The sequence below is a fragment of the Dipteris shenzhenensis genome, chromosome 27, assembly GCF_047967505.1.
Source record: "Dipteris shenzhenensis isolate YYH24624 ecotype China chromosome 27, Dip_SZ_1.0, whole genome shotgun sequence".
In the NCBI taxonomy this organism is placed as follows: domain Eukaryota; kingdom Viridiplantae; phylum Streptophyta; class Polypodiopsida; order Gleicheniales; family Dipteridaceae; genus Dipteris; species Dipteris shenzhenensis.
Genome location: NC_141622.1, coordinates 34258929 through 34403107, shown reverse-complemented (window position 1 = coordinate 34403107; position 144179 = coordinate 34258929). Strand labels below are relative to the sequence as shown.

The 144179-nt window shown below is 44.1% G+C and overlaps 3 protein-coding genes and 1 pseudogene across 5 annotated transcripts; all 4 read right to left on the bottom strand.

The window, feature by feature from the left end:
- Positions 1–11675: 11675 nt before the first annotated feature.
- Positions 11676–15473, bottom strand: LOC147884201 (uncharacterized). Its single transcript, XM_087398993.1, has 6 exons — positions 13793–15473; positions 13494–13631; positions 13316–13408; positions 13145–13210; positions 13002–13043; positions 11676–12875 (listed from the first exon to the last, which is right to left on the bottom strand). The coding sequence occupies exons 1-6, from the start codon at positions 14519–14521 to the stop codon at positions 12714–12716; spliced, it is 1230 nt and encodes a 409-aa protein (XP_087255119.1). The 5' UTR covers positions 14522–15473; the 3' UTR covers positions 11676–12713.
- A 29824-nt stretch (positions 15474–45297) lies between these two features.
- On the bottom strand, positions 45298–46532 carry LOC147884200 (abscisic acid receptor PYL8-like). The gene is made up of 3 exons (XM_087398248.1): positions 46301–46532; positions 45972–46187; positions 45298–45640 (listed from the first exon to the last, which is right to left on the bottom strand). The coding sequence occupies exons 1-3, from the start codon at positions 46418–46420 to the stop codon at positions 45437–45439; spliced, it is 540 nt and encodes a 179-aa protein (XP_087254374.1). The 5' UTR covers positions 46421–46532; the 3' UTR covers positions 45298–45436.
- Positions 46533–72343: 25811 nt separating this feature from the next.
- LOC147884198 (uncharacterized) lies at positions 72344–127026 on the bottom strand. 3 transcript variants are annotated; one of them, XM_087398488.1, is made up of 11 exons: positions 126620–127026; positions 101135–101342; positions 100209–100990; positions 99809–100105; positions 98590–98747; positions 98281–98410; positions 87556–87969; positions 86382–87202; positions 86068–86227; positions 82462–82647; positions 72344–72872 (listed from the first exon to the last, which is right to left on the bottom strand). In XM_087398488.1, exons 1-11 carry the CDS (start codon positions 126986–126988, stop codon positions 72570–72572), a joined length of 3828 nt encoding a protein of 1275 aa, XP_087254614.1. In that variant the 5' UTR covers positions 126989–127026; the 3' UTR covers positions 72344–72569. The 3 variants fall into 3 exon arrangements, with proteins under 3 accessions (XP_087254614.1, XP_087254615.1, XP_087254616.1); XM_087398489.1 differs by lacking the exon at positions 87556–87969; XM_087398490.1 differs by lacking the exon at positions 126620–127026 and having other exon boundaries at positions 100209–100701; positions 101135–101335.
- On the bottom strand, positions 78267–78831 carry LOC147884199 (uncharacterized; annotated as a pseudogene).
- Positions 127027–144179: the final 17153 nt, after the last annotated feature.

Below are 144179 nucleotides of genomic sequence, written 5' to 3'. Positions count from 1 at the left end.
TTCCAAATAAAGTGTCCATGGGAGGCTCTAAGGCATGAAGGTTTTTGCCCAATCATGGAAAACATCGATTAAATCCGCATTGGAATTGTTGGAAAAAGTTATGTGATTGCACCACTGATCCTCATGTCAGAACCTTGAGAATACGTGTTTCGAAAGAATTGGATAATCTGGTAAAGATCTTGAGGAAGCCTTCCATAGACAATGATGATGTGCAACTATATAAAGTCATCGTGAAAGAGTTCATTGAAGCCATGGTAGATGGATGAAGTGAATCACACATTACTCACTACATGGTGTATTTGATGTTTGCTTTTCTCAAAATTTTAATTGAAATCAATTTATTCTTGTTTACCTCGTGTTTTTTCTATGTATGCAGCACATTCTTTATGCTCATGGTGCATGCTTTCTTCGCCAATATGGTTCCTTGAATGCTTGGAGTGCCCAAGGGATGGAAAAGTCTCATTATAGAGCTCGAGGTGCTTATTTCAAGAGTACGCGACATGGAGGGGGGATTATTGGAAGTAATGCTCTTTATGAGATGTTCGAGTGGTTCTATCGTGGTATAGTCAGGTCCTCCTATGCAAGGAGTAAAGATTTGCAAAACAAAGTTAGCCCAAGCAGTTCATCGAACTCAAATGAGTAAAAGTAGGCATTCATGGATATCTTTGCAAGCTTCCCAAAAACATAGAAGTTGGATAGCAACGAGAAGTTGTTTTGGAAAGCCTTGGATCGCTAAACCAAATGTACTTTGATGTTAAATAAAATCACACCAATATTTCTTGTGGACATTTGATTAATTGGCTCTTTTTTTTTTTTAACAAGCGTTATATTTTGTACTTGTGGACCCAACAAGGGCAGGCGATGAGAAAAGGTTGGGAGAGTAACCTCGGGCTAAGAAACCCTATGTATCACGAGAGTTCAAGGGGAATTTCAAAAACCCCTTAAATAAGTTTTTTTCCCCAAAATAAACACCCCTCTTTACGTAAATTTTTCCTAAAGTTGAATGAAAAAACCGAATGTTTTAATGAACTAAGTTTTTTTTAATAGAAACATCCCTTATTTACAATGCACATGGTACACTAAAATTTTGTGAGGTTAACCCCCAAGGGGGCGATGACAAATAGGAGGGGGGAGGAGGGGTTGAGGGGGGGTAAAGGGGGAAAGGGGGGGTGGGGGGTAACTAATAATGATGCACAAAATAAATGTACCCCTATATTTATGAAAATACCTTCATTTTCTTAGTACCACCAATACTCTCTCATACTAGTACATTCCTTCCTATCATCACATCTCCCATAGCCCCACCATCACTGACATGGCAAGAACAAAGCAAACTTGATTCCAGAACAAGTCTCCCAATCCCTCTTGATGTATACAATGCAATGATCGAGGAGAGAAGAAAGAGGAGGCAAGACGAGGAGGAGGTGAGGACATAAACCAATGAGCAAACAGATGACAATGAAGAAGGTCATGGGGAGCAATCAAATCCTCAAAGTCAGTCAGAGGCACCTCAAGAGCCAGAAAGCAAACTAGAAGAACAAGAGTGCAAAAGATGCCGATTGGAAGAATGGGCCAGAGGACAAGAAGATGCTAGGAAAATGCGGATTCAATTGGCTCAACAACAAAGGGCACGAATGGAGATCCACCAACAACGATGACACACATGGCACAATGCCACTCAGGACTTCCACATTCTGGCAGTAGGTGAGGTGGAGGTGGAGGCGGAGGCGGAGGTGGAGGTGGAGGTAGAGGTGGAGGAGGAGGTGGAGGAGTCCCTAGAAGACAATGTAGAAAGCCTGGAATGAAGGCACTTTAAGAGATAAGAAAGTATCAAAGTAGCATGAACCCTCTAGTCCCAAGAGCTCCGTTCGCTCGATTGGTGAAAGAGATTTTGCAATCCTACAAGGACGACTATCGTATTCAATCAATCACACTGGCCACCATAGAAGAAGCACCAGAAGTGGCTATAATAACCCTTCTTGAGGACACAAACTTGTGTGCAATCCATGCCAAGAGGGTTACGATCATGGCAAAAGAGATCAGAGAAGACCCAAGACTTAGGGCATAGATCAAATTTTTTGTTGTATTCACTATGGACTCCAATTTTGGTTGTCAAAAGCAATTTTGTGCAAAGATGGTTGTAAATATTTTTTGTAATAGAATACCTTTGGAAACTATGTTTCTTGTAGATATAATTTGCATGCATGCAAAGTTAATTTAATATTCTCTAAATTTTTTAAGTTGTTAATAATATATTGGGAAAATTAATGAAATTAATAAAGGTGGTTCAACATCAACTTTAACGAGTCAAATTTGGGGCCTAGATCATTGTATGTTGAAGGTGTTAGTTAATTTGGAAGTTCATAGTGTGCTAAAAAACAAAAAATGAGATGTGCCATGATGTGTGTATGTGTGTGTGTGTGATGGGGGATGCATCCCCATTTTTTTTTTTTTTTAAGCCTCAAAGGGGGCCTGGAGCATGCAAGCATGACTTAGGGCTAGACGGGGCCCCCGTTTGGCCCTAAGTCACACTTGCGTGCACCAGGCCCCCTCAGGGGCTTTTTTTTTGTTTTTTTTTTTAAATGGGGATGCATCCCCCATGTATATATATATTGTGTGTGTGTGTGTGTGTGTGATGGGGGATGCATACCCCCAAAATAAAAATAAAAGCCCCCGAGCGACCCTAGTGCACATAGGCACAACTTTGGGCCAAACGGGAGCCCTGTCTAGCCCAAAGTCACGCCTATGCATAACAAGGCTCCTAAGGGGCTTTTTTTGGTTTTTTTATGGAGGGACCATTACTCTCCATTAATTGTGATTAGCCACGATATATTGCAAGCAAAATAGTCTTCATTCAATTGACATGTATTGGTGGTCCCTACTTTGTAACTCCTTTGTAATAACATTAGTCTTTCTGATTGGTTTTTCCCTAAAAAAAGCCCTCGAGGGGCCCTGGTGTATGCAAGCATGACTTGGGGCCAGATGGGGGCCTTGTCTGGCCCAAAATCGTGCCTATGCACATAAGGGTGCCCCTGGGACTTTTCTTTTCTTTTTTGTTTTTTTGGGGGGGAATCCCTCCATCGCACACACACACACACACATATGGTGGATTGGGGCACCTCCGCCCCTTGGGGTGTGTGTGTGAGATGGGTGATTCATCCTTGCTAAAAAAGAAAACAAAAAAAAAGCCCCAGTGGGGCCTTGGTGTGCGCAAGCACAACTTGGGGCTAGACGGGTCCCAAGTTGCGCCTGCGCACACCAAGGCACCTCTAGGGATTTTTTTTGGGGGGGATGTCCCCATCTAGCCCCAAGTTGCGCCTGCGTGCACCAAGGCCCCTCTGGGGTTTTTTTGGGGGGGATGCATCCCCCATTAGACACACACACACGGGGGGGGAGGTGCCCCAATCCACCATGTGTATGTGGATTATATATATAACTATTAAAGAAATGTATGTGGATTATATATATAACTATTAAAGAAATGCCTTAAATTGGTGGATTGGGCCCCATTTACACATACAATATATACATATATATATATATATATGAATATAAAAGAAATTTCTGCTCCAAATATGTGTTACACCAACAATCTTGATTAGAGTTCATCGGCAATCTTAATCTTGTCTATTCATACACCTAGTAACTTGAAGAAATCTTGAAACCTTTGATAAGGGAATGACTTTTCTTCAAAATCAACTGTATATTTAAATTAAGGAATTTCATAGTATCATTGCCATTAAGGAATTTCATAGTATCATTTATAATTATCCACTTTTGCAGGTTCATCAAGTTCATGTACAGTACTCTCCCTCTTGCTAACCTCACGTCCTACTTGAATTTTTTTTAAAAAAAACAAGCCCTACTTGATGCAAATTTTGGAGAATACAAGAATACACTAAAATCCAAGAAATGAAACTCAATTATACTGCAAACCACCCCCCATCTAGAAAACAAGAGAAATATATATATAATTTTGATGTCTATACAATATTTCTTGTATATTTCATCCAATAGATGCACTTTTTACAAAATATTTGCTTGCTTAGCTTTAGCTACTATTGCTGCTCTGAACACTATATTAGGGAGTTTGGGAATTTCCAAATAGTTTGGTAATTACCAAAAGGTAAAGATTTGGCCACATGGTCATATCTCAATCCCTTACCTCACAGTGTAATGCACCCTAAACACTATATTCAAGAATCCTTACAAGTCACACTTTGAAATAAGTGGTTAAAATTTAAGTTACATTGTCAAATCTTCAATCCTATTTTGAAGTGGGGCTTGGGAAATTCCAAAAGTCTCTAATATAGTGTTCTCTCCTCTGAGTTGACAAAACCGTGGGTTCACTGAAAGATTCTACAAGCTGCCCAACATCATAAACACTTGCCGAAGCACCCATAGCAGCAACCGCCATGATTCTTCCTGCTAGTTTCTCTCCAAAAGTAGATAGTACCAAATCCTACCTCACCAAAATACACTTGTGTGCAGAAGGGGGTAAAGGCACAAGGAAGACTAGCTTTGAAAGTGCCCTACACTTTATCATCTCCTCCTTCCCATAAGGGGAGAACAAAGTACGGAAGCACACTAGGCTATGGTGCTCAAACATTCCCATGTAGTGTCCTAGTGCAGAATCCACATCGATGGTGTCACCTCGACCCCCTTTACATGTCGCAAATTGATCAACTTTGATGACGTCTTGAAAATTGAGATAACATCAATAATCTTTTCAATGCCAAACTAAGAACATAAATTCATTCATATTGACAAAATATCATGAAGTTCTTACAATGTGGGTAGCATCTTGTTTGTCCATTCCCACCTGAGTTATATCGATGGAGCTTTTGCTCTCATTAATTGCTCAAGGTGGTGCCGAAGATGAGGCCTCTATAGTATTCTCAACTCTCTGGTGTTTCTACGCCCTCTGTGCATCCAATATTTCTTGAACCTCATGAAACTTCGTCTCTGTAATAATTGCTGCAATAATTGCTGCATTAGTAGAGTCATGCATTTCCTCCCACACAGTTAAGATCGGATGCTCCAAAGTGTTTGCAGGTGCCAAATCTGTGCATCTATCCAACCTCTCTTCTGGGTAACCTAAGTTACTACTACTCTCCCAAGCGGAGTGTGCCCCAATACTTCATCTTCTCTCAATTTTTTAATGTATTGAATGCTAATCAAAAATAAATATTCTTTGTTTTCCATCAAAATATATGGAAGGGTTTGCATCCAAACCTCGCCCATCATACCTTCTTCCTCCTCTTTTTGCTCTCCTTCCTCCTCTTCCTCTTCTGGCTATCCTGGGGCGGATGATGTCTTGCCTGCTTCGAGAATCACAACCAACTATGTCATCTGCTCTATTTCTGATGTGTGCTTTCCCTTGTCCAAAGTTGCACTAGACCAATCTAAACTAACGGCAGCTTCTACAACCATATCGGGATTCTCCTCAACTTCAACATCTTGTTTTGCTACTACTAGAAGAAGATGTGGCTCCACATTGATGAATGAGGTGCATCTGTGTCTTCCATTTCCAAAAGAATTACACAATAGGCTATTTCCAAGGATACAAAATGAGTTCCTATAGGACCCGCTTGTAGACTTCATCCTTGGAAATCCTTCTAAAACTTTTTGTACTAAGGGATTTGCAAATTCTCTGCAACCTATGCTTGAAAGTGCTATCAGCTCGGCAACTGTCAATGAGGAGATTTACAAGAACTCACTGTACTCTATCTATGTCTAGCCGGATCAGGTAAGGCTTGATTTTCTCTCTCACGTAATCTACCACATCTCTAAAGAGATCTAGATGCTTGTGGACTGTGCCGATGACATTTATCTAATGATCAAAAATGTCATACAACTCTGCCTCTCTACTTGAATGATGACTAGAATTGACGAAGTCATGGTATGCCTCGCGGGGTGTGGCCATTGGAGGTTTGTGGAAGATGGCAAGAGTAGGCTGTCTAGGAGGTGAGGACAATAAAGGCTATGTCATACCTAATGGCCCTTTATATAGTTGACTTTAGACTCTTTAAATACCTTAAAGGTCCAACTATAATTTAGGTAAGAAAATATTGGACAATGTAATATATTGGCCTAAATAATTTGCCATCATATTCCACTCCCACCTCCCCCTGCCACCTAAAATAATGGAATTTTTTTTTTGAATTTAGGGGGGCCTATGTTAGTACAAATGACATCACACTTAACAAAAACTATTACATTTAGTAAAAAACTATTACAACACAGTTTCAAAACTTTTAGATTTATTCAACAGCTATTACAACACACTTCAAAAACTATATCATATTTTCAAAAATATTACAACACACATCAAAAACTACTAATTTTATTCAGTATAGACTCATTGCCAATACCAATGACATCACACTTCAAAAACTATTACATTTATTCAATACCAATATGAATGGACAAAAATCACTATCATTAAAGGTAATATCGATGTATTCACGAACATGCTTCAAGCTCCAACTATTTGTGACCCCAAGATATTGGATTTCCCCATTGGGCATATGTACCTCTACCTCTGTGGTGTCTACCACATCACAATCCATAGGTATCCATGTGCCATGATTATTTTTCCAACGTCTATAAGCATATCTCATGTAGCAAATACTCCGCACTACTTGATATCTTATTATTATACTTTCTTTAGTAAGTATACATCGAAAATGCTCTCCCTTCTACAAACCCTCCCTAACATCCCACATTGGGTATAGAAGATTATCAGGAAATTCATTTTCTAGGCCTTTGCATACCCACATGGTCTTTATCTTCTGAATGAAGACTGATTTGAAAAAATAAATAAACATAATGGAGGGCATGAACCGACTACCCACAGATTTTGAACTGAAAGTAAACTTCATTGATTATTGAATATCTGGTCTCATCTTCATTCTAAATGCATCTATAGAATATGGATCAGAAAGACGCCATTCTGGACTATCAAAGTTAGGGAGAGGACGGAGGCTTCCATGTGCACCTTCTTTTAGAGGAACTTAGTAACATGAATTATAGAAAAAAATACTAGACTTTATCAAGGAGGCAACACTCCGTCCTGAGAACATTAATTCCCCGATATTTGAATGGAAAGCTTGAAATATTCCCATCAGACTATCCAGAGCCAATCAATCTGTGTCTCTCACTCTCTACCTCTCTCTCTCTCTCTCTCTCTCTCTCTCTCTCTCTCTCACACACACACACACACACAAATCTCTCCCCTCTACTATCTCCCCCTAACACCCCTCAACCCCCCCATCTCTCTCTCTCTCTCTCCCTCCCCCCCTCCCCCTCTACTATCACCACAAGACACCCTCTCTCAAAATGCATGCACACATACAATCATTAGAATGCACAATTGAACTGAACTTGAAAAAAATTTAATGTAAAAGAGAGAGAGAATTTGAAGGAAAGCAAGTTTGACTAACAGGGTCCAAGTTCATGTCTCGAGCCATGTACACGTGTTGAACCTTCACCTTAAGTCCTTTTTTTGTATTATGAAACCCAGCAATGCGACCCTTCCAATGCTTCTCTTTCTTTGCTCTATCCTTTCTAGAAACCTTGAATGGACCTAGTGCAGATGGTTGCATTGTGAGCCAGGACATTAACCTAAACTCTTGAGGGATCCAAATATCATTGTTGTCCTTCAAAATGTGACCCACACAAGATTGAATTGATAGCTTTGGCCTAGGGAAAGAGGAGTGTTTCACCATTGTAGAAAGAATGGGAGCAAGGAAAGATAAAGAGGTTGGGAGGAGGAAGAGGTTGGGAGGAGGAAGAGGTTGAGAGGAGGAGGAGGTTGGGAGGAGGATGAGAGGAGGTAGAGAGGAGGAAGAGGCTCATAGAAAGGTGGGGAGTCAATGGGGATAGTTTGGGGAGACTCTTGGGAGGAGTTTGGGGTGCTAGGGATACTTTTGGAAATTTTTGATTTTTTGGAGGGAAAAAAAAGTCGCGGATCGGGGGCCCTACCAAGAGAGCCTAGGAGGGTATGGGGACCATCCAAAAGTAAAGGGGGGGAGTAAATGCCTCAAGAGGTGGTGGGGGCAAGAGAGAGGCAAGTGGAAGCCTAGTGGGGACCAAGGAGGACTCTCCACCAATGAGAGGCCAATATGGAATCCTCCATTTTTTTAATGCCCAAGCCTTCCCATTGGCTGGTTTGCTAATCACAAATCTTAAGGGACTAATCCAAGAGGCCCTTTTTTAGTCCAAAACTCCCCTAATGGGGTGTGTTGATTGCAAGATTCTTTAACCTATCCTATAAATCTTATATAGTTGTATTATTATTTTTATTACTTTCCTACAATAATTTAAGTTTTTAAAGAATCTAAACCTTGAATAGGTATCAAAGAAAAAAGTTAGTATTGCAAAGCAGACCTTTCCTTATCATTGCTAGAGTGTTGTACAGAAGAGGTATTGATCAGGTCATCAGAAGGTGTGTCCAAGACCATGAGCAAAAAGCTGTGTTAGTAGAGGCACATGGACGGCCAGTAGGAGGCCACTTCTCAGGTGATATCATAGGCAAGAAAATCTTGCAAACTGGATTATGGTGGCCCGTAGTATTAAAAGATGCACACAATTATGCAAAACCATGCTTGACATGTCAAAGGGATGACAAACCAATGGATAGTGACAGAATGCCACATCAGCCCATTCTTCCATTAGGACCTTTTCAAAAGTGGGGATTGGACTTTATTGGACCAATCAAACCTATAGCCAAATTCTTAGTTAATCAATATATTCTTGGTGCTACTAATTATTGCACTAAATGGGTTGAGACTGTAACATTGAAGACATGCAAAGCTAGAACAATTGCAAATTTTTTGTATCACAATATTGTAACCAGATTTGGTGTTCCTATTGAGAATGTATCTAACAGAGGAACCCATTTCATTAACAAAACCATCAAAAAAATGACTAAGATGCACATGATGCTGCACAAAAAATCCACAGCATATTACCCACATGCCAATGGATTGGCTGAAAGCTCCAACAAGCTCATGAAAAAGGTTTATAAAAGAACAATTGCTGATCACCCGGAGGATTGGGATCAGCATTTAGACTCAATGCTTTGGGCACTTAGGGCAGGACACAAGGTGGCCATAGGATTGACACCTTTCAGTCTAGTGTATGGTTGTGAAGTAGTAGTACCCATGGAATTTGTTGCAGGAAGTCTCAGGGTGGCAATTAATAGCAAACTTTCCCCAGAAGACTCCATCAATGCAAGGTTGGAGCAGGTTTTACAATTGGATGAGGATAGATTGGCCAGCTCCCATACAACTGACATTATCCATAGAAAAGGAGGGCAAGCAACCTGGATCAATAGAAATATTAAATTCAAGCTTGGTGTTGATGTTCAACACTAAACTGGGCAAAATGCCAGGTAAATTCAAATTAAGGTATGGTGGTCCATTCAAGGTGATTAATACATAATGGCAAGGGACATTCTCTTGGCAGACCTACATGGCAACTCCTTTGAGAAACCAGTCAATGGTTTTAGACTTAAGCCTTACATTGGCCCTGCTCCCACATAGGTGAAGATCAACAAAATCTCACTACATGACCTTTTGAGGTACACAGTTATACAGTCTCTGTTTCATCCTATCAGCTCACTAATGGGGTATCATGTATCAGACAAATTCAGAAAAGTTTAGTGACAGCTCTGCACAACATCATAGCAAGCAATCACATTCACCCCGATTCCGCCAACCATGCAGTAACAATGTTGCTGCTCTTCCAATATGGTTTAGGTATACTCAACTTACCCTATAATAAACAAAGGTGATTTTCCACATGAAAAGAGGCAACAACAAGATGATGAAGCAACAAGCTCTAGTCCAACAATGGTCCGATGTGTTTCTGACCAAAGTCTGACAAAACCGAGTGAGAACTCTGCCATGGTTTTGCCGATGGGTACCAAACTATGCAAATCCGACTACGATCTGCCACACACATGCCGCACGTGTCTTTTCTAACTTTTGGGATTTCGAATGAGGTCTAATTCCTTGATCGCGTATTCAGTCTCACATCCGATCCCCCCACTCCAATCCAACTTCCATCTGACTCTAGTGTCTGCCCACTATCCGAACCTTGTAGTCAACTCCGATTCTCCACATGAATCACAACAAAGTCCCACCCTTATTCTATCGACTCACAGAAGACATTGGACTAGCCATACCAACCCATCAATGCCTGTATATACACAGAATCAATGGTACAAAATTCGATAAGGCTGCTCACACAAGGAATGCCCTCACCACAAGGAAAAGTATCATCGTCAATGCATGCTTTACCAACTCCATGATGAAGACTCATAGAAGCAAGGAGGGATGGGGGGTGGATTATACAAACACCTAATCACTGCTTCAAACTGCCAATCCAACACATGCGAGACTATCAGTGAATCTCCACACAAGCCAAATGAACGACGGCTTCTCCACACAAACTTTCCTTCAAATGCCTCCAAAGCGTAGTTTGAGGCTCACTGTTGGGATATGTGTGATCAAAGGCTTGCTAGGTGCATGTGTGCATCTACAAGCAGTCATGTGCTTGTGTGTGTGTGTGTGTATAGAAGGGGCACACTTAGTGCCATAGGCCATGACATAGGTGATGATGTAATGCAAAGGTCCCCACATGGGGTGGTGCCTATGATTGTGGAGTTCCTATGATTTAGGAGTTACCTCCATTGATGTAGGAGAGGTGTCATTCATTTAGGCCACCCTCTCTCCATTTCTATAAAAGAGGGACCTCCCTCTCACAATGAATAGAACACCCATTGCAACATCTTATGTGTTCTCACTTAGTCTTGCCACAATGCATCTATTCTTCCCCACGTTCCAACATGTGGTACTGGAGCCATTCTATCCTCCTTGAGCTTCCACCTCATGCTCCTAGCATGCTCTAGCTCCAAAGTGCCACCTCATCATCTTCTTCAACCTTCTTCCACATCTCTCCCATTTTTCCCAATTCTGCCTGAATCTTGCAACATCAGTTTCTCCAAATCCAACTCTTAGCTTTCAAAATGGTTTTGGCTACAGCTTCCCCACACTAGGGCACACCTCTGCACTATATCGCACGCACATGATTGATTATATCTTTGTACTATCATTGACATGCACTTTGCATTGTATCATGCACACAAAAGAATACTCTAAACATGACCAATGACCACCTCTGCAGAAATATTTCTAGATATATATAGGAGCTCGAGTTCTGCTCTTGCACTCCCCAAGAATTTTTTCATCCGAGCGAATTTTTTCATCCGAGCTAGGGACCTTAGATTGAGTGTGAGTGTTGGAGCTATATACGCTTGCGCTAGCTTTGGCTAAGGTACCACCCATATGCATCATTAATACAAGTATATCTTCCCGAAGCAATCTTGTGTTTCACGCCTCTCTTCCTCTCCTTCCAACAATGCCACAAGCTCCAAACATGGTATGCAGAGTTAATCACACGCTCAAATCCATTCCTTGATACACTTAGAAGTCATCCCTTTTCTGTAGCTTTCGAACCACCATGCTATAAGGACAAATCGAAGTACATCAACTCGAATTTTAGAATAGTCCTGAATTAGCATCAAAAGAAACAAAATAACAGATGACGCTGCAGACGATCAAGGAAGTAGAAAGTACAACTCAGTGATGAAGTTTACATGTATTGAGAATGTGCTGCTGTGTGAAGATTAACAGAGTCTAGATTACAAAAAGAAAGTATCTGATTGTAAAACAAGGATAGGATCTACGGCCTTTCTGGCTACATAATAGAGATGAAGAAACCCATCAGGGATATTTGACCGCGTGTGGATTCCAGACAACTGTAGAGTACTCAGTCATTTCTTTTACCAATCATGCAGTTAGTTTTCCTGCCCCAACAAAGTCCTGAGCCGCTTTAGTGGCGATAGTATCACCAATGCTGTTTAAGCAAATATAGGGTCGGCAGAATTTGCAGAACTTGTCTGACGGTGCTGAGCATTATGGGCAGAAAGAATGAACAAAACTTAGCTCTGGAAGGGTAATTTGCAAATCTATCCGAACGCCCGAAGTCTAATAGTTACTTCATGAGACGTAAACATGCTACGCTGAGTTAATCACAAGCTCGAAACCATTCCCGGACACTTAGAAGTCACCCCTTTCTTGCAGCTTACGCTCTAAGGACAAGCCCAAGGCTTAAGGGATGTACACCACCTCGAATTTTAGAACAATCCTAAATTAACATCAAAAGAAACAGATGACCCTGCAGATGATAAGGATGTATAGAGTGCGACGCAGTGATAAAGTTTTCATGTATTGAGAATGTGCTGCTGATCATTTGAAGATCAGACTTCAAAAAAGAGTATCTGATTTGTAAAACAAGGCTGGCATCTGCGGCCTTTCTAGCTACATGGTAGGGATGAAGAAACCAATCACCTCAGGTTGTGGGTGATTGACTCGATGTGAAGAATTGCCGGCAACTGTATGTCAGTCATTTTACCAATCGTGTAGTTAGTTTTCGTGGCCCAACAGAGGCCTACTGCTTTAGTGGTGATGGTATGGACAATGATGTCTAAGAGAATGGCAAGGGCAGCAGTTCTTTCCGCGCTCCTGCTGCCGACACAAGGGTCGGCAGAATTTGCAAAACTTGTGTCAGACGATGGTCAGCGTTTTGGACAGAAAGAATGAACATAACTTAGCTCTGGAAGGATAATTTGCAAATCCATCCGATCAGTGGCGACTCCCTCCAACGCCAGAAGTCCAATAGTCTGCACCGTTGCTGCTTGCCACGTTGAGAGTGCACGAGACAGGTACCAAACAAAGCCCTCTGCTTCTCAAATCAGATACACCTTCACCCCCCATCTTCCTCGTCGACGAGAATGCACCGGAGTCCTGTGGAAAATCGAAGGAAAATCAGACTGATCCTTAGCAGGTTTGCTATCTTCACCAAATCTAACAAGGCTATAATATCAGATACAGAAAAGCAGGCGACCTGTAGCTAAGGGAGTATGACAGCACCTGTCGATTGACGGTGGACTTCATGTAGGGCGAGCTTAAAACCTGCATGACAGTGCCGCAAGATTAGTGATCATAGTTTGCTTCTGAATCCACTGGGCGGATGCCACCAGCCCTGGGGATCCCATACTTGGAAGAGAAAATACCTGAACCTGCTCCTGGAGGAATTTGATGTAACCGATTGCTTCCGATAAGACGGATGCCGTGTCCGTCTGCAGTTTGAACTACGGCGGTCAGTGGAAAGATCATACCTGTTCATAGGATATGATTCACGAGAGCAGCAGATCTTCGTTGCAAAAGTAGGTCGGGGTCCTCACCTTCCCAAAAGGCGAGACTAATTGCTGCAGCGCTGTGATCTTCTCGCCAAGCCTTTCCTTCGAGCGTGCAGCTTGCGATTGCGTGGTCTGATTCTGCACACGATCATCAATTAGGTGGCACTTGGAAGGATGCATCCAAGGAGTGAAGTCGTCACTACGGTGCAGCGATTGGACTCACCTTGTTAGCTTGCAAGGAGCATCCAGCAGGCTCAGTGCCGAGTTTGGGCCGTTTGGGCAAGCCGTTGGCGCCAGCGTCGTCACTCTCGCAAGGAGCCAGTGCGCCGTTCCTTTTGTTGCTATCCTCGTCAGCCGGCTCCTGAGAAACAATACAATCGAGACTAAGCGCGTGGGGAAAAAAGCGACGGGAGCACGAACCCATTCGTGCGGATTGGGCAGCTGTGCTGTAGAATCAGCAATTGAAACAAAAACGGTGGCATCTCGCCATCGGGAGGGTAAGGGAGGGTTAAAGCGACTCACCAGAATCGGGTTCAAGGGGCAGCAGGAGGAATCGGCAACCGCTGGGGCAGGCTTGCGTGAAGTGGTGGGAGGGACGAGGAGGTTAATGGTGGGGGCGGCGGAGGAGCTGCTCATCAATGCAGGGGGGAGGGGATCGAGGTGGGCGGGGAGATGACTCATGTTACTGTGGAAGGCCGCGAGGAGGGAGGAGCTGGAAGGAGGAGAAAGGGAGGAGGAGGCCGGAGAGGGGGAAGGGGAAGGGGAAGCGGGGAGAGAGGGGGGGGAAGGCCAGGGGGGTGGGAGGAGGTGGTGATGGAGGGAGGAAAGAGGAGGAGGAGGAGGAGGGGAGGAGGAGGAAGAAGAAGAAGAAGTGAAGGGGAGGTAAGGGTGGTGGTGAGCCATAGCCATGGGGAAGAGGAAGGAGGACGACGACGAGGAGGAGGGAGGGGGGAGGACGGAGGCCTGAGAGTGGCCGTAGGAGTGGAGCCAGAGAGGACTCAGAGGAGGAGGAGGAGGAGCAAGATGAGAAGCAGAAGAAGCTGAAACGCCGTCCTGGCGGCGGCTGGCAACAGTCGACGAACAGCAAAAATGAGACAACGACGAAGACGACGAAGACGACGAAACCGAGGGTGGCAAAATCGCGTACGCCGCGTACGTCTCATCATCCATCTTTCCGTCCATCCTTCCGGCATCTCCTTCCGTCGCTTTTACGCCAAAATTTCGCACGTAATTGTAATCAACCCCCTCCATCACCCTACAAATATAGACTTACGTCCTTTAAGGCTTTATTGTTGTCCCCGACGGCGCCATACAAAACCCTAATTTTTCCTTTGTATATTCTACTTCCTGCACCCGACCACCCTCACAGTCTGCCTTCCGTCTTCCCGCAGACAAGATCTCGCCTCCCCCTCGATCGCCGCTTCCGTTCCCTTCCCTCGAAATATTCCGGCCTCTTTTTTCTTGCTTCCTAGTTGCTCATTTCTAGCAAACCTTCTTCCTGCATGGCCACCCCCCCCCATCCTGAGATGAGGATTTGGTTGATCGGAAGACGGATGTCTGGGACCTTGTGTCGTCCCTCAGTTCATCGCTCACCTTTTCCTCGCACCGACACTACAACAAAATCTCTACTCCGCAATCTCGATAACAAAATCTCTACACAATCTCCACAACAATTTCGGCTGCGGCTTTCCTAGTGGCGATCAACGACCACCAGGACCCAGGTTTTCGCCAAGCTCCAGAAATCGATTAGATCGACCGTCGACGTGCAGCTCTAAACCTTTTACACTGACACGGTTTCTTTAAACTATATATCACGCTAGCTCTTTGCTCATCGGGACAAGATTATATTGGGAAGTGGCGACCAAATCGTAGCCTCGTCTGCAGAGAAAGCAACCCTGCAACAGAAGGGGGACTGAAGCGCACATCATCGTAACCAGCAGTATCTCCATACATGGACGCCTTTCACGTGTATCATTGAAAGACTCTACATGCAGATAGAGAAATCATGGCAGGCCGCAGTTCATGAGCTTGACGATTGAGCGAATGCTGAAGATGACCCGAAGAGAAAATCTGGTCGCCTCGCTACGGATTAAGAAGCAGACGCGCAAATTCCTTGTATCTTCAGTTCGGATATGTCGATCAACGATCAACAACAACGTGAATGCAGTTTCAAGTCCTCTGTTCGACTGTTGGAACGGATCAATCAAACACTAAACTCATCATCACAGCCGGAGTTTCCAGTCTATGACTTCCTTTTATGCTGCTTCCCTCATCCACCAAAGTTTATACCGTAGCATGGTACCAGTCGTCCTCACAAAAGTCTTCACCTCCCAGCTTGCAGATGTACCCCCCCATAAAGAAAAAGCTCAATTAGTAGAGTGTGCGCGTCGAAATTCAATGACGGGATTTAGACTGGCTGGACGAGCCTTCTGTGTTCCCCCCTGCCGCCTGGGCATCTCCAATGGCACCGCTTCTCTCTCTCGCACTTCTAGAACAGCCACGCCGCGGTCTCTGCCCCTGTCCTTCGCTGTCGAAGCCCATATTAAAGCGCCCTCGATTTGAATGCTCGCATTGAAGGCGATGCGAGTCATTTCGCCATGACGATTGCACCTATCATTCTCTACAAGAAGCCGCGGAGTTTTGGCCGCAAGCGTCAAATTTGGTTTTCTTTCCGAATGGAACGCGCCCAGGAATATTCAAAGCCGGAGAGCAGAAAATAAATATAAACACCTCCCCCCGTCCTCGTCCAGAGGCCAGCCTCCAGACTCCACCGCAAGTAAAAACGCCACGGCGTACAGGCTACAGCTAGCTACACACAACCAAAGGCAGGCTGGCTGCTGCTGGCGCGTGGAGTCACGGTCGAGGTCACTGGTCTAGATATGAACCTGCGAACGTCGGCTTATCAATATGCGTGTCGAAATGGAGAAATCAGACGCGGACAAGACAGCGGAAGGTGCCGCGTGAGCCCCCCTCTCCCCCACCCCTCCCGATGCTGTGTACTGACACTGCTGACAGGAACGCTTGGCGAGTGGTCATCTGGAATCAGAACCCGCCTTCGCCTAAATAGATTACTGCAAACGGCTGCGCCTCTTTTCGAGGTCGGAATCCGGCAGAGCCCCATATAGCCTAGTGGACGACTGTCCGGCAGGGGAGACACAGGTCCTCCCAATCTCTGGCTGGCATCGATGATCGCGCCTTGATTCTTGTTCTTGCCAGTGCGCGGCTCGCGCCCCCCCCTAGCTAGATAGAGCCTCGCCAGCTCGCAACTATTGCTTATCATCGCACAGAGATAAGCTTCGTCCGCTGCAAAAAATGTGAACCATACATCACAATAAAGATCCAAGGAACCTGCTGGAGCTGCTCGAATGCTATTTCCTTCATATAGGTAGGTACATGTATGATGTCCCTTCGGAACGGGTCTGCCATTTCTTCGCCACCTTAGAGCTTACATCAACCACCCAGTCATCGATGACATCGCTTTTGTAAGCCCTTCAATTTGCGCTACGCCGCCACTTTACTTCTCGCAAGTTCTAAACGGGAAACCCTCGAGGAAAGAGTAAACATGAAAGATGCCAGACACGAAGAGAACAGGCTTGAGCTTGAAATCAAGCCCTTAAAATCCTCCTTTTCTTTGCACGTAGAACGAATATACACCGGCCGTCTCAATTGCTAGCGATAACGTTGTCAAGTTTTGTATCTGTTGACTTGCGTTGAGTATTATACTTGCGGAAGCTGAGACCGAGTCAAATAACACATGCTAAGGAGTTGTTGCGAGAAACGTTTGAAATTAAAGGGGGGCAGTGCGCGTACACGAAATCGGCTTAAGCCCACTGCGCCTACATGACACAATTAATCATCTATTGATGTAGCTACTTGCAATCGGAACCATCTATTGATGTAGGTAGTTTCTGTTGACGTAGGATGTACATTGCAGCTCGACCCCTTGATGATCTTCATTTCCTTGTTATAGTTTGCCGCTCTTCTATGTAAGAAAGTCTTATCAGATCGATCTTCTTTGGCTTACTCCGATCCGCAGTGAACGAGCACAAATATTGTTTAAGGTCCTGCTTTATTGGTCCTCCTGTATTGCTCAAGATTGGAACTGATTCATGGATAACAGTTTATTGCTAAAACGATTCTGTCCATTTCATGGATCGCAACGGAAATTCGATTCTGTCCATTTCATGGATCGCAACGGAAATTCCACAGTATCATGTCAACATGTGCTTCCTCGTTAAGTCTCAAATTTGACTACTCGTGTGTGGATAGCTTCAAGGTGTCTAAACATAACAAGATTTCATCTTATTTAAGAAACCACATTATACAAGACCATTCCCATGGTCACGATCTCTTCTTCTTTAAGACATCATATTAGTGCTATGTGGATAGCTTCAAGGTGTACAAACAAGATTATTCCCATGGTCAAGATTTCTTCTTCTTTAAGAAACCATATTATACTAAGAAACCATATTTCTTCTTCTTTAAGAATTATTTTAATTTTGTTCTCTTCCCTATACTACATGAATATATATTCCAACCTTAAGATGACTTCATGGTCCTTGATATTCTAAGGAAGATTTTTTTCAATGCATATTTATTACTAAGAAGGAGAATGGGCACTAGAAGTGTTGAGGCCAAAAGGATTAAGCTAAGTCCAATAGCTCTAAAAGTGAGGCCTCAAAAGTCACCTCTTGTAACTTCACCTTCATAGAAAAGAGGCAATATGAAGACCGTTTGAGATTTGCTTCAACATTACTTCCACGTAACTATTAACTATATTTTTATCCCCAAAAGCCACTTGGTTGTAAACCTGTGAAATGGTGGAAAGAATCTAAGTGCACACTATCAAAACGAGGGATAAAGGGAAGCCATGATGGTAGAAAGAACTTGAGCACACATTGTTAAAGCATCTATTATATAATGCAATTAGTGATGGATACTACAATTAGGGCCCTTTCCCATCTTACACTATCATTATGTTGTGTTGGTAAAGCTTAACATAACTACTTTAGTTACATCAAAGTTAACCTTAAGAACATCATTCCATTTCCACTATGTTTTGCATAAAGTGGTATCAATAAGAAATTTCACATCATTGTGTTTGGTAAACAATAATATATCTTTACATAGTCTCTACATTGTGCTATCCTTTCTTCTCACAAAAATGGATGTGGATCTCCTAATGTTGTTAAAGTGAACACATAATTCAATACTCGACACACACACAGTGATGATGAGAGGAGATGTAACCAGCATCTACTATAAAAAGTGTACTCTAGTCTCCAGATGATATACTGAACCCTAATGTGGGTTACCCTAAGTCCATAAGGATTGAGTAAGTACTATTCACCCTATGACTTAGAATCTCTTCTAGAGTCATTTATACTCCTACCCATCTACGCATGTATCCAAGATATGAAAATATGTCCCACTAGATGATGACGATTAGTGTTGCATGTGCTTCGTGGGCCTCTTGCCGCAACCGCATGTTGAGGTCCTCCAAGCTGAAGCTTCAATTAGGCACATAGAGCAATAATCCCATTCTGCAACTCTCGCATTCACGGTCTTTTAGTTTCTAGGCAGTGGACCTGCTCCAACCGGCCACGTTCTCTTCGCAAAGTTGCACCACTTGTTACTCTAGTGGGCCACGCGCACCCTCCAATGCCTTGGAAAATTATGATTGGGCGATCGTCACTTCTATACAACCATGCATATGCTTGTCCTTGTAAGAGGAGAAGTCCACCTATATACCCTTAATGAACTATGCATACAAGAATTTGGCGAAGTACATCGCCACTTCATTATGTTGTGGGGGCTTTCCATATACCTCAATGTAGATTTGCTTGGCATTTTGCCGAATTTGTTCGTCTCGGCAATTGGATATCTTCCACCTCCCATGCTAGTCCAAAGCTTGGGTTGGGATGCTTCCATCTCCCTCTGTTCTTCTGCATCTCCTCGCCTAACTACTTGAGGCTACCTCTTCATCTACCTCTAAGGGCCAGATTGCATGGAGCTCTTGTTTGGAGACCAGCTTGTTTACTTCTTTCCATTACATGCCTACAAAACCAAATCCACAACCATATCTAAGAGCGCCAAATCCAGCTCCTCCGACAGTGCCAATACAACAACTTCAAGTCGAGGAAGTGGATTCGCAATTCGAGTATGAAGCTGAGTACCGAGTGTACTATGTGAACGAAGCGGTTTTATACCTATCTATGTGAATCAAGTTCGGACAAATACGTATCGAGCGCCAATCAAGTGTTATGTTTGTGGAGGGAATCACTGGATTACAGATTGTCATCATCGTGGTAGCCCTGCTACTTTACAATCAATTTACAAAGATTGTGGCATTGGCCATGCCTGTATGGATTGTCCCATGAAAAATAAGGTCCCACAACAAAATGAGGCTAAGCCTAACGTCCCAATCGACATTATTGGGGTGGACCATCAAAGTCTAGGGCCGACAAGCATATTATTACAACCTATGAATGTAATTACCTGCCAGCAAAATGAGGCTACCAAGGGCCCTAATATTCCAATTCAATCAAGATGACCTCTTTACAAGAAAGCATAAGTGCCTCTACCTCTGCCAAGCAATGAGCAGCCAAGCTCATCCACATCATCTCCCAAGCCTCAAATAAAAGAAGCTCCATACCCTAATGCAAAAGTGGGGAAGGCTAAATTTCAGGCACTTTAACAATGGGTGCAAAAGGAACAAGCTCAATTTGAGGATGAGAACCAAGCACAAGATCCAATCCCTAACTTGGCCCCACCGAGTATCGACACAATGCTTGGGCCTCTGTTCCAACAACAAAATCCACAACATAATGTACCACCACACCAACTTGAAGGTGCTGCACTCTCTAGCATTCTAAGTTGCCCTGTGTCAATCCCATTGGAATCCTCTTACATAATTGTCCCAATATCTGGGAGAGTTTCAAAGGATGGATTAAACTAGCAAATCCCCCTCCAACTATGGAAGACATAGAAGATATCCTTGTGTGGATGGGTGAGAGAGATGACATATGCAACATCACTGTCTGTGCCTTTGATCCATAAGCATATGATGAAGTCCAAGCCATAGTGGATGGGGGAGTAGGATTGAATGTCCTATCCAAGGAGCTCTATGATGAATGGGTTCTCCCACCAATGCAAAAGGCTAATTTCAACATACGCCTTGCAAATGATTCACGTACAAAGCCCTGGGAAATATTGAATGGCATGTCAATAAAAGTTGCAGGAGTCCATTTTTCTCTTCAATTCACAATCTTGGATCTCCCCAAGAAATCCTATCAAATCTTGCTGGGACGTCCTTGGTTGCATGAAGCATCAATCCTCCATGATTGGGGAATTGATAGACTGACAATCTAAAATCATGACACCACAGTAAGAGTCAATGTGGGGACATGAGCAATAAAACCAATTGTGCCTAGAGCATTGGATAAAACCTCTTCATCAACAATGATCTCAAGCAAATCAACACCCCTGCAACAGCATGCCATAGTGGGCGATACACAAAGCAATGTCCGAGAAGTGCCAAAGTGCTTCAAGAACTACACCAGTGGGAGTGTCCCCATAGTAATGCCAAGACCACAGTAAGAGAATCTAATGTGCAAGAAATCGATAACATTGGAGAGACTCCAATCTATGAGGGACCGGCCAAAACTCGCACAATAAACCTCGCCCCACATTGTTGCGGTAGTACTAGTGTGTCCTTCCTACTTTGCCAAAACTTTGTGGAGTCGATAGTTACAAAGCCACTTGCATGGCGTTTGATTATTGCATTAGGGCCTCTTTCCACCACGTCCTTAAACCACTTTACATCCAAAACATACACAAAGAAGCATCGAAAGTCAAGCACAATAATATCTTGGATTATGTCACAATAATCATCCATGGCTCCATTGGCTCCCTCAAAGCTAGCAATGACGACGCAATCTTGTGTGTTTCTTTTATCATCAATCTGTTGTGTTCGAAAATGCTTGCCCTCACACCATATAGCATTGAACATAGTGCACTACACCAAGAAAAAATCAATTAAATAAGCAATCTAAATTATTGAAAGCTCCTAACTTATGCATAAGATTCTATATACCGACCTTGCTCATGCATGCCCTAGCATACTCCCATTCTTCCATTGTGATATGCATCCCCTTGTCTTTCTCTGCTTTCTCCATTTCATCAAGTAGCCAATCCACATGAATATCCTTTGGAAGTGCTCTTAGATACTGAGGGTATGGCACACGAGATCCGTGGTGTGTACGAAAGAGGGCCCTTTCTTCTTGTCTTCTTGCCTTTGCATCCTCGTATCTTGTCACCCATCTTTTCATCACATCACTATTAAGCACGCAAAAGAGGTTGATACTATTATGCAACTCCGTGTCTATTACTTTGTTGTGTCCTTTCCCTTGAGGCACAATAGAGGTCATGCTTAGGTCTTCATCATCTCTCCATAGTCGTGGGAGAGAGCTATCCACATCAACAAGAAACTCAGAAATATATACAAGTGACTCTTGTACCAACCAACCCTCGGCCATGCTACCTTCGGGTCTCGCATTTTGACTCACGAAGCCCTTCAAGGTCTTCATGAAGCGCTCGAGGAAGAACAACCATCATGCATGTATAGTACCGCATATAGCAATCTCATCCACCAAATGCACTATAAGATGTAGTTGGCTTGTGAGAATAGAACATGGAAATGTCTCCTCCACTAAACAAACCACCTCCACTGACATAACTCGAGCATTCTCAAGCATGGTGGGATCTATTTCCTTTGAGCTCACATACCTAGAAATGAAAAAGTACAGCATATTAGCAATATGCATTCAAATTACTTGCATGGAGCATTGATACGCATCATATTTTGTATCATGTAAAGTACCTCACAAGCTCATCCATCTTGTAAATACAATCTTTCACGTCCTTCGATGCACTATGTGAAATGCTAGTAGGTAGTATGAACTGAATCCACGAGGAGGTGGTTGATTAGTTGCTTATAATTATTCACTCACAAATTTGAAAGGAAAAAGATATTATGCACATAAAATACTTACTTGGAGCATCTTGTGCCAATCATGAGATTTCAAGCCATATAATTGCTCTACACCTCTTTTCTTGCTCTTTGTAAAGGCTCCCTTCAAATACCTCATGCATCCAGTGGGAGTACAAATTGTAGTAATAGCGCACTTCACCGTCGCCATCTCTAGCTTTGATAACATCCACAGTGCATGAGGTAAAAAAATGCCCATTTGGTCTCTCTTGTGGCCAAGCTTCACGCATCCTCCCTATGATACATAGATCCTCCCTTATGCCTGCGGAATCTCATGTCCCATTCAAATGCTCCCAAATGGTAGATGCCACATTCTTGAAGATATGCATGGGATCAAGCAGGTGATTGATCTTGAGGTAGGACCAATATGGTAAACAATAAAAGATGGAGTATCTAAATAAAATAAAGTGTTAGCGGGCAATCTTTACTTCCAGCCAATATAGCACACAATAGTTACAAACCCTTACCGGCTCATGCCAAGTGGTGAAGTTGTCGTGGAACCATCCCAAATTCTCATCCAATCTCCCATGGTGAGTGATTGTGAGAGGACTTCATTCCAAGGGGCAACATATCTAGGATGATCAGGTCGGAGAAATCGATGGTGATTCTCATAGATGACCTTATTCAATGTGTCTGCCCGTGAGGCAACTAGCGAAGGACCACAAACAAGACATGCATGGTAACCCGATGTAGTGAGACCTGAACAATAGACGCAATTAAGAGTTGAAGGTGGGTTTAGGGTGCCACATCCTTTGCCTATTCATAATTAGAAGTGCAATGCTTACCTGAACATTCGCCATAGCCTAGGAAGTCATGCATCGTCCACATCAAGACTGCTTTGCAGTTGAAGTCTCGTGATGAGGGAGGGCTGCTCACATCATGCACCTCGATACCTCTCCAAAGTATCTCTAGCTCGTCAATCAAAGGCTCCAAATAAACATCAGGGTTTTTGACTTTATGTTTTAGAAGGGACAACATAACATGTCCTTTATTAATAGCCATAAAGGGTGGAAGATTGTAATTCACCAATATCACTGGCCATACACTATAAGATGTGCTTTTGAGACCAAATGGGTTCACACCGTCCATACCCAATCCAAGTCTCAAGCTCCTAGGCTCTTCCTTGAAGCTTGGCCATGTGTCTTCAATATGCTTCCACGCAGAAGAGTCCGTGGGAGTTCTCCACTTGCCATCGGTTGATCGATGGGAGGAATGCCATGACATGAGCTCTGCAATAGATTTGCACTTGAACATATGTTGGATGCGAGGGATTATGGGAAAATGTCACAGAACCTTACGAGGCACGTCCAAAGTTTTGAGATCTGCTCTATATCTTGCCTCTCCACAAGTAGGACACTCTCTTGCATCCTTATGTAGTCCACGAAACAAAACGCAATCGTTGACACATGCATGGATGCGCTTGTAATCTAATCCTCCAAGAGAGGTTACATGTTGCCTTGCCATATCTCTTGAGGTCGGTAATTTATTCTCCCTTGGAAGCATTTTACACAATAGCCTGCACATGAAGACCATAAATGAGGAAAAGCATTCGAGTAATTGACCCACTAGCATAATTCACCATGTTTGCAAAATAGATTTTAAAGCTTACTTGAGTAATGCATTCAAACTTACATTGCTCCATCCATAGATGGTTTGCAAGTTGAGTAACTCAAGGGAGGCACGTAGAACAGAGAATGTGCACCCCTCAAACAGTGGAGCCGATGCTGCAGTAAAAAGATCATGCTGCTCCATGCTATCATCCCTCCCTTGATGGACATATAAATCCCGCACCATATCATCAAACACCTCCTCCTCCATGGCTTCATGAGGTAATGGCGGAGGGCTACTATCACCATTACTCCATGCATCCGTAACAGTCCCTCTTGAAGATCCCACCTCGTACTGCCGATGCTTCACCTCCTCACAGTGAGCATAGGGCAACATATGCGGGTGTGGCACTGCATCCTGTATCAAATTAAAATGGGATCATAACTCAAACATATGAACACCCATATGTATCTCAATCAACCTTAACTTACAAAACCTTAACAAGTTTACGGTCACATCCCATTCTCCATACTTTGAGATGTGATTGAGTGTAATCCTGTGTGCACGATACATGTTTCCTCGACATCGATCACACAGACATTTGATTTTTTACTCCAACCACATTTTGTGATGGTGGATACGGAGGGATTCATCCTCACTGGAGCTACTTGATGAAGATGAAGACATCCTACAAACAAACAACCCACCAAATTTGCTCTTCTTCAAATGTTTAATTTTAAACTATGTGGCGCGTCTAAAGGCGCGTCTAAACGCGCATCTAAAACCGTGTGTACTCTGTGTATTTAGACGTGCTTATAGACGCGACTTTTAAACCTGCTTTTAGCGCACTCGCTTTGCTTTTCTTCACATCTTGCTTGCTTCCTTATTAGTAGATCCACAATTTCGACGCTTAAGAGGAAGGCTCCCACACTTACTTCCAAGCTTACACTTAAGAGGAAGGCACCCACACTTACTTCCAAGCTTAAAGAAGAGGAGGACGAACAAGGACGAGAAGCAACTTTGAAAAAGAAGAAGAACCTTCCATACCTCTATCCAAGGTAAGTCTTTTCGCAGTTGATCTTTTTTGGAAGTTTGCTATCTTTGGATTTGTACTTTCTCGTATCCAAAAAACGCATGATCTGGGTATCAGTGTCACGTTTGTGTGTCGAGCGCAATGTCCTTTTCTACTTTTTAGAAAAGTCCATCTGTCGGAGCACGTCTATAGGCACGTCTCAGAGCACGTCTAAAACTGCGTCTACAGGCACGTCTAAACGCGCGTCTAGCTTGTTTGCAGACACAGACAGCTGCGTCTATAGACGCACTGTTATACGCAAAAAAAATGTGCTAATCAAACGTGTCTATAGATGTGCTCCAATAGTAATCCTCTCTTCCCTTCCCCTTTCTTCTCAGCTCATTAGTAATAGATTTTTTTTCTTTTTTCCAGTTCAACATGTGGCCAGGAAGCGCTTCTAGCTCACCTGATCCCCGGGATTCTATTTGGAGAGACTTATATAACCTTTTAGGGCACCCTCCTAGTCCTGCGGAGTTATACGGGTATATGACGGGTACTCTAAACACCCCCCAGGAGTCGGTACTACAGACTCCAAACCACCCCACACCAGCTGAGATCACCCCAGCGAAGTCAGCACAGCCCAGCCGGCTACACAACGCAGGCCCATCTCCCATGCCGTCTTATGCCCCTTCCCCCATGCCGTCTTATGCCCCTTCTGCCATACCGTCTTATGCCCCTTCCCCCATGTCGTCAAGAGGTCCTTCTGTCTCGCAGAGCCGTTGGCGTACTCCTGTGCAGTCGAGACTCGGTTCTCCAACTACGAGTGGTTAGTGTAGTCTCATGCAGTCTCCAACTACGAGTGGCCAGCGTACGAGCTCGACATGACACGGTAGCAGGCGTAGTAGCAGGGAGAGCAGTGGGGGATGCATGGCACAGTGCTTTGGGAGGGGTGGCAGTGGGGACGATGATGATTCAGATGATTTAGATGTGCCTCCGGGTGATGATACGATATTCTATGACATCACTCAGACAGGAGGCATATTGATGGATGCGTGGGGGAAGGACATCATGGCCTTCATGCGCTCTATAATTGCTAACAATTACAGAGATTGCTTTATCCACTTCAAAGACCAGCCAAAGAGGTTGGCTGATGAGACCCACGCTACTGTTCGCTCTAGGTATCCTAACCCCCCCAATCGCTAGTTCACAAATAAATGGGCCAAGTCAAATATTGTTACGATACTTGGCAATAAAAGATCTTTACTTAAGAGGCAGGCACTAGCGGAGATTGCCAGGCTTGAAGGAGGTCAACCACCAAGGGGCCCGCCCCACACCGCTCACAAGCATGAGTGAAAGAAAGCAATGAAGTCAGCAAGGGAAGACCCTAGTCTGCAGCACGTGGAGGCACGAAGGATCCAGATGGAGGAATATGGAAGCACGCATTTTGGAGCAAGGGGTGTTGAATCATGGGAGGCCCAATTTGTAAGTATCGATCTCAAATTATATTGCTTATGTAGTTTATTAGGAGGTTGTTTCTTTGTACTAATCCCTCCGCAAATTGTGTCGTCTTGCAGCTTGAGATCGTGGGCAAACACCCTACTCCTGTGGAGACAGCCTACCACCACCACCATCGCAGAGGAGATACATGGAGGCACTTCTATGATGACGGGTTGATTACTGAGGAGCAGTATACCCGAGCTACTGGAGCGGCCCCCGAGGTATTTGAAAGTAATCAAATAATGGCAAAATTATAAGTAAAGATTTGATTTTTCATACATTGATATATGTTGTCCCTTGTTTACAGGCCCGTGCACAAGACGATGAGGAAGATGAAGAAGGCGGCGCAGAAGGGAGCACAGAAGGAAGCGTGGAAGGCGGCGAGGATTAGTCATAGAAGTAGTGCTAGCTACTCTTTTTTGTACTTAAAGCCACTGGCTTGGCTTCGTGCCTCTTGTATATACACTCCTCTTATTTTTTGTACTTGAAACCACATGACGTGGCTTAGCTTCCTTATTTTTTGTACTTGAAGCCACATGACGTGGCTTAGCTTCGTGCTATATGTACATACAAGCACTTTTTGAGCTTTCAATTTTATTGCGTTTTGGAGTTGTAATGTTTTATTTGGAATTGTAATTAAAATGCGGTTGGCTGTAAGAATTGAATTACACAATGTGGAAATGGGATTCTTGTAACTATACAGCATACACAACATACATAGCATTCTGTAAATTTAAAAAAAAATATTATAAAGCACGTCTATCAGTGCGTCTATATACGCATCTGTCTGTTCAACAAGCGTCTATTTTTGTGTCTATAAACGTGTTTATAAGAGCATCTATTTAAGCGTCTAAATGCGTGTCTATACGTGCGTGTGTCTGCTATATAGACATGCTGGTAGACGCGGGTCTCCAGACACGAAAATAGACGCGCAAATAGACGTGCCCGTAGGTTTCAGTAAACGCGTCTGTGTGCGCGTCTATGGGTGCTTTGTCTTGTTGTGCACCACAATCAAGGATCACTATCCCCTACCCTTAACAAAAACAGTATTGGAAAAGATGGCTGGATCATAGATATACAGCTGCTTGGATGGCTTTAGTGACTATAACCAAGTGCAAATTGCTCCTGCAGACCAATCAAAAATAGTATTTGCTACAAATTGGGGTATGTTTGCCCATAGAGTCATGCCATTCGGCCTTTGTAATGCCCCAGCCACATTCCAGAGAGTCGTGTTCACAGCTTTCAAGTCATTTCTGACTAAGTTTCTACAGGTGTTCTTGGATGATTTGAGCATCACTCAAACAAAAAAGACCACTTTAATTGACTTGAGGCGGTTCTAATCAAATGCAGGGAGTATGGCATCTCCCTAAATCCAACAAAATTCCAGTTCATGGTCACCCATGGAGTTGTTTTGGGACACATCGTTTCTCAACATGGGATTGCAACTAACATCGATAAAATCAAAATCATCATGGAATTGCCTCCTCCTACAAATTCCAATGGCATACAGATCTTTATGGGACATGCCGGCTATTATAGAAGATTTATCTTACAGTATGCCATGATAGCTAGACCACTTTACAAATCGTTAGTTGAATTCTTATGGACAAAAGAGTGTGACCAAGCCTTTGAGCTTTTAAAGTGGCGCCTAATCGCAAAACCCATCCTTATATCTCCCGATTTGGATATTTATTTTCATGTTCATACTGATGGCTCCAAGTATGCAATTGGGAGTGTGCTTTGTCAACCTAGTGAACATAAGAAAGACTGCCCATTCTACTTTTCTAGTAGCCAACTCAATGATGCAGAGATCAACTTTACCACCATAGAAAGAGAAGCCCTAGCAATGGTGTATAGTGTTAAGAAATTTCGACACTATCTATTGGTAAATGACTGTCTTCCACACCGACCATCAAGCACTGCTTTATCTTGTTAACTGATTGTGTACAATAAGAAGAATAACTAGATGGCTCCTCTTGCTTCAAGAATTCAACTTTAAAATAGTGGTCCGCAAAGGTGCCCAACACTACATTGCCGATCACATGTCTCGTGTCAAGTCGAGAGAAGAAGCCACTGGAGTAGAAGATGACTTACTCTGCAGATGCTACACTATTTCACAAAGATGTTGCTCCATATTGGTGTGCAGATATCATTGGGTACTTAATGGCAGGAAGACCACCCCCTGAAATAGCAGTGGATGTCAGAAAACTACTTTTAAAAGCTGCACCCTATCAACTCATTGTAGGACAACTATACAAGATGAGCAAGGACCAGGTTTTAAGAAGATGTGTTATGCCTCATGAGATTATGCCAATCCTTAGTGAAGTCCATGAAGGCATTGCAGGATGACACTTCCAAGGGGAAGCCACGGCAAGAAAAGTCCTCCTCAAAGGCTACTGGTGGCCAATACTTTGGGCAGATGCCTATGAATATGTCAAAAGCTGTGATGTATGCCAACGGACTACTAAACCACAACACAAGGACTTTAATCTCCTAACAATAATTGTTGCACGAAAACCATTTGAAAAATGGGGGATTGATTTTGTGGGTCCTATCCATCCATCAGTATGAAGGGAACACAGGCATGCTACATCAGTGTGGACATTGATTACTTTACCAAATGGACTGAAGCTAAAACAGTCAGAAAGGCAAATACCAAAAGCACAACAAGATTCTTATATGAGAATGTGATCACCCGATTCGGTTGTCCCTTTAAAATTGTGTCGGATAGAGGCACGCATTTTGTCAATGAGGTTATCCAAGAACTCTTTTCCGGCTTTATGGGTGATCCATAGAAAAAGCACACCCTACTACCCCCAAGGGAATGGATAGGCCGAATCCACTAACAAAATATTATGCATTATCCTCACCAAGGTAGTAGAATCACAACATTCTAATTAGGTAGAGAAACTAAATGCAGCCTTATGGGCATACCAAACCACACTCAAGGTCAATATAGAAAATACACCTTTTCAATTGGTGTACAGCCTTGAAGCTGTGGTCCCACTAGAATTTGTAATACCAAGCCTACGCATAGCAGTACAAGAACGCATGGGAGATCATGCATCCCTGAAAGAAAGACTCTATCAATTAGAGAAGCCTTGAAGCTATGGGAGATCATGCGTCTCTGAAAGAAAGACTCTATCAATTGGAGAAGCATACAGAGACCAGATTAGTAGCCTATCATGCCATGGCAATAGAAAAACGCAAAAGAAAGGCATGGTTTGATAGAAATCTTAAAGCCAAAGACGTCAAGGAAGGTGACCTGGTCTTGCTATACAATGCCAAAGTCCACAAGGGAAAACTCAAGTATCTAGGTCAAGGACCCTATCGAGTAAGAAAAATGAATCCTATCAAAGCTGTGCTGCTAGAAACATTGGATGGAGTCCAATTCAACACAACCATAAACGGGAGCTGAATCAAGCGATACTATATGCATGTTTTTGCACATATAGTTTGCACTAGATTATTACATGCAAACTCACTGGCATATGCACGTTTTTGCATATATAGGAAGATCTAATCAATTTCCACCTAAGGATGATTGAGTCTTAGTTGCCTCATGAAATCCCACAAATAAATATATAGTTAGTTCCTACCTAATCGACAAATCACGTGCACTCACACGATTTTGCATAGGCGCATAATAGATTGCATCAATAATAGTATCACACACTTTCATTCGATACTCTCAAAGCATGTAATGAATTCACAAGCAAAACAAGAAGCTATGCCAAATCTTAAGATGAATCGACAAAAGAGTCTGCAGCCTCAGCAACAAGACACCCGCCAAACATCACAGTCGTCTCCTAAATGCACAAATATCACACTTGTATACAAATTGATCTACAAGTTCAATGATTTGGGTGCAATCACATCCAACATGAATGCAAGATAGCAAGAAATGCGAGCCTCAACAACGAGACCTGTGCCAAACCTCTTCCCAAGAAGATTCAACAACAGAGTCCGTAACCTCAGCAACGAGATCCCCTCCAAAATTCCGAGTCGTCACCCTCTCCTCAAGTGGATATAAGCTTCCTGACTACATACCAAAATTTGTATGGTGCAAAGGCATTACAGCAAGAGCGACTGGCATGCCACAAGCTCAACAACCACCATTGGGTTACATGCATGGCATCCCAACTGTGAAATCAAAATAAACCATAACCTGAGGACGGGTAATAAAATGGATCCGGGAGTATGTTGTCTCTGTGACAACATGAACTTAGGTAGCACAGAATGTGTGTATAGAGTAGCGATGAAGCTCTGCTTGTACTTGCATAAGGCTAGGAATAATCTCTCTTAAGAAAACAACTTGCATGTTCTACATACGATTCCTGCATGCATTTTCTACATGTAACTCCTACATACGATTCCTACATGCAATTTTTACATGGAACTCCTATATGCATGTTCTACATGCAGTTTCTACATGCAACTCCTACATGCATGTTCTACATGCGAGTTCTATATACAACTCCTACATGCAACTTGTAACTCCTACATGCAAGTTCTACATATAGAGAGAGAATGTCTTAAATTTTCCTACATGCAGAGAGAGAAGCTCTCCAACTTGTATAAATACTTCATAATGGAATGAAGCCCATACTCTTTGGAACATTGTGTTGAGTTCTACTTTGATATTCCAAGTAATTGCTTGCAAGTGTCCATGCTTCCTTGCACTCCACGTCCAAAAGCATGTCCTAACCTTGCAACTCCTCCTCCCCTCTTCTCCAACCTTACAACCCATCCTCTCCCTCCTCCTCCTCCCTCCTCCTCCTCCCCTCCTCCCTCCTCCTCCTTGCACTCCACGTCCAAAAGCATGTCCTAACCTTGCAACTCCTCCTCCCCTCTTCTCCAACCTTACAACCCATCCTCTCCCTCTCCTCCTCCCTCCTCCTACTCCCTTCTCCACCCTCTCCTCCTCCCTCCTCCTCCTCCCTTCTCCACCCTCTCCTCTCTCCTCCTCCTCCTCCCTCCTCCTCCGTTCTCCACCCTCTCCTGCTCCCTTCACCTCCCTCCTCCTCCTCCCCTCCTCCCTTCTCCTCCTTCCTCCTCCTTCCTTCTTCACCCTCTCCTCCTCCTCCTCCCTTCTGCTCTTACACCTTCCTCTCCCACTCCTATGCTCCCTCTAAACCCTTAGTCCCTCAACCGTTAACCTCCATGATCTACGAGGGAGACGAGTTCTCCGCCATGTACTCTACCCTAAACCTTGGATCCTCCTTCTGGACCCTGAAACTCTTCTAAACCGTGGAACTCCTTCCAAACCTTAGAATCTTCTTCTAAACCTTGAACCTCCCTCTAACCCTCAAACTTCTCCTAAACCCTTCAATCCCCAATGAAGGCGAAAGCCTTCATTACCCCAATCATGATGATGCACGTCCCTTTCACACATGCATGCACTATGTTTGCTTACCACACGTAAGCCTATGTTTCTCATCGGAATACGACCGGAATACACTTAAAACTACAAACGATGACACTGATATACCTGTAGATGACAAAAAGCCTCGAAACCCTGCATATTAAGAATACCTTGCTCCTCCTACGGAAGCCATGGGAAAGAGCCAACAATAGCCAAGACTACATGCCATTGACCGGAGTCCTCACTGACCAACCCTTTGAAAAGTGGAGCACAGATTTTGTTGGTTCAATCACTCCTGCCAACTAAGGGAACTCAGGCTCGTTATGGATCACTTCACCAAATGGGCAGAGGCCAAAGCCACCCGAAAAGAGGATACAAGAGCCACCGTGAAGTTCTTGTAAGAAAATGTAATATTCCGCTTTGTCCTTCCACTCAAGATTGTGAGCAATAGAGGGACACACTTTGTGAACGATACCATTAAATTATCCCCCATGGAGGCAGATTGGCCTGTCTAACAAACCGACCAGATGGCCAACCCTACTGTTGGCTGGGTAACATGGATACCTTCAGCGTGGCTGAATCCCCCATATGACCAGCTTGTATGGGCCTAATATCTGCCAGCCGAGCATCCCCTTGTATGGGTTGCTCCATGGTAGTCCGAAGATGGCAACGTCTGTTTTTCCCAATCACACCCAAAGGTGTCACTTGGGGAGTTGAACCTACTTTCCCAACAAAGAGCGGTTTGGTCCGCCAAGACGTTTGGGTGCAGATCAGCCCTTCACCTACATAAAGGGGCACTTGTGCCAATTCCCCTCCGTCATTGGAAAGCCACTGAAGCTCTTAGAAGCACCCAACAGGCGAGGAGGCACAGATTTAGAACGGCATAGGTGCCCACACTTGGAGCCAGATAATCCAGTGCTTTGCTATGGGACTAGCGGGCACATGTATTGTAAGCGATTGGCCTATTTTGATACAATATTCATATTGTATTTTGGCTAGCTATGTGTATACTTATTCAGGTCTACTGCTTGCTTTGTTATATATTTGTGCACACGACATCTTTGCATGGCCCTGGATGTTGCTTGAGTCTAGCAAAATCTTCTGCTTAGGGCTTAGGCCCTTAGAAAGCTAAGCCATGTATTCTATCTTGGTATCAGATCAACGTTTCGTACATACATAGTATCTATCAGAAACGTGGGGTATATGACTACCTCAAAAAGAACATGTACCGTTTCAAGCAACCGCTCATATACAAGATGAGACCAGCTGACACTCAAGTTGGGTGAATGAATTTCCAAAAGAAAAACAGATGGAGAGACAGGAACACCTCCAGAGGAACTCAAGAAAATCCATCAAAACCTCCATGCAAAGAAATTTTAGAAAGGAGGAACTAATTGGGGAGACATGATAGCATTTACAAAAGACCTCTATGAGAGACGTGGACATAAGAAGGGAGAGAAACACTCAACGAAATATGGCATTAAGAATGGACTGAAAATTTTATAGCCAATGGAAAGGCACGAGACCCACAACGTCTCCACACAGAGATGCTGAATTGGGAAGGCAGAAAACAAAGGACACTCACGATAATAATGAACAAGGTCGTAGAAACAGGATTTCCAAAAGAGTGGAAAACCACCCATATTAAGTGGTGAAGACATCATGCAAAAAGTTACAAAACAAATCAAGGTGGGCAGCCTTATGGGCAAGCTGTAATGGCACAATCTTAAAACAGAAAATCAGCAGCAAGGGGTGACACCGCCATCGCAAACAGGTTTTAGACCAAAACATTTCACGGTTGATGACTTGGTTACGATAAAAGCCATAGCAAAAGGGGCAATTGGTAAACATGACCCTCTCTATTGTTGCTTCAGGGGCTTCAAAAGCATTTGACGTAGTATTTATGGAGAAGCTTTAGGAACACTAGGGATCCCCCAAGACCTATGGGAAGCAACATTCGGGTTATATGAGAGAATATTGCCACTGATAGATAGCTCAAATCCAAATGAAAAGGTTACTATACGCAACGATATCAGTGTGGTGCCCCCTCTACCACTTTATAGGCTTGTTCATTGATGAGCTAGACAAAAGGCTGAGTACACACATCGGGACAGGAGGTCAGATTTCAGGCAACACACTGCTTTTGCCACTATATGCAGACAATGTGATTCTATTTGCAAGGGATGAGAGTAGATTACGAAGGCACTTGGATGCTTTGTGTAAGTTCTGTAGAATTTTCAGTGCAAGTGAACACTGCGAAGACCAAAACCATGATCATGAAGGGTGACACAGGCAAGCACTCTTTAGCCTTCAAAGTAAATACAAAGATCACACACCTGAAATTGGGAGATGAATATTTATCTTTACACTATGGTAGAGTAGACAATGGTTCTCTATGGGTGCCAAGCTTGGGCTCCAAGACTCACCAAGGGATTCTGGAAGAGAGTGGAAAGAGTGTAAGAGAGATTTATAACAGAAGATAGGGAACTAAAGGATTTTATTATTTTTTGAGAATTGGGAACTAAAGTTAAACCCCCTTCCCCATTCTGCTAGCAGAGACAAGGATGCAACCAAACCTCTATGCCAACACAAGCTTCAATACCTCGCTGTAGTGGCACAAATGGACATGGATAAACAAGGCAGCGGAGGCAATGGAGGCAATCAAACAAGGGCTGTTATCAGGCAGGAATGGAATGGAGTATAGACAGATTGCCACCACAGAGCGGGTGACACAGAAAATCCTACACAAAATAGTGCAAATAAGAAGACAGCAATCTACAAATGAGGAATTAATCCAATACTCCTTTATGAGAGGACAAAACCATCTCAGCAAGGGCATCTCTCTCTTTCTGAGATGACTAATATGCAAACAAAATGCATACTCTCATGAAGTGGAAGATGTGCCAAGAGAGGATTTGCAATTGTGCCCAGCATGAGACACAAATGATGAGCACCACACAATTCTCATCCACCAAACTTTTCAGCACATCAGAGAAAAAAACTCTCACCTCTGTGAGCCTACATGCCCTCTTTGAACAGCCAGCAAAAATGGTAAGATCCTACATATGACAAATCTAAAAAGATCGGACACACTACCAAGATCAGTCAAGGACACAAACCGTGAAAAAATGTCATTGACAGCTATCTGTGGAACTGCAACATGTATTTGAAAAAAAAACATCCTTTGTCCTACAGATCCTGTTGGGTCTCCAACGGACAGTAATAATATCATATCATATCATCTCTCTTGCTTCTTACCCATGCTCTCCTTTTGTCCCATTCCGTCTACAACATGAATAGCCCCCTATAATAGCTATGTACAATGCCTGACTGCTAGGTTGGCGTTGTTGCTGCTCCAGCTGGCCCAGCTGGTTCCTGAGCTGTGGGGTGGAGGCATCTCGTTGCTAAGTGAAAGCTGCCTTCTTTTCTGCCCCTAAACCTACCACATGGCCAACCCCCAAGTTGGTTGATGGTTGGTAGACTGGTCAGTTGACCAGTGCAGTTATTGGCTGCCTGACCAGTCAGTTGACTGGCCAACTGAGCCCTCCCTTAATTTTTTTAAATATGTTCCAGCTCCTCTTAACGTGGGCACTACCTCTTTTACCCTGATGTCCCATTGGGCATCTCCTAGATCCATGAACTAGGGGCACAAGAGAGAAAATGTCCACTGTGTTCTGGAGGGATGCATGTGACACGTACAAATTGCACGTTTGCATTTGGAATCATGATGTAGTTATAATAGTGCATATTTGTAAAGCTTGTGAGACACTCCCATAGTTACGTTCCTCATCAAAACACGTCCTCCAGGTCTTCAAAAACATCTACTCATACATATTTGATGACCAACACCCTGGATCCCTCTGCTTCACTATGATTGTAATTCAAAATGGTTATCAAAATAGTCCTTGCAATGCACTTGGATTGTTTCCAGTCCTCTGCCTTGCACTTCTGAAATAATTGGGAAAAAAGGACTCAAGCTTCTGTTGTGTACATCAACGCATCAAAAGAGTCCGTAAGCGTGCCCATGTTTGTCCCTCGTTCCAAGAGTGAACTGGGGGTGGGGGGCAGAGAATTTTGCTCATTTGATGAGTGGGAGACACTTTTTTTTTTGTGTGAGAAGAGTGGGAGACAAACACACACACACACGCACGCACTCACGAACTTTTTTTTTGGTAATGCCGCACGCACACAGACACACTTGAATCATGGCATGGGTCATGTATTTTTTAATAAACGCATCAAAATGTGCATGAGGCACCCATGTGTGCACAAGGATTTTCATTTATTCCAACAATGAACAGGAGGGGTGGAAAGAAGAAAGATTTTCATTTATTCCAAGAATGAACAGAAGGGGGAAGAGTGGAGGGAGAAGGCGGGGGGGACAGAATTTTTCTCTTTGATGAGTAAATGAGAAAGAAAGAAGGAAAGTTTATTAAAGTCTGCTAAAGACAGATGGGTCTATGAGACTGATAGAAAACCAGATACAATGAGCAAAAGGATGGGGTGGAGCTAAGTGGGCATCCTAACCCATGCTAGAGAAAACTGTGTATACATAGTCAATGATATCATCATACATGTCACCCTAGTCATAAAACATCCCTAACATCATCATCTCCATGGAAGATGCAGTCTGATCAAACGTCAAGATACACCCAATGACGGACTAGGCAGTATAGACAAGAAGCACATGATAGATCGGTCTGCTATCTAGATGAGTGGTCCATCGTGCCCTCCTAGTAGCTATCCGATGCCTAACGAGCACCACAGTAACCCCGGTCAGCCGTACCCCAGGTCTGAAAATGGAAGAAATTTCTATGAGTGATTTGTGTGTTTGTCCTCTGTCGAGTGTGCCGCTTCTCAATCTCGGGGTCTCTGTCTCTCTTGCTATCTGTGGCTAGGGGGGCAACATGCCCCGACTGAAAGAGATCTGTGATCAGTGGCTAGGGGCAACATGCCCCGACTAAAAGAGATCTATGATCATACTCTGGGATGGACCGAGTAAGGCCCCCCACTCCTATCTCCGTGATCTAAAGAGATGCTCTCTGTGTCGAGCCACCTTGTTTGTGAAAGAAAGTGGCCAGGCATCTCTGATCTAGGTATGAGAGGAGTCTGGAGAGGCCCTCGAATCCGACTCTGAAAAGGCAATGGTACCATCCACGAATCTCATAGTAGACTAGGCAACGAAAGACGAAGTGCTCCTCTGATTCCACCTAGAGAGAGCAACCACAAACAAAAGAAGCAGACTTGAGCCATGGCATTGGTTATATATTTGTTAACCCTTCACTTGCTCATCTCATGATTGTGTACATTTTTTTAACTTAATTATCCTCCCACGTGTATTTTTCCCTCTTTGTTGGATTCATGGTCTGCCTGTAGAAATCAATTTTTGTTTCCATAGTGTTATATCCAATTCCTGAATTTATGCCGTCTTTTTGGGTAGCTTTTTTGCGTCTTGTTCCCAAATTCCTGGCCAGCCTCATACCAGCCCTTTTCATGCGTATTTTTCCCTCTTTGTTGGATTCATGGTCTGCCTGTAGAAATCAATTTCTGTTTCCATAGTGTTATATCCAATTCCTGAATTTATGCCATCTTTCCGGGTAGCTTTTTTGCGTCTTGTTCCCAAATTCCTGGCCAGCCTCATACGAGCCCTTTTTCATGCGTTGCCATCAGAGTGCAATATGGCCTGCTTGTTTGATAAAACTGAGGGAGAAGTCTACATCTTTATCCCTAGTTCTTCAAGTAGGTATCTTGACCTAGGCAGCTCCACTTCTTTCCAAGCCTGCTTGAAAAGAGCCCCAGATTTGGCAGCTACACAGTAAACCAAAGTCGTACACAATTTTTCTCATTTTTCGCGGGCCAAAGAATTTTGTTCATTGAACGTGTGTGTGTGTGTGTGTGTGTGTGTGTGTGTGAGTGGTAGTGTGTTTCCGTGTGTGTGTGAGAGAGAGAGAGAGAGAGCCCTTGCAGATCAGCTCTAAAGCATCCCGTAACCAGCCCGTGAGCATCAGCACCCTGTTGCGCTGCATCAACACCCTGAACTCGATCTTTTGGAGCAGACATAAGCCGCCGTACAGCCTGTCAGACCTCCGTACAGCTTCCGTACAGCTGTACGGCCTGTACGGCCATTTTCGCCTGTTGCAGCCTGCTGCTCCTACATGGTTCCTGTTCTGTTTTCTGCGCAGGGTTTTGCATCCGGACTACAGCTACGCCCTGATCTTGAAGGCCTTCGCTCCCATTTCTCTCCTCTTCAGTCTCTGGGTTTGCTGCACCTTTCCCATCGCCAAAATCTTCTATTTCCCTCTGACATATATTTCATTTGGGGTTTTTTTGCAGGTTTTTTTCTCTTTTTCCTCTATAAAACTGTTTTCTATCCTATCTTGGCCTCTACATCCCTCTTTCCCTTCTTTCTCCTTACAAATATACTCTTTTGCTCTTCTTTGTGGGCTTCCTGTGGGCTTTTTTTGGGACTGGTTTTTTTCCCCCACTACCACTTTACAGGTATCTCCTTTCTGAGTTCCACTTTTTACAAAGCTATGGCTGAATATTCCTATGAAAAGACATTTCAAAAGGAACATTCAGTTCACTGTAAGAAGCAAAAGTAGGCTGAGGGTCAGCATGACCCGGTACATGATACTCTTGAGGCCCAACTGGTCTACGATGTCATGCATGAAGTATTTGCAGACACTAGGAAAGAGTGGAAAGACTCGGTTCCATCAGTTGGCCTCATGGTGGAAGTAGATGAAATTGTGGATCCCGTCAGAGAATATGCTAAAAATGCAGTAATTTTATTTTTTCCTGGCTGGATGCCACCTACTACAGAGATAGGCAACTGGTTGACTCGCACACTGGGTGGCTCGTTTGTTCGCAAAGTGCACTATGCAGCCAGGGGTTTTTTTGAGGTTATTATGATGGATGAGCTACACAGACAAATGCTTTTGGAACATTCGCCTCTTTTTTTTGGGCAACAAATGGTGCATGTATTGCCATGGTCTCCCACAAGGGATTATCAGGCTTTAATCCGACAGAGATGCCCGGTCTGGGTTGAAGTTGTAGACTTCCCACAATGCATGGCCTCACTTTTGCCTAAAATTGCAGCTTCTTTAGGCAAAGTGGTCTGCCCACCACGGCCTAATGGCAATTCAAATCGATTTTGCATTCTTTGGGATACTGATAATCCCACACCAGACTCTTATTCAGTCACGGTGAATAATGTGGACATGGGAAGTGCCTTTTACAAACTGAAATGGGGATTATTTGCAAGGGCTTGTTTTGGCTGCAAAAAATTTGGACACATGGCTTCAAAGTGTCCAATGAATCAGCATAAAATGCCTCCTGCTGTTTTACCGGTTCAAATGCCTACCAAGGATGCTCCTACTTCTATTGCAAATAAAAACAAAGGTAGTAGACAGTTTCTGGAATTCAGGATAAAGGCAAAGCTCCAGTGGTTTCAAATGGGAATGTTTCTTCACATTCACCCCTTGCTATTCAACCCTCGACAAAAGGACAGAAACCTCCAATTGATGGATGGCAAAGTCCAAGAAAAGTTATTTCTGCTAGAAGACTTCCACCCCCTCGTACTTGGAATGGTGCGTCTTCCAGTGGAAACACTTCAGAGGTCAATACAGGAATTGGGATCACATGGGCTGCTGACAGCCAGCAGAACACTCTTCCGTGAAGAAGAGGTTGCTACTTTGCTGTCTACTCCTCAGGTGGATATTTCTTCTCAGGGGAGAAGCATTGACCCTGAGATAGAAATGCAGGGTTGACATCATGAAATTTGCTGTTGTACATAGTTGTTATATTACTATAAATATCTATAAATTTGACTACTCATATCAAATGTTTTACACTCAATGTCCAGGGGATGTGTGACAGTAGGAAATGGAAAACAGTGTGGCTGTACATCAATAGATTTCAGCCTGACATAGTGGCATTACAAGAACATAACCAACATGTCTATGCAGGAAAGACAAGACACTACTGTGGCTATGACATTTTCTATGCTGGAGAGCACTCTTTCTCAGGGGTGGTCATTTTGATCAAACATGAGCTCCAACCAGTTATTGCTTTAAATGACCACAAAGGCAGATGGCTTGTTCTTCAATGCATTACTCGAGGAGAGGTGTTTGAATTTGCCTCTATTTATGCACCTCAATCCTCTAGAGAAAGAACTGAAATTTGGGATGCCATGCAACAATATCCATGGAGATATCATGCCTTTATATGTGGGGATTTTAATAATGCTCCTCAACAGGGAGACCATACCTCCAGACATACTCATATGTTAACCCCTGAAAGGCATGCATGGTCTCAATTACTGATGCATCTGGATTTGGTGGACCTTTGGAAGGAATTGCAGCCTTTGTCACCTGGATACACATTCCAACATAATGCTCTTTCTTCTTATCAGGCACGTCTGGATCGATGGTATAGTGTAGCTCCGCAACAAAATGGGGATTTTACATGCAAAATGTGGATTGACTATGCCTTTGTGCATTCAGATCATGCACCTCCATGGTTGTGGTTATCCTTTCATGATATGCCAGATGATAGATTGCCACAAAGGCACCATCTGATCGTGAACAATATCTACTTGCAACATGTTGTGTTCAAGGCCATGGTTACTGAAGCATCTCTCTTTGTCTTCTCGCAGCCATGTTCATATTGATGATGCCTGGGATTCTTTTGTTTCCAAAATGCAAGTTGTGATAAGAAGTTACGGCAAGTCTTACATGAAGACTCTGAGGGAAACTATTGCTCAGGCCAAACTTACTTGTCAGGATCTCACTGAACTCAGCCATCTTCGTTCGTTGTCCCTGCATGAGCAAACAACACTATGCCAGGCCAGACTTTGTCTTCAACTCAATGATCATAGAAAACTGACCAAATGGGAGACTAGAGCGAGACAAAGAGCCTTTATAGATAAAGGCTGCTCTCCCAAAGAATTTTTCAAAAGCTGGCATCAGAGGAGATTAAAAACAGAAATTTCCAGGGTGCTTATGCCTGATGGATCATGGACCACCTCGCGGTCACAGCTTGCTTCTGTTTGTGTGCAACATTTCTCTCAGCAATTTGGTTCTGCAGTTCCTCCCTCACAGCAAGCTTTGGTTGCACGAAATTTGCTGTTACAGCATATTTCTCCTATTATTTCCACTACTCAAGCTTTGGAATTGGAGGAACCTTTTACTGAGAGGGAACTGTCAGATGCAATCAAATCTTGCAGCAGATGGAAATCTCCAGGATGGGATGGTCTTACGGTTGAGGCTTTTCTAGAATATTGGCCTCTTTTGAAGCATACATTGCTGCATATGGTGAATTCTGCATGGCAAAATCAGAAAATGCCAGACGCATGGAAGAGAGGTATTGTTAAACTCCTTCCAAAAAAACAAATCTGTGAATCTTTGGCAGACTGGAGACCTATCACCCTTATGCCAGTCATTTACAAAGTCACTACAAAAATGATTGTCGATCGGCTAAAGGGGTTTTTACATGATGGGTTGCATTCAGCCCAATATGGCTTTGTCCCGCGTAGGCATATCACAGATAACATTACTAATGCCTATGTTGGAATTGAATATGCCAAATACACGCAACAAGATGTTTTATTATTGCAAATTGATATTGCCAAAGCCTTTGATACGGTTAAATGGGATTTTATTTCATCGACTATGCACGCATTGGGATTTGGCACAAAAATGCAGCAAGTTATCACTTGGCTATATCAAGATAGTAAAGCTGCATGCATACTTTCAAGGGATATTTCTACATCCTAGACTCTTGGCTGTTCTGTTAGGCAAGGATGTCCCCTAAGTGCTTTACTTTTTGCAATAGCCACTCATCCAATGCTTCAATATCTGGACCACCTTTTGGACACTGACCAGTTGCATGGTTTGGAGATTACTGGCAGTCGCTACATGATCGCTCAAGCATATGCTGATGATTCATTCTTTACTCCAAAAAATACTCGGAGTGATCTGTCCATGATTATGCAGGCTCTTTCTACATATGGATTGGTTGTTGGTCTTCGGGTCAATTTTCAGAAATCAAAATTGTTGCCGTTGCATGAACAGGAATGGCACAGTCTTCTGTGGCCTGGGGAAATTGTCCCGGTTCTCAATTTATTCGACATCTCGGCTATCCTCTAGGTTGGAAACTCACCCGTTCCCAACAAACTGATTGGGTGTTGACAAAGTTGAGGGCAAAACTTGAATATTGGAAGCTTGCAACTTGGCCACTACATGTTCCTTAGCGAATCACACAATCCATTTTGATAGCATACATACAGTTTCATCTGCCTCTCATTATGTTCACTAAGGCAGAGCGGAACTCCTTTATGTCAGCTATCATGGAAAATTTCTGGTGTGCCAAAAATGGCAAGAAAAGTCTCAGATTACTCTCTATGCATCGTCTTTGTTCTCCAAAGATGCACAGGGGTTTGAACATTCTCAATATTCACATGCATTTACTTGCTCACAGAGGAAAAATGATGTTGTAGTTTATGCAAGGAGATCAGCCGTGGGCTTTAATGATCCGCTCTCTCTTATTACATATTCATACTTCTGCATTTGGGCATTGGCAGCCACTCAGTGGGATTTCATATTTGGCTCTATCCAAGGCAAGATCAGAGGCTGCCCTTTTGTTTCTCGCCTGCTTCTTGATTGGAAACATATCTTATCCCACTTTGAATGGCATGGCCGAGACTCTTTGTTGGGAAACTCCTTGAGGGCTGAGAATATTTATTGGTCTAAAGTATTCCACCCTTCTTTGGCCATTCAAGAACCAAGACATTCTTACTTTCTCTCCTTTAAAGGCATCACATCTGTGGCAGATGTACTTCAGGATGATGGCACACTTTTATCCTTTTCTATGGTTGCCAGCAAATACGGTTTGGGAGCTCATTATCGGATTTCAGCAATGCTTCAACCATTTTTGCCGGTATCTCGCATGAAACTTCACCATAGGCTTGAGGATTGGATTTTACGCTCTTCTTACTCTTCATCCCGTCCCTTGAAGTTCTCACATATCACAGTGCCATCACTGTATAAAGTGCTATTACTTCCGCCTTGGATTTCTGATAGAGCAAATACTGTTTGGCATATGGATCGCCTACTAAAGTGGTGCAGAAAAAGGCTGCGTCTCCTTTAGCATTACAACGTCCCTCTTCGACAACAGCTTTTTCTTTGGCGAGTCCTGCTTGGCATTTTTCCATCTGGCCAGCTACTTGCACACAGACATATTGCTCCGTCTGTTTGTCACAGATGCTTACGTCCCACTGAATCTGTGCTACACATCTTTTGGTTCTGTCCACATACTTGTAACCTTCATCGCTCTCATCCGACAGAAACTTCGAGCGAGATTTCCTACTGTTACTTTTGGCAAGCTTTTCTGGTTGTTTGGTTTTCATCCACCGAGACAGGGTTTTGATTTATTTTTTATATGGATACACTACTGGACACTATGGACTTTATGGATGGACAGAAATCATAGAGTCTTTGGTGACCCCCTTTTTTCATCCTTTATTTTTTTCAAACGATCTCTGCAACAATCATTCTATGATTGTGTTCAGACTCGTTTGATTGATCAGGATGTGTATACAGCTTATACTGAGATCTTTAGTTGAGTAATAGTTACTTCAGTTTCAAAGTAACTATGAATGTAATTATTTTACAACAATAAAAGATTTCTTCACCAAAAAAAAAAAAATCTGTGTGTGAGTGAGAGAGAGAGAGAGAGAGAGAGAGAGAGAGAGAGAGAGAGAGAGAGAGAGCAGACTTGAACCATGGCACAGATTATGTGTTTTTTAATCAAACTGTTCATGAGGGGGCCCATGTGTGCACAAGGATTTTTCGTTTATTCCAACAACAAACAAGAGGTAAAAGAGAGAAGAAGGATTTTTGTTTATTCCAAGAATGAACAGAAGGGGTAAGAGAAATGAACAGGAGGGGATTTACGACAGAGAATTTTGCTCATTTGATGAGTAAGAGAAAGAGAGAGAGAGAAAGAGAGAGAGAGCACAAACAGAATAAGCAGACTTGAGCCATGGCATTGGTTATATGTTTGTTAACCCTTCACTTTATTTTCACTTAGACCGTGCATATCCTGCCTTATTTTCTACATTCACGTTCACATTGCAAGAGCTGTGCATTTTTTTAACTTAATTATCCTCCCACAGGTATTTTTCCCCTCCTTGCTGTTGGATTTATGGTCAGCCTGTGTCAATAAATGTTTATTTTCCACTGTGTTCTATCCAATTTCAGAATTTGTGCCGTCTTTTCAGGTGGCCTTTTATAATTTTGTTCCCAAATTCCTGGCCATTCCTGCCGAGCCTCATACCAGCCCTTTTCATGTGTTGCCCTCAGAGTGCAGTATGGAGCACGAGTCTGCTCCAACTTTGTTTTTACTGCCTACTTGTTTGATAAAACCGAGGGAGAAGTCTACATCTTTATCCCTAGGTATCTTTACCTAGGCAGCTCCACTTCTTTCCAAGCCCGCTTGACTAGACGAGCCCCTGATTTGGACACACAGTAAACCAAAGTAATACACAATTCTTCTCATTCTTGAGCTCCAAAAGTGAATTCTTTCCACATCTAATTGTGTGAATCTGGACCCAGATATTCTGCACAAGAACTCCAATACCATTAATCTACACCATTGTAACTAGTATGACTTCAATATTGTATACAAACCCTGTGTATGCTCTATATGTGTGTTTACACATTTGCTTTTTTTCGTGTGGGGGATGCTTGGAAGTAAAGGGAAGGGTTGTTTCCGAGAATGTGTTGGTGAGGAAGGGGCAAAAAGGTGTTTTTTTTTTTTTTTTGTTCGAGGAGAGGAGGTTTTTTTTTGTTCGAGGAGAGGAGGGGAGTAGTGTATGTATTGCTACAGCAAGGAAATTTGGCACCAATTCCCAATTTTCTATTCACAAACCAGGATTTCCTTCGTGTTCAATTCGAAGCGTAAGCTCATACACCATGAAGAAGCACGGGTCTGCACGCATGTGCATGTGTATTTGAGAAATACATGTCATGTCAACGTGATAGATAAGGTAGTCTCAACTCCTGACAAGTTTCAAATGTCTAGGAAACTGTCTCCAGGCAATGTTACTAACTTCAGTAGCTATCTACTTGTTAGCCTTCAAGTTCCTCCTTAAGAATATTCAAGTCCCCGTATAGAAAAGAAGAACTAGTTTCCACTGACCAATATAGAAGCCAGCAAGCCAGAAGTCAACACATTTTTTATCAAAACAAGCGAAAGATGTTGAAATGCCATTTTTTCCAAGACCAGTATAAGACCTTCGTACGTGAAATGGAAATAGCTAAGAGATTACAGTTTCCTAAAACAGTTATGAGGAAGAAAGAATATCTCTGCATTGTTGAACAACATCAAGCTGTATAAAGATACGCAGCATAACCTTCAGCCACGAGTACAAAAGAATTTAATAACAGAAACATACATTCGTGATGGAAAACAGGCTGTGACACCTAGGTTGGCTGTTCTTAAATTCACCTTTCAGTAAAATATATCCTGCACCATCGGAGTTTACAGAAACAGTTCAGTCAACAATGAGGGGGAGTTAAAGTAACACAAAACTACAACAATAGTCCGGTTGCCACAATGGATAGTCACAATATTATACAGGCCAAAATTAAAAGCACTTCTGGCGTTTCCTCAAACGACTCGTTGAGAGAAACTATATCAAACGTCTGGGTGAACTGCCGCAAGTCGCTCAGAGACGTCTGCAAGAGACTTCAAATTACACTTTATGAGAGCCTCAACAAAGAACCTAGTGTCTTCCTTGGTATTGCCCTCCGGAACATCGACCACATATGATTCAATAGCAAGAGTCCCAGACTTTCCATCAATAGTTTCAGGGTGGAGTGTAATTATCGACCTGTAATTCTGCAAAATTTAGCGAACATAATACAACAGTGTGACTACAATCGTGGTCAAGAAAGATGGTTCTTGACACGATCAAGCTATCTAGCAATGGATACAAGAAACTATAACGCGAGATCTTCATCAGCGAATGGTGCATTTTTAATTCGTCATTGTATGAACTACGTTCTATTGATCTATTTCCTGAAATATAATTTTCATAAGCTAACATTCTAAGCAGCCATCGAGCTAGAAGTAAAGCGTCAAGTTAAAAGCTAAAGATTAATCAAAATGGCATATCTGGTATGACCTTCAAGGACCTGAAGACGTAAGTGGAAGGAGAAAAATCTCCTACCTTCAATCGATGGTCGCCGCCCAGGACTCGATAGCTCAAAATGTGGTGCTCGTCGTCCAAGGTCTCCAACATTTCGGTACTAGTGGTAGCAGGAAGCCCCGAGATGACACAAACTTGCCTCACACTCCCCACTTCGACATCGCCAAGCACCGAGCAGCTTTGCACGAAGGGCTTATATCTCTGGGGCTCGTCGAACCGCCGGACGATCGACCAAGCCTGCAGGAGGAGGAGCAGCCAAAAACAACAACAACAACAAAAACAAGAACGATAATGTTGATGGTTCCGAGGCGATCGGAGGCAAGAAAGGGGGGAGGGAAAGGGGAACGCACAACGGTGACGGGGGAGCGGATACGTTTGACGAGGACGGAGCTAGTTTGGTGCTCGAGCATTTCGTGTTTGTGGTGACGCCAGATGTAATCGGACTCAAGAGAGTCGAAATTGGAGCTCATTGCTGCACATGCTCCTGAGCTTGAAGGAGGGGGAAGCTTAAAGGGAAAGGGGAAGGGGAAGATCGGCCGCCATAGCCAAAAGCTCCAAAGCTCAAAACACTTGATTTTCTTTTCACAGCCAATTGAAGAAGACAATCCCCCCCCCCCTTTTAATTACTTCATTATCTCATTAATTTTTACTTAACTCCCTTCTAATTATCATTCTCCCCTTTTCTTCATCTTCCATTTTATCGAGACTTTCTCTTTTGATTATTTCATTTTTTTTTCAACCTGTCCATTTTTGGCCTTCCACTCCTCACGCAGAAGCCTAATCGATGGCCGCCCCGCTTGAGAAGCAAAAATAATTTCCAATGTTTTTTTTATCCACTCCCCCAATTTCCACGTGATCTCCCCCTCCAAGTCCCAGCTTGCTATTTCACCCCCTACTTTTCCTCTCTTAACTATTGGTGGACTGCCAACTTACCATTTCACCCATAGGGCAGGCATGCCATTTGAATGACAAAAGTCATTCAACTTGTTTTCAATGTTACGGGCCACACATCTCGGTCTCCATTTTTCCCATTCCTGTATTGCATGGGAATGATTTTTCCCATTTTTGTACCTCATGCAATCATTCCCATGACTCACCTCCCGTTTCTATATCACATACATAAATCCCCATCAATGAGCTTGCCTGTTTTTTTATCAAAAACATAATTCCATCCATCAGCTTGCATGTATCCCCGTAATCAAATACATGATTCTGTGAATGAGCTTACTCACTTGATCACGAATTTCCATCACATCAAACCGTACCTCCACATTTCCCATGCGTCCAGGTAGGATTCCCATGCACCTCTACCTAATGGATACTCTCTCTTTTTGCTAGTACGTGTGGGCCTATGTGTACAAGGACATTACTCACCAAGTACACCCCTCAAGCCCTCCAAGGACTCTCTCTCTCTCTCTCTCTCTCTCTCTCTCTCTCTCTCTCTCTCTCTCTTTCCCCCCAACTTCTCTTTAATTCCTCCCCTCTCATCATGAGAGTTCACGAGTGGCTCTCAAGGTACTGATGGTTGCTTTTATCAAGATCCCATGAATAACCATGCGGCTCCCCCCAAGACATGTGGATATACACCACGTCACACTCAATATCATACTTTTCTATTTTTCTCTTTCATAGTTCGCTAATGTTTCTTTCAAAGACTAGACCTTACACATGAATACCATTTTTTGTAGCAAAGGTCTAAGAAATAATTAGGGTGCTTGACATGAATTAATGGTGTAGAACGATTGAGGTTTGTACTTAGAAAAACTTATAAAAGTGTAAGAAAAAAATGTTAGCAATGTCCTCTTTTAAATTTGAAAAGAAATACATTATACAAAAGCTAATGAATCCATCATGCCATCTCTTTTAAGAGTTTCCAAAGCATGAACTTGATGGAGCCTTACTTCATGCATTTGGTCATTAAAGAATTATGTTGAAGACTTAGGCCTTCATGATTGGTGACAACACACCTATTAACATAGCCCTTAGTATCAATATTAGCAATGTCCTTTTTTGAATTTGAAAAGAAATACTTTATGCAAAAGCTAATGAATCCATCATGCCATCTCTTTTAAGAGTTTCTAAACTTGACGGGGAGCCTTACCTGATGCATTTGGTCATAAAAATCGTGTTGAAGACTTAGGCCTTCATGATTGGTGACAACAAGCCTATTAACATAGCCCTCAGTATCAAAGCCATCTTTCACACATGACAATACATTACATCATGCCACTATTATAGTAAGGCAAAATATATGTCACTAAATGACCCAAACCTTCCCAATAATTGGCCTAGAGATGCTCTTGGTGAGCAAACTTACGTGTCCCATAAAATAAATGACATAATATTACACATAACGTTGTCTATTTTAGGCCCACACATCAATTATTTTTGTAGCCTTGTGGAGTTTTTTTATTCTCGTACCATATTAAAATTTCCTTTGTAGTTTTTAATTGTGTCATTCTCTAGTTTTATCTATGAATGTGGCTTTAAGATGGGTTGCATATAGTGTAAAAAACATGGTGCACTTCAATATCTCCACAAATGCTTTTCAACAAAAAAATTGCTTTCATAATAGATATGTGTTTTATGAGGATAATAACATACCCCTAAGAAACTTTCTACCCTTTATGTTAGATGTAATATTGGAACCTTAAGCTACAACTAATGGATTGGCGAGAAGATGTTGCAAATACAAATGGAAGTAGGTAAGTTAAATTTTAGACTTATGGAAGCTCATACTTGATCAACACTCATTGGAGACGCAAACAAAGAAACTACTTCATTAGAATTTCTCAATACTGTTATTCATAAAATGATAGATATTTAGTTGACAATCCTAAATGTAGCTAGGTAAACGTCCATTGAAAAGCATAGAGTAACTCTCATTTGAGAGAAGTCTCTAGTGCAGGATTTATAACCACCTAAGTTCTATGGGGAAGAAAGGAAAAGAAGCAAATATGACCTATTATACTTTTGTTCATGCATAAGCTTAGGACTACTCCCACCAAACGTTGATTTGATTTTGAGAAGCACTTTTACAATTGCTACACATACTTTAAATCAATATGTTTCCAATTATAGCAAAGGTGTGGTTTATAGTATATATGATTTCCAAAAGGCTAGAGGTATATTTAGAGGTCTAAAGTAAGATTTTCAGATTGAGGTGAGAAGGAGTTCTCCAAAAGCATTAGAGACTTTTTGACCTCATCTCCTCTCCTCTTCATCACTTTCTCCCCACTCCTGGGTGGGCTGAACTCCATGGCCCAGCCCAAGGGGTTAGCTTGGAGTTCTCTAAAAATTGACCTCACTCAGTTTGATCTCTAGGAGGCTCCTCTCTAGTCACCATTCTACTCCAGGTCGAAGTTTATGCTGCTGTAGATTGGTTTCTATATAATCAAAGAATCAACCATGACTTTTTGAGGTATGCTCATATCACTTCAAAGAAAAAAGAAAGTTTATTATTTGGAAGAAAGCAATATTTTTTCCTTCTAGGACAAAGTCAGAATTGCTACCGTTTGGCTGTGGTGAAAGTTGCAAGCAGAGGGGGTATTGGCAAACTCTTTTTTCTTTTTATGGGGAACAGAAAACAAGAGAAGCAGCCTTACTATGCTACAACAATAGATTCACCCTTGCCTAACACTAGGCAAAATGAGGTCATTATTCTTCTACAACAACAAGTTCTCCTTCTCAAAAAGGAGAACAATGAGCTGAAACAAAAGTTCGAGGAGCTAGAAGAGAGAGTAAAAGTGGCTGAGAGCAAACTTGAAAAGGCAAGCCCCATTGTATTAGTTGAACAAGTTGTATATGCTGGAAGTAATATAAAACCCTCTTTCTTTTGCAAAAGAAAAAAAGCAGAAGCATTAGAAGAGGCCATGATGTGTGTGAGGATACAAAAGGTAAATCACAAGGGTTAGTGTGAGGATACAAAAGGAAAACCACAAGCGTTAGTGTTAGGTGGGTTCCAAAGGAGTGGACATTTAAAAAGAGAATGTATCATCCACCACGTTCAATGGTGAAAGATACTCATCCTTAAAAATATGAATAATTTTTTCCTTGAAATAAAACCTGAATAATTTAAAGTTCTAAACAATAAAAATTATGTCTTACTAGTGTGCTTGGGAATTCTTTTAGAATCTAAAAGGTAGTAAGGAGTACCCTAGGCAAATTTTATAAAGTAAGTATACATGCTATAATTGTTACCATTATTGGGCCATGAAAAATACAACAAAGTAGAGGTTTACCATGAGGATATCACCCAAGTGTGTTTCTTCTCATCGATAACATGGAAGGTCATGTTTTTTCCTGTCTAATCGTAACATCAATGTCAGAGATGTTGTCCATGCTCTCAAAAGAGTATTCTTATGAACCCTTCAAGCCCTCTCCACACACATACTGATATGTCATGATGCTTGGACTAACCATTGTTGAGTCAATACAAATGTCTATCGGCAACATTAATTTCAAATATATTGCCGATGCTGTCATAAGAATATGCTTATGGGATCATAACATGGCTTCCCTTGTATTATCTTTCCATGCATTCAATTTTTGACATTATTCACATCCAAATCTTCTACCATCACCCAAATCCACTCAATGCCTACATCAAGAAGTTGTAGTCTAAAGAAAACGCTTAAAATTCTATGCCCAATATCCAATTTTGTAGGATGCAATATTATTTTAGGCAACAAGACTGCTCATAATGGTACTATTCCAAAAACAGTACAAGCAAATTGTGTGTGGGATTCGTTTTCTAAGATTTGAGGAGATTCAATTTTTTGTCTAAGGCATGCCCATCATGAGAAAAAGTGTCAACATTAGAATTAGAAGACATGTATTTGAAGTAACCCACCCTTCAAGGTCAAATTGCTATGGTTATGGGTTGAAATACTTGAAATTACTATTTATATAACATTTTTTCCCCTAAAAAATAACTTTCTATTGATGCTTGAAAAAATCAACAATTCAAATTAGTCGATCGTGGGTTTTTAATCATGGAAGAGATGCTAGAAAAAAGAACTAATGGTTCAACTAGCTTAGTTTTAGAAAACCCAGCTCACTGTGCCTAGGGAATCTCTGAAATAAGGAATAACAGCAGCAGCTAGCGTGGAGGACTAGGCATCTAGTAAATGACCCGGTCCATGAACACATAAAAGACACCTACATAAAAGACATCTAGGGTGGAGGACTAGGCATCTAGCAAATGACCCGGTCCATGAATACATAAAAGACACCTACAGATATAGACTTGTAGAAATATGTCAGCCTCTCAGTGGTGGTCTGATCTATTTATGTCCCATGCGCCCAAATGTACTGCAAGGTGACAATGTCTTGCCAGATGGTGACTAGGGTAGCTATTAAGGAAACTCCGTGGCCTCCCATCACAAATGACAATGGGCAACCCAGATATTCCAAGAAATAATCATGGATACCATCTCCCATAAGCTATCCTTTGGCAATGGCATAGAATGTTTCAAAGAGGAGGCATTGCATCCTATTGACCCTAGATCTTGTAAGCTACAGAGGCGACATTGATGGAGAATGCATGACCCCCCTCTATTAGCCAGGCAACCATCCCCCAGTAAAGTGCCCCCTATTTATATTATATAAAACTCTTCCTGGGCAAAAAATATTGTTGCTTGTATTGTGATAACAAATGAAGTTTTAGATTTCCACAGGTAGAGACCCTGAGTTACACCTTTTTAAAGAAAGTATAAAAATAATTGCTTAGTGGCATAGACCTAAATAGTAAACTAGCATGGAGCATCACCCTCTGTAACACAAGACCCATGTACATTACCAAAAACAAAACACCCTCTTGAAGCCTCATGCCAACAAGGAGCATAAGAGCAAGGAGCATCAAAGCAAGTAGCCTCAATACCAAGAGCATCAAAACCGAAGGTATGATAACCAAGAGAAAACTGAGAGAAAAAATTTATCTAGAATATAGCCAAGACATCTTGTCAAAAGGTGTTGGATCCTCCCAATAAGCAAGGTTCCTCCTTGACCTAAGTATAAGCAAATTGCAAGGGGAGGGGGGACAAGGGTAGAAGTAGAAGGAATAGTGGCAGGGATAGCTGAAGAGAGGCTCCCATTAGTTCTTTTGTTGGAAAACATATCCATCCTCATTTGTAATTAGTCATGAGAATCATTATAGTTTAAGGTGGCTTCATCAAGTCTCTCTTGTTTCTATCTCACCAAGAAGAGAAAAGGGTGGCACCATTAGTATCAACTTGATTAAATTGAAAGTTATTTTTAATAGTCCACATAACCCATAGTGCCTGAGCTCTAAGGTGCACATATCTTTCCTATTTCATCCCTAAGGAGGATTGCTTTCCAGCTTGTGGGCTCCCTTGTATGTATCTGCACAAATTTCCAAGCCCTTCTAGGTTGAGGGCAAGCTATAAATAACTGAAAAATGTATTCTTTACATCCTAGGCACCTCTTTGAATTTCCATCTCCTTTGTCTATGACCAAACCCCTAACATTTCTCCAAATAGCCATATGGATAATGAGCTCAAAGAAGAGTGGAGATCTTTTATGGAATGGATTTAGAAAACAATTTTCAAAACATGGCTTTCCAACATTGACCACTATCATGTAACTTCCACCTAGTGTCTAGAACTCTAAAAACTTCTTATGCTAGAGATGACAGTAGGGGTGGGGGCCCCCTCAACTTGTCCAACCTCTTCTTAGATTTGTCCAAGAACCAGTCCCACCTCTACTTCATAGTGATGTCAAAACCCATTAGAATTCTAAAGAGGCTAAAAAGTGAGCCTTTAGTGATTCTATAGCAACCCAACTTGCTAAGAAGAACCTACTCATAACTAGACAAAGTAGCATAGCCTATTTGCTATGGTTTATAATGGACCCAAATGCCTTGCTGAACATTTCTAGGCAACCAACCACCCCTTTAATATTGTGTGTAGTGTTTCTAGGTGTAAGGTTTGTGTCATCTACAAACTACTCATTTGGTACCTATTTCCTTGAGGAAAGCTCAAACCCCTTGATAAATCCTTCCTCCACTTGTTCATGAAGGAACCTTGTCTGATAGACCTTTTGAGAAGAAAGGATTGGGCCATCTCCCCATTTGCACCCATTTTAGCAGTGGCACTAGTGAGGAGAAGCTTGATATATGAGACAAGAAGAAGTCCAAGTCCCAAATGCTACAAGGATTGGATGAGGAAGTCCCACCCTAGTCTATCATAGGCTTTGTCAATGTCTACCTTCAAAAGACAAACGTCCTATCTTGTCTCCATGGCATAGCTACACCCCTTCTCAAATGATAATCGCCTCAAGAAAGTGTCTACCCTTAATGGATCCTTTTTGTTCTTGTAGGATCCAAGTGTCCGTCATTTTTCCTCCTCTAATGGCTAGAGATTTTGCAAAATCTTGTATATGCAATTGAGCATGGTGAGGGGGGTTCTCCACTTTCAGAGTTCCTCTTTGTTCCCCTCTTTAGGAATAAGCTTATAGTTCCCCCATTTATGTGTTGAGGAAGAGTTTGATTGTCAACACTCTCTTGCTAGACCAGAAGGGGAGGAAAGGACCCACAAGCTCCTAGAATGTCTTGTAGAATTCAATAGAAAGCCCATCTCCCCTTGGTGTCTTCTCATCTATCATCACATCTAGTTGCGTGGGTCGATGCCAACATTTGTTTTCAATGATCTTCCTATGTCAATGGGTTTTTTTGAAAGAAATTGTCAAGTTATGTACTATTTTTGCCTTGGATCTTTACACATAATCCTAGCCCTCTTTTACTACCTCATTAGGGACAACAGAGGTGGAAATAAGGTCTTGGTAATTTATTGAATGAATTGTTATAGGTTCTCATCAGTGCTGGGCAGCTAAGGATGAGTCCTTTCTGAGGAGGTGGATCTCCTCATTTATCTTTTTCTTCTAATAATGTTTAAGGTGTCCTTGGTGGGCCTATCAATTTTCTATGCCCAATTGCTCTAAAATAGACCTTAGTCTCATTTAATGTGATCTGCTCTTGGCATCTAAGTTCTCTTCTTGCCTTCAAGAGGTTCTCTTGGGCCTTAATGTCCCCTTGCAGGAATGATTTTTTCATGTTAGTTTCGTTAAGAAGCGAAACTTTTATATTGGTGTTGAAAGTTTGTATGCCCTAATGAAAATAAACTTTTGAAACATTCGCCAACATTTGAACCTTTTATGTGAAAAAATTGAAAGTTTTGCTAGGATTTACATATTTTACTTCAAATTTCAAAAGAAAATATACAAAATTGTGCTATATACTATCAATATTGTGAAACTAAAAGAAATAGCTCGATAAACTTTTGCCAGGATTTTATATTTATATATATATATATACCTTCGATAAAAACGTCCATGTCCCTTTGTCTAGCAAATAGTTCTAGATTGGTGATTGTGTTTTGAATATGATCCAATATCTTAGCCTTAATTTTGGGCCTTTATTTTCTAGCAACTTTGAAGATTCCCTGTGTGCTTACCACTATCATCTGCTAGGATACTATAACTTTTCTAGGCTAAGTAAAAATAGACCTCCAAGTAATATTAACTTGTACTTGAACACTTTTCATCAGAAGCAATTTGGGGTATGCTTTAAACCAAGAAGAGGCTTTTCTGTCAAAACCAATATCACAAAGCAAGGAGACAACTTTTTGGTCTAAGAATGTAAGTGAGGAGTAGGTCCACCGTGAGATGGTGCATGCCCTACTCAAGTAGATTCTATCTAACCTTGCCTACCTTCTGTTGCTACCAGTTTGGTTGTTACTGTAGGTGTACTCTCTAGAGGTAGAAGAGTCCACAAGATGAAGGACATTATTATGTTCTCATAGGCATGTAATTTTTGCCCCCTTGAGAATTGAGCCCCTACCTAATCATCTTTCATTTGTGTCATCAACCATTGAAGTCACCCAAGATAAAACAATTGCCTCCAATCCTTGCTAAAAACTCCCAAATGAGAACTCTGCTATGGGCTCTAGTAGGTGCATATCTAGAGACAACTGTAAATTTTGTACCCTCAATTCATAATGCAAAGAGATCCATCTACTTTGAGTGTTAGCTTAATGCCATCTTTCTAATGGGAAAGAACCCCTATGGTAGTGTGCCCTCTTCCCCCCTCATGCTTATAAAAACCCGAATTCTCCTTTATCAATAGACTTCATTCTAGACTCAAGAGTGGAGCCAATGATCTTGATAGCTTGTAGTTTCAAAAAGGTAAGAGAGAGAGCTTTGGTGGGTCTTAGTCCATGAGCCAACTCTTCACCTCTTCTACGATCTACGAGCACTCTAGCATTTCGAGTTAGCAAAGAAATGGCCTTACTTTTACCATTCTTTTTTTGGCCCTTTTTAGCCCTTGGAATGCTCCCTTAATTTGAGGTTTTCCCCTCTTATATTGAACTATATCCTTGGTCCCAACCCGAGCCACTATGTAAATATGTGTGTGTGTGTGTGTGTGTGTGTGTGTGTGTGTGTGTGTGTGTGTACATACATACATATTCCAACACATGTAAACCATTCTATATATTTTGGATCACATAGCACATTCAACATATGGCATATGGTTATCGTTGTACATATTTCACATATATACACATACATACATACATACATACATACATACATAAATGCGTACATACATACATATGTGTGGGGGGGGCGCACACACACACACACACATTTATATATATGTATATATGTGTATATATGTGAAATATGTATAAGGATAGCCATATGCCATATGTTGAATGTGCTATGTGATGCACAATATATAGAATGGTTTACATGTGTTGAATATGTTTATGGAATGTGTATAAAGATGGTAGAAGACATCAACAATTGTTTGACCTTATTTTGACTTCATAATGAACATGATGGTAAGCATCACACCAATACTGTTGTGGTATTCACTTCCTCAAATCATCTTACATAGAAAAGTTCATCTTCGTTGATAATCATAGTAATGATGAATAAAATTTATCCTTCATAATGATAAGAAACCACCTTATCATGTGATGCCTTTCCTCAATAATGGACCATTGTTTTGAAATCATTAAGTAATTTGCAAGTTTTAATGTCTTGGAAGACAACTGTGTGCTGATTAGGCATAGCTGAGAGAAGACAGCTCTGATATTGCATAATGTCATGGAAGAAAAGTGTGTGCTAATTAGGCATAGCTGAGAAATGATAGCTCCAAAAATAAGGGCAATCAATCAGTAATAAGGCACAGACCATTGTTTGGCAATCAATAAGTAATCCTATAGGTTATGTGTTGCCTCAACTATGGCAGAATAATAAACAATGAAGCATACATTATCTTGTGCTATTAGGCATGGATAATCCCTGTGGAAGAAGGCACATACCACTATCCGATAAATAATCACAGCATAATGTGGAAGAAGGCATAGAAAACTATCCAGCAAGTAATCATAGCATAATCTAATTCATCCATGTGCTCATGCAAACGTGCATGCACTCCTAAACATAAATGAGTGTGACAAAGACAAAGTTATGTGCTAATCATTAAAGTAAACTTAGCTTTCAAAATGATATTGAACATTTGGCAAGTTCTTGTCCATAGCATAAATCAAATCATTCAAGTTTGTTAGGAAAAAATGAAATAGTAATATCACTCTAGCAAAAAGATACTGAGCGCTCACGAAAACCTGCATGTGGTCCATTTGATGCATACAAGCACTTAAGAAAACCTACATGCAATTCATAGCATAATGTGATTCATCCAAGCATTTGCACAAACCTATATGCACTTAAAAGTTCAAAATGTCCTATGGGACAAACATAACATATTTGTAAGGGATGAAAAACATAAGTGAGTATGTCTAAATATTGTATATACATGCTCATGCTTATTGGCCGTGGCTAACATAATAAAGGAAATATCTAATATCATGCTAACTGAACAAAAAATATTATTGTAAGACAATAAAACAAATGTGGCCTTCAAAAGATTTAAACACTTATGCAATCCTGTTGTCTTCCGCCAAGACATCGAGATCCTTGCGAGAGCGTGAGAGAGTGATTGGAGAGATTGAAAGCGATTGAGTGTTCTTTCACTTTGGTATAGTGATAGAACATTTCCATCCATTGAGAGAAAACTTATGTCCACTTTGTTAACCCTATGGCAACAAGGGCCAGAATTGCAGTCTAGGACAACAACGATGAGAGCATTGTGTGTGTAGAGCAGCGGCAAAGCTTCACTTGTAATATTTTGAGCCTGAAAGATGGTATGATGAATCTTAAAGGATAAGGATAGCCAAAATTCTCTCTAGAAAAGATCCAATCATAGTTGCAAAATTAGGATCTAGAGAGAGAAACATTAAATCTAGAGAAGAAATACTAAAAGCCTACACTTTTGGAGGTCTCCCCACTTTATGTAGAGACCCAAAAGGTCCCCCCACTTTGTATAAAGACCCAAACGGTCCCCCCCAAAAGTGGAGGGACTCTTGTCCAAAAGGTCTCCTACAAAAGAGGTCCCAACACAAAGGTACCTTACCGATTATGTAGAGACCAACATTTATAAATATCTCTCAGTGGAATGAATCTTCCACTCTTTGGGGTTTAGTGTTTAAGCTCACTATTGTGTTCATGTGATTGATCTCCATGGCATCCATGCTCTCTTATACTATCGTGTTCTAGCATGCCCTTACCCTTGCACTCCCTAACCTTGTACTCCCTCCTCCTCCTCGCTCCTCCTCCTCCTTCCTCCCTCTTCCTCCTCCCCCTCCTCCTTCCTCCTCCTCCTCCCCCCTCCTCCTCCTCCTCCTCCTCCTCCTTCCTCCTCCTCCCTCCTCCTCCTCCCTCCTCCCTTGTCCCTCTTCCTCAACCCTTACCTCTCGAATCCATGAAGGAGACTAGCCCTCCACTCCTCAACCCTGAAGTCCTCCTAAATCCAAAGTCTAGGTTTGATGAGCTCCCCCCCTTCTCAAGCTCACTAGTGGCAGTACAGGGAGCATCATGCCGATAAAGGCTAGCATCCAAGCAAGCAACAGTAGTAAGAGTCTTAGACTCCTTGGGTGGAGTCTTCTAAGGGGGCTTGGACCAGGATCCTATGAAAGAATCTTGGCAAGAGGGCCGCTAAAGAACTGTAAATGGCAAGCCATACTCTCAATGGCAAATTGGACAGTAGCTTCTCCAGTGTGGGAGATGCCCACTAGAGGCACTGGCCCAGAGCACTCAAGATTTTGCCCAGCGGTGGCAGGCCGTGGATAGACCACCATTCCAACCTCCCCCCCCTTCTACCTTCCCCCCTCCCCTCTGTCCTCTCTGAAATCTTCCTCTTGTGCCCTCTCGTCCACATTCATTGATACCATTGCCTCCTCTAATTAGGTGTTACTAAGGAAAAGATCCTGAGTCAAATATCCCTTGAAAAGCCAAAAGGAGGGGGCCGAGGATGTGCTCCTAGAAACACCTAAAGAAGGACGATACCAAACTATCATCCCAAAGGCACTTTTGAGCTAGGAGATCCTTGAGGGCCTCCTAAAGCTCCTCATCAAGGAAAGGCACCTCCAACTACGTGCTCAAGCTTTGAGAGACGATGGTCGATGTCTAAGCCCATACTTCCTCCTGAGCTACAAGGACCGAGGGGACTCATTCTTAAATAAAACAATTACCAATAGAAGTTTGTGGTCTCTAAGAGCTCTTATGGGTCTGAATGCATTCTACCCGCTCGCATCTCTCACTCATTGGAGCTGTGTTCTTGTCGTATGTGGGCCATCTAGGATGGTAGAATTGTGTGGACATCATATCACCCTCTTGTAAAACACTTGGGCTAGGTAAGAGTGATAACAGAACTCTGCTCATTGGATCTTCATGGCTTGAAGGTCGAGACTTGCACCCTTGTATCATTCCACGAGCCACTGCAAGACTTGGTCCTACTCTTTGATATGCTCTATGGATGCAAGATTTTGTCTTAGTGCTCCCTCGCACTACTGCACAGAGTGTAGCATGCAAAGAGCTTAGGATTGGAGCTCCTCTTTGCTCCTCTTGATCTTGTCTACTACCCATGTGGCCCACCTGCCATCCGTGTCAAATCTCAAGCACAGCCTAGTGCACCTCCTCCTCTTGGCATATAGTATTAGGAACACAAACCCCCGTTTACGGAATCCACAATAGGGCTCCTCTAAGTGAAGCACAGCCAGGGAGTGATCTGACATCGTCATATCTTTGACAATACTCATGTCTACCCCTCCCAATCTCCCACATAAAATTTGCCAAGATGCTCTAGCAAGTCATCATGCCTCTGCTAGAGGTGGCTGAAAGACAAGTGAAGGTTGCCAATAATTTTGAATAACTCCACCTCTCTCCATGGATCACGACCGCTGATTTCAAAGATGAACTACTAGTTACAAGCATCTCTAAGAAGGAAACTCCTCCCTGCTTATCCTTGTCAAACTCTAGGTTGTTAAAGTCACCTTCGACAACCCCAACAGCCAATGTCTGGGACTTTGAGTCAAGGCTAGATTTGTTTGATGGGGGGTACAAGACTAACATTCACCAATGGAGCACACGTGACCAAGATAGTACGCAGCTAACGCCCTTTCAATGCAATTTAGATGTGAATTACTAAGAAAAAAGGAGAAAGAAACAAAGAAACAGAGAAACAAAGAAAGAAAGTTTATTAAAGTCTTCGGAAGACCGATGCATCTATGAGACTGTGAAAACCTGGTACAAACGACCTGTGGTGGTGTACCTACTGAACAAGCATCCACACCAATGCAAATGCAAAAAATACAGAATGATAGTACTAAGTCGTCCTAAATACAACATAGTCATGTCGGTGATCGACTATATATCAATCTCATCATCATCATCAGGACCTGATGGACATCAAGGTGGATAAGGCAATGGGAGCATGAAATCGACCATAAAGTGTTGTCGGCCACTCAAAGGTGCAGCCCTAGCACGTCTCTTGGTCATAACCATGTGTCTAACCAGGGCTACTGTGACCCCCGTCGGTGGGGCTTCGACTCTAAATAGGGAGGGGATGTCCCCAAGCATGATCTGCGTGTCAACCCTTTGTCTAAGCTATCGGGTCAAAGGTCCGGGTCACGATCATGTCGAGGCCTCGTCTCGTGGGGCTCCATGTAATCTAGCTGAAAAAACTATGTGATAGAGCGTTGACAGGGATCAGCCAAGGAAAAAGTCTACTCCTGTCACTGTGCTCGAAGTATCCTCTCGCGGTGTTTGAATACCTCATGAATGAAACCTGCCAAACATTGCTGGTTTGGGAAGAAGAGGAATCGTGCCAAAATCTCATAGCTATCTCTGAAGAGAGAGCAGAAGCGCATTTGGATGCCATAGTAAACATGACACCTGAAGATGAAGTGCTCCTCCGTCTCAACCACCTGCATGTCACAGAATGTGCATATGCACCTTTTGGGTAGTCGCTCTGCTCTGCCGCTCTCGATACGAAGTCTATGTCAAAAGACCCGAAACTTCCAAGAAAGCTCCTCAACGAGTGCAGTAAGTAATCTGTGTATATCCACGTGGGTCAATGAAACCCTCCGCTGTGATATGTAAGAAGTGATCTCTGTAGAAGTTAGCTTCACTAGTTCACTCAATCCCAACCAGGTCCGAAATGTGTGCAGTTGTGATGGATCCTCATGGATCACCTGGTTGACCTCGTGTGATAGGAGGGAAGAAAACGGAGCATCCATGTTGTACTAGAAGGGAGGTAGTCTATCCATGTGGAGACCCAATCGCTCAAACCTGTGCATGCATAACAACACCTCTGATCGCCTCCTATCGCAAGTGCCATAGAAGAGAACAGTGCTAGCCATAGTAGCCTGCTATGCCCACAGGTGTAGTCCCCATACTCCCTGACTCGGTACAGATACGTGATGACCTGAAATGGAGAATCTAGCTGTAATGGGGGTGACCCAAACTCAGCCTGAATGATCTGGTGAGGAACGGATGGCTTACCACGAATCACCGGTGATAACATGAGAACTTGTAGCCGCTCCACACGGACCCACTATATCCGACAAGTCTGGGCCGCAACATGGACTGCCGTACATCCCCACTGGACCGACCAAGGAGTCAAAAAGCAACCCCTTTGTCTGTCAATCTTGAAAGTGCGAGCAGAAGCACTACCTCTCTAGTTTAGCCAATGAAACATATCCTCTGCTTGAGCGTGCCTGCATCGAAGGTCTCATAGTGAAGATGGGTCCGAAGAAGACAACCCCAAGATAAGTGTATGATGAAACTATCTCAACAGGTGACCCACCAAATGTGAACTACTCCTGACGCATGACGGCTTGAGATGTATTCAATATCATAACCTTGATTTTACCTAGGTTGAACTTTAAATCATGAGGCTCACAAAAGGACCACAAGAGAGCAACCTACCCCCCTGTGTCTGCATCACTGCCTCAACCTCATCAATGTAGAGACCAAACAAGGTAGGTGATAATGGACACCCTTGTTTGACCCCAATAGTGCTCATGATCTCATCTATCCACCCAGATCATGCCAAACTCTGCCAGAAACTCTCTCATAAAGTGGCATGATAACCCAAATGATCTCCTCGTCATAACCCAAATCTTGTAGGCACCGTATGAGGCGGGCTCTCGACGAAACCGTGTCAAATGCCTCGCGAAAATCCTCAAAGCAACACTAAACCCTTTGCTTCCGTGCTCTCTTCTCTTCAATGATACATCTAAGCGTGAGAATGTGATCCATGGTTCTGTAATCACGCCGAAATTCGACCTGTCCTACTGCTCTAAGTCCTCGACAATCCGCAAATCTACTAACCTCGAAATAAAAATATGATGCATAAATCTTGCACATGACATGTCCAATCATAATGCTCATGTAGTTCTCCGGGCTCATGGGATCCCCTGCCTTGTGGATGGGTGAGATAGTGTTAATGGTCCACGTGCGTGGAAACCCCAAACAAACAGCTTCATTGAAGAGCTTTGCCAAGATTAGGGCTACGAGGTTAATCCCATGTGCAATGAACTCACAGCATAAATCCCTCATGATCCTTCGCTCGCCCATTATGAAGTTTCATTACGGCATCCTTTACCCCCTCTCTTAATAAAGAGGATGCAGGATGTGGAACGTGGCATATGTGAGATTAGGGATTGGTTGATTTGGGATGTCATAAAGTGCGTGAATAATCAAACCAGACCTAAGTGCTAGTGAGTAGTGAGCCGTCCCTTTAGAAATCTCTGCCAAAAGTCCTTAGAGTTGTTACTAAACAAAATGTTCAATACCTCCTCGTTCTGACGAACAAAGTCTAGTTTCTTTATGCATACCACTCGATGGTACTCGCATAGCGTCTTTGTTTCGCTCAAAAGACTACTTTTGGTTTCGACTCTGAGCTGACAACGTAAAGCCTTACACTCATCATCGTACCAGCTATTACAAGGTACGGTCCCAAGAGGTGGTAGGCGGTTGGAGCGGATGGTGTGGAGACAAGCGTAAAGGATAGCCTCGTGTAGTGAGCGGGTGACTAGACCACCACAATCCTCTAATAGGAGTATGAAGTCAATATAGGTGAAGTATGTATACACGGTCAGAGTAAGTAGATGAGTGATCGTTATCAAGCGTATATCATGATAGGTGGAGTAAGAACTCAGTGGAGTGAAAGGTGTTGTACAACGGGGAGTGGAAATGCTAAAGAAAAGATAGGTATGATTAGCCCCTGGAGGAAATGCTAAAGAAAAGATAGGTATGATTAGCCCCTGGAGGGAGAGGTGCTACGGTAAAGTCAGTGATGCAAGATGTGAAGGCAGGGGATCCCATAATATAATCAACAACGCTGGAGCCTTCCCAAACGCACGTGAAACCACTTGAGGCGAGCCATCTGTCAAGACCATTATAAATAACAAGATCATGCATCCTGCCAAGGTCTAATAGGGCATGTCCATAAGATGTAAACGGACCTCGTCTTTCAGGCAAACCCGTAGCATACTCACCTCCTCAAGGTCAATGTCTGACAGTAGAGTGGAATCATCCCTGAAGTCGAGGAGTGGTGACTGACGGCCGCAAGTCCCCACGTTGAAGTCCCCAACTAGGACTTCTCATGACTAGAGAAGTCAACAATGGACTGATAAAGAGCAGCAAATGGAGATGTCTCATCCTCACCTCGAATATCTCTAGCACAGTGAGAGGTCTCAGGGGGAAAGTTATAAACTGCAACAAACAGATCCTGGCTCTCCATGTGCCGAATCTGGATCCAAAGAAACCTAGAATGTGCCTCTCTACTCTACTAAAAAGGTCTCCAAAAGTATGGATTTGTAAAGAACTGTGACTCCACCTGACCCTCGAACTCCCCCTCGTATCCCTCGTCTCATCTCTGTACATAGACTCCCATGTATACACACTGACTACTGGTAGTGGGCGCTCTGGACTGATGTCTCTGTATAAAAGATTACAATGACTTGTATAGGATTCCAAGAAGTTCCCTGGTTCTGACCATAAGGTACCATTACAGCTCCAAATGGTGTAGGATAGAGTCTCGAAAATCTGAGTCTCATAGACCCTGCCTTCCTATGTGGAAGAAGAGGTGGTTACCCGATGACGACCTGTAAGGAATCGCCCATCTCGTACTACTGCCCACTTCCCCTTCTTGCGAGCCTGATCCCGCTGCTGCAACAAGAAAGTGCCTCTCCTCAACCTGTAGTGGAGTAAGGTCCTCATCCATGGAGATCGCTGGCTAGTCTCATAGGACTGACCTGCGACAAAAAGTCGAAAGTCGTGCATGAGCGTCATGAAACTGTATCATCAAGGGCTACTCTCGGTTGGGGTCTCTTCCCACCCGCCATGCTCTCTTAATCCTGTGCTCAATCTCCCCCATAGTAGTAGCGACGAAGGCCGTCGCATCTATCATCGATGTAGCCTCAGTGCGTGGGATCCCACGTACTCTGATGTTGAGAGCCTTACTGGCTCTCTACTGCTGCTCCTCTATGGCTCTCTACTGCTGCTTCTAGAGGATAGCCAAAACAGTTACCCTTGCATGTTTCCATTTAGCTACGTCGACCCATCAGGACGTCTGCTCAATTGCAAATTGCATGCTCGCAATCTGTGCCTCCAAAACTGGAGTGCTCCTTGGCACTGTGTGTATAGTAGAGACCTTTCAAGGCAACGAGATCTCTTGTTCAAGTCCCTAAATAAGATCAGCATGATCTCGAATAGCAAGAGCCCGCTCTTGTATGAGACGCGTCTGCTCTTGGGTAAAGCGTGTCTGCTCCTATGCGCGAAGCATGAGCTCCATCTCGCGCTCTCGAATATTGTGTACCTCCATCAGCAAGTTCTTCCTAGCTTGTGATGGGTCAGCTCGTCCATGTCCTAGTGGAAACTAAAAGACTGTGACATGAAAGCTTGAAAGTGTGAGGATGAGACTGGAGGCTGGGTAATGACTGGGTGAGATGGGTACGATATGGAGATGATAGTGGCCTGGATGAGGCGATCCCAATAAAGTGTGGGAACATAGATATGACCCCTCTAAAGTAGGTGTCATAATTGGTTAGAAAACTGTAACGGGAGAGGAAGGGAGAGATGGAAGAGATGATTTCCGCGACAATCCCTCTATCCCTAGGGAGAGTGGAGCAATTGATGTCATGGGTATGGGTATGGATATGTCACTGGCAGTAGCTGTAGCTGAGGATGTAGAGACTGTGGCTGGAACTGAAGCTGAAACTAAGGCTGACGCTGAAGCCGAAGATAAGGATGTAGCAGAGGCTGAGACTGAAGCTGAAACTGAAGTTGAAACTGAAGCTAAAGCTGAAGCTGAAGCTTAGACTGAGCTGGACCCCGCCTTTGCTTTGTTGTCAACTCCGAGTCCACTTCGGTTGTAGCACGTCTTCACATCCTCGAGTTTCAGTTGTGTTTGTTTCTTGTTTTTATAGTCATCTTTCTTGGCTTTATCCGTATCTTTGCCACCTTTCCCCATTTCTTTGAACTGATCCCATGTCCTTGGTGAAGGTCTTAGTGCAAGAGCAGGAGCGAAAGCACGAGACCCCACCCCTATGGTGGGAGGCACACCCAATCCTGGGGGGTGAAAATAATGAGGAGGTAAGAGGCTAGAGAAGAGGCTTGAAGGGGAGGGGGAATTTGAGGCAAGAGGCTAGGGGAGAGGTTAGGAGGGCGGGGGGAGGGGGGGGCGGTCAGCCGACGAGGAGGAGCAGCCCGTGCAAGAAAGGGCGGGCCAGGCGGACGAGAGGGCGGGGCAGCAGGGGCAGCAACGGTGGAGCTGCAGTGGGCAGGGAGCTGCAAAGGAGGTGGAGCTGCGTGGGGAGCAGGCAGAGCGGCAGCCAGGCGAGGGGCGGCCAGGCGGAGGGGCTGCAGGGCGAGCGGGAGCAGCAAAGCGGGGAGAGTTGGAGGCTGGCGGAGCAGCAGAGCGGGGAGCTGTGGGCGAGCGAGAGGAGAGCAGAGCGGGGAGGCCAGTGGGCAGAGCTGAAGCAGAGCGGTGGGAAACCAAAGCACAGAGAGAGAGAGAGAGAGAGAGAGAGAGAGAGAGAGAGAGATTGTTGGGAACCAAAGAGTTGTGAGTAGGGAAGAGACCGCTCAGAGTGATGCTAAACCAGAGTAATATTTTTTCCCCCTCTCCCTGCCTCCGTCCCCTCCCCCCTGCTGCTCCGCCCCCTCCCCCCTGCTGCTCCCCCCCTCCCCCCTGCCTCCGCCCCTTCCCCCCTGCTGCTCCGCTCCCTCTCCCTGCCTCCGCCCCCTCCCCCCTGCTGCTCCCCCCCTCCCCCCTGCCTCCGCCCCTTCCCCCCTGCTGCTCCGCTCCCTCTCCCTGCCTCCGCCCCCTCCCCCTTGCTGTCCCACCCCCTCCCTGCTTGCCCCTCGCCTCCCCCCTGCTGTCCCGCCCCCTCCCTGCTTGCTCTCCCGCCCCCTCTCTTCCTCTCACTCCTCCCCTTCTTCTCCTCTCCTTTCTCCTCCCTCCCTCTCAGCTTGCCCCTCTCCCCTCTCAGCCCCAGCCCCTCTCCTCCTTCCCTCCCCTTCCCCCCTGCTTCCTCCTAGCCTCCTTTCCCCTCCCTTGCCCCCCGCAGTTTTTTTTTTGGAACGGAAGGAGCTTTTATTCTGTTCGAGTCGGCCTTCTCACCTTGATTGGCGATGGATACCCCGTCAGCCAATCCTACTCCATCTCCACCGGCCGCGAAAAAACTCACTTTCTCTAAAGACGAGTTGCAGCAGCTCAAGAAGGATGTAGAGATTGAGTGCTCTACCACATTGCTAGCACGCATCTTCGGGTCTCACCCTTCCAGATCCCAAGCCAGAGACTGGATGCTTGCGGCTCTCTCCCCAGACCTCGCTCCTCGATTGGTAGATGTTCGCCTTCTGGGACGAGGTTTTTTCCAGGTTGTTTTTGACACTCCAGAGGCTGCGAGCACTGTGCTCAAGGCCGAGTTTTTACACCTGGGACACAGGAAGATCTTCTTTGAAGCCTTTCACCTTGGTTTCGACCCAGTAGAGGCAGATAAGAAAATCTTCTCGCTCTTCATCAGGTTCCCCGGCCTTCCCCAGGTTTACCATCGACTTCTTTCTGTTATTGGGGAGCATTTTGGCGCAGTTGCTGAGATCCCACCCCTCCCTGGGTTGCCATTGACTGCAGCAGAGGCAACCAAGGCTGATGGGGTTCCTAGAGTTAGGGTCCTTTGCAAGGATCCTAACCTCGAGATGGACCACGTCATGATCCAGCGCCCGGATGGTTCCTTTTTTCGCCAGAGAGTGGAGATTTCAGGCAGGCAGGACCAGTGCAAGATTTGCAGGACCTCGGGACACTTTGCCAGGGATTGTCCCAGGAAGAAGAAAAGGCCTAAGAAGCCCTCTGGTACAGCTACCGCCTCAGGGCATCGACAGGGGGGACAGGGGGGGGATTAGACCCGGCACTTGCCCCTCGACCTCGACAGAGGGGTGGTACAGGTCCAGCTCCTGCTCCTCGTTCTTCACGTGGCGGTCCTGCTCAGTCAGGTGGTGGTACAGGTCCAGTACCTACTCCTCGGCCTCGTCAGGGGGGTGATACAGGTCCTTCACCTGCTCCTCGACCCCCACCTCCCTCAGGCACACGAGACGCTTTACAGTGGGTTCCAGTACGTGTGCAGGTCCCTCCTTTAGTTCAGGAGGGTACCTTAGTAGACGCTGCTTCACCTCGAGCTGTCCTTCCTGTCTCACCTTGCACAGTCCGAGACGTTGAAGCTTCGACCTCCTCCCCAGTTGCAGCTTCTTCCTTAGATCCAGCACTGCCAGATGTTCCTCTTGAGGACGGAGAGATCTCCGCGGCTGGGCGGACACCGGGTAGAGAGCATTCCTCACTCCCTCCCTTGGATAGGGGGAAGGGGATAGCTTACACTGTTGATCCTCTTCCCTCACAAGGGATCCTTCGTACTCCGGTGTCTGGATTGCTCCACAGGAACTCGTTTTCAGCCTTGGCAGAGAGTTCATATTTCCCAGAGGAGGAGTTTGTGCCTGCTACTTTTGGGGAGCCAGTGGTTGGATTTCCTATTGACAGGGCTTCTTCTTCAGGTGCCAGGATTCTTTCCCCTATTGACTTTCCTCCACTGGGTTCCTTTCCTCCTTCCTCGAGCAGGAGGTCTTCCCTTGTTGAGGGGTTTGTTTCCGCCACTAGGTCGGGTAAGGTGTTCCACTCTACATCCTCCCGTCGATGAGGATTATCAGTTGGAACATACAGGGCCTAGGTGGCGTCCCACATCGCCGCCGTAGACAGCTGATCCGGGATCAGCTTCATCCAGGTGTTACTAGGGGTCCCATCGATATATTATTTATTCAAGAGCACAAGCTGGATTATAGAGATTGTGCCAAGTCAGGCAAGTTGCTTTCAGGACATACTTTTTGGTCGCCTGCATTGGGCACTAGGGGAGGCACTTCTATTTCAGTTTCGCAGTCGGTTCTCCCCTTAGTTGTTGGGCACGGAGTCATTATCCCCTCTAGAGCTCAGTGGATTATTCTTTTGATTGGAGGGCGTAAGGTTGGCTTCCTCAACCTATATGCCTCCAACATTAGAGGGGAACGTGTCCTTATGTGGAAGACTTTGCTCTCCTGGGCCCCCATTGTGGATTCTTGGGTGATTGGAGGTGACTTTAACATGGTCGAGTTACCTTCAGACAAAAAAGGGGGTAGAGAAGGCAGACTTCACTCTTGGAGAGAGCAGCTTGGGATGCCTTCCTTTTCCATTTCTGTGGCAGAGATACTTGGTGTGATGATGCCTTTCTTATTCAGCCACAGTCCCTCCTGTTCTCTTGGTCGAACAGGAGGCAACAGATGCCTATTCATGCACGCATTGACAGATTTTATGTAGATGACTGGGCACTAGACAGAGGTGGATCGGTATGCATTGCTGCGGGGGTTTCCACCTCAGACCATTTCCCTGTTGTTCTGGCTATCTCAGAGCCTCACTTGAGAGGCCGATCTGCCAGCATCAGGATTCCAGATGCCTTTTACACAGAGGAGGACCTTACAGAGGCAGCCCTACGGATATGGTTTGCTCATGTCCAGGGAGGGCAGCCACATCCTTCACATTTAGCCGCTGCCCTCTCTGGTATTAGCGACTTTTACTGCTCAGTTGCTTCTACCAGGAGACGAGATATTCTCAGACGTGAGATTGGTGTTCGCCAGCAGTTAGCAGCTTTGCAGAGGGAAGAGCAGAAACGGCCTTCAGATGCTTGGATTCAGGAGCGCCTTGCTGCAGCGAGGGCTCATCTGCAGTTATTGCTTGATCAGAGTCAGAGAGCAGAGTATGCCTTTCATGCACGGGAGTCCTGGATTCAGATGGGTGGTAGAGTCAATAAACACTTTTTCTCTACTCTTGGCCCTAGACATAGTAGAGAGAGTGTATCTCAGCTTATTGACTCACATGGGGTTTTACAGACAGAGCCAGATGACGTCTTACGCATAGCTTCAGATTTCTATGCCACCCTCCTTACTGCTGATCCTGAGACACACGATATAGAGGATGCTAGACAGGCTATTTGGCAGAGTATCCCAGTGTTGGTGAATCCGGATATGCATGTTCTACTTGACGCACCTTTCACCAACACAGAGTTCAGGACTGCACTTTCAGCCCTTCACAAGGGCAAGTGCCCAGGTTTAGATGGCCTCACCCCGTCTTTTTTCATTGCATTTTGGGATATGATTGGAGACTATATTACTTCAGCCATGCAGGCCATTTGGGACTCTGGCGAGATGCCTGAATCGCTTACAGAGGGCCTCATCCACCTTATCCCAAAAGGAGGTAGCAGAAATTTATTGTCCCAGTGGAGGCCTATCACACTTCTGGGGACTTGTTACAAGATTCTGGCCAAGGCTATCAGCCTCCGATTGCAGCCACTTCTCCCTGATCTTATTCATGACACTCAGACGGGATTTGTATATGGCAGAAGTATTTTTGATAACATTTTTTCTTTCTGGGAAGCTTCAGAGTGGGCCATGCAGAGTGGCCAGAATCTTGCCATTCTACTGTTGGATTTTGAAAAAGCTTATGACAGAGTAGATTGGAGTTTTTTGGAGGGCACCCTTCTACGCTTTGGATTCACTGATGTTTGGATCATAGGTGTTTCCTCTTTGTACAGATCAGCCCATAGCCAGGTACTTATTGGTGGGGTAAGGGGTGAGAGATTTCAGATTTCGAGATCAGTCCGTCAGGGATGCCCCCTTGCTCCTTTCCTTTTTTTATTCGTGGCCAAAGCTATGAGCATCTATGTTAGATCTCAAGCTGACATCTTTGGGCTGAGACTCCTATCAGAAGAGAAGAGGAGCTGCTTGACAGTGAGTTGGCTGATGACACAGCGATTTATTTGGATGCCTCTCCACAGACATTGACTTCTTTCAGGACAGCATTGGATTTATTTTGCTTGGCGGCAGGGGCGCAGATAAATTGGCATAAATCCAATGGCTTTTGGATCAGTGATGAGGACACTCCAGTTTGGGGGCTTGACATAGGGTTCACTTGGGTTCAGAGGGGTGTGCCTATCAGGTATTTGGGCTGCCAGGTCGGCTTGGGTATTTCTACCACACAGCAGTTTGCTCCCGTGTTGGAGAGCATCAGAAGGAAGCTTCTCTTTTGGAGCTCAGCCAAGCTGGATCTTGCCTCTAGAGTTGTGGTGGTCAACCAGGTCCTCTTGGCCACGGCCTGGTTTATTTGTTCATGTTGGTGCCGTTCTAGGGACTGCATCATTCAGCTCAGAAGACCGATCAGGAACTTTCTCTGGAGTGGGCTTGATGGCATAGCAGATGCCTTAGCCAGAGTGGCTTGGGAGACCCTCATCCTCTCTACACAGGATGGGGGTCTCAATATTATTGATCCAGATTTACAGTGCAGAGCCTTACTTTGCAAGATAGTGGTGCGAGGACTTATGCCAAGACACGAACCGTGGAAGGACTTTCTTATCAGCAGCATACAGAGGTGCACACCTTCCTCAGGAGGAGACTGGATGAGTAGTGTTAGATGGATCTTCACCTCAGCACACCTCAGATCACCTTCATCCCCTCTCATGGTTGCCATTCTGAAAGCTTGGGCTAGTTTCAGAAGCTCTCTTCGGAGGATTCCTCCTTCCTCCCGGGAAGAGATTGATAGGCAGCCCATCATGTGGAACGACAGTATTTTAGATAATCGTGGCAGACCACTGGGTGCCTCACTCTACATGCAGTGGGCCAGGTGGGAGAGGGGACCTGCTTCTTCTTTGGGATCTTGGAAAGCTTTCCGTAGGCTTCCAGAGGAAACCAAGTTAAGGTTGACAGGACATCTCAGAGGGAGTGCAGGGAGGATCTTACAGATTGAGACAGCCCTTCCAGAGGCTTGGATAGACACAGATGATATGCCTCACTTCCTCCACTTGGGCAGGTACTTTCTCGAGAGGCGGGGTTCCACTTCAGGTCTTAGCCTTCCGAGATGCACAGGCGGATGCTTTGGTTTTCAGTGTCCAGGATGGTGGCAGATTGCTCAGATCTACAGATGATATATTGCTTGAGTCTGCTTTTCAGCCTATCAGGGTCGTAGGCCTTTTGATGCAGGGATCAGATTCACAGTGGTTCTTAGACCCTGACCCCCAATTACTCTCCACCGGGTCTTGGAGACTTTGGCTCTATGGAGGAGTTCCCATCAGGTATTTACAGTGGGACCCCGGAGAGTGAGAGTGGATTGATGCGGGGCATCGAGAGAAGACCATCCCCTTCTTTCGTTACACGGTCAGTAATGCCAGGAGATTTCAGCTCAGTAGTAGAGGCTGGAGACCCTCCAGAGTTCCTCATTGGGAGACTTTTGGTATTACTGCGGATCAGCAGAGGTACTTCTGGAGGAGGCTCTGGAAATCCCACAGGAATAGAAAGATCACTATCTTCTTTTGGCTTTCTATTCATGGAGGGATTGCAGTGAACCTTTGGAGGTCCAAATTCGGAGCCGACCCTACTTGCCCTCGTTGCCTTTCTGCTTTGGAGTCTATTCAGCATTGCTTATGGGATTGCAGACAGGCGAGATTGATTTGGATGGGGATAGCCAGGATCTTCAGTCACTTTGCCCATTCCCCACTCTTTATGACTTGGGGCTCGGTGGCTTGGCTTTCTCTTACAGGACCTCAGGTTTTCTATGAGGGACTTGACTCCTCTCGGGCCATTTCGGTTCGACGTCATCAGGTTGAGTTCTGCTCGTTGGATGTGGTTCCACACCGTCCTTTTACAGCTGTACATGCCTCTGTGGATACTTCTTGGGAGATTATAGCGAGCATAGCAGCCTGGCATATCTGGAGAGCCAGATGCACAGAGGCTATGGAGGGTACTCAGGTTCATCCCTTGCACACATTGGCTAGTATCTGGACAGACATCGTACACACTCTGATGGCCGTATGGACGGGTATGCAGGGGGACTCCCGTGCAGCCTCAGCTAGGAGGGCTTCTTTCTTCAGGGAATGGAAGGATTCTCCTTTCTTCTCTGAATCTACTACAGGGTTGAGATGGCACTTTCAGCCTCAGCCTTGGTTTCTTTCCACCTCACTCTGAGGGGTTTTTTATTATCCTCATGATTTCATGATGTATTCCGCTTTGAGCTTGCTCTCGCGGGTTTTTGTTCTTACTTAATAGAAGTCTTTTTCATGAAAAAAAAAACTGCATTTTCAACATCTTTGTAAGTCCAACAGAAGTTACCTTGTAAGAAAGACTTCGGAGTAACCAAAATTTAGTGCAGCATTAATTACAATTGCCCAAAAGTATGCTAAAATGGCAATAATCATCAAATTATCTCTACACTTGCACATGTACACCTCACACAAAAAGAAAGACCCTTGGTAACAGATTGTAACATTTCAAAAGGACCTTTCTGAGAATGCCCTACATAGGAGGATCGATAACACAATCTGATACAGCCCTCCAAACTCAATTATGAACATAACGCTAGGAGAAGCATAAAAATTTCTAATCAACCCAAAAGGCTCTCATTAATACTCCTTTTAAAATGATGAGAAACCGATTTGTCATTCTTCCTGCTACATGGCTACTAAGGACCCTACTTATGCAAACTATTCCTGCACCCGCTGTGTCAAAATCTTTTTCCAGTCCTTTCATTATGATAACACAGAAGAGCTTTCTTTCAATACAAACAGATGTATTATAAACAATCGAGTCAATTAAGGTTCCATGGCAGTCCTACAAAACAAGAAATAGTCAAATCTTCCGATTTGGAGTTACAAAAGGTGGTCGAACAGGTGACGGTTCACCCAGGACGACCTTTTGGCGGATGAGCTGTTTAAATGCAGAGAGGGCAGCTGACTGTAACGCAGGATCACGAGATGGGCCAGAGTGTTTAATAGGCCCTGCAGACTGTACACAGCTTTGGAGGATACTGATAACTTGGGGAGCAACTTTTGGAAATGCACATGCACACTGTGTGATGGCTCCCAAAACACCTTGCAGAAACTCAGATGAGCCACAAACATTATGGTGAATAAATGACACATGAGCAATTGCCTGCCACACACATTTTCAATTAGCACCAATGAGGATGCAGGCATTTCAGAGAGCAACGCTCTTTGAGAAATTTGGAAAACAAGAAAGCCGACAGATTTTCTGAATAGTAAATATTCTTGAATAACCATAGTATGCTTTTCTTTAATGTCAAGTTCAGGTGAAAGCACTAGGGAATCAATAAAATTCTATGAGAAGTTCTTCCTACCAAACTATCACCTTCAAGCATTCGCTTTTTCAAATGACTAACATGAAATACGGGATGCACTATACATCCTTATGGCAAGCTCACCACTCTTCTGAAGTATTATGAATGGACCACAGTAGCGCAGTGATAACTTAGGACATTCACCAATCTTTACAATTTTAAAGCACTCCAATCTTCTTCAAATTCCACCTTGCGTCTATGTGGACTTACATACCTTTTAGCTCTATCTTGAGCTTTCTTAATACTTTCTTGCACGTGCCTCAACATCTGATGCATGTCCTAGAGAAAGTCTTTGGCCGCTTCTACGCTTCTCTCTCAAGCCCTACAAATGGTGGAGCTCTAGGATGAAATCCCTACATCAACATAAATGTATTTAGCACGTGGCTATACGCTTTGCATCTTATTACCTTTGGCTCGGCCATTGTGTAGCTTAAGAGTTGCATGTTTGATATCACCAGTGGTGAAAAGTAAACATAAGGTGGGACGGTGTAGCTATGGGAGGTGTGTGACTATGTCTTTGAGAGGGAATGTGGACCTCCACTCAAGAAACTTCCGCCCAAAGTCCTTGGAGTTATTTAAATAAAATGCTTAGGAATGGTGATACACTCATTTGGCCTCTGCCTCAATCGAAAGATGTTGCTTGGTTTGGGTCTGAATTGATAGTGCAAGGCCTTACACTCATCGTACCAACTACTATGGACGACCGATCCAACGGGTGGTGCGAGGGAGGGACTGGGCGATAAGGGCGGCTCTATCTTCTAGTAGGTGGATATCATCAAGGCCATCAAGCATAGTGGAAAGATGGGCGGTGTAAGTGGGGGCTACTCTGTGATCGCAGTGAATCTCTTGGAAAGTGGTATTAGTGAGAATTGGTGTGCTTGATGGTGTGTGGGGGATGGATAGGCTGAAAAATAGATATGTATGGTTAGCTCCAGGTAGGGGTATGCGAAAAGAGAAATCTATGATGTGGGAAGCAAAGGCACGGATCCCTTGAGATAGTCAACTACACTGGACCGTCCATGTTTGAAACAAGTGGTCCACCGAAAGAGGTCCATCTCTCTAGACCATTGTAGATGATTAGTTGATGCATCCTGCACATTATATGAAAGTGTACCCATATGAAGTGAGTGGGGATCATGTTCTCCGGAGACTCCAGAGATGCTTGCTTCTTCTAAATCAATGTCAAGAAACAAAATTTATAATCGATGTTGAAGTCTCCAAGAAGGAGAACTTCCCCACAACTCAAAAAGTCCATGATATCTAGGTATAGCACAACATATGGGGATGCCTCTCTCTTCTCTTTGACTCTTTGGTCCATCCAACCGGCATAAATGGCAGTCCTTGTTAGAGGCCTGATCTATCAGAGGTAGAGTAGGCTTGAGTGGAGAGGTTCCAAGTTCTCTTTTAGTCATGGATGATCCACACTAAGGCATCAGTTCCAGACCAAATCATTTTTGGCTAAGTTTGAGGTCTCCACACTACAACTTGATGAAGCATTGCAGGTGATCATATATCTTCATAGAGTCAAGGATTTTGTTTCGTTGACCTTGGGCCAATGCAGGTTACCATGGCTTTCCCTATCCGCATCCCTGACATTAGTCGCTGAGGGCAAAAGAGATGTTCGTATGCCCATACATGGAGATGGTTTGAGCCCCCATTCAATATAGCCTTGAGGCCCCCTCTATTCGGCTCACTTATCACCAAGCTAGCCAAGTTATTTGAGAGGGTCTCATAAAGCTACACACATATAAGACCTAGTTAGGCCCTAGCGAGCTTCTTGTGAAGGTCAGCTTCTAGAGAGACCAATACTTACGGATACTAGAGAAGAGCTTCATCGACCCACCAGCCACAAATCAACCTCCCTCACTCTTTGAGCATTTTGATCGGGTAGTTCCGTGCTTCCTCACTAACTACGCATTGAAACCCAAAGGGCTGAGGGCATACCTAGAGAGGGTTGCATATGCACTATATGATCTGAGGAGACCATAGGAGCACTTTGCCTTCAAATGCCCTACATAGTATGAGATGCGAAGTCATCACCACTATCTACGACATAGAGACCAGCCGCTTAGGGCACATAAATAAGCTCAACCAAACTCTAACTAGAGTGGATCGTTGAGTTCTTCCGCTTTGATAGAACAGACAAGTAGGGCTCAGGGAGATGAACAAGAAATACGACAAACCCATAAACGTGTCGATGCACAGATCGCTTGGGGATCTCCTCCATGTTTCCCAGACCAAGGACACAGTTGACAAGTCTGACAGTGGTACTTGTCTAAAAGTGAGCCACAGCTAGGAGACCACAGCAGACCACACATACCGGTAGATGTCAACGCTCTATCAGTGGTTTCATGCTGTCGCAGCCCCATCCACCACTAGAGCCTCCTCTGTCGAGACCTTATCCAGTCTTAATTGTCTCTTGGACTTAATTCCGCACACAGCCTATAGAAGACCACCACAATGATGCCACACCACACTTTTCATGCTCTCCATGGGCTCAAGCACTTTGTACTAGTATTTATGTTTATTTTTGTATTTGTCTTGGGTGCAAATGCCTGCAAGAGGCTCACCTCATTGTACGTGGTTTTTTCCATCAAATAGACCCTTTACTCTTTAATAAGCTTCTCTCTCTCTCTCTCTCTCTCTCTCTGTCTCTCTCTCTCTCTCTCACACACACACACACACATTCAAAGAAAGAATTTGCCTCTGAAGCTTTAGAGGAAGAAAAACAGAAGGGCTAGCAAGGCACTAAATGCCTATAAGAGGCCTACCAATCGGATATACTCCGAGGGCGGATGCCAAGGTCTTGTTCACTAAAATGGGAGTCAATCTCACTTGCGAGACAGCTTGGAAGGTGGGCAAGGCGGATGCACTAGTAAGGCCACTAGTGATGAAGCTCATGACTGCATTGGACAGGTCCACCCTCATGGGCATGAGGGCAACCTTGAAGGGTAATAAGATTTATTCGGATGATGATCTCACTCTCCTACAGCGAAAGCACCGGAGGAAGTGTATGGTATGCCTGATGGCAGCAAGAGAAGCAGGGAAATGGGTTGCATACAGGGATAGTAAGGTAATCATCCGAGAGAGAGGAGAAGGAAGAGAAGGAAGATGGAGAGTTATAACGGTGTCGGGCCCATGGGATGAGTGCACACAGTGGACTGAAAATGGCAGTGTAGAATTGTTATGGCATCCTTTGGTCGAATCCGGGAGGGTTCTTGGAGACATACACTGACAAAGACATGATCTTCTTACTGAGACACATGAGATCCCAGAGAGAGGGCTGCCCACAATGACAAGATTCACATGGGAGTCAAACTCACAGGAGGGAATTGAGGAGAGATAGTGGGGTACGAGGCTCTAACGGCGTGGCTGTCCTTTTTAAATCACACCTGAGACCTGTGGTACGTAGAGAGGAGCATGCACGACATGTGTGGATACGAGTCTAGCTACCAGATGCCCAACCGATCTTCATTGCGGTGTGCTACTTCCCCAAGACACATCGTCTTAATGCACGTGTCGTCACTACAGAGGAACAAAGCCTATATGAGACAATACATGATGACATTACAGAGTTCTCCAGACAAGGACACACCCTCCTTCTGGGGGACTTCAATGCACAAACAGGAGATAGACAAGTGGGCATGCTATTGCATATGAGAGAGATCCCCACATAGCTTCGGAACTAGATGTAGTAGAGCTTGGGATACTAAGACACTCCGCACATGCCCCATATGTGATAGGGTACGGGTGACATCTACTTAAGTTGGTGGCAGTCCATGACCTGATCAACTATAATGGTCTCTAGAGATGGCCATCATCTGGGGGACTCACTTGTTTCCCATATGGCAAGGGGACAAGTACAGTGGACTACCTACTGGACCCATTAGCTTTGCCTCATGGATACACGACTTCATTGTATCCCCTCCCCCACTCAAGGCTGACCACTCATACCTGGCCTTCCATATGTCTGCTACACAGGGAGAGCTCCTCCCACGCCTGCTCGTGTCCAGATCCACTTTGACCATGCCCTTGACCCAATATATGTGAGCCACTTAGCCAAAGAACTTCCGACCCTACTTGGAGATGATACAAACCTCGCCCACGCCTCGGACACCCTTGTCTCAGTGGTACAGGATGCTACCACCAGTTCTTTCCCCACAACCTGATGCTGCGGATGAATTCGGTAAGGGAAAAGTGAACCTCAGTAAAGATGATAGTGGTTATGATCAGCAGTTTCATAGAATATTCATACTTGGCTTGTGATATACTTTAACCGGTGCTTTGGTGGTAAGGTGTTTTGGGACTTTTACCTTCAAAAAGGCAAAATTTTATTTTCTGGTGCTTGTTACCGAGTCTCTTATGAATTGTTAAATACTATCACTTGTAATATAGCATTTTCAGAGTATATGAGACCCTCAGTATGGACCCGAGATAGGAAGATGCCTCAAAACCCTTAGTTCAATGACAAGTGCAAAGCGGCAAGAGTCCACCTCACATGGGAGCAAGCCTTGAGCCATTTGATGTCATATGAGGCACAGTGGATCTTCCGACGATTGACAAGTCGTAAGAGGCAGGCCTTCCTCACACACAAGATGAATGAGATGATCAGGTGATTTGGAGGAGAAGATCCGACCACTGGATGGGGCTTCTATCGGAGGGGCTTCACCTATTCTCATCATTGATCCAGATGTGTGGCACACTTATGCATGATCTCTTTATGATGTCCCGATGCAGGCACTACCTTATATGTCCTCTATGCCCAAGCCCACTACTTGTCACTTATTCACTACATGAGGACCTACGTACCGAGCATTTTGCACATGGGCATGAGGTCTTGGCCCTGATTCAAGCATAGATGTTCAACCATGCTGTATGTCACGGCTTTCCACCTGCTTGCAGCACTACCACTATCGTACCGATACACAAAGAAGGGAACCCATGGATACTAGGAAAAAGCAAAGTCCATCAGAGACAAGGCACAAGCATATGAGATTTATCTTGAGTCTTGGAATCTGGAATCTGGATACAAGAAAAGGAAACAAGACTACTGAGGCTCCTAGAAATTACAAAACTGGCTGCTACATGCATGATCCACTCAGCAATGTCCACATCAATGATCAATCTAAATCTGCAGCATTGTGGTTGTTGCCCTCTTCGTTGCTGGCCCAATCCTTACCATTCTTCTCCTACCATCCAATGAATTCCTCACGGCTGTACCCAGCATTCATCTTCTGAAGCAAACGTAAGTTTGAATGCACAAACACAAGGTCACTTGCCTTTTGCGTCCCAAGTCTGTTCCTCTTCTTTGATGCAATGTGCCCAAAGCTACTCCACAAGCGCTCACAAGGAGAGGAGCTTACTCCTTGACTCAAAATGCGGGATAGCCAATTTCTGCAACAAAGGTGTATCAGCCCCATAATCCTCCCACCATAGAGCAGACCCCACAGTATACCTGTCCCTTTGTGCATCCTCAGAGCCACACATTCCATATTTCTTCCTATAAAAAGTCAACTCATCCTTTACTTGCCTTCGCTCTTGTGCATCTGGTACCATTTGCTTCAGTATCTTCTCCCATCCTCGCATCACCTCCTTATCCGACTCTTGCTTGTTACCTTGAAACTCAGGATCCAAGACATAAGCTGCAGCATGCAAGGGTGAATGATAGGAGTTCCACCGCTCTACTGCCAAGTCTTCTAATTCATGCTTCCTATCAGGATTAGTCACCATGGGCTTCACTATTTTCACCATATGATTGACATCCTCCCAATAGGCATCAGATAAGCATAAAGACTTGCATTCCAAGGCATTTGCACTCTTTGATTCCTTCCACACCTCCCATTCATTACACACAACAACCTGCCTTAGAGCATTTTTTACCTCTAGAAGACACTCCAACATGATGAAGTTGTATGCAAAACGTGTCTCTGAATACTTCAAGAGGTCTTTGGAGGCAAGCTTACGATACTCTGCAAGAATGTAGTGGTGTCATGTGATAAAACCAATAATATCCTTTGCAAAATCAATTATTGGATGCACCCAAGCAAGCTTCCCTATGTCCTTCAGCAAGTTATTCAAGCAATGTGCCATGCAAGCACTAAAAGTGAGCTTAGGATAACGTGCCTCCAAAATGCAACCTGCTGCCCTATTGGAATTCTCCCAATCTGCTATGAATTGAATGACATGTTCAGCCCCCACCTCATTAATAGATTCACACCACAAATCAGCCAACCTCCCTGCTGTCTTTCCACCCTCCGAGTTATCAATGGGCTTCAAGAAGCATGACTTACCCCTACAATATGCAACTATGCCCTGAATATATCAACTACGTGTATCACTCCATCCATCACCCATCAAGGTGGCATCAAATGTCTTCTGTTCCTCTTTGACAAGCTTCAAAGCCCGCTCTATGCTCTGCTTCTCTCCTTCTAAAATCTTGGTTCACAAAATAAGGATTGCAGGCTTGATTCAAGGCAATGTCACCGCTATTAAAAAACGCCCCACTGCATCATCTACCTCTGCCTTCCTACCAGGGTGGGTGCCAAGTGGTAGCTAAGGAAGTCTCTTGCCCTTTCCAAGACTCAAAGTGGCAACTGAAACAGAAGGCATAGCTGAAACTGGAATACTGGTAGACAATGCACTTCCAACAGGCATAAAAGCTCGAGCACCATGCTTAGATGCATTTGCCAATGCTTTTAAGCGTTAAAAAACATTGTCTGGCACTGAAGGACATTTGCTAATGCCTTTGTTCTGCACTCCTAACAAGTAAGCTTGCACTCTCACTGAACTGCCAGTATTTGGCTGCCCACAATAGCAGCATGTCCATTTCGTGAACCTCTTGCAAGCAACTCCTCCGGATTTAGAAGGTCCACTTCCTTCCACCAAGGGGATTGGACATCAGGGCGTGGAGGAGAAATGAGAATTCGAACTTCAAAGTTGATTGTTGTAACTTGTTCGCTGCTCTCACAGTTGACTGTTAAAGCAACAAATTGAAGTCCATCAATATCAACTTGGTACATTGCACAATAGGCAAATATTTGATGCATTGATACATCATACAAGCAATTAATTATGACCAAACTGTCAAGTAACTTGCACACAGCATTGTCAATGTGCATATGTATATAATTTTTGTAGTAATGTACCTGCAGGCTGCTTCGCTGAGGCTTGAGTGACCTCTTGAGTCCGGACTCCTCTCTGCTCTGCTCAGCTCAGCTCTGGTGGTTGAGCGCAACAGCCTGTTGCCAACAGGTCGTACAAGCTAGCGTAGCTGCCAAGTCCCAGCCTCTAGCATCAAGCTAGAACTCTGCTTTTGCGTAGCTTTCACCTATGGGGATATCCACCTTGTTATGCCTAGTGGCTCTATTCTTGTTCTACAGAGGGTTAGACATATACCAGGACTTGCTACGAGCAAGATCAATACTGGACAGTTGGTTGAGGCAGGTTATCATGTCTCTTTGGGTGATCATGCATGGAAGATTGCTAGAGGCAATCTAGTTATGGCTAGGGGATCACGGGATGGATTCTCTTATGCATTGCATGTATCAGGTGTCCAGGATAAGATGCTTATGATTAGTAAGCAGCCATCAGCTAGTTTATGGTATGCCAGACTTGGACATATGTCTACTGCAGGTATGGAAGCCCTTACAACATTGAGATACATTCCTGTTATGGATGTCTCTCAAATTTTATGTCATGATTGTGATGGTGATCAGCAATCAGGATCCTCTTTTGTGAGGAAGACTGTCAGTGAGAGGTATGTTGAGCCATTGCAGTTGGTTCATAGTGCAGTTTGTGGGCCTATGCCTACTGTTTCACTGGGTGGCGCGATATGAGTGAAGCAGGGGTGCCCACTCTCACCAACCCTCTTCGGACTGTACATCGACGAGATCGCATCCTTGATAGACCGCCTAGGGGGCAAGGGATCACTACTGACCGACATCATGATACAAACATTGCTATACGCTGATGACATAGTCCTTATATTGTCCTCAGCGGAGGGGTTACAAAGACACCTGGAGGCCCTAGAGCTCTTCTGCGGAGAGAGCGACCTAACAGTCAGCCTTAGGAAGACCAAGGTCATGGTCTTCAACACCTCACCTGCAGTGCTCCGGCGACTCAGCTTCACTTACCATCGTGAGCCAATGGAGATAGTGCAGTCCACATATTTGGGAGCAGTCTTCACAAGACCCCTTTTCACGATGACCTAGGCAGCCCAAGCACGCCTCACATAGGGGCAGAGTGCTTTGGCTTGGCTAGAGAGAGAGTGCTTCCAGGCACACTTCCAAGACCCATCAGCGAAAGGCTGGCTTTTCAACACACTAGTGCAACCAACGGCCATGTATGCAGCATCCTTCTAGGAAAGTGATCTACCGATGACGAATTGGAGGAAATTTGAGTGGCTACAGGTGACTATGGGTCGTAGTAAGCCCTCAGTTCCACATGAGATAGTACAAGCACAGTTCACCATGCCACCTCTACACATTGATGCCATCTTTCAGACAGTGACATTCATCCATAGCGTCTGGGACTTACCACGATGGACACTACCGAGGTTAGCCCTCGAGTCTCAGACGACTAGCAAAGGACAGAGCAGACACATGGTATGCATGTATATCCACATGGTTTGCCAAGCACGGTATTCAGATGGACAGGCTCCCAGTATAGCATGGACACATCCCCTAAGTCGATCCCGTGAGATGAGATTAGCTGTATCATACAGTTAGATCTCCTCCAACTCCATACATCTTGGAATTTGGGTTTGGGGGGGCAGGGAGATCAAGAGCTCCCCACCAAGTCCCAGTTCTACTGCGACAACTTCTTGAAAGTATCATCGGAGGGATTCATCATCAAACCCCAGTACTCGAGGACAAAGGACTCTCACATGCATTGAGGATCGCCATTGGACAGATGCGTGTTTCATCCCATCAGTTGAGGATTGAGATGGGGAAAGCAGCAGGTATACCCAGAGAGCAATGGATCTGCATGCTATGCACATCAGGAGTGGTTATGAGACAGAGGAGCATTTTCTATGTGCCTACCCAACTTACCATGAGATCAAGGGACGATACCATTGCGTCTACCAAGAAGGGAGCAGCCTGAGTATTATAACTCTTTCCAACAAATGCACTCAGCGCGGAAAGTTTTACAGACATGTACTTGAATGGTAATTCACATCAAATCATCCCGTATACAAAGAAAATATAAACCAGTAATATAAATAGACAAATGATGTAACGTGGCAGTATTGAGCAACTCATATGAGAGCATATAGATGAGAATGAAACACAGCAGTATTGAGCAACTCATATGACAGCATATAGAAGAGAGTGCAACACAGCAGTATTGAGCAATTCATATGAGAACATATAAGACATTTACAACCTGTTGAACAGCCGCAAGACTCTCAGGAAGTTCTGAGTATGCAGATGCTATGCTGGCAATGAGGATAATTGAGAATACTTGCTTTGACTGCTGCTGTTGTTGCAGCAATTCTGACACAAAACCGAGGCATTGCACCATCACAGGTACACCTTCCACCATCATGGGAATCAGTTGCAGGGGATAACCCTGCTAGTTAGGAACACCAGCACATTAGTTTAAGCATCCTCAACTTCCAAACCTTACATACTCTGTTTGCAGGTCACCACAATAAACCTATAAAGGCTTCACAAATAAAAACTATGAAACAGAGCCTATTATGCCATATGACAGCTTAGCCTTCCACAAATTCTAAGAATAGAAAATAACAATAGAAAATTCTCAATATCTTCAACAAGTATAACATTCTGCTTCCAACAAAATTTGAAGAAAACATGGCCCTGCAGACCTAGAAAGTGGTCATGACCTCATAAGAATCGTTGGCAGCCCTAGAGTGCACTAATGAAATCACATGTAGATCAATATCATCACAGAGGAACTATGTTTGTGAAAATCTACACTAGCCAGGACTACTTTAAAGAAGACATCTCTCTCTGTAAGAGACACCAAGTAGCTGTTTTAGGGATCAATTAAACCCCATCCTCTTTGGGGCCATTAAGGCTGAAGTAATGGATCCTGGATGGGCCCAAAATAAAGACAAGGCGAGAAGGCTGTTTTGATTGCCAAATGAACAACCATACTGGTACTCCTAGCCAACCATGGACGTCCAATCCCCCTCCTTCAGCATCATGGGGTTGCAACCCCTTATTTCCATAACCCTCTCACCTCCACTTGGAGGCATAGTGTTGAAGAGGTTTAGACCTCTTTTGTGCATTTATTATGGCTGCTGGTTTGTGGCTGTTTACATTCAGCCTCAAGTATTCTCTTGTGCAAGTTAGTGAATGCACTCAAGCTCCCATCTTTGAGGAAGATACAGTTTTCTGGTTTTGCATCATACTCCTAGTACTAGCTTGGTGGTCTATCTTAAACGATAACGATCATACCCTCTAACTTGTGCACGTCAAACAAGGACATATATACTGAAAACCAAACCTTGGCTTGATGATTAGAGTAGGAGAGATTTAGTGTGCTTTTTCAAAAAAAAGATGTAAGTCTTTTGGCAAGTTCAAAGTCATTTTATCAGGTGCTGCTGCTCTTTTACTTCCATTTATGCTTACACTAGCAACAACATTTTGGTGTACTTCATTGTCAATACAAAGAATGGTTGGCCATTATACATTATGAGACGAAAAGAAAGCTCAAGAAGACAGCCATAAATCTTACAAACTTCAAGGATTGAGTAAGGCCACGAAGTTTCACAAAGACAAAAGATTCACGAAACTCTGTTTTAAGCCCTATTATAAAAGGCATTTAAGCTAGCCAACATAAATCCTCAAATTTTCTATTTGAAAGAAATAGGGAGTCCTTTAAGTAGAAGAAAAGTGCTTCAATTATGGGGGGGCAACTTCTCTTCTACAAGTGCTCCTTTAACACGAAGATTCCCCAAGTACGATAATGAAAGATCATCCCACTATATATTATGATTCCCAAGGTTGAGCTCCATATGGATCTGAAACAAGCACACGTTTAAAGCTATTTTAATCAGCTGTAATATCAGCCTTGTCTTTTCCTCTTTGATAACTGGAATATTGAGTAATATCCCCTAAAATAGTTAGGTCCTTGGAACTATTCACTCAGTTCAGTACTAGGCTTGCAATGCTTGTTAATAGGCAACTTTATGATCAGCAAGAAATTTTACACCGCCAAAACTTCACCTTGGTGTTCATGATGAGATAGGCAATGCATGCCTTTAGAAGAACCTAAATGGAGCTAACAAGGTGCGTGTGATGGTAGGTAGACTACAACATGGCAAGGAGACCATGAGCACTGTTTCTTTCGATCGTTAAAAAGTTGACATGTAACACATGCACGTGAATCAAAGGTCGTGCATGCAAAGGTTAAAATGTAAGGGCTTTTAGTAGTCACAACTTATGGTTGTCAGAAAGGTCAGATACTAAACGTTAGAGACAGTTTAGGGTCGAGTACCTAAAGAGCCTAAAACTTCTTAAATATTAGAAATGATTTTTTAATGTGTGCGTGCATGCGTGCATGTGTGTGTGTGCACGAGTGTGTGTGTGTGCGTGTGTGTGTGTGTGTGTGTGTGTGTGCAATATGATGCCTGCCATGAGGGTGACATCCATGCTTCTTGCATACAGCTTTTCTTTTTATGTTTCTGATCTTTGGGATACTCTCTATTTTGGAGACTTCCCATCTTGTAAATTTATGAGAATATAAATACACTAGATTTTACTTTTTTTTAAAAAGTGTGTGTGTGTGCACATGCGTGTAGCGATGGAGCCCTCCTCTGCCCTGCCAACCTCGTCTTCCTCCCCGTGTGTGTGTGTGTGTGTGTGTGTGTGCGTGCGCGCACATGCATGTAGCGATGGAGACCTCCTCCTCTACCCTGCCAGCCTCATCTTCCTCCCCGTTTTCGTCCGTGCAGTCACCCTCGACGTCCCTCTGCCTACCTTGTCTTCCGTACAGCTACCGTCAACTGTACGGCCTTCCGTACAGGTTCCGTGTACCCTGCAGCCCCCCGTACAGTTTCCCGTACAGCTCCCGTGCTCCCTGCACATCCCCGTACAGCCTTCTCTACAGCCGTCTACTCTGCCACTTTTTCCTTCGGTGCCTGCCGTACGACCATCCATACAGGCTATACGGTCATCTGCGCAGCCTCCTTCCGTATCTGTGTTGCAGCCCTCGGTGGCTTTTGCTCCAGTCTCATCTTCCTCCTCCTTTCCTGCTGCTCCGACACCTGCTTCTTTTATTTTCTCTGCCTCAGCACCTCCTTCTGCCTCTGCTCCTCCTACTCGTGTTTTTCTTCGGCGAAAGCATGGTGGTTTGTTTGCCTCGCCTTCAATTAAATCAACAAGGCTGGATGTTTCCGATGGCCCTTCTTCTTCCCTCTAGCTAGATCTAGTATTTCTACAAGGCATCACCTCCAAGTATCTTCTATGTATTCATGGAGCGAGGCATTTGCTGGATGTATAGCCCTCCCTGGTTGTGAGCCCCTGTTTCAGAAACGCCCTAGTCGATGCGTCGGGGTCTCCAAAACTAAGAAGTTTGTTTCTCTTGAAAACAAAAAGTAGGTGCAGGTCAAGTGTATGCAGACATGTCTACTTTCTATATGTACCTTCATAAGACTAGAATATGTCCAATATTACAAGTTAAAATGTGTTTTAGACCAAGAAAAAGAACAAAGGAAAGAAGGAAGTTTGTAAGCAACTTTGGACGAAATCATGAGTAAATGAGAAAATTAAAAAATAATACATAACTTGGTAAGCAAAGCTACCTTAGCCTAGATTTGAAATCTAACAAAAGAGTATAACAGGTATAGGCAAACATTCATGTATACACAGCTATGCAAACATTCATGTATACACAGCTATACAAAAGAGTAAAATATGCATGAGACAAAACAAACATTTGAGATACTTGAAACTCAACTGTACTACTGGACCAAAAACATCTGGTTCTAAATTCTAGCATGTTGAATCATGTGCTGGCTACCTGAAAATGGAGAAGCTTGAGAAGTAGATGATTTGTTTGCAAAAATGACGATAGAAAGCCACATATAGCCTTACGAGCCTCAAGTAATGGTCCGGGCCTTATTTTATCACCAATGCTGGTGCGAGGCATGCATGCTTCCAAAAGTATCTGGCATACAGCACTGGAACAAAAAACATTAGTCACTAGGAACACCCCACCACCACTGCCTTCTTTTGCTATGCTCCATCCACTCCTTTGTTATTCAAGCACCTTGCAGGGCAAGACACAGATCCCAACAACAAAGCCAAATGCTTGAAAGCAGTATATGAGCATACCTGTCTTGTGCTGTGAGGGCCGCAGCAACTTCATCCGCTTTCAGATTTCCTTCTCTTCCCCCATCTGATGCTACTCCCAAACAAACTCTACGGTTAACAGTGAGCAATTCCAAAAGGACATCTAGGAAAACAGACAGCACAGGTGTTCTATATACTTCTAGTTTACAGGCTAATATAGTCAAAGGTTCCTGCACAAGGTCATTATACGAGTTCCTTACATTTTTATACTCTAAAGAGGTGACCAGGTCCTTTATTTGTGCACTTATAACTCCCATTTCATCATTGTTAGCTTGGGAGTCATGTGACATGTCCAATGTTGCCTCAACAAATAAAGGGATCAATGTATGTCTCATAAAAGGTTGAAGACCTGACCACCATGCACAAAACTTCTCTTGCAGGCAGCGACTACATTGCATATTCAGAAGCCTTGGTACCAGCTCTTTCACAACCAGTGCTTGAAGTTCTAAGACCTCTTTCTCACATTTCTCTTCATAGATACTAACATTACCATTAAGGAAGCTCAGTATTTGAAGTGCAGGTAATGGTTCCTGGAGAGCTTTCTCCATCTTTTTTTTTGCCAAATCAGAAGTCAAAATGACAGTATTCCCAGAAATGTCTGTTGCCTTGTTCCCTACAAATTCATGGAGTCGATCCTTAGCACCAGCAGAAGCTGTAGTTAAACATCCAGCCCACTCCAAATTATCAGAGGTTGGGATTTCTTTAATACATGCATCAGAAAAACCAAACGCTTCTGTAAGGTCCTCAAGCAGTACAGGAACATGAAGCCGTTCAGGGAAGAGCATAGAAGCCAAGCTTAGCCACTGCATGACAATCATCTCAAAATGAGCACAATTTGACCACTTGTACAGGTACATAAGTGTAGACGAGTGTCAAATTGTAAGCAAAGGAACTACACTCACACAAAAACAAATAAAATTAGAACTAACATTCAGTATGATCAGCCATCCCTCTATATAAGTGGCATACATCTTGTTAAACCAAACCTGTTTTGTAAGAGGAGAAGTATTATATTTCCCAAAAAAATAATCACAGTAACTCATTATCTTATATGCACAAGAGAATTTACACCTAATGTCTAGCAGTCAATATAAGATGCTCGTGAGTGTTTGGGGTAAGAGGTGGGTGATGATGGTGGATGATGATGTTTGCATACCTGGGGGAATAACACTTCAAAGTCAGGCCAATTCTTTTCCATATAGCATATAAGCTGGCGAAAAGGTATCCTATCAAGTAAACTTGACCACCAGCTCTCTTCACTGTCTGTGGAGTTGAAAATTAAAGATTCAGAGCTTTCACAGCCAGCTTCAACTCCCATATTGCGCAAAAAACTCTCTCTGCAAAGCATGTAATAGGAGGCCAGTATTGCCCTTACTCTCCTATTTGCGGTGAATATCTTGAGATCAATGACATCCGTCTCTGTTTTTGCTCTAAAAGAAGGCATGGGGACAAGTGAACCTTCCAAGAACAGACGAGAGAGGGGAAGCAATCTGAATGTTTGAGATCCAGGCTTGCCCTGGAGATTAACAGCTGGAGCTTCTGCATAGGCTTGTATAATCTGGGATAAAAGCTGCAGCCAAAAAAAAAGACCTTAGTGTTCTCTCTCTCTCTCTCTCTCTCTCTCTCTCTCTCTCTCTCTCTGGCTGCAGCCTATGTTCATGGTCCACGCTCCACGCGCTCACGCTCAGCCTACGCTCCATGCTCAGCCTATGCTCAAAGAGATGGTTTGCAGGACTATGTGCCCCCCACATGGACAGACTACCCCCTTTCCGGTCGAGCATGGATGCTCCTTTCTCTCCCCTCCTATCACACAAGGTCAACCAGGTTATCCGTGAGGATCTACTACAGCTACACACATTCTGCACTTGGTTGGGGCCGAGTGATCTTCCAATGAAGCTGAGCTTCTACAGAGATCACTTCTTACATATCACAGCGGAGGGTTTCATTGATCCACCAGGATACATGCAGATTCACCTACCCCACTCGCTGAGGATCTCCCTTGGGCAGTTCCGGGTCTCTTCACACAGACTTCGTATCGAGAGCGGCCGAGCAGAGCGGTTACCCAAGGAGAGGCGCATATGCACACTATGTGATATGCAGGAGGTTGAGACAAAGGGGCGTTTCATCTTCAAGTGTCATGTTTACTATGAGATCTGAGGGCATTTCTACTACCTCTTCAAAGATAGTATGGGATGTTGGCTGGTGTCCTCTCCTACCCAAACCAGAGATGTTTGGCTGGTTTCATTCATGAGATGCTCAAACACCGAGATAGGATACTCCCAGCACGAAGACAGGAGCAGACTTCTCCCTTGACTGATACCTCTCAGAGCTCTATCACAGAGTTCTTTCGGCCAGATCACATAGACCCCCATGAGGCGAGACCTCGACATGACCGTGGCCCGGACCTTGTGACCCGACAGCTCAAACAGAGGGTTGACTCACAGATCAGGGGACATCCCCTCCTTGTTTAGGGTCGGAGCCCGACCGACGGGGGTCACAGTGGCCTTGGTTAGACGCAGAGCTACGACCAAGAGACGTACCAAGACTGCACCCTTGAGGGGGCGACAGCGTTCTATTGCTGACCTCATGCCTCCGCTTCCATAGCCTCATCTACCCTGATGTCCTATTGCTAACGATAATGATGATGATGGTTACGATGATGATGCCAACGATGATGCTGAGATTTATATATATATATATATATATATATATATATATATATATATAGTCTATGTTGTACTTAGGACTTAGTACTGCCATTTTGCATTTTGCATTGGTGTTGATGCTCGTTCAGTAGCTCCACTACCACAGCTCATTGTATTCAGGTTTTTTCGTAGTCTCATAGGCCCATCGGTCTTCCAAAGACTTTAATAAACTTTCTTTTTCTTTCTTTCTTTTCAGCCTCACCATCGCTCAGCCTACGTCCATTGATCCCTTCGTCCAACCTCACCACGCTTCACACTTCAGCCATCCATCTGCTCTCTCCTCTGCTCAGCCTACGCCATCGTCGTCCGCACCTCCATCGTTCCACGCTCCATCGCTCACGCTCAGCCTCGCCATTGCTGCTAAGTCCACGCCATCGCTCCACGCGGCCTAACAGGCAAGAAACGGTCACCCAGTTGCTGCCATGGCTAGGCCAGGCTAGGCAAACCAGTGGTTAGACTAAACCTGGTTAACTAACTCTAGTTAGTAGGCTAGTTACAGGCTAACTAGACTATCAACTAACCAGACTAGAACCAATCAATCTGGTTAGTGTAACCAGACAGTTACTCACCCAGTTACTCCACACCACTCCCCCCCCCAAAAAAAAAGGGGGGGAGGGGGTGTCACCTGTCATTTTCTGTCTGTCAAAGACAATCTATACCTATCAGAAAACAACAAAAAAATCAAAGAAAATCCTCCTCCATTCCCCTCCACATTCACCCAATCTCCTCCGTCCCAACCTACAACCCCGACCCACAGCCCCGCCTTCTGCCCCCTCCATTGAGCTCTCCCGCTCCCCGTCTTTTTTCAGCCCCCTGTGGGTACCTCCCGTCATTTGGGGGGAGGGGGCTCATGCTCTTGCTCCCACTCCCACTCCTACACTAAGACCTGCACCGAATACGGGTCAGTCAAACGAAATGGGGAAAGGTGGCAAAGATACGGATAAAGCCGCCAAGAAAGATGACAACAAAGCCAAGAAACAAACACAATTAAAACTCGAGGATGTGAACACACGCTACAACCGCAGTGGACTCAGAGTTGACAGCAAAGCAAAGGCGGGGTACACCTTTGCCTCAGCTTCAGTCTCAACTTCAGTCTCAGCTACATCCTCATCCTCAACTTCAGTGCAAACCTCAACTTCAGCCTCAGCGTCAGCTCCAGTTCCAGTTTCAGCTCCAATTCTGTCCACAACCTCTACAATTACAGCTACTAGCTCTGATATACCCCTACCCATGACATCGATTGATCCACCCTTCCCTAGGATAGAGGGGTTGTCACTGACACCATCTCTCCCTTCTTCTCCTGCTACAGTTCTCTCTCCGATTATGACACCTACTTTCGAGGGGTCATACACTGTTCCGCACTACTCGACCTTTTTCTCCCCTTTGCCTCTCAGTCAGCCCACGTTCCCAGTGTGCAGCCCACTCTCATTCTCAGCCACGGCAATGAAGTGCTTGAAGCATGAAGAAACTTCAGATTTGGATTTCAAGGCAAAAATCCAAGTGTACCTCGTGAAAGTGACAAAATAATAGAAGCCCCCAACAGCTACAACCCTCATGGTCCACAAACATCACTATGAACCAGATAAAGCTTGCGTGAAGACCAACTCTCCCATCCTTGGGAAACACACCACGGTGCATCTTACCAAGCAAGCATGGTTCACAAACATGCTTTGACGCATATGCATTTTGGGAAGACCAACCACCATACCCTCCTTATATAACTTCACCAAGGCTCCAAAATTGAGCTGCCCAAACCTCTCATGCCACAAATGGGTATCTACCATGGTAGAATCAAGAGCAAAGACATGTGCATCTGCAAGCACAGCATCATCATCCAAACATCTATCATAAGCATCAAGTCTATAAAGACCTCTAGTCAATGTGCCAGTCAAGACCATAGTAAAGGCATGTGTGTTAGGTGTTGGAAGCAATGGAAGCTCAAAAATGGAAGCACAATGGAGAAAAACGAGATGCTGTAATAGATTGCTGTAAAACTGAAGTGTGAAGGCTCAAGGGAGAGCCAACATAACAAAACCCTAGGGCTGACTGTCCTAACTGGACTAAGTGTCCTAACTGACTATAACTAGGCCTAAAAGGCTCATACCAAGGTATAAGTGGCATCTATGGATAGCCCATGAGATAGCCTACAAACCCTCCTCCATGGTATGGGCTGAAGTATCCTGGACACGGCTCAGGATACCTAAATATCTAGTGTCATGGTTGCACATGTTCATCCCGTAGGGATCTAGCAACCTATGACTGTACAGAGTACAACAAATCAAGTTACAAAAGGTACTAAGTTCAAAGCTTGCCGAAAAGCCTCAAACTTAGGTCGAGGTAGAGCCTTCGTAAAAAGATCTGCCAAGTTGTCTTTAGTGGGAACATAAGACAACTCAATATCACCTGCTGATAATCGCTCTCTCACATAGTGATAGTGAACCTCAATGTGCTTTGTGCAAGCATGGAAAACTAGATTCCATGCAGCAGCCAAAGCACTCTGACTATCAGTAAAGATGACGGTAGGAGCAGTCTACCATGCACAAAGATATGCAAGTAGCTTCCGAAGCCAAACACACTCCATTGTAGCTATAAAAGCCGCTTTGTACTCAGCTTCATGGCTAGAAGTAGCAACTATACTCTACTTCTTGCTGAACCAAGAAACACATGAAGTACCAAGCACAACACAGCTGCCACTATGTGACACACAAGTGTCCGAACAACCAGCCCAATCACTATCAGTGAATCCATGCATGACAAGTGAAGTATCAGCCCCATAAAGAAGGCCTAAATGATGAGTGCCTTTAAGATATCTGAAAACACGCTTCACGGCATGCTAATGGTGCATAGATGGGCTGTGCATATATCTGCTCAACTATGAGACAGCATACTGTAGATCAGGTTTCGTATGGCATAGGTAAATCAATCAACCAATTGCCTGCTGATAGAGAGTGACATCACATGTACCGCTGCCATCCTCAAAAGAGAAGTGAAAACCAGTGTCTAATGGTGTGGACACTGACTTGCAATCCTCAAACTGAAAACGCTGCAAAAGCTGTCCCCATGTTACCACCCTCATCAAGCTTTAAATCTTTCAACTGCCTACGGAGATAGGCAACCCTCACCTCATTCCGCACCTGATACAAAGATGCAAGCTGATCCCATGGTTGCTTAGCTGTCTTGCAAGACCGAATATGAGGGATAATAGCCCGTTTCACTGAAAAAGCAATCAAGGCATGTGCTTTGGCATCACGACCATCCCACTGAATTTGCTCCCGTGAAGGAGGCAAAGCACCTAGAGCAGGAGGTGCAGGAGTCCTGGCTGTAGCAGTAGAACCATCACCCATCACCTGAAGAAGCAGAGGCTGTAGGTGTAGCACCAGTGACAGTGCGTGTAGGCTTGACCTCAGAACTTGAAACAATATGCCATAGATTCTTGGCAACCAAAACATGTCCCATCATGTATGACCACATGGGGTAATTGGTGCCATCAAGCTTGTCATCAGCCCAAACAAATCATCTTTGCCACCAGACATGGTGCTGAAATACAAGGCAAATGCACTAACTGTCTGGTGCTGAAATACAAGGCAAATGCACCAACTGGTAAAGCAAATGAGAGAAAGGCAACCTCTCAAAATCAAGTGCCAAAAACCTGCCCAAGCTTCAAAGCTTATGTATGCAAAAGACTCTGCTGTCCCAAGGTGTACCTGTTGCAAGAAAAATCCCCAAAGGCAACACAAGACCTTCCAAGGCAACACAAGGCCTTTCCAAAATGCAAATGAAGCAGAAATTAAAAAAAGCCAATGCAACAATGGCTTACCCAATGATGTACAGCAGTGACAGGCTCTGAAAGCGAGTAAATGAGGGCTGGAAATGAGAATTACAGCAAAAGAAGTGCTCCCACGAGAAGGAGAGCACCTAGAAATGGAGAGAAAGAGATCCAATGGAGAGAAGCTCGCAGCCCAAGGCAAAGGGATGCCAAATGAGGAGGGAAGGGCTCAAAGAGAAGTCTCCGGATCAAGTCAGCAACTCCAAATGGCTCCAAATGCCGGCACGCAGCTCGAGGCAACTCCGAAATGCTGAGAAACCTTCAATATAATTGGCACACACCCCAAGGCAGCTCCCGTACGAATTTCTAGCAGTGTACAGATGTACGGATTTCTTGCGACAAAAATGCTCAAGGCCTTTGCTTCAGCCCACTGAGGCTTGTATGAGTTCGCTTTTCAGTCTACTTTGTCTCATAGGTCAGCGAGACCTCCCGTGGACGTTAATTTCTCTCTCTCTCTCTCTCTCTCTCTCTCTCTCTCTCACCATGTCCTTGGGGGAGGTGGAGAGAAAGGAGCACTCTTTATGCATATGCCCGACATACTAAGAGATTCGAGGTCGATACACTGCTTGTACCAGAAGGGACTTGGGTTTGGACCACTTTCTCGCCTGATCCATTTCCAGGACCAGGTTTGCGTCGGTCTCTACTTGATGGAGATGCGAAGGCATAGAGAGACCCTTCTGAGACAGATCAAGCAGCCTGTGATCCCACCCGAGCTAGATATAGATGCAGCCCAAAGACAAGTCACAGATTGCTACGCCTTTGAGTCAGCTTCAAGACACAGCGAGGTTGTCACAAAGGAGATAGATGAGATGAGGGCAGAGTGGGCTCATGAGAGGGGATAGCACTCAGGAGCAGAGCAGAGAGTGGCTAGACCATGCACTATGGAGGTCCTGCATATCACAGCCTTCCTCAAAGGGGAGCACCAAAGCCCAGGAGTCACTATTGACATGGCACGCTAGATACAAAGATCCCAAAAACCACGCCCCCCCATGCCACTACGAGAGATGACCCGTCGGACGCAACTCCAAGATATCCTCGCGACACATAGGAGAGCAACCATTGCACCTGGATATGCTTTTTGAGTATCTGTATCTCCATTTACATTGTTTTCCTGAGTTCAAAGCTTCTTTGAGTTTCTTTAGGACATGCACGGGTCTTAGCAAACCCCTTGCTTCAGCCCATAGCAGCTTGTGTGTGCCATTTGTGATTGTAATTTGTTTCATAGGCCTGCGAGGCCTTCTGAAGACCTTAATACATCTTTCTTTCTCTCTCTCTCTCTCTTGGCGGGCCCTCATGAGGGAATGCTACTCCCACTAGATTATCTTGCTGGATTTACCTACCAAAAAAGAGTCAAAAATCAGCATCAAAGCATGGGGAAAGCACAAAGGGAGAATGACAAGGACAAGGGGAGCAGCAGGAAAGAGGACAAGAATCCAAAACAATCGAATCTAGGATACGTAAATACACGCATCAACAGGAGCGGACTAGGAGTGGACAGCAAAGCAATAACGAAGAACGTTGCATCATCATCATCTTCAGCAATATCCACCTCGGGATCCTCAACTTCCACATCAACATCCACATCGGTCAATACTACAATTGTTACACTAGGTTAACCGTCTACTTTGCAATATATAGATCTGGATTGGTCCACAGTACTCTTTCTCTTCCCTATCAACCCTTCCTCTTAGCCAGCCCTCCTTCCAGTATCTTAAGGGATTCACTTCATCACTTTCTCAGATATCCCCTCTCTCTGCTCAGCTCACTAGATCGCCACCTACCATGCAGCCCCACCCCTCCACCTTTGTACCAGCTCCCTTCATATTCGAGATCCCAAGAGGACCAAGCTTCCCACTGGCTAATCCACCGGATGCCTAGGAGTCTCTTCTCATTGAGGTACACAGCATTCATTCACGTGCAGTGGAGCTGACCCGATTTGCACAGAAGCAGGCCCGCTTCACTCGGGAGCAGGCGCTTATTGTACAGTAACAGGCCAATCTCATTCAGGAGCTCACGCAGTCTGCATTGAGCACTGCCTCAAGGGGGACACCAACAGCAGCAGTGGAGGCCCAAATGGTCACCATGCTGTCAGCCATTGCAGAGACTAAATGGGTAGATGTGGTGAAGCGGGAACCTGCGAAAGCAACCGTTTCGGCTACCCTTTTGCAGCAGCAGCAGAGGACCATTACAGCTCTCAGCATCAGACTCCGTGGGATCCCACGGACAGAGGTCACACCAATAGACGACGCAACCATATTTGTTGCGATCACTCTAGGGATTCCTGATCACGCCCTAGTGGGAGCATGGCAAGTGGAGAGAGATCCCTAGCAGTGCGCTGGCCGGCTTGGTGTGGATGTCTCCTTCATAATGCAGTGGGCCCTAAAGGTAGGCATGAAGCCTACCATGCCTTTGGCGCGCCATCGCATGGACACAGACTACTCCCCTTCCAAACCAGTGTTGAAATCGCAGAAATCAACAATCTCCCACCCATATGAGGGCCTTGTTCTCCACCCCCCTCCCTCCGGACCATGGTGAGTTGGAACGTGCATGGACCTAACAATCGTACATGGCAACCACCACACCAACTGATACTTCAAGAGTTGCAAAGGTTGTGGTAGGATGGGCAGTTGATTTTCTCTTGCTCCAGGAGCACAAGTTTTTACCAACAGATACCCGACGCCAGCACCGCCTAGGGAGAGGCTCCCATGCGTGCTTCCCTACAATAGGCAAGAGTTGAGGGGTCTACATCTCTATGTCCCAAACATTGGCCCCAGAAGTGTTCGATTAGGGTGAGCTTATCAAAGGGCGGGTAGTGTGGATCGGCTTACGGATGGGTGGCTCTAGGATTGGGATTCGTTTGTTCCACTCCTTGCATACAACAACGCTCTTCTTTTCGGAGGCAACTTACTCCCAAATGTTTATTCTTGGGTTGTTGGAGGAGATTTCAACCACCTAGAGTTCAAGGAGAACAAGCTAAGGCATAATCTCCTTCTCAGAGACGCCCACAGCTGAGAGGATCACATAGGAGCAATTCATTTTCACAATCAATAGTCGTGGCCAGTGGAGAGAGGCGGAGTTTTCCAAACTTCCCAACAGCCTTCACTTCGCCTTCAACCAATGGAGGCATGATGGCCCACTAGAGCATCGCGACACGTTCTATGTGGAGGATTGGGTGATGCATAGAGGGGAAGCCACAAGTATTTTGCCAGATAGAATGATGTCAGATCGCTACCCGATTGTACTTCACCTACAGCATCCCAGTCGTGGAGCACTCCCACAAAGGGGGGGTCCAAATCCCCGATCCTTTGCTTCAGAAGGAGGAGGTGCAACAAGTCATGGCCAAGATTTCGCAGTAGCCAAAGAGCCCCCCTAGGGGTGGTTGGGCTACTTGGGTGGCAAAACGATCTAGAGAACCGATGGGGAGCTCCAGTCCCCAGCTCTTCGTCAATGACACTCTCTTCAGGCATGAGAGAGCACTAAGACAAGATCTAGCTTCCATAGAGCTACTCAAAGAGCAAAACCCTAGTCTCACACTGGCTCGCAAACCATTACGAAAGTGCGTGGCTTGACCGTCAGGCCATAGAGATCCGTCGAGCTAAGAACTCATATCATTCTTTCCAAGCATGGTAGGTAGAGCAAGAAGACAATATGATTAGGCAATTTTTTCAAACCACTAGCCTCCGTTCAGCAAGGACAATGCACTACGGGGCAGCCAGAAGAGAGCGGACAGCTGCACTCAAGCCCGCAAGAGATCCTAGAGATGACCACAAACTGTTCCAGTCCGAGGAGTCCACCCAGGTCCTTGCAGCACGGGAGGCAGCCTGGGCCCATATCCCAACGATGGTCTCTCAGAGTACACGCAAGCAAGTGGAGGTGCTTTTCACTGATGAAGAGCTTTTGGAGCCTTCAAGGGACCTCCCTCCTCAAAAGTGCCTAGTGAGGATGGATTGGCATTGTCCTTTTTTAGACGCTTCTGGAAACACATTCACACCCCCTAGATTTTCCACTCTGGCTCTCTTCCACAGTCCTTGAGTCAAGGTTGGATTTATTTGATCCCAAAGGGGGGGAATAGGTCGAACATTCGCCAGCCGAGATTGGTTACTCTATTGGACACCACTTACAAGGTCTTATCTAGGCCTTGAGATTGCAGTTTTGTGGCCCCACCTTGCGGGTATCATCCATCGACAAGCAAACAGGTTTGTTCAGGAATGCAATATCCTAGATAATATCTGCACCTTCTAGGAGCCAATTGATTGGGCCTAGGAGTCGTCTCAACCTATCACAATCCTCCTTTTGGATTTCGAGAAGGCTTATAACAAGGTGGAGTGGTCTTTTCTGGAAGGCACCATGCAGAGGTTGGGCTCTTCGGACAAATGGATTCAAGGGGTTTCAGAAACTTGCAACCCCCAATCTGACTTAGGTTGTCAGGTGGGCATGGATATTTCAGCAGAGCACTGGATTGTCAGGTGCTGGAAAGTGCGAGGCGCAAGCGCTTATGTACTGGAGCTTGAACACACCTTCTCAGGCAAGCAAGGCCCTTGTGGCCAATCAGATCCTCCTGGCCACAGCTTTGTATATAGCCTCTTACTGCTTTCAAAAAGGTTTTCACTCAAGCACCTAGTGCACAATTTCTTGTGGGAAGATTCACAGGATACAAGGAACAAACAAGCCAGGGTTGCTTGGCAGATTGTGATCCTGCCCCAGGCACAGTGAGGACTTGGCGTCACTGATTACGACGTGCCCTTTTGGGCAGGCTGTACACATTGCGCACCATTTGGGAGTGCGGAACTTCAAGATCTAGGGCGACCACTGAAAGGCGGGAGTGTTTCTACAAGGTTTGGCCTGGAGGTATCTTTTATGTTTTACCAAGCCAAGTATTCGAAGATGATATGCAGGAGATGTATCATGGAAAATATAGCCATGAAAGAAAGATTCAAGAAAATGTGGTATCCTTGTACTAATACATTCAGACCTTTGTGGTCCATTGAATGCTAGATCTATAGGATATAAAGTATATTTCCTAACATTCATAGATGACACTTTATTAAGAAAGACATGGGAAAAAATGTGAGGCACTTAAATGCTTCCAAACTTTGTTGCCATGGTTGAAAACCAAACTGGCAAACATATCAAGGCTCTCAAATTAGCTGTATAGTCCTATGCCCTTGTTCAATTCCCTAGGCACTGAGCTGGGTTCTCTGAAAACAGGCTGATTTTTTCTAACAGCCAGTTCTCTCTTTTTCCCAACATCAGGGCCTTTCAGATTGCTAATTTGTATGGTTGTAAAAGACATCCAATTTTTCACCTATAAACTCCAAGTTTATAAATTCAAAACGAGTAGAGATCATACAGGATGTAATGGCTCCACAGAAACAGAGATGCAGTGTGAAACGGCCTCAGAAATATCGATTCCATAGCGTAAAAAATGGCCAGAGCTTAGCAGTTGCTCCATACATTTCAGGGTCAAACAGCCATGCTTCCTGCAAAAATTTGAGAACCAACCACTTTAGTAGTCTGCTTAACACACTCCATACATCAGACACAACCGAAGATTAAGAATTGTCCACTGTTGTAGCTTGCTAAAAACAAACACTTTGTGTTGTTTCAGACATGCTATTGCTTGGAAATTAGGAAAAGTACAAACTTGGACAATCCTCACGTTTTGTTCGAGATTGGTCCTTCGGGTCGCAAAGCAGAAACAGCCTTCACTAATAATGATGGTTCAGATATGATTTCAGCAGCCACAGCAGCATCATGCAGCTCACGCATCAAAGCATTATGCACTGTCACATGCATTCCCAACGCCTCTCTCACAACCTGGCAAACCAAAGCCACATGAATCACCTCGTTGGCTTTCCTTTTCTTCTTTTTCCTGTACTTGTCCCATTCCCTTTCCATCCTTTTTCCCTTTTTTTCGTCACCATACAATACAGCTTTCAGCAATGTTCATAAACCATTCTATATAATCCTAACCAGATACATGCTCCTTAAAACCCCCTGTAAGATCTTTTGTAGTCAACATTGATGAAAGCATCTATGAAGCATATCATCAGGACCAGGGACGTTTTGTTAAGCAAATCCAGTAACCTTATTGCAATGATCTTTATACTCAGATCAGCCATGGAGTTAATAGGAAATTTGAGCCATCACTGGATTGAGCTGCTCTACTCGTGCTATGACACTTTTTTTCATCAAGCCAAGGAAGTCAGAGCAGAATATATTGATGAAGAATCAAATCACAGTACAATGAGACAACTGAGCAAAAAAGGTTCGGTGATGATTCATCCAAACATAAAGGAACCATGCATTAAAGGAAGTAATGCACACAGAAAATCTGAAAATCGAAATTCCCTACTTCAAAGCCACAAAAAAATGCAAGGGAGAACTTAAAAAACGGGACAATAGATATTTATACCTTCACTGCAAGTACTGAATGCAAGTGCAAAGCAAAGCTCTTTCATTAGAATGGCATGTATCTTATGAAGTAGCTGCTGAATTAGATACGCCCACTAGAAGGTCCACATGTATAGTTAGCAATAACACGGATTGCATAACAAGGATCCAAGGGGGAAGAATAGATATTTATATCTTAACTGCAAGTACTGAATGCAAGTGCAAAGCAAAGCTCTTTCACTAGAATGGCATGTATATAATGAAGTAGCTGCTGACTTAGATACCCCCACTAGAGTTAGCAATATTTGACATCGTGCATAACACGGATTGCATAACAAGGATCCAAGGGGGAAGAAAAGAATGTCCATCGCCTAAACAAAATCACAAAGTAATCCTCCTCTCCATAAAAAGAAGAACATCTTGAAGAACTAATCCAATATGCCACATATACTAGGAGTAGAAATCACATGGATACAATCCGATACCATGGCAATATCAGAAAAGCGTCGTAGTAGAAGCTGAACTGCAAGCCAGACAGCCAGCTCAGATTCTGAATTTTGGACAAATCCTTCTGATATATTTGATTTGAATAAGACTGCAAGACATTTATGAAAGAGAGCTCTGGTGGAAGCGCCTGTCAAACCAGGCACTAGACAGAAGAATGACATTGCAAGCTGCAAGGTCCTCTCGCAAAGCAATCCATTTCCTTTTGGATGATTTGTTGATAGCTCAGATGGATACATCTCGAACTCGCCACTAAGTGATTTCAGCCAAAATTCCATCTGCATAAACAAAAGCTATGTCTCAGAGAGAACCACAAAATAGACCAAAGAAAGCTAGAACAAAACAGCAGCTAAGAAACTGTGAATATCTGGAAGATCGGACCTCTTCATGCATTGGTTGCATTTCAGCTGCACGAATGATAACACAATAAAGCCTCAGATGAGTACACAACTGACCACACCATCCATACTTTTTTCTGATCATTTGAGCATCAGCAAGTAGGGCCTTTCGTAGATGGTAGGCAGCCCCTTGGCGATGGCTGCAGTAGTCATCCCTTGAAGGAGACAGCATCTCATCTTTGGCACCACTTGAACTGGGCTCAGTCATCAACTCTGCAGCTTCAATCAATGGTGCCAAAGGGCAAAGGGATTCTTTTTGTGAAGTCCCAAGATAAGACAGCATCCATTCTGATGTTTTTTGCGCTGCAAATATCATTCTCGACAAGAAATTCAACTCATCATGAATAAATTCTGACGTCATGTACAAAACTAAGGCTATTGAAGCACAATTGCTGACCAAAGCCTCTCTGCACATGAATGCCATCGAAGCTGATATTTTACTAAGCCTAAGTAATGTCAACAAAGCCTGCTCCACACTGCGAACCACAACCACATTTACTTGCCCTTGAGTATGTAGGATAGGTTCTCCAGACTTTTTAATCAATTGATGTTTAGGAGGTGGATGAGGAGCAGGCTGGGTAGATAACAATGTAACAGATGACTCAGATGATGTACTTAAATGCCTGTCAAAAGTGTCTTGATGTGAAGATATGAATTCAGAAAGTACAAAGAGAGTCTCTCTGACAACCAAAGGGTGATTTATAAGGATGGAAGACAGCAAAATGAAACCCCAGCGTGCAGTCAAAAGACCCCGAACAATGTGTTCTGCAAGTAAGAATAATAAAGGCATGCTCAAAATCTATAAAAGGTTCACAGGTCCCACAGTTCCAAAGTGGGTCAGCATTCCTAGAAGTTGCGGTCAGCTACATAACAAATTCAAAAAATTCACAAATCCGTAAAGCATGTTACCTGGATGTAAAACCGAAGGGCACCGAATGGATGTGATTGGTAGCAGGCAAAGCAGTTCCGGAAGGCATATGTCACTCTCCCATAAGCTTCCTTCATCTTTTTGCTGTTGACACCAAACTTTTCCAGGATCTCCACCATTCTCAATCCTTTTGGAAAATTCTCTGGCTCGCTTGCGAAGTGATATGATGGCAAGCTTTACACGTTCCTCCTATTCTCCAATGCCAGTAATTCAAAAGCTTAACGGTTAGCTAAACTTTGATGCCATGCTTAGCTCGAAACACGCTTCTGGTTACTGTATTATTGATTCCTTGTCAGCTTTTCACATAGTCATAAGAGACTGAGCAATCCTACACATACATAATTGCATAAGAGCATGCATCTTACCCTAGAGCTGTACAGAATGTTCGATACGGACGGCACCTTTTTGGTACCAAAGCCCCAAAAAGCCAAGCACCCTAAACCCAAAAATACTGATTTTCACTATTTTTATTAATATGTGTTTTAAGTTTACTTTTACCGTTTCCCTAACACATGACAAGATGTGGGAGGGCCATTGAAGAAGAAAAAAGTGAGAGGATGGGTAAGGAGCTGCAAGAAATCGCAGTGAAGGGGAACAGTGAAACCGGCCTATCCAGCAAAAGTATTACCAGCAGATTGGGAGCTCAAGTGCCCCTGTACCAAGACAAAGACACGGATTGGCCCCAAACCTTGGCGCCCCTTTCAGTATTTCTTTAATTAATTGAGAGACCCAAAATTTTCCAGGCTACAAAAAGGATACACTCCTTACAATTGGGGCATTCCACATCCCAGTAGGCATCCACATACCCTGCATAGCCCTTACTGTTCACTGCTCCCACTAAACCTGGCAATAAGAATCCATCTCTATTCCAGATTGACTGCACTTAGCCTAGAACTGTTACTAGCAGCCCACTCAGCCACTCAGTCCCCCACAGCTGTCACTAGTGTCCAATTAGTCATCCATCTGCTCAAAGCAGAGAAAGAAAGCATACAAGAGCTTTCTCCACTTTCCAGGACTGCCATGACCAATAGTCTCTCACCCTATGGGTCACACATATCCAGATACAATAACTTGTTTCCCATAAGAGATCTAACATCACAATACAGCAAACCGTATGACAGTCACACCTGTACCATCCCTCTCAGGGTTCCAGGGATAGTTCCCATTCCAGGCATGGATTACCTACTCAGCAACAAGGCTGTACCAAAGATGTGCCGTTTGCCTAGCAACCACTGCTTGCAAGTGACCCATCTCCTAGAGAAACCAAAAACATATTCCCACAAGGAACATGTTACTTGCCAAAGCCAGCAAATAGAATACACAATGAATTTGAACCCACTTGCATTCAGTGTTCTTCCCACTCTCAGCAGGCATCAATATCACAAACATTAGCCCTGCGGGGCTCTACTCTCACACCCTGTGACCATAGGCATCCATACTCAGTGCAAACACCTGCATTTAACCTGAGAGCGTTTACTAGCAGCCCTAACAAGGCCACACACTCCCCAGACAATCACAAGTGTCCACTGACTCAAACAATGGGTGATAGCATCACTGAGCTGCCCACGGTGATCAAAAGCACGAACAACCTCTGCAAGCATTCATTGTAATTCTCCTGCCAAGCAAGACTCTTCAAAAACCAGCCCAATGCTCACAGGCAATCACTAGAAGGAATGAGTGCACCTTTCCACCAACCAAGAGCTCAACCAAGCTCATTCATGAGCTATTAGCACACCCTCATGGACTCAAAGCATGCCTTATCAAGCAAAGATGATCCTCCATTCAGCCGCTTAGTAGCAGCCCATATTCAAAGGGCAAGTGGGTAGCTGTCGTACAGCCCATACAACCACGAAGCCAGCACTTTGTAACCAATGGCCATCAAGCAGCCCAAACCTTCTGTACACCCCGTACGATGTATGCTGCTCCAATCCGTACAGCCTGCTTATGAATTCCCGTACAGTCCAGCCGTACGATCGCCATTAATGTTTACACGCGGACTGTCCGTACAGTCCGTACTCAGCAGCTTTCCTCTCCATGGCCCGTCCGTACTTGCAGCTGCACCCTGCTCCCCGAAAGCTTCCGTACCTACGTACAATCACCAGACCGCGCCTCCTCCCTCTGCGTGAAAATCCCGTCGCCTTTTCTTTTTCCTTGGCCTTCTAAGGCCTTCCTTTCCAAAAGGACTTGCATGGGCATGCCACGTGGCAGCCCATGCCTTAGGTTTCCCCCAAGGGCTTTCATTTGCCCCTAGGCCCCCTCTAGTGGGGCCTTTTTAAAACCCCACCAATGACTTACTTCAAAACTAAGGGTATTTTGCCCCCTTTCTCGTCCAAATCACAAAAATCACCCCCAAGGCACAATTTCTAAGGGTTCTAGCACATCAAGCAACCCTTGACCACGTTCCTTGTTTTCCCAGGGTCCTGCCCACATGTAAGCCAACATGCATGCGCGAGAAATCACACCCTCATAACAAACAAAACTTGAGACTATTCTAAGAAAGAAATATTAAATAAGGTTTACTAGACTCCAAAAGATTAAAGGTCTATGAGGCTGAAAAAACCAGATCGAAAGAGAGAAGCTAAAGGGGTGCGGCCACTAAGCAAGCATCCACACCCAAGACAAATACTTATATCTAAAGCCCATGAAATTGGATATATAGGCTGATGGAGTTCATGGCATATCATATTATATCATATCAAGCCAGGTGGATCTAGTGTGGAAATCAAAGATTTATTGCCAGTCATCCATGCGAGCAGTAAAACCTGGAGCCTCTCTACTCGAGCCCAATCTATCTCTTATAGGTTGTGGACTACCAACATAGCAAACATTACTCTAAATTAATAATGCCAATACCTGGTACAAAATTAAGTCTTAGGGACATCGAATTTATAATTGGTGATATCCTAATCTTGAGTCAATTCTAGTAAAATATTTAGCTCCTTGCACTTGATCAAGAGCTCATCAATGCAAGGCATATGATATTTGTTTTTCATTGTGATTTTATTTAGAGCTTAGTAATCTATGCATACGTGCAGCCTAAGATATTCAGTTAACTATCTTTCTACCTCATGTTCTTCCATTGATAAGTCTATAAGGGGGTTTACAAATAGGAGCAGATCTAGGAAATATATCTATTTTATGATCTACTTCTCTCTAAAGGGGCAAGATCTTTGTATGGTCCATGCAAAGCTCAAGTCACTCATGCCTAACACATGACATATCATAGATCATAGATGATAGGATACGACAGAACTCCTTCCGACACATGGGGTTTCCTTAGTGCAATTCCTTGATACACCTTTTTTTTCCTTTTTTTTCGGAGGGGTGATGATACCTCTAGTTTCCCCCATGCAACTTGTACGCTCTCGATGATTGCAGTCTTTTGTGGTCTTGTAGGCTTTTTTGGGTCTTTCGTAGACATTAATAAACCCACAAATAGCCGCCGGAGCTCTTGAAGGATCAAATGAAAGAGACAGAGTGCAGGTAGCAAAAGTTCGAATTGTACCTAGACCTAGGACTAAGTGTCCTAGGTGTCACATAGGACTAATTGTCCTAGGTGTCACATAGGACTAAGTGTCCTATGTGGCCTAAAAGGCACTAACACTACAAGTGCCTATATTTATGCCTACAAGGCACATACCATGGCCTATAGGGTATCACTAAAACCACCAGGAGGTGGCCTACAAACAACCCTCCATGGGATGGGCTGAAGTACTCTGGAAACGTCTCAGAATACCTGGTATTTTCTAGTCATGGTGGCACATGTTCATCCATAACGATATAGCCACCTATGAATGTACAAGGGATGTCAGATCATGTAACAAAGGGAACCAAGTGTAAAGCCTGTCGAAAGACTTCGAACTTGGGACGAGGAAGTGCCTTTATAAACATATCTGCTATGTTGTCCTCTGTGGGAAGATAGGACAACTCTATGTCTCCTGCTGACAACCGCTCTCGAACATAATGATAAATAAATAAGGCATCCAACAGCCTGCTGATAAAGAGTGATATCACATGATGGGCTCCCATCATGAGCTGAGAATTTGAAGCCAGCGTCCACTGGAGTAGAGATAGGCTTGCAATCCTCAAACTGAAAACCATCAAGGAGTTGTCCAATATACTTGGATTGAGACATCATGATACCCCCCTCAACATGAGCAAACTGAATGCCCAAATAATAATGGAGCTGTCCCATGTCTGACATGTCAAAAATCTGCTGCAAATCAGCCTTGAAAGCTGCAATTTGCTGAGTATCTGGGCCCGTGATGAGCATATCATCCACATATAAAATCAGCACTAAAAAATCAGATCCACTCCCACGGACATAAAGAGTGGGTTATGTGGGACTATTCTGAAAACCAACGGATAGTAAGTGTGCATGAATTTTCGCATACCATGCCCTGGGTGCCTACTTCAAACCATAAGGGGCTTTTCTAAGCCAGCATACCTTATTGTCAGAATTAACAACCTCAAAGCCAGGAGGTTGTGTGACATATACTTCTTCCTGCAGATCTCCATGAAGAAAAGCAGTCTTGATGTCAAGTTGGTGCACTTGCCAATGATGATGGGCTGCAATGGCAATGACACATCTAATGGTAGTAATCCTGGATGTGGGAGCAAATGTCTCCTCAAAGTCAATGCCTTGTTGTTGGGCATACCCTTTTGCAACAAGACGGGCTTTGTATCGATCTATGCTGCCATCAGATTTCCTTTTTAAGTTGTAGACCCACCGGGTACCAATGGCATGCTTGCCGGGAGGGAGATCTACCAATTCCCATGTGTCATTTTTTGTAATGGATTGTAACTCAGCTCTCATTGCATCCATCCACTCTTTGCTGTCAAAAGCATCTTTATGGCACAAAGGCATTTCATTGCAAGTTGTAGCAAGAAGTGCAAACTCAAGAAAGTGACCATGCATATGTCTATTCCCTGATCTTGTCCGGGCAGCAAAAGGCTGATCTTGTTTGCTGTCCCTCAATCTATCAAGAAGCCATCTGGGAACTTGCCTTTGTTGTCTATTGACAGCTCTTTCTTCAATGTCGGCATCATGAATAGTGGGATCATTTTGTGCTAGAAGAGAAACCTGCAAATCAGCATGGGGTAGTGGCATCATGAATAGTGGGATCATTTTGTGCTAGAAGAGAAACCTGCAAATCAGCATGGGATAGTGGCCAATTATTGCTTGGTGGAGGGCCTGCAGGAGGCTCATGTTGTTGGTCAAAGTCCTCTTCTGAGGATGGTAGGGGTAACCAAGATTCAAAGGCATCAAAAATGTCAACATCTGGCTTAGCTTCGCAGTCCACAAGAGGAGAAGCTGAATGTTCAGCAAAGATTACATCTCTACTGACAATAACCTTCCCGGTATTTGGTTGATATAACCGATACCCTCTGCTCTCCTGGCTGTAACCAATAAATATGCATTTGATTGCCTTGTCATCAAGCTTATGTCTCAGCTGAGATGGTACATGAACATATGCAAGAGACCCAAAAACTCTCATGTGTGAAAGTGAAGGCTTCCTGCCTTTCCATGCTTCATAAGGTGTAACAGTCTTCAATGCCCGTGTAGGTGATCTATTCAGCACATAGTTGGCACACATCACTGCATCAAGCCAAAATTTATTGGACAAAGACTTGGCCTTAAGCATGCATCTCGCCATCTCCATTGTGGACCTGGTTTTCCTTTCAGAAACAGGATTCTGCTAAGAAGTGTAAGGAGTAGTGCATGAGTGAATAATGCCCCGTGAAGACAAAAATGCATCAAACTCCTTTGACATATACTCTCCCCCCTTATCTGTGTTGAGGGTGACAAGCTTGCATCCTAATTCATTCTAAACCATATTCAGTGTCATCCTGCTTCAACATGTATCCACTTACTTGGTACTATTTCTTTTTGTTTTTCAATAGTATGCTTATTAAGAAATAAAATGTTTTCCTACTGTTCAGTTACGGACAATGGGGACCAGGTCTAGCATTTGAGGGTGGACCCCCTTGCTTGGGGTTATGGGCATTAGTGACCCACAAGAGTGATGGCCTCTCTTTGAGAGGGACATCTGGAAACCACACCCCACCTGAGTACCCAAACATGGGACCAATCAAATGCACTGATTTCTCTCTCTACAGCAGCACATTCTCTCTCTACAATTCCAGCCCTTCCTCTCCAAAAATCTGCCCCCTCCCAGCTCTTCTGAACAGCAGCAGCATCCTCTCTCCTTCTCCTAGCCTGAAGCAGCCACAGCCCCATTCTCTCTCCTGCTGCAGTCTTTCTCTCTCTACTGCAGAATTTCTCTCTCTACTGCTCCAGCCCCTTCCCCTTGCAGAAATCTGCATCTCTGCACCTCTGGAACAGCAGCAACTCCTCTCTTACATTCCTTCCCTTGGGATCAGCATTGGCACTCTCTCTCTACAGCTATCACTCCATAAAATCTCTCTCTCTCTAGCCTACAGGCTGTTTTTTCTAAGCTGTTCTCATTCCAGCCCCATTTCCACACTCTCTTCACCCAAGGTAGCTTCAGAGGCATCAAGGACTTCATCTACAAAAGGGTCAAGTCACGAAGGGAGCCTGTATTGTGAAGTTTATCTCATTTACAGCACTATTTCATGTTGTTTCTACTATCTTTCTAGAAACTAGTGCCTGTCTCTAATGTTGGATGTAAGTGGTGATTGTTGCAGGCTTCTTCCTTGTGGATTGGGCAAGCCAAGAGTTGAAACCTGAGCTTGGAGTCCTCCTTTTTGTTGTCTACCTTGTACATATGCTCTTGAGTCTTGTATCTAGGTCCTAGGTTTTCACTGAGTTCATCAGTTTTGGAAGGTGCATTGCACCTTGGTCTTGTATCTCCATTTTCAAGAATAAAGTGAGCCTGGATAGGGGGGGGGGGGCCGTCTTGGCCCCTCAATCATATTGCATTTTCCAATGATGTAACTTTGTGTTTAATCTGTATAAGTCTTAATTCCAGCTTAATTGCAAACTCTTAAGTTCAAGTATATGTGTTTGGCAACTCGCAATCATCTCATTCAAACACCTCTGCAAAATCCGTTGTCTGAATTGATAGAAAGCACCGAGTAGTTTACATTGGTATCAGAGCTTAGGCAGTGGTCCTGTACTCTGTGCTTTCTCTTGTTGAGTCTCTCCTTCATTGAGTCATCTTGTCATCATGGTAGCCAATGGACCTGACCCTCCTCCTAACCTGCATGAGTTGAGTGCTCTCTTGGCAAACATTGCTCAACAGGTTCAAGTGCTGGAAAGCAGCCAAGCAGAAACTCATGACATAGGGCCCCAATCCCAAGGAAGAGGCCGTGCGGACAACACCAACTCCAATAAGGAGGGAAGATCATCCTCTTCTTCCCCTCCTCGAGGTAGACGGCGTCATAGGAGTCCATCTCCTTCGAGACGTCCACGGAGACGAAGGTATGCAAAGCATAAGGTACCTCTTGGAGATAAGCTCTTCAAGTTTACCAAGTATAAGGGAGAGGACAAGCCCGAGGTCTTGCTGGCCTGACAAATTGCAGACAAAATCCCAAAAAAATATAGCCTCAAGGCTTGCAACTGCAGAATTAGGACTTGCTGTCCACAAAATGACTACAAAAGTGCACCTGTCCCAAAGTATAGACCTCAAAATATAGGCTTTCCAGACTGTTGAAAAGTTTGATAAACCTTCAAACAGTAAAAGCAAGTTAAGGACAACAAAGATCCTCAAATACCTCAAATTTTGAGAGAGTCCACACAAGCTGTACGGACAGCTGTTCTATACGGAACATGTACGATGCAATTGTACAAACGTACGGTGCAGGTCCAATGTACGGTGAACGTACAATCGTACGGATCATGTATGGAGAGCGGTACTGTACCCTGTACGGGCAAGTACGTAGTGCAGGTACAGATCTGTATGGATGTACAGCGACGCAGATACGTGACTGTACGGTATAGTGTACAGAGCAGAATGTACGACAGAAGTACGGATACATGTACGTGAATCCAATGTACGACACAAGTACTGAGACTGTACGAACCAATTACTAGACCTTCTGTACGCCTATACGGAAGATGTACGACGATGCAGGTACTGTTGTACGACGACACAAGTACAAAAATGTGCGGCCGGTGTACGGATCGCAAGTACGACAGGTGTATGGACAGCTGGTACGAAAATGTACGGGGACAGGAAGGCGAGTCAAGCCTAGCTCTGATACCATTTAAGGATCAAATGAAAGAGAGAGAGTGCAGGTAGCAAAAAGTCGAACGAGTCTTAGCCGTCACGTCAAAACTAGGATAGTGAAAAAAGGAGTACAAGGTACTTGTACCTAGACCTAGGACTAAGTGTCCTAGGTGTCACATAGGACTAAGTGTCCTATGTGGCCTAAAAGGCACTAACACTACAAGTGCCTATATTTATGCCTACAAGGCACATACCATGGCCTATAGGGCATCACTAGAACCACCAGGAGATGGCCTACAGCTCTATCACTAGCTTCATGCCAGTATAGCCCCACCCACCACAGGGCCCACCATGATATGCCATCCCTTTTTGGGACCCCCACTCATGTATCAGACGTATCTGACCAGACTTGATATTGGATCTCATATGATGATGTTATGACTATGTAGTATTTAGCACTTAGCATGGGTCATGATGCTCATTTAGTAGCTCCACCCTTTCAGCTTATTGTATCAGGTTTCTCACAGCAGGTTCACGGAGTTCTTCTAATCAGATCACACAAGCCTCGCGGCCACTGATAGCAAGCGCAACACAGATCGAGATCCTGAGGCACGCCGCACTGGACAACGGTGGACACACAGATCATAGTGGGCGACATCCCATCGATGTTCAGGCATGGGACACGACCCACAAGGGTTACAATAGCCTTGGTCAGGAGTAAAGTGATTGCCACGAGACCGAGACGGGCAGCACCCACAGACAGTCGCCAGCGCTCCATCACTTGCTACACATCAGTACTTCTCTAACACACATATACCCTTGTGGGGGCGCATTGCATTGAAGAGAGCCAGCCAACCTTGATGGTGATTGATGGTGATTGACTCCATGATGATGATAATGACAACGACGATGATGATGATGCCATTACTGATGATATGACTATGTACTACTCAGCATTCAGCATGGGTGATGATGCTCTTTTAGTAGTTCCACCCTTTCTACTTGTTCTATCAGTTTTCTATCAGTCTCATAGACCCATCCGTCTTCCGAAGACTTTAATAAACTTTTCTTTATTTCTTTCTCAGTCTCATAGACCCATCAGCCTTCCGAAGAATTTTTAAATCTCTCTCTCTCTCTCTCTCTCTCAAAATGCACATCACCAAGCTCAAGGAAGAGAATGAAATACGGAAAGCACGTAACCCACTTGAAGACGGGGAAATCCAACCACCTCTCAATGAGGAGTTGTACATGCTGAAAAAAGAAAATGAGAAAATCAAGGAAGAAATGTCTGCCCTACCAATGGCAATACAAGGGAAGCATGAGGAGTTCTCCAAGCAGATAAATAAGGGACAGGCTGAAATGAAAGAATGGAGAGAAGTCGTCACTAAGGGCAAAGCAGCTCCAATAAAGAAAGAGTTCATTTCTAATGCCTTACAAGAAGAAAAGATGAAAGAATGGAGAGAAGTCGTCACTAAGGGCAAAGCAGCTCCAATAAAGAAAGAGTTCATTTCTGATGCCTTACAAGAAGAAGAGAGAAGAAATAGTAAAGCACTTAATGTCCTTGTTAGAGGTCTAGCAGTTGGGAACACCGCCATCGCAAATGCTGAAGCTTTGATCACTAAGATAGGGGTCAATCTCACCTTTGAGGCAGCTTGGAGGATAGGAAAGGATGATGCACCAACAAGACCTATGATTGTGAGGTTCCGGACACTAGCACACCGGTCTACCTTCATGAGCATGAGGGCCGCTCTGATGGGGACTAGAACATACTCGGATGATGATCTCATGCTCTTACAACAAGAGCACAGAAGGGAGGGGACGACCAGAGTGCTGGCTAAGAGGCAAGAAGGAAAATGGGCTGTATATTGAGATGGTAAGGTTATCATTCGACAAAGGGTAGAAAGAGGTGGAGGAGAAACAGGTAGTGCATGACGGTGTCGGGCCTCTGAGACAGAGACACAGGACAAATTGAATATGACCGTATGGAACTGTAATGGCACTCTCTGGTCCGATCCAGGCGACTTTTCAGAGACATAAAGATAGAGACATTATTTTCTACACTGCCTCAAACACCCCTGCTTCAGTGGTACAAGACGCCGCCACCAAATCCTTCCCTACGACCCGATCCACACGGGCCCGAGATGGGAAGATGCCTCAAAACCCTTGGTTTGACGATGTGTGCAAAGAAGCGCAAGCCCACCTCACAAGAGCAAGCCCTGGGTCAACTGACGCCATCTGGGGCTCACCGGATCTTTCGACGGCTGACACACTGCAAGAGACGAGCCTTCCTCACACAAGATGGATGAGATCATCAGTTCATTTCGAGGCGAGGACCCAACCACTGGATGGGACTTCTTTCAGAAGCCACCCATACCCATTACTAATCCGGGAGTGTGGCACACTTATGTATGCTACTTATATGGCGTCCCGATGCAAGCACCACCGGAAATGTCCTCTATGCCCAAGCCGACTACCTATCACTTATTTACCACACAAAATGTATGGGCTGCGCTCTACCAGTTACACAATCGGAAGGCACAAGACCACGAGTACAGCCTAAGCATTTCGCACATGGACAGGAGGTCTTAGCCCCAGTTCTTGCACAGATGTTCAACCATGCTGTATGCCATGGCTTCCCACCGGCTTGGAGCACCACTACGATTGTACTGATACACAAGGCAGGAGACCTCGTGGACACTAGGAACTACCACACCCTCGTGATTGGCCACACACTAGCCAAGATCTATGGATCGGTACTAGAGAGGGAGATCAGCAGTCATGCAGAAGCCGAAGACAGCGGGCACTAGGGCAGGCAGGATTCAGGAGGCAACACTCTACACTAGATCACATCTTCACTCTGAGGGCTATCATTGAGGAGGCGAGGTCCAGACACCAGAAAGTCTACACGTGCTTCGTAGACTTTCAGAAGGCCTTTGACACAGTCCCACGTTCCCGCATGATCAGGAGACTGCAGGAGATGCGCATTCCAGAGACACTGATCTGGGGGTGATGAGCCTATATGAGTCAATCAGAAGCAAAGTTCGTGCCCCAGGTGGTCTATCGGATTGGGTTGAGAGCACGATCGGGGTGAAGCAGGGTTGCCCCCTCTCACCGACTCTCCTCGGACTTTACATCGATGAGATCACATCCTTCATCTACCACCTGGGAGGCAAGGGATCATTATTGGCAAACCTCATGATACAGATACTACGATACACTGATGACATAGTCCTTATATCATCATCCGTAAAAGGGTTGCAGAGACATCTAGATGCCCTATATGTGTTTTGCAGAGAGAGAGACCTGATAGTCAACCTTGGGGAGACCAAGGTTATGGTCTTCAACACCTCACGGGCAATGCTCCGCCAACTCAGCTTCACTTACCGTGGCGAGCCAATGGAGATAGTACGGTCCTACACGTATTTGGGAGCCCGCTTCACGATGACCCATGCAGCCCAAGCACAACTCACACGGGGGGGGGAGTGCTTTTACTCGACTAGAGCGATAGTGCTTCCAAGCACACTTCCAAGATCCACCAACGAAGGGCTAGCTTTTCGATATGCTAGTGCGGCCAACTGCCATGTATACAACGCCTTTTGGGGGATGCAATCTCCCGAAGGCAGAGTGGAGGAAATTTGAGCGGCTACAAGTGATCATGGGGTGCACGAAATTTGACCTATACGGCTGTTTTCAGCCACCTTCTTCGGTCCATTTTGCTGCTGTACCAGGTTCCTCTCAGTTGGTTCAGGGTTCTTTTTCAGCGATTCGGAGCTGTTTCTAGCTGCCTCGTGAAGTGTGCCAATGTTTGAAGACATTTGGAGCTTGCTGCTGCCATCCAAAGGCCTCTCCTTGAGCCTGTTGCCTCTCGTTTGCCTTTCCTTTGCCTCGGGCTGCGAGAGTCTCTCTATTGGATCACTCTATTCATTTCGAAGTGCTCTCCTCCTCGTGGGAGCACATGCTTTTGCTGTAACTCTCATTTCCAGCCTTCTCTTGGCATCTCACATTGCCATTTGCTGTCCATTTCACCTCTCCTTTAAGGGTGACCATCTCTGCTCGCATTTGGAGCATTTTCCCTACTGTATTTTTCGGCTACATCATTGTGTAAGCCTATGTTGCATTGGTTCTTTCAAATTTCTGCAAAACCGTCCTTTCTTTGCTTCATTCGCATTGTGGAAAGGCCTCGTGTTGCCTTTTGGGAATTTTTTTGCAGCAAGTACACCTTGAGACAGCCAAGTATTTTGCAGTGAAAAGCTTTGAAGCTTGAGCAGAATTTTGCCTTTAGGTTTTGAGAGGTTGCCCTCCTCTTAAACGCATTGCCACTTGGTGCTTTTGCCTCGAATTTCAGCACTATGGCTTGCAGCAAGGATGATTTGTTTGGAATGCTTGGGGCTGAGGACAAGCTTGATGGCACAAATTACCCATGACGGCCTATATGATGGGGCATGTTTTGGTTGCCAAGAATTTGTGGAATATTGTTTCATGCACTAAGCTCATACCTACTCGTAATGCTGCTTCTGGTAATGCCTCTGGTACAACTGGTGCTGCCTCAGGCTCATCTGGTGATGGGTCTAATGCTACTTCTGATAAACTGCATCTTCCAATACAAGTACTTTGCCTCCTACTCAGGAGCAGATTCAGTGGGATGGACGTGATGCCAAAGCACATGCCTTGATTGCTCTTTCAGTAAAAAGGGTCATTATCCTCATATCCAGTCTTGCAACACAGCAAAGCAAGCATGGGATCAGCTTGCATCCTTATATTAGGTGCAAAATGAGGTGAGGGTTGCTTATCTCCACAAGCAGTTGAAGTGCTAGCAAGCAGATCACTTCCTACGGGAAGTTATTCAACTCACTTGAGCATGCATCCAAGGGGGGGACAGTTACATGCGCCAACAATGCATCATATACAGTGAAAGGCATTGGGCAAGTTTGTTAGAAATGACCCTACAAAGGGTACACACAGCGGAAGACTGATAGTAATGCCCAAGAGCTCACACAGTGTGGTGTCGGGTGTGGAATCACAAACTTCTTAACTTAATGTGCATAGATGTGCAAGCCAGTAAATAGACAATGCTCAGAGATTAAAGAACACGAAGCTAGATGTGATAATGCGCTGAAGATTAGAATAGGGGGACTCCCAGAAGATTGGCACAAAGAGGAGGACACATATAGTGAAATATTGACAAAGATCAAAGCAAGCTTGCCCAACATTGAATGGGTGAATGATGATGAGCAGGATGATGACGACTCCAGGCCAGCTTCTATTTTGCACTATAGAGGTCATGCAATCCTTACTCCGAAGTCAAAAGATATGCGGATCAAGCTTCTTCAACAATCCTACAAGTTGAAGGGCACCAACGTATGGATAGCAGAGGAGCTTACACAAGCTCAACTCAAGATTAAGGCAACTGAGTTAGCTAAAGTCAGGGCTGCCAAAAAGGATGGAAAATGAGCAGTTTACCGTGAAGGCGTAGCACTAATCAGAGAGTTTAAATCAAAACCAAAAGACTCTCAGTCTTAAACTGATGTATGGCTGTTTACTCTTCCAGATTATCATGTAGGTACTCTAAATAATATGGGTTGCTTTTTTGCACTCCATGGGAGCTGCGATGTGCCCTCCCTAAAGCAGAGATGTACTAGAGGGTTTCTTGATGTCCCATAGACCTTTTGGTCTCCAATGGACGTTAATAGACTTTCTTTCTTTCTTTCTTTCTAGGGCTCCTGTCCAAGCTCCGTTCATGTCCCTCAAACCAGCCGTACAGCAGGCGTCAATAATCCGTACAGTTCTGCCATGCTTCCGCACTATTCTGGCCCTCTAATCTGCCCATAACAGCTCTAGATATGCTGCCCACATGACAGCCATGATGCTGTCTATGTGGCAGCCCCTTTCTCTCTTTTGTTGTGTGGGGTATTGCCCTAGGTCTCCCTCCCCCATGCTCTTCTCATATGGGGGCTTACAAATGGGAGGTGACCCTTCCAACACCCATGCCGCACACTGTTCTCATGAATCTCTCAAGCTCATCTATGTAGAGGCCAAACAGGATTGGTGACAAGGGCAATCTTGTTTGACCCGATCGTCCTCCTGACCTCCTCAGTCCATCCAATTGTCATTTGTATCGTAATACCCCTTCATAATGTGTCAAGACTGCCCAAATAATCCTAGATCATGTAGGGCCTAGGCATCTGATGAGGCGGGCCTTGCCATTGTCAAAAGCCTCCCAATACGTCCTCCGGCCTGTCATCAACGCCGTCACGAGCTTCCACAGTTTCGAGTTTCCACGGATCTTCACCTTTCATATGGGATAGTTAGTCCCATCCAGCTTCCCAGGCTCGCCAAAGTTCGGGATAAAAGATGAAGGAAGATGAGAAGAGGAGGAGGAAGGATGAGCAGTGGTTGTACAGGCTATGGATGCTTCTGACTGCGTCATCTTTGCTGAAATAACACAAAGCAAACTGAAAATATATACTTGCGGTAAATGTATTTGCCTCTGCGCAAACCTGAGTTGAATTGGAGCGCCTGTGTAGAGAAACTCCTTTCTTCGAGGTGATAACCTATGTTGGAGATAGGAGGAGAGACTCACTCACACCTCCGGACCCTTCAGCTCCAAGTACACACTCTAACAGATGATCACAATGATGCAAACCTCACTCAATAGACAGCATAGAGATGAGAGAGAACTCAGATATATATCTCCACCAAACAGTGGGGAAACTCGCTCAAGATGAGCTCTACAAAACCTCCAGCAAGGTGCTAGGAAAAACCCTGCATCTCTCTGCCAAAGATGGCCTCTCACACGTGTATGTTGCGCTGCCTGTGGTGGAGGCTTCTGCTGAACACTGGATGAAAGAAAGAAAAAAAAAGAAATTTTATTAGAGTCTTCGGAAGACCGATGGGTCTATGAGACTGAAATAAAACCTGATACAAATCACAGTAAGGGTGGAGCTACTAAAAAGAGCATCATCACCCGTGCTGAATCCTAAGTCTGATCATACATAATCAAATACATATGGGTATGACAATGAAAAGAGAAAAGACTGGAGCGGCGGAGCGGAATCCTCCGTCTGTCATGTCGCCCTAGCTGGTGCATAACCAATGATGGGACGCTGGCGTCCGTCAAGGGGTCCCGTGCGTCTCGCTCTCTTGGAGGAGGCTCGACGTAAGACCAGAGCAACCGTGACTCCTGTGGGGCATATCCCCGATCTAAACAATGACGGGAGGTCCCCCAGAGTGATCTGTGTGTCCCCTCGATGTCTCGTGTGTCGTGTTGCGGTCATCGGGTCGGGGTCTCTGTCACGTCTGTGGCTAGACACTGGGCAATCAATGTCACTCGATGGGAAGAACTCTGTGACCCTGCTCTAAGAGGTGTCTGATGGTGTGGCCAAGCCCCGTCGCCTGAGTAAGTACTCTCTCTGTCGGACCCCCTCGTGAATGAATGCCACGAGACTTCTCTGATCTGGGTAGGCGAGGAATCTGAAAAGGAGCCCAGAGCCGTCTCTGAAGAGACAGTGGTAGCGACCTCTGATCTCGTAGTAAACTGGGCACCTGAAAATAAAATGCTCCTTCGACTCAACCTCCTGACAGTCGCACAGCAAGCATATGCAATGCTCCCTGGGGATCCCATCTGCTCTGCCGCGCTCTATGCAGAGGCAATGTGATGATACCCGAAACTGTCCGATGGAGATCCGTAGTGAGTGAGGCATATGAAGCTCAGTGTACCCCGGTGGTGTGATGAATCCCTCCTCCGAAATACGAAGACAATAATCTCTGTAGAAACTCAGCTTCACTGGGAGCTCCCTCGGCTCCAACCAAGTCCTGAGGGGGTGTAGTTGCAGGAGATCCTCTCGAATGACCTGGTTGGTGTGTGGCCCGATCGGAGTGGTGGGTGGGAGTACTGAAAGGGCATCTAAACTGTTCTGAAAAGGAGATATCCTATCGATGTGAAACCCTAGTCTCACAAACCATCTGTGAGTCTCCCTCTGCTGCCAACCTCATGGAGGAATCGAGAGCCAACCATGGCAACCTTTGTCTCCCTGATGTGCAGTCCCCATATGATCTAACCCGGTGTAGATATGTGATGGTACTACTTCCGTTGCATGTTTGCTCGAGAGGTTTTAAAGATCATGACCTTGGTCTTGCCAAGATTGACCTCCAAATCATGGGATAAACAAAAAGCCTGCAGTGCATCTAGGTGTCGCTAGAGCCCCTCAGGTGTGGACAACAAGAGTGCCACGTCATCTGCATAAAGAAGAATCCTGATGATGATCCCGGCAAGTGAGCAACCGGTCCCTCCGAAAGCCCCCATGAAAGTCTCAAGCTCATCGATGTAGAGGCCAAACAGGGTTGTGATAAGGGGCAACCCTGTTTGATCCCTATGGTACTCAAGATCTCATCTGTCCAACCTGCGCCTGTCCGAACTCGGCCTGAGACTCTCATAAAGTGCCATGACTGACCAGATGATCTCCTGATTAAATCCTAGTGTCTGTAGGCGTGTGATGAGACGAGCTCGAGGTAGTGTGTCAAAGGCTTTGCGGAAATCCACAAAGCAGCAATATACCCTCTCCTTCCGTGATCTGGCCTCCTCAATGACACTCCTGAGTGTGAGTATGTGATCCAAAGTCCCATGGTCTCACCTGAAACCGGCCTAACCCTCTGCTCTGAGCCCTCTCATCTCTACGAACAGGCTGACCGATGCATCCAATACTGCTGCATAGATCTTGCACATCACATGTCCAATCATGATAGTCCTATTACTCGGGTCCATGGGATCCCCTGCCTTGTGGATGAGGGTGATGGTGTTGAGTGTCCAAGTGCGGGGGAAGCCAAGGGAAACAGCATCATTGAATAGCTTTGCTAGGATCTGGGCTAACGTGTCGATCCCATATGCGATAAACTTAGTGCATAGCCCCTCGTGATCCTTAGCTCAACCATTGTGTAGCTTCAATGTCACGTCCTTGACTCCCCCTCTAGTGAACAACGTGCAAGTGGTGGGGCGAGAGGTGTGTGAGATCTGGAGTAGGCTGATGTGGGACATCATACAGATGGCATGCATACGTGTGCCAAACTCTCGTGTCGGTGAGGGGTGATGGAGACCTACGCTCAAGGAATCTCTGCCAAAAATCCTTAGAGTTGTTGTTGTACAAGATGTTCAACAGCTCCTCCTCATTTCGATGAAGAAATGCCGCTTCTTCCGACGTACGAGACGTCGGTACTTGCGTGTTGGAATATGGAAGCAAGAACTAGAACTAGAAACTGGAAATGAAATAACAAGACTGAAAGACTAGAAATACCTTGAGAAGAGTGTAGACAAGACACAAGCTAGACTGATAGATTAGAATGATGTGACCCATTGAATATATGGGCCAAAGTACAAGACATAAAGCAAGAGTGCTTATGGGATAATTGTAGAAGTGCCACATGGCACACACTCAAGACATAAAGACTAGACTTAGACTTAGACTTAGTCTTAGACTAATGTAGACTAGGAAATAGTACACTTAGTGTGCACTTATCTCCAACACCCTCCTTAAGTGGACACTAGGAGTAAGACAGAAAGACAAGACTAGAAGACAGACATAAAGACTGATAGACTGAGAGACAAGATAGAAAACATGACAGACAAAAGATCCTGAGACACCCCTCCTCAAGTGATATCCTCATATGGGTCCACAAGGGTAGGGACAAGATGGATCTAAAACACAGTCAGATTGATAGACAAATAGACAGACAGACAAGACTAGATAGACAGAAGACTGACTGTAGACAAATAGAAAGACCAAGACACTAGAACCCCTTGACCTACATCATCGGTGGTCAAGGTGGTAGACAAAACATAGAAGTAATCAGAAAGCCCACTTCTCATCATGTGAGGAAGGAACAGCAGGATCAGCTGATGGAGATGTTGCAGCAACATGGGCTGAGGTGGATACAGGAGCTGATGTAGAGGTTTTGGAGTAGTAGTCCCTCTCCCGGTGATTATCACGGCCACAAATGGTGCATGGATGAGCCTTGAAACAGTCCTTCTCCACATGATTAGTTTTGCCACAATGGGTGCAAGGCTTTCTTACCTTAGAACTTCCTTTCTTTGCTAAAAATGCAGTGTCAGTTACCTTTCGTTGTTGAGTTCTTTCTTCCTCTTGGAGAGCATTGATGATACCCTCAAGAGAAGGATTATTATGATACTTGAAGGTAGTGACAAGAGTAGCATAGGAGTCAGGTAAGCTTTTGAGAAGCACAGCAATAGCAATATCTTCGGAGATGGGAGATTTGACTGACGCAAGCTGAACCATAAGACTGCGAAGATAATTGACATGAGAGGCTATAGTAGCTCCTTCCTGCATATGTAGATCAAAGAATGAGATCATAAGTGCAATCTTAGAGTTTTTAGATCGGGCTCCAAAAAGAGTGTCCAAAATGATCCATGCTTGAGGAGCAGACTGTATGTCGGAGATGTGATGAATGTAATCATCTCCAAGGCCAAGCAATATGATAGCATAGGCTTTGTCGTTCTTGGCAGCAACAACTTGCTCAGATGGACCTTCGGGAGCATCACGGTGAACAATGTCCCAAAGGCCTTCTTTCATAAGATGGCACTTGATTTTGATCTGCCAAGTATGAAAGTTGGACCCATTGAATTTGTCGATAGATATGAGAGAATGAGAGGAAGATGCCATGTGGGAAGGTCTTACCTCTTGCTAGGATGCAAGGGCAGTGTCTATTCCCTTACAATATTGCAGAAAATAAATGAGAGGAAGAGATCCCAGAAGCCGGTCCTCTCACCACTTTGTCAGGGCCATAGCATATGACAGCCCATCGAAGTAGGAGGAACCAGCAGTTTGCAGATATGAGGATTAAAAAGGACTGCTCAGCAAACTGAAAGAGACAATGTACAGTACCTTAGCAAGAACTGAATGCAGAACTGAATGCAGGTTGGGCAGAGATAAAAAAAGCTTCAGCTCCTCCTTTATTTCGAACAGAAAAGGTACGGGCAGCAGCTTCAGAAAGTCGTGGGCAGCTCCTTCAGCTCACAAAATCAGGACAGAAATGGCAGGCAGATCTGCAGCAGTAGAGGCCACCTGAACTGGTACAACGGGTGCAGGTACAGCACTGGTACAACGGGTGCAGGTACGTACGGACGACGTCGAAGTACAGACGGCGTACGGTCACAGCGAAGTACGGACGCCTGTACGGACGGCACTGATCTGTCAGGAGCGACAGTAGGAGCGGGTGCAGATGTGACAGCAGGTTCGCACAGATCTGGAGCTCAGATCTGGCAGAAATGATGCGCAGATCTGGCGCAGATCTGGAGCAGAAACACACAGATCTGTCGCGTAGATCTGGAGCGCAATGGCGGGGCAGAAAGAGGGGAAAATGTGAAGAGGGAGCGCAGATCTTGAGCGGGAGAGAGATCTGAGAAAAGGCAGACTGAGGGGAGAGAAGAGGAAGAAGAGGGATCAACCTAGCTCTGATACCATGTTGGAATATGGAAGCAAGAACTAGAACTAGAAACTGGAAATGAAATAACAAGACTGAAAGACTAGAAATACCTTGAGAAGAGTGTAGACAAGACACAAGCTAGACTGATAGATTAGAATGATGTGACCCATTGAATATATGGGCCAAAGTACAAGACATAAAGCAAGAGTGCTTATGGGATAATTGTAGAAGTGCCACATGGCACACACTCAAAACATAAAGACTAGACTTAGACTTAGACTTAGTCTTAGACTAATGTAGACTAGGAAATAGTACACTTAGTGTGCACTTATCTCCAACATTGCGTACCATGTCTGGTGTGTTTGGGAGGTGACATCTAGTTTCAAGTCGGAGTTGTCGGCGATAAGCCTTGCACTCCGCATCGTACCAGTTGTTGCAGGGTACAGAACCAAGAGGTGGTGGTCTAGTGGACCGTGTGGTGTGGGAAAAGATTTGGAGGGCAACCTCGTGGAGTGTGCAACTAATCAGGGCAGCACGGTCCTCTCTGTGTGGTATGTAATCGATGTAGGTTAGGAGTCTGTTTAGGCGTCCAAAGTAGGCAGGGGAGAGGCTGTGATCAAAGTGTGTGTCGTGGTAGGTGTCATGCTTCCTATGTGGTGTGTGTGGTGTGGTGTGTGTGGTGTGGCTAAGCGTGGGGTGGCGATAGTGAAGAATAGGTATGTGTGATCAGCTCCTGGAGGGAGTGGTGCTACGATGAAGTCGGTGATACATGAGGAGGGGATCCCATGATGTAATCTAGTACACTAGTGCCCCCCCCGTGTGGGAAGCAAGTAAAACCACCTAAGGAGGGCCATAGGTCAAGCCCGTTGTAGATGATGAGATCATGCATCCTGCCCAAATCAAGGAATGTGTGTCCGTATGGTGTAACAGGCCTGTGTCGGTCCGATGAGATCCTGGTCATACCTGCTTCGTCTAGGTCCATATCTGGTAGCATGATAGAGTCATCTCGGAAGTCCAGGAGTGGTGCCTGGCGAGTTCTCGTCCTGGCATTGAAGTCCCTAACAAGGAGAACTTCCCCGTGGGCTGAAAGGTCTGGGATATCCTGATGTAAGGGTGCATATGGCGATGTCTCACCCTCCTCTCGTGCTACTCTAGCAAAGTGGGATGTGTCTGGCGGGAAGTAGCATATTGCTATGAAAAGGTCACAAGTGGCTGTGCATCGAATCCGGATCCACATGACTCGAGAGTGTGCATCCTTCCTCAATAGAGATCGCTCCAGCAAGGGAAGACCTGTACAATACTACGACCCCGCCTAATCCTTCAACTCCTCCTGTATCCCTCGTCTCATGCCTGAAGGCTGACTCCCATGTGTAGCCACTGACTATCGGTTTCCGAGAAGTTCCCTGGGTCCAACCATAAGGTACCATTACAGTTCCAAATGATGCAAGCTAGGGTCTCGGAAACCTAAGTCTCATAGGCCCCGTTCCCCTAGGGGGTATGGGTGGGAGCCCGACGGGTGCCGGTCAACAACCTACCATCTCGAACCACGGCCCATTTTCCCTCCTTGCGGGCTGCTGGAGAAGAACTCATCGCTCCCCAATCTGTAGTGGTGTCAAATCCTGATCCATGGACAGGGTGGGATGCTCTCGTAGAGCGGCTCGACATCGAAGTGTCACTAGTCGAGTATGTGAATCTCTGAAACGAATGACTAGGGGCTGCTCTCAGTTAGGGTCTCTCCCAACATGCCATGCTCCCTCTATGCCATGGTCGAGGACCCCCATGGTGGTGGTCACAAAGGTGATCGCCTCCTCCATGAGCGTCATAGTGGTGCTGGTGCTATCTCGCGTGATCCCTCGTATCCAGATGTTGAGGGCCTTCGAAGCCCTCTGCTGCTGCTCCTATATGGCGACTGAAACGGTTGCCTTTGCGGGCTCCCGTTTTGCCACGTCCACCCACCTAGTTGTCTCTACTATAGCCGACTGAATCGTGGCTATTTGTGCCTCCATCTCTGTGACTGGGGTCCCTCCAGGCGCTGCTCTCAGGATCCCGAGCTCCTCTCGAAGCTGTGTGATATCGTGTTTGAGCCCCTGGATAAGGGTGTCCTGCTCGTCTATAATGCGGGCCTGCTCCTGGGTGTATCGGGCCTACTCCTGAGTGTAATGTGTCAGCTCTGCCTGACGGGCCCGGATGCTGTGTATCTCAGCCAATAGAGAGTCCCAAGCATCTGGTGGGAGCCTAAGATATCCTGATCCAGGTGGGAACTGGATCTCAGGAGGGGTTGGAATGAAGGTGGGCTGCTGAGGTTGTATTGGGGGTGGGGACAACGTGTTCTGGGCGGGGGAGTGGTATGTAGGAGTAGCGAGGCCGGACGAGGTGATGAAGGGTGACTGACTGAGAGGTAGAGGGGGGGATGAGGGAAAAGTATTGTGGAGCCGTGGCCGGTTGGGCTAGTGGTGGGGCTACTGGAGAGGAGACCTGTGATGATGATGCAGGAGAGGGGGAGGAGAGAGATGGCGTAGATGATGAGACGGATGATGGTGGTGAAATAGTGGTGGTAACCATAGAGGTCGAGGATGTGCTGAGCGGCATGGTCTTCTGGTGGGCCCCTTTCTTCTGGGCCGCGGTGCTGTCCACTGTCAAACCGCTCCGGTTGCTACGTTTGTTGAAGTCCTCCAAGCTGAGTTGCTTTTGCATTTTCCCTTTGTCACCATTCCCCTTCCCCATCTCCTCGCGTACGTGAGTTTGGACCGAAGGGTCTCCCGCCTAGTTCCCTGTCCTCCTCATCCCCCTTTGCCATATTATGAGGGGGGGCAATAGCGGGCAAAGGAGGGGTTGCAGGAGGGCGGAGCTGTAGGCAGAGGGGGCAAAAAACAGGAGCAGCTTGGAAGGGGCAGCGAGAGGGCCATTCGAGGCATATTCTTGCTGCTTTTCCAATAGGGTTTGCATTTTGGAACCTCCGAGGTCATCCACCAGCTACTAGACACGTTTATTCACAAATTTCTAAACCTGCTGAATTGAGCCCTAGACCAGCCTCTTCATTTGCTGGTTATCCACTTCAGCTTGTTGGCTTTGCTACCTCTGAAGTACTATGGAGCCTCATCCTCGTGGTGAAGACACATCAGCACCACTCTCAGCTAGGGATGAGCAGAATGACAAAGCAATGGCGTTTATTGGTGTGAGGTTGGCTAACAAACTGCTTCATCAACTTGACCTCACTACTTCAGCCAAGGAAACCCTGGACAAGCTCTAGAATATTTATGCAACATCTACTGGACCTGGATAGCAAGCTTTATCAGCTATATTGCATGATCTATCCCTCTCTGAGGTCGTAGATGATATTTAGCTCTACGCTATGTATTTTTGTGTTAAGCCAATAAAGGTTCTCAGCCTTAAGTTGTCCCTCTAAACTGAATGTATTTGGAGTCAATAAGAGGTACACTACGCTGGGTTGTCCCCCAAAAATAAATGTATTGTCTTTTTCTTTGGTATGATGGTATTGACCAGGGGGGTGCCGAGTGATAGTCTACCCTTGACGGTGGCAAGCTGACTGAGAAGTCACTATCACGCGGGAGGTGTTGGATAGTTGGACTTGCTCTTTGCAGTATTGCAGTGGAGGGGGGATCGGTCTACTCCTTGCGTGTTGGGTCTTGACACTCTTTGCTCTAAAGGGACGTGTTGGAGATATCATAGCCAAAGAGTGTGTTGATGTGGTGTTGGTGTGTAGTACTAGGAGATCTAGTACTAGTTCATGTGTGAGTCGTGTGTGTGCCACTTGGTGCAAGTGCGTGAGTGTGTAGCCTATATAAGGCTTGTACTTCATTTGTCATGTCATACTTAATGAATGAATGAAAGCCTTCATTATGTCTTCATTTGAGTATCACTTCTTCACTCCCTAGCCTCTCTCTCCCTCCCTCACACCATGTTTCTAACAAGAGAGAGAGAGAGGTAAAAGAATTGATGACGTGGCTTTTTTTAGGGCTAGAGTAACCTTGTGTGGCATGGCTCTTTCTTCTTTGCCTTTATTCTTCTCTATTCAACTGATTCTCTATGCAAATCGTTAAACAAGATTACGTCTATGAAAATCATAGCCGCCCCTCTATGTTTGTATGCCAGTGACTCATCTACAGTCTTCAGGAAGCTTTTGACAATAGTTTGGCTATTTCGATGACAGTACTTAGTTTCTTTATTCCATCATATGTTGGCCAACTTGGCCATCATCTTTTTATTTAGCTTACATGTGTTGAAATGTCTTTTGCTTCCATGGGATCGTATACAACTGGATGGTGGACCTTTAGCACTGCCCAGTTTCTGTTTAGACTCAGAATCTTCCCACGTAACACTCTCAAGTCGCAAAGATTCCACAGTATTTTAATTGTGCACCAAACCAAATTTGCTTTCTAAATGAGGGACCAGGGCCATCTTTCATCACTGGGTCATTTTTCAGATGCTACTCCCTCTTTTAATTGCTGTCGAATAGGCGGCACTCGACACCAGAAGAGGAATAATTTTCATGCAAGGTTTTGGCGACTATTTGCCGACTTAATTTGATCCACTTCCGTTTACTATTTTGTGGCAAACGTCTTTCTAGAATTTACAGGAGTCTATGGTCTTTGGATATCGACCTGATTCCTTGAATCTCGATGGAGCACCGTGCTATCAACTCCTTCGTCAAAAATCTTTACGGTTTTGGCGCACACTGTAAAATATGCTTTGAGCAGCAGTGAGGCATTAAGCAAAGCATCGAGGAGAGAATCACAAAGAAGAAGAGAGGCAATGTGATCAACAAGTGGATTACACCCGTGGTGCCGTGTGCCCTATAAAGGGCCTTACCTCTTTAGCTCTCTCATGTGCCTTCTTCTAGACATGGGGATCCCCCTAGGTCTTAGCCCTCAATTCTACAAGCAATGTCAAGCTCTCTAGTTTCCCATCTCAACGTAACCAAGCTATGGGCTTCCACAACTATGGCTTACATAAACACGCTGGGCTACTATGAAGAAGACAAAAAGCATGGTGAATGTATGGGTAGCTATTATGGCATCATGAGAGCTCGCATAAGAACTCGCCAGCCCACACCTCATTGCCACGCTGGATTATGCAAATCTGTGACAACAAACCAAGCACAGCATTGATGCGTTTCATCCTTATCTTTGGTATGAGCAGGGCAAACCATCCCGAACAAATTTTTTGTTTTAGGCACAGAAGTGTGAGGACTTGCCACATTCCTCCAATCTCAAGAGACGCCCTCTAAAGCAAGTACTTGAAAACTTTTTTAGCATTTTATCAGGTTTAGGATGATGAGGTCAAGGCCAGTATACTGGGCTGGCATAGCTAGGAGGCATCTCCAGACAGAGCTCAGAAAATGTCGTGCAAAGAAGAGTGAATTCAACGCGCTTTTCCACCACCCAAGAGCTTTGATGTCTCTTTTCTGGGTGGGGGAGTTGCTAGCTGTCCATGATTTATGGAACTAATTCACTTGTCGGTGATCCTAGCCCACTTTTCTCTACAATGTGGTTGTACTTTATTTCAGCTGGTTGAGTTGTATCATGCTAGCTTACCTTTTCTACAAATTCATAATGACAATAGCATCAAAATCTTTTGCATTTTGTTCTAGCCCGCATGGTTATCCACCAGCCAAATGGTTACAGAGATCAACGCTTAAAGAAATCATCCTCAAAACGATACACAATATGCTCGAAAGATGTAGGTTTGGAATCATAAAAATTGGGCAAGATTTCGGGATGGTGAGGTGTACAAACTCGTACTAAAACAGGAGCTCTTTTGCTCTTCAGATGGGGGATGGTGATACCCTTCCAACGTTTACGTATCTGAGCTAGCAGAGTTACAGAAGTTCTGCATTTAGATGCCGGGAATAAGCATTACCTCGGACGCGATTTCGAAAGTGACACTTTCATCTAACTCGGCCCGTTCTTCGTAGTCGCTCGACAGTTCAAAATGGTCAGCCTCACGATCAGCCTCACGATCAAGGGCAGGAGAAGCTCCATCCGCTGCGGTCTGTAAGTCGAGGACGGACTGAGAAATGTGGGAGTAATCAAGGGAGGCATAGGTGAAGGCGAGGGGGGTATGAGGATTGGAAAGTAGGGGAGAAAGAAGAGGGGAAGTGAGAGAGGGAGCATCGGAGGCCAAGAGGACGAGGGAAGGAAGGAAGGGTGAAGCTGTGGAGTGGGAGAGGGAGGAGATGGAGGTGGGATTAGCTCCATAGCGCAAGAAATCAAGGATGGTGTCCGCCATAGCTCAGCTCTACATCCATCTTCACCAACACAAGTGTATATATATATATTTCATACTTTTTAGGAATTTATTAGCACTGCCCCTTAGGGACATAGCTCTCGCTACTATAAAGTTTCTTTTTGGCCTGCCCTCTAGGTACCGGCAAAGCAGAAATTTAGCATTTTTAGAATTTTTGGAAGTGTATTTTCCCTATTGGACAATCTGTTGACTCATCTTCACTCGACTTGAATGCAAACTTTAAAGTGGTTCTTTATCTCCCTCTCTCTCCTTTTCTTTATCTCCTCCCCCTCCCCAACCCTCCCCCCCCCCCCTCTGTGTGTGTGTGTGTGTGTGTGTGTCTCTCTCTCTCTCTCTTTATCTTGGGCATTTCCTTTTTGTTTGCTTTTTTTATCTTGGGCATGTCTTATGAAAGATTACATATCATTCACCTTGTTAAAGACCCTTTGAAAGCAGATCAACTCGAGTTCTATTTAGCCACTTGGGGCAGTGCTGTAGACACGTGTGTGCCCCTTATTTTGTCCCCAATTTACCAACAGCCTTTCGATTAAAAAACATGTGGGTAAGTATGTGCTCCTAGTTCAAGTCTCACGGACACCTCACGATTCTATCGTTTGAGGGCATTGTCGACACTTTCAATTTCAGTACAACAGAAAAAGAAACAAGGTGAATTGCATTCACTCGGCATGCCCAAAATATAAAGAAGAGAAAATGGTGGAGATCACATGGTCCCAACCAATCACAAAAAAGCCATGAAAATTTAGAGAACAAGCTGAATTTGCATTCAAATGGCCTGCCCATTTTGAATGTTATTGTCTTTTTTATTTTGTGCGAGATCGATGGTAATGTCGAGAAGGGAATGGTCAAACCAATAGATGAAGTTAGTCCCTGTGTGTGTATGGTCATTGGATTCATTCATCCAAATGTGGTCTATTTTGGTGTAGATTGAAGTGTTTGTGTGGATGATTTGATGCATTTTGTTTTTTGTCATGAATTGTTATAATTGTGATGATTCTTGAATTTTTTTATTCAAGTCAATGTCCAAGAATGTAAGTAAGTCTTTCATATTGATTAGGTGGTATGGGTGTTTGCATTGCTTTAATGAGTGTTGCTATTTGTGTTCTAGGATGTTTGTAGACATTGACTATGGTTATGTAGTGTATTACATCTGTTTGGAATTTTATGACCAAGCATTGAACCCCATCTTGGGCATAGTAATATTTTTCTCTTAGTCTTATGTTTGGCTCATAGTATGTTGCGATTCCTACTCCGTCTTCCTTAGCAATGTTTTTAAAACCTGTAATTGCTTGCGTATTTCTATTTTACGCATGTGTCTCTTGTAGATAAAGTATTGCTGCAGACATGATGCTTGGGCAAGTTTGGATGTCTTCCTTATGATTGTGTATTGATCTTGTGTTGAGCGTCTGAATGACAATTCCCTTGGCTAATATATCGGAGAAGTCAATTTGTTCTAGTTCCCATTTTGAGTTCTTTCTCAGTCTTGTTATCTCATTTATTACTGTGGGTTCAACCTTGATATGTTTTTCTTCTATGTTATGTAGAATGAATAGGTTTGTTGGATCTTTAACTCTAGATAGCACAGTGTACACAAGGCCATGTGACTTGATTCCTGATGGGTCAAATGCGAGGGAGTCCATTGAAAGCCCTTGCGAGCGATTGATTGTTCTTGTCGATGCGGGTTGTATAGGAAACCATGTTCACGTGATTGTGTTGAGGTCGTTTTTCCCTACTTGGAATTCACATTGGATCTATCTCAACGGTGTCCATCTTTTTGAGATATTGTTCCCTATTACATTTGCATTCCTTACTCTTGCATTCTTCCCAATGTTGATGTTATTGAATTGCACCCAGGCAATTGGTTATGTCTTGTGTGTTGTGTATTCCATGAAAATTCCATCAGCCCCATTTACGAGTCTGTCTGGAATGTTCGAATTCCAGAGCAAATCTCTACTATCATGCCCACCTTAAGTTGTAGCTTCGAATGTAGTCTAGTTGTGTTCTTAGGGTCATCTGGTGCGCGTATGGACTTGCTGCAAGTTTTATGCCTCTTGTCTGTTGCATTTAAAATGTGTTCTTTGCCTTGCAGAATGTTGAAAACGTTGTTGTTGTATTTATCCTTGAGTGCGTTTGTGTAAAATAAATGTGGTACTTTTGTGATATCTGCAGGGTTTCGCTTGTATGTGGTGTTTAGGTGAACGAGGTCTGCTCTTGTTTGTTGTCCTAATCCTATTATGTTGATCATGTTAATGTATTCAATGTTTTTTTGTCTCATCGGCTTGATCAACTCATAGTACATTACCTTCTCTCGCCATATTGATGGTATTATTGCAAGCGATGTGTTTTTTTGTGAGAAAATCCAGCTATCTTTTGTTGGGCTTGCTTGGCGAAGATCTCCACAAAGCAACACGTCCGCTGCACCAAATGGTTTTGAGTGGTTATGCTTGATCTCTCTCATATGCATGTCAATGGCAATGAGCGTGTTTAACCCGATCAACGAAACTTCATCTAGCACCAGCAATTCCAAATTTTGATACAACGTCGAGAGGTATTGTAATGTCTCTGCTGAAAGGCATGTGTTATTAGACATGAGAAGAGGTAAGTGCAACGTGGAGTGAATTGTTGTTCCACCAATGTTGAAAGCTGCTTTGCCTGTGTACGCCAACACTAGTACTCGTCTCGTGGTAGTTCGACATTTATGTTCTCTTTATGTGAGTAATGCCATAGCAATGCTTGGACTATCACGTGCAAAGTATACGTTTTCCCTGTACCTACATTTCCTAATAGGAAAGTAATGAATTGCTTATTTCCATGTTTCATTTTTTTAAACATAATGTCCTCCACTATGAGACGTTCGTTGTTTAAATTTTTAAAGAGTTCATGGTACTCTTTATTTTTCATAATGGCTTGTGTTTTTGGTTGACCTCTTTCAATTTTTTTACTCTTAGTCAACCCTTCCATTTCAATTCCGATGTCATATTTTTCTTGGTGCAAACTTTGTCTCGTTGCTTCAGACGAGGTTTCTGTTGCATTACTGTTTGATGGTGATTTCATTTTTAGCAGCAACACTTTAGTAAACATGGCTCTATTAAGTTCGATTGTTTGTTTGTTTTCATTGTATAAGTCATGCCATGTTTGCAAGTTGACTGTTAAGGAGTGTTCCATTCCACCAAAACGTAAGTACAATAGTGATTGTTCTCGGTAGTGGTTTTCGAGGTCGTTGTGCTTGTTGTAGTTATTAAATCTGATTATCTCTAGTTTGATTCTCCTTGTAGTTGACTTTTTTCCCTCTCAGTATTCGTTCGCATATTGTGCGAGGCAAATGTTTTCCATTTCTTTTTGTCTTTTTTGATATTTAGTGATAATGTCATCAAAAAATATGTATGTGCTTTCTGGCTCCATCTTCTCTAGTTGCAACCTTCACTTTAGCAGTAATGTGCGCTCATCGGGTGGGCTTGTGTTTATGTAGGCGTGCCTTCTAGTGTTGCTTGTTAAAAGAAGAGATAAGGAAAGATAGACTGCTTGTTGCGCACTTATGTGTTGTGTGTTTAGGATTGCATTTCATATTTTGCGTACGTGTTCATTGGCCGCCGCTATGGATGTTATACTCTCATTCAATGCCTGCTGAACTGCTTCTTTCATGGCCTTGTCTTCCTTTGTAATATATGAAGTGCAATAAGCTGCAGCACCATGGGGTTCAAAATGAATTGTACGTCGGTGTTCGCTCCCCAAGGCTTTGTAATCATTGTGTTAAAGTTGTTTGTGAAAATGTCCTTTGGATGTCTTTTAAAGAAAACTGTTACCTCGTTTAATTTGGACCTCAGTGCGGTCATATATTCTTCTTCTAATATGTCCGCATGTTGCAAAAACATGTCAAAGTCTAATGAGGTGACTATTGCGTCATTTAGTATGGTATGTATCTTCTTGAGTGTTTTCTTATGTTATGTGTTGGTATCTTGCACATTAAGTGGTGTTAGAATTTGTGTTGAACGCATTGGTGGGCGTGGGAATCCAAATCTAAATGCCCTTCTTACATATTCTCCTGTGCTTATGTGTTTGAATGTTCTTTTTGCTTGTGTCTAACAATGAGGAGTCTGTTGTAATGTATCGATCTATAAATGCAACAATCTCATGCTTTGTTGATGATTCCATTGTTGGTGCATCTTTAATCCATAGTAGGCCTAGCTTCCACGATTCTGGAATTTCATTAAAGAAGTAGTCAAGCAATTTTCCCAATATTGTCGACTCCTTTCTTAGTAAGTGCTTCATTGCATTGAATCTGTGTACATAATATCAAGCAGTAGTGACGAGGTCCGAATGGATCATATCATGTATTTGTAGTTGTGTTATTGGCTTGTCTATTTCGAGTACATTGCCTCTCAGTTCTTCCAAGCATGAAAGTAGGGGTTCCCACAATCTCTCTGCTGCAGAGAATGTTATGAAGAATGTGGGCGACCCTAGCTGTCGCACCATTGCAAATACGTTTTTCTTTAGTTGTGCTTATAGTCTAGAGAAGTTCAAAGGCACACTAGATCCCAAACTCATCCCAAAAACCTATGTCTCATTTTAGTAGCCTCTCAATGTTTGTGTCGGCTATTGCGACTCGTGCGTGGACTTCTTGTCCATTAAGTTTTTCTTTCTGCATCCGCACCCATGTGGAAGAAAGAACTTGCCGAACTAATATCTTCATTGTTTTGAAGAATAGGTTTTTGCATGCAAACCTTCTATCTTTATTCATTAATTCCCATTGTGCTATGGATTGATAGGGAGTACATGTTGGGATGTCATATGCTCTTTTCTGACCATAAAATATAGTAGGAAATGCCAACTCTTCACAATGGATATCTTTGAATATGCTGCTCAAGAGGAGTGAAGCCCTCTAATGGTGCGACAACAATAGTTCTATCCTCAAAGTCCACAACTTGCTGGCTATTATATATACCATGCACTAAGGTATCCGTATGGATGTCTTCTTCAATTGTCATTATAGGTATGTTTTCTTCATCGTGATTAGTTGTTGTATCTTGGTTTTGCAAGTTTTGTATGTGATCTGCCCAATTGCTATTGATTTTCATGTTGTACTTTTGATACATGGGGCAACTCATCAACTCCTTAAGGGCTTTTAGCGTCAATGTTGGTCGCACAAGTCCACTCATGTAGTTATGATTATATTGTAGTTTTCTTTTTATTGCAACCATTACAGTCACGTTGTGACTAATGAATCGTGGCAAGACACATTGAGCTCTCTCAACATTTGCAAGGACATTAACTACACTGCCATGTATTCCATATTGTCCATCATATGTTAGTTCCCTTATCTGGCAAAATAGAATCCTAATTGATATTAATCAAGCCTCTATGTTGTTTAACATAGGCACATACGTGGTCTTCCTCAATAGACACATGTTGTTCATATTTAGAGTTGGAACCTTTCTCTTTTGTGCTTGGTTTTTGCATGGTACGCACATAAGCCTTTCCGCTACATGGTAAGGTGGTGGGAGCAAATTATGCTCCTGTAAAAATTGGGTTGTTGATGGGCTAGCCTTCTTAAGCCTTCGCTTGAATGTTAAAGTTCCACAACATATGCATGTAAAATTAGGAGTGCCTCTCACTTTGGTTTGGTATACATCGTGATGGGATGTGCTTAGCCTCTTTCTTTTAGTTCTTCCTTGTGGCGTGGAATGAATGGCATTCTTCTCAAGGGGACACTGGCCAAAGCTGTGGAATGCTTCTTTTGCAGTTTGTATATTTTATTCACCACGCCTGCAATCAAATGGGTTGATTCATTTATCTTTTTAATGAACGAACATGCAAATTGAAATGCCCTTTGCAGTTAAATCTTGATGTGCATTAATTAAGTGCTACAATTTGTCTTCTTCTTTTTCAGTCCATATATTGTACGTTCTGTTTTTTCTCTTATTGAAAACTGGCATCAAGGTCGGTGGCTGGCAGGTATCGTCTATTAGTATAGTATGCGTTTCCCTTTTTCCAGTCGTCGTGATTTGCCTTTCTTTTACCAACTTCGAACCATCATATCGAAGCACATTGTAGTGGACTCTCATAAGGAATTTGAGAATCTGATGAGGGAGTCACAAAGGATTGCTTGTGGAGTGGAAGCAATTCTTGTGTATGCTGATACACGGTCTCTTGTGATGTCTTCTTTTGTATGGATATGATTCAACCTTGCAAATAGCAGCCACGGGCTTGTCGTCGTCGTTGACTCCTTCGGTGACCTTATGGAGTCAATTAGGATGCTCAGTGTAACGAGTCATATGTATGTTGTGGGGATAATGAGATCAAGCAAGTAATGATGTATGTGTTGTGTACATGTTGATTGAATGTCTTTGTTTTGTCCATCTCATAGGCATCGAAGCTATCAATGTTGTTGATTGCATTTGGAAGGATATTGCTCACTTGCACACTTTGTACTTTTGCATTGACATTCTCGTGTAATGCATGTATGGTTGGGGGGTTTGTGGTTTCATCTAAAAGGATTGTGTGTGTACAGGCATGTCAATGTGTTTGCCTATGCTTTTTTTTCTAGTTCACACACGTTTTGCTTCTCTCTTATTCGAAGAATGAGAGACACCCAACTCAATGGAGAACCTCTTCAAGCAATCAATCATCATAAGTCTTGAGGATGCTGCCATAGCGACAATCTAAGAGGTGAAGTCTGGAGTTGAAGAATGAAGCGAAAGGAAGTTCAAAAGGTCACTGAAGTATCGTAGAATCTCATCATAACGGCAGAATCATAACCTCTTCCAAAAGTTTGGCTTCTTGTTTCCATTGATTTAGCTAGATATCGGACGGAAGGCATGGAGGCAATTGGCTGTAGAACGGAATGATGGCTGTAGAAGAAAATGATCAAGAACGAGACGTAGCAACTGGCGAACAAAAAGTATTGCTAGTCCATCGAATGGGTTCTCTAACAAAACAAATATTATAAAATGCAAACCAAACCGCCTCATACGCAACAGCGAACAAGAGATTCATGGCGGTTCCTCGCTCCACACTATACGGTGGCTCCACGTTTCACAGCATACTATGCCCACACAGCTATTCAATGGGAAATCAGGCGAACAGGCAGTGAAAACGTTCGTGTACACGAACAACAGCCACTACACGGACCAAAGGCGGAGGCGATGTTGAACCTGAAATTCACCGATCCGTTGGGAGCCGTAGTAATTTGTGGCCCTTGGCATCCTTCAAGGATGAACCAATTCACAGTAAGAATGTCCAATGAGATGTTGGAATCCTTCAAAAGAGTGAAATGACGCACGAAATCCAATTTACTCACAGTTGTAGGTTCGCAACCTTTTTGCAATTCGAGTGACCAGGAAAGGGTAGAACCGCAAACGATGGAAAAGCCAGGCAAAGCACGGGAAGGGGGATCGAAAAAGCAACATGCTATGCAGAGGCTCTCTGCAGGAATTTGCGGGCGAGGTGAGCATGCGAGCTTGCAAGGAAGCATGCGATATTAGAGGCGGCAAAATTGCAAATAAAAAATGGGCACCCATGCAACAACACCACTCAACCAATCACAAAATACCTCGTTCCAAAATTAATTACAAATTTAGTCTTAGCTTTTCGGGAAACCACCCCCCCTTAGGGCAGGCCAAAAATGAATTTTCCCTTTCGCAATGGGAGGTGCCTTTACTAAGACCTTCCCTAAAGGGCAGGCCAAAAAACATATCCCTAAAATGTAGGCCAAAAAACATATCCCCAATTTCATGGTGTTTACAAAGTAGAGCTGCCCATGGTGCATTGAATGCATCTTGACCGTCTGGGTTGCACATGGGTGGGCAACTTTTTGTCTATCCATGGCCCGTGGGCAATGTCCATGGTGCTGTTTACACATTGGCTTGAATCTAAGCTCGAGCAAGCAATGGGCGGCCAAGATTGGTTGCCCATCAAGTTTGGGTAGTGGATATGTTTGCCACATCAGCTCAACTTGGTGGGCACTTGCTTGTTCACTCGCGGGCCAACAACGCTTAGACCAAGCGGCTAGAACACGTGGGTGTATATCTGCCAGTCCTAAGTTAGAGCCCTAGGGGCTTTATCTCGATCACCACATATGGGGTGTTGTTAGCACTTTCAATTTCAATACAACGGTTTTTTTTAATGAGTGGAAGGAAATAACAAGGTTGCAGTCTCCCCCCCCCCCCCCCATCTGAAGCAATTTTTATAGTTTAGAGACAAATGCTCTAACTTTGCACTCAAAAAATATGCATGTGCACGGGAAATTGTTGGTTTTCTCTCGAGCTCCTCCTTCAAAGTATGGGCTCATCAAGCGACCGATTTTAAAACAAGAAATCATCAGTACAAAGCAACATGCTCGTGTGAACGTTTAGACTTGTAACCAACTTTGTGATAATTGCGAACCTTGCTCTCCACATGAACAAACTCATAGCATTTCGAAGTTGTGAAAGGCCCGAGGGATGAATTTTGTAGAAGGAAAATAACAAGCAATGGCAATTGCAAGCCTTTTTTTTAGAAATTCCAATCATGCGAGTTTTTTATTGAGGAATTGTATAACGTAAGAAATCAAGGATCCTGTTTGCCATGCCTCAACATCCATCTTCTCACTTTGATTCCGTCTTCCCCCAACACACCCTGCATGATGGTACTTGTTAGGAATGGAATGTTCCCCCCCCCCCCCCCCCCCCTGGCCATTCCCTCCATGAACATCTCCCAACTTTAGAATTTTTATAGTTTTGACACCTCCTTCCCTTTCTTAAGGGAAGACAAATGAAAAGGAGCCATCTTCTTACAATAGAAGGGAATTACACAGCAAAAACGTTAGTAGCTCAAACGGTTTGTGCATCTACCCACATGAGCTAACTGTCTTTATTCGATTCTCTCGAGAAGCTCCTCTCCTACCTATTAGCATAGGCCACAAGTGGTTGCTCCCTCGTACTTGGCCATGGGGTGTGCATGCATGCTATCTATGTGTTGGGGGGGGGGGGAATATAAATAAATGAATTATTTAGGAGAGAGCTCCCCTTCTCCAGTCTTTGATCCCATTTCTTCTCGTACGTCAAAGGTATTGGGGGAAGCTATCGTTGCCCCTCCTAAGGGACTAGAGGACACAGTTACTTCTTTTGTCCCAATGGGCCTTCCATGTTTTTAGTTTGTATTTGATATTAAAAGTTAGGGCCATAGTGGTTTTGCCACCTTATTTTCCAAGGGGGTGGATAGTGTTCAAGGCCCGTGCAAATAATAGTATTGATATAAAATATAACTTATATAAAATATATAAATAAAGAAAAAAATAAATTGTTAGCACTACCCCCTGAAAGGGGTAGGCTATTGCATCGATTTGGATGGCCCTTTAAATTTGGTTTTGCTAGCATGTGGCTTCCATGGACTAGTTGTCACCGTAGTGGATCTCAATGTACCTGGCACGCACGCGATTGTCTCTCTCGCCATCAATCGAATTGATTTGCTACTACAAATGTTAGGAATGAAAGTTGTCATTTTTCTTTGAAAGCCTGCTGGGTTCCCCATGGACGATGCGCTAATGATACTCATTCGCTTGTGCCCCCACAATGCAAGCCTATTTTTGCAGCATCCTGAGCTAGCCGGTCAGGCGAATTGCTGCAAAGACATGGAGCTTACGAGCTTGAAGAAAACTAATGTGCTGGTGAGACCACCCCTTGAGGGCCTCCACTCAAGAGCTCAAATCTGAAACTCCTATGCTCCTTGTGAAGAGCCCGTTCCGAACACCAGGTGAGTGATGACTTCATTTAGAATCTCCAAACTTGTGCCCGATTACTGAACTTCACTCTTCCTCAGATGCAAAGTCCTAATTCTCAACCTTGCTATCGGTCAATGATTCTTGGTGCTGAATCTCTGAATTTTTGTAAAACTTTGTCGAAATTTGTGCAAGATGTTGCTAAATCGATTGTTGTGGACATTTACGAAGGTGTTTTCCTGTGGCCTCCTAAGCCAGATGATGAGGACATGCAATTGACAAACATGAGAATACCTCATTTACCACTGAGGTTGCCAGAACCTATGAATAGGGCATCCTCATCAAGTATGCTACTAGTAACATGATGAGGAGAAGGGAGCCAATGAAGGGAACATGTATCGTCCCCTTTTGGATCACATTGTCTACTAATCTATATATATGTGAATAGTGTCGTGATGGAGTTGCATTATTTGTGCACTCTTCCAAGGCATTTATGTTTCTAGCTGTTTGGATAGGTACATATAGTGTGCTATCTGCACCACGATGCATGTGTTTCATGTTAGCAAGAGGCTTCGGCAAGCGATGAGTAGAGCTATGACTGGGGTTTGTTTTCGTCGCTTGTGTATTGAAAGGAGTCGGGCACTGCTGGTGGTGATCAAGTCGAGAGATTGATACTGTCGTAGATCACTTTGCTTTAAGATTGCAACTCTTCAAGTTGTATGGTTGCAAAGTCTAGATCAAGCTGTTTTCCTTTGAAAATTTGCAACTTGGTTAGCTAAATTGAATAATACATGCACATGTATGCAGGTGATGATCACCAGACAATGTCACTTTGATTCCACAACTCCATATTGAGAGCGGCAAGAAGAGTTGAAGCTGTCCACCCCTAGAGCACATCTAAACCGGCCTTTCTCGAGGTAGGCAGCGATTTCCTATTTGGTTATTTGTCCCTTTGATTCTCCAGGTTACCAATTTGTTGTAATTTTGAACCCCTCATGGCTCATTGCAGGAGAAATGAAGCTAGTGGGCGGGTCCTTCAAGGCCACCCTCGATGCCACGGGCTCTTAGGCTAGCACCCAAGGCACTGCAGGCTTGAATATCACTTGCTAATATGCAGCAGCTCATAGGACCTCTATTTCATCATTCTGCAAGACATTTTGCAGAGGGAAACCCCGCAGCATGCCCTGAATGTCAATAAGAGTGGTGGCTTTGCATCGTGTGCTCTTCTTCTATGAAGAAGAGCTATGCCAGGTAGTAGCCCAAAATAACATTTGAGTTTTGTTGGGGACAAAGATGCTGCCTCCAAGGTATTTGGTGGCCAAAGGGTGTCCTATATACATGAATACTAAGAATCATGACTATTTTTTAGGCCACCTAAGAGGCTCCATAGTCACAATTGCAAAGAAAGAGCCATATCCTTCCTCTGGGGTAGTACATTTTTTCATCCTAGCATGTTGAAAAGTTTCTTCAACATTGATTCCTGAGGCTAATTAGGCTCCTAAGTTTCAATATTGCAAGCAGATAATATCATTTTTTTGCCTAGATTGGGATCATGCCTGTTATTAGTGTCATATATAGGTGGGCCAAATCAAAGCACATCCTTGTGGCCTTCGGTTCCCAAACTACAGTAAAGTGTACAGGTTAGTCATGCTATTTCCTATGGTAGATTTTAAGAAACGACTAAGCTTCACTTCAGTAGTATATACAAGTGTATTCAAGCTATTACCCTTCTCTCTCTCTCTCTCTCTCTCTCTCTCTCTCTCTCTCTCTCTCTCTCTCTCTCTCTCTCTCTCTCTCTCTCTCTCTCTCTCGTTGTCAAAAAGCCTCATGGGGGGGATCTCCCTTGGCTAAGGTCGAGAGTCCCTTGGGTAGCTAGTAGATGATTGGTTGGTAGTGTTGGTCGATGGACATTGGTCAATGCAATGCAAGGCGAGCTTTGTGATTAGTTTAGCAACATGGTAACCTGGCAATGGTGATGAGATCGGTATTTTGGCCATGAAGGCTTTGAGCTTGAATCGAGTCCTACTTTGTGTGAGCACAAGTAGCTTGCTTGCAAGCTTGGTCTATATGGTCCATAAAAGGCCACGTCGTAGTTGTACTCTGCAGCAAACTCAAAAAAGGTGAGCATAAGAGTCGATTATAGAGTCAAATTTGATGATTATTATACAGTCTATGATTGTGCAATTCTCTCTATATTGTTGGTCTTCAAGTCTATGCATTTAAATTCACTGCAATTGTTATTTAATGCAATTGCCTCTACTCGGTTTATCAGAGTTCATGACACACATTATTTTCGCATTAAAGCCTTGTGAAAGAATGCTAGCAATATTGTGAAGTAGACTATAACAAATCACACGATAGTCCACTGTTAGTTCTTGTTCAATTTCCAACATCTCTCTCTCTCTCTCTCTCTCTCTCTCTCTCTCTCTCTCTCTCTTTTGTGAATTTCTTTTGCGTTATATTACAGAGTCACTATCCCAAAAAGGGAAAGTGCCCAAATACACGCACATGCACGCACACACACACACACCTGTACACATACTCACACAAGAGATGCACACATGCACTAATGCACACACACAAGCATGCATGCATGCATGCATGCACAAAAATTAGAGTCTTCTAATTCAAAGCATTGTCATTTTCACTTTTCCCTAAATTTTATCTAAATAGGAGATCTATTTTTTATGTGGGGTGAAATGAATGGAGTCTCTTGAGTCAATCAATCATGACCAAACTTATTTGGCTTAGAAATAGCTAAGTCTTTCCGAGCATTGCTAGTCTAGCATGTTGCTACATCCATGGAGTCTGTGTCAGTTTGGAATTTTAATCAAGTCTGCCTTAGGGTCCTTTCTTCTTGGTGTTATTATTCTCATGCTGATCTTGGTTATCATGATAACACTGAAATCTAAAGTTTTTCACTAGTTTAGTGCTTAAGTGAGATTTCTGGTTTACTTTCTATTCCTAGCCATAAAGGTAGTATCATCTCTCAATTATGTAACTTATTATTCTGCCTATCGGTTTTGCTCCATGATGAGGTAACTACAAATTTTAGTTCATGAGCATGTGTGCTTTCTATAGAAAGCATGGTGACTAATTTGTCTTATGAGGCTAGAAGACAGTTGAGAAGAAAATCAACTACTTATTGATTTAGGCATTTTCTCACCACACATCGCCAATTAGTCTAGTAGGACTTTGAGCTGATTTAATAATCATTTACATTATGCATTCTAAGTCTACTTAATTGTCTTTATCTAGTAAGGCTTTCTATGCACTAGCATCTCCCTAATTAGTTTGCATTGCCTTCAAGCTTAAACTAAAATTCACATGTTCTTGACAACAAGGGAATGCTATCCTTGATGCTCAAGTTTTTGAGAGTATGAGCTTGTTGCCTCTTCTCATCATTATTCCAAAAGTTTTCCTTGGCAGTTTTCCAGTCCCATCTATAATACCCACAGCTATTGATCTTTGAGAATATTGTCAAGCTTGAATTTCTAGCTTCCTTAGTTGATGCCATCTAGCTTGGCACTCTCTACTGTTTTGACTTTTCGTGCATTTAATGTGAGTGTAACATGTGTGCTTTAATAGCTCAATTGCAAACACTAAAACGCCTAAGATGATGCTTAATGGATTGCAATAAAAGCATAACAATATGTTCTTCCTGGTCATTTTGACTACTTGATCACTAGGTTTTGAGTTTTTATGCAAAAGTTGTCAAATATGCTTTGAAAATGAACGCTACATTTGCGATTGACAAAAATGTATCGAGTAATTTTGTTCAAAGGGTATGCACCGGTTCTTTTGAGTGGTTGGATCACTATATTCCGACTTGAGATAATAAATTTATGGTTGTTTCTTTTCCCTACCTACTGCTAACAAATTGGTAGAAGCAATCTTTGGATAGGAAGACGAACAATTGCTTCGACAACAATAAGCAATTTCTCTTTTCAACTTAGTAGACACAATCAAGTATACAAGTGTTGTGACGAGATGACCAAGGCATCTCTAGATACATCTTTTACCCTTTTTCTTTCTTTTTACTTAATTGCTTTTCTTAAGTTGCATACGATGAGGTCAGTATGAAAGAGAGGCTGTGTGAGGAATCTCTTTTGAACCACAAGGTTATCAGACTGACAATTGAATGGGAAGCAAAATAAAGTTGATTGGGAATCAACCAAGCAAAGATTTGGAAGGACAAAAGAGATACGTATCTATTCTTGATATTTTTGTTTTCCCATATTTTTCGTTTTTCTTACTCTCATACAAGTACTCATAGAGAGAGAAGAAAGAATGGTATAGCGATGGAAGGGAATAATTGGATTGAGATTAAAATATGATAGCTTATATAGGATCTAGGATAATGTAGGTGAGCTAAGAGTTTTTAATGATTAAATAATCATGATTATGTGCATTGATAAGGATGAGAAGACATATATCATGTTGTATGTGTGAAATAAGAAATACAATTACTTAGAGGGCTTATATCCTCATAGCTTGCTTCAATATATGCCAATTCTAGCTTAATTTTAGATAAGACAATTATTATTGTGTGATACATATGGTATGCTTCTACAAAGTGTTCTGCTAAAGTGAACTGAATTAGAGAAATTTAAAGAGAAGAAAAGGCATAGGACATTTTTGCTAAGCAAGAGGGAAGGCATGATTGTTCATTGGCAAGCTTTTTGATCTGGTAATTTCTTTACAAAGCTGCTTTTATAGATAATGAAAAATAGTTGGTATGTCAGATAATATCTTCTATGTATTTTCTAGCAGCTGAAGAAAATACATATTAGATCATTACTAGCTACCTAGTTAAATAAAAAACTTTGATGTGTGATTAGACAATGACGTACATATACCCTTATGCTAATCACATAATAGTATAAGTCACTTATTTCTACTTGCATCATAAGGAAAAATAATTATGCTTTGTATTTATTCAATATCATACTGGTATGGGACGGCATAGATATTGAGTAATATGACAAATATAATGCTTGGATCTGTACTAAAATAACATAAGCAATGAATGGATGTCGTATAATACTTTCTCCTAGTATAGGATAAGAATAAAAATAATATTTCATAAGTTTTGAAATAGATAAATTCATTATCTCTTGATTAATAAGAGCTTAAGAGAATAAATTTTTTAACCATGATAATACTTGATGAATATCCAAGAGAGTACTCTTCACATCCCTAGTCGTTGACTCAAAAAGTCAACTACACAACTGAGGTTAGTTACAATCCAAGCAAGAGGGATGTTACGGAATTGCATTTCTAATATCTTGGTATGAAAATTACTATTATTTAGTCAAGTGTGACTATGGCAAAGTACTCTCGTGGGGATGCTTTGTGGGGTTTAATTGGGGACATCTAACTACTTGTGTTTTGCCAGTCTAGATGGTTAGTATTGTGGGTGATTCCATGTTAATACTAATCTCGCTAGTGTTACTAGTGTTATTGCAATTGGTTGCAAGGTGTGTATGTTGATGTATGTATATCAAGCGTACAATTGTGTTGGGATTAGTTGGTGTTATGATTCATTAATTGATTGTAATAACTAACACAATTAGTGGCTTGGGTATAGATCATGAGTTGGATAACAAGGAACGAAGATGGTGAAGGTGATTTGGATTGATAGAAGAATCGAATGGTTATTAAAGGCCATGGGCCATATTGTAAAGTAATGAATATTAAGCCCTGGGCTGATTTATATTATTAATTGTGGATGAGGGCAAATTAAGCCTTGTGCTATTTTGAGCTCATGGATGAGGGCATATTAAGCCTTGTGATATTTTGAGCTATGTTGAGCAATCCCTCTAATTGTGGACAAGGGATGCTTTTGGATGTACTATTATTGGCTCTTTGCTTCTTGAAATTATAATTATAAATACTCTAGATGGGAAGCAAGAGGGGGGGCAGATTGGACCCCATGCAGTGCCGCTCTTTCTCTTCTCTCCCCCACTTGTTTCCTTGTTCTTGGTTTCTATAAATCATGATCTTGTGATCATGTTTCATTTTAATTATTGTAACGTCCCTAGATTAGATGACCACTTTTTAACCAACAAAGTGAGCACAAATTATCAGGTTTACTTGCTCAAGTTTGCTTTGCATGAATTAGTTTTTAACCACACAAAAGCACCCCGAGTTCTTGGGTGGTTTGTATACTTTGTTACTATGACTCCTCAAATTCCTTAGATTGTTCTAATCTGGATTTCTTGGATCTTCATGATGTTTTGAATCTTCCAAATTCATTGGATCCTCTAGATTCCCTAGGTCCTCTTGTAAGGTCAAGCACAACCAGTTATATAGGGTCGGGCTATGCTAGTTGTGTAAGGTACTAAGCATTATATAGGTCTTGGCTAAGTCGCTTATGGAGGGCTAGGATGGTTTTGCAAGACCATGCTAGATGGGTTCTGAGACCCAACAGTTCTATGGGGCTTGGTGGGGTAAGTTTTGGGAAACCTCAATTCTATGAGACCAAGTTAGACAAGTTTTGGGTCCACCAATAGTATATAGGATTAACTAGATGAACTTTAAGACCTTGATTTAGTAGGTGTAGGTATGGGCCACATTCTTGACATTAAGGATCCTTAATTATTTTACTCCACTTTTCATGGGATAATGTGATGGTGGTGTCTATCTTTGTATAGTGGATGCTAAGAGAACTTTTTATTCCTTAATATTAATGGACATGGAGCATAAGATATACGTGGATGCCACGAGTTCCAGTATTTTAAACATTTTAGCGTTTGATATTTAAGTTAACGGCTAGAGTAGATTGCTCTAAGTATGGTCACAATACCTCACAAATCATTCTATTACTAAGACATAATATAGAGTGGCTTTCCTATGTTACTTGGTTCAAGAAAGGAACATTGTGTAATACTATGATTAGTCAGATTTGGAAGGAGTAAAGTGACCTTCGAAGAACTGTACCTTTGAACCATCTTTCTTTGCTTCTCAAGATATCAGGTTTTCCCCTTGTGAAACTATCTTAATAGAGTAATCCAACATCTATAAGTGATGGATTATGGTAGGGTCTTGTGTTCAAGATAGAGGATGCATGTCTAATAAGGATAGATTATGCCATTCAAAATAAGGAATCTAATAACATATGTTCATGGACTTATTGTAGATAGGCCAATTTTCCCTGACACTTTAGATTTGCATGACTTTCACTTACATTTAAGTAGGTTAGATGGCAACAAGATCAAGATGTTAAAATATTGTTGGTAAAGGGAATAACAATCATGGATTGGCATTAAACTTCCCAAACAAGTATAAGAAGTCTAAGTTATGAATTTGTTTTGATAGTGACAAGTGAGTTGAACCACCTCCAACAAATATTTTGATACATGGTCAGAATGCTATAATACAAAATTGGTATCCTATGAATGAAAGAAGAATTTGGTGTTGATCTTTGAACCCTCGTATGCAAATGCCCAACACCCTATTTATCCAGTCACACAGATTCAT

Excerpts from the sequence above, each read along its gene's own strand:
- LOC147884201 (XM_087398993.1), bottom strand. The coding sequence starts at position 14,521 with ATGGAGGGGGTTGATTACAATTACGTGCGAAATTTTGGCGTAAAAGCG. Across the intron at positions 13,409-13,493 it reads GCTCCTTGCAAGCTAACAAG|AATCAGACCACGCAATCGCA; the intron begins GTGAGTCCAATC and ends GATCGTGTGCAG. Across the intron at positions 13,211-13,315 it reads TAGTCTCGCCTTTTGGGAAG|ACGGACACGGCATCCGTCTT; the intron begins GTGAGGACCCCG and ends TTCAAACTGCAG.
- LOC147884200 (XM_087398248.1), bottom strand. The coding sequence starts at position 46,420 with ATGAGCTCCAATTTCGACTCTCTTGAGTCCGATTACATCTGGCGTCAC. Across the intron at positions 46,188-46,300 it reads TCCGCTCCCCCGTCACCGTT|GCTTGGTCGATCGTCCGGCG; the intron begins GTGCGTTCCCCT and ends CTCCTCCTGCAG. Across the intron at positions 45,641-45,971 it reads GCGGCGACCATCGATTGAAG|AATTACAGGTCGATAATTAC; the intron begins GTAGGAGATTTT and ends TAAATTTTGCAG.
- LOC147884198 (XM_087398488.1), bottom strand. The coding sequence starts at position 126,988 with ATGGCGGACACCATCCTTGATTTCTTGCGCTATGGAGCTAATCCCACC. Across the intron at positions 86,228-86,381 it reads GCCCTCACAGCACAAGACAG|TGCTGTATGCCAGATACTTT; the intron begins GTATGCTCATAT and ends TTTTTGTTCCAG. Across the intron at positions 82,648-86,067 it reads TCAAGCTTCTCCATTTTCAG|GGTTATCCCCTGCAACTGAT; the intron begins GTAGCCAGCACA and ends CCTAACTAGCAG.